At 40.9% G+C, this 129,839-nt stretch overlaps 4 protein-coding genes, 1 non-coding gene and 1 pseudogene across 12 annotated transcripts in view; 2 read left to right on the top strand and 4 right to left on the bottom strand.

Annotated features, from left to right (window-relative positions):
• Positions 1-3,127, bottom strand: part of SRSF3 (serine and arginine rich splicing factor 3) — a 9,089-nt gene extending 5,962 nt beyond the window's left edge. The window contains exons 1-2 of the mRNA XM_061146560.1: positions 2,992-3,127; positions 909-1,116 (exon numbers count right to left, since the gene is read on the bottom strand). Coding sequence (XP_061002543.1) covers positions 909-1,114 — 206 coding nt within the window. The 5' untranslated portion in view covers positions 1,115-1,116; positions 2,992-3,127. The remainder of the gene's footprint in view (positions 1-908; positions 1,117-2,991) is intronic.
• A 31,937-nt stretch (positions 3,128-35,064) lies between these two features.
• LOC133060002 (large ribosomal subunit protein eL27-like) lies at positions 35,065-38,655 on the bottom strand (annotated as a pseudogene).
• Positions 38,656-39,444: 789 nt separating this feature from the next.
• On the top strand, positions 39,445-39,997 carry LOC133059023 (small ribosomal subunit protein uS17-like). Its single transcript, XM_061146066.1, has one exon. It carries the CDS (start codon positions 39,478-39,480, stop codon positions 39,952-39,954), a length of 477 nt encoding a protein of 158 aa, XP_061002049.1. The 5' UTR covers positions 39,445-39,477; the 3' UTR covers positions 39,955-39,997.
• Positions 39,998-45,628: 5,631 nt separating this feature from the next.
• On the top strand, positions 45,629-89,871 carry STK38 (serine/threonine kinase 38). 4 transcript variants are annotated; one of them, XM_061146550.1, is made up of 14 exons: positions 45,630-45,926; positions 50,452-50,584; positions 63,078-63,129; positions 64,031-64,153; positions 65,705-65,788; positions 69,341-69,464; positions 71,969-72,123; positions 75,443-75,545; positions 76,625-76,686; positions 82,124-82,241; positions 83,223-83,346; positions 83,557-83,652; positions 84,584-84,678; positions 85,150-89,871. In XM_061146550.1, the coding sequence occupies exons 2-14, from the start codon at positions 50,454-50,456 to the stop codon at positions 85,278-85,280; spliced, it is 1,398 nt and encodes a 465-aa protein (XP_061002533.1). In that variant the 5' UTR covers positions 45,630-45,926; positions 50,452-50,453; the 3' UTR covers positions 85,281-89,871. The 4 variants fall into 4 exon arrangements, with proteins under 4 accessions (XP_061002536.1, XP_061002533.1, XP_061002534.1 ...); XM_061146551.1 differs by having other exon boundaries at positions 50,449-50,584; XM_061146553.1 differs by lacking the exon at positions 83,557-83,652 and having other exon boundaries at positions 45,629-45,926.
• On the bottom strand, positions 54,679-54,785 carry LOC133060068 (U6 spliceosomal RNA). Its single transcript, XR_009693730.1, has one exon. It is a non-coding gene; the product is annotated as a U6 spliceosomal RNA (small nuclear RNA).
• Positions 89,872-91,054: 1,183 nt separating the features above from the next.
• KCTD20 (potassium channel tetramerization domain containing 20) lies at positions 91,055-129,476 on the bottom strand. 5 transcript variants are annotated; one of them, XM_061146555.1, is made up of 9 exons: positions 129,366-129,466; positions 108,640-108,693; positions 105,274-105,479; positions 102,040-102,313; positions 99,088-99,190; positions 98,604-98,724; positions 97,356-97,553; positions 95,855-95,965; positions 91,055-94,590 (listed from the first exon to the last, which is right to left on the bottom strand). In XM_061146555.1, the coding sequence occupies exons 3-9, from the start codon at positions 105,431-105,433 to the stop codon at positions 94,298-94,300; spliced, it is 1,260 nt and encodes a 419-aa protein (XP_061002538.1). In that variant the 5' UTR covers positions 105,434-105,479; positions 108,640-108,693; positions 129,366-129,466; the 3' UTR covers positions 91,055-94,297. The 5 variants fall into 5 exon arrangements, with proteins under 5 accessions (XP_061002538.1, XP_061002539.1, XP_061002540.1 ...); XM_061146556.1 differs by lacking the exon at positions 129,366-129,466 and adding an exon at positions 129,135-129,337; XM_061146557.1 differs by lacking the exon at positions 129,366-129,466 and adding an exon at positions 129,145-129,337.
• Between the last annotated feature and the right edge of the window lie 363 nt (positions 129,477-129,839).

The raw sequence follows: 129,839 nt of genomic DNA, 5'->3' as shown, positions 1-129,839 counted from the left end.
TAAATACTCTTATTTGTTGGTCTCTCTCCTCCCTAACCCCTCTAAGCAAACAACAGTAAACCGGACAGAAGCATCCTGGACATTTTACATTTTCCTTTCCCTTCAATCATCACACAACAGTTGAAACATAAGAAACTGTAGCTGAGAACAATTAAAAAAGAAAAAAAAAAAAAAAAAAAAAGACCTTTATATTCCACCTACTCATTGGTCCACAACCACTAAGTTTAGATATGTGGACAGTGATTGGGAAGAGGTGGGGGTCCTGGAAAAATGTTTCTGTAATCTGCTCAGATAAATGACCTTTTACATATCAACTCGCAGACCCTTTAATTTTTGGATCTTAATTCTTTTCCTTGGTTTCATGAAACCCAATAGTTTTCAAATGCCAGGAAGAAAAGCAACACACTTGTTCACTGTTAAGACTCAGGTGTTAACTTACCAGCCAGCTAACAGAATATTGTAATGCAAAGGGAAATATTGTTATGTGATGCACTTCTTAAACAAATATTTCCAACATGTATCAAAAAGATAATAGTACAATAAACCCATATAACCATCATCCACTTACAATCTGTGGCCATTAAGAGGGATGATTGATCCACAATTATTTAGACACAATTCAAAGGTGACATGATTGATGCTTTGTGGTGAATTTAGATTAAAATGTTTCAACCACATGAAGTCACACACCCAAGAACTGACCATTAAAATTATTTTCTCCAATGGCCAACTGAATAAAAAAACTTCCTAGATATCTTCACAAATTGTTCACTTTTTTGATTGCCAAAAAAAGGTTTTATGTAAATTTCCAATAACATCAAAGAAGAAACCTAAAAGCCATACATTCTAGAGATTTTAAACATTAAAACACAATAAACTATCATTAATTAAATTAATCGACAAATTACCTCCCATCTAGCTCTCGAACAGCATCAGCTGCATCTCGGGGATCTTCAAATTCAACAAAAGCAAAGCCGGGAGGGTTTCTAGCAACCCACACACTTCGGAGTGGTCCATAATAGCCAAAAGCTCGTTCCAATTCAGTCTTGTTACCATTGTTTCCAAGATTACCTACATAAACTTTACAGTCCAATGGACAGGAATCACGATGCATTTCTGCAATAATAATAATAAAAAATATTATAATCCACTGTGAAAAATAGATTTATTAAAGAACTCAATACTAAATAAAACCCCAAAAGCTAGGACTATCCCAAGTTACCAATAACTGCATAGAAGCCAGAACAAATTGTTGGGGGGGGGGGGGGGGGGGGGTAGGCCGCGGCAGGGAAGAAAACACACCAGACGAACGTTTACCAAAGTAGAAGCTAAGAATTTTACCTATTTCAATTAATTTCATCTAGAAGAGGAGAATCACCTACTCAGAAGCAAATTAAAAAACAAAATGAAACAACTCACTGAAGACAAATCACAAAGAAAAGTGATACTGTGCCTTCACAGGTCAAGTTAACCAGCACTCTTCACAATGCAAGATAAATCTGTTTTTTAGGGGAATTCCCTTGTGGTCCAGTGGCTAAGACTCTGTGCTCCTGATACAGGGTGACTGGGTTCGATCCCTGGTTAGGGAACTAGATCCCACATGCCACAACTAAGACTCTATGCAGCTAAATAAATAAAAATAAATGTTTAAAAAAAAAAAATCTGCTTTTTAAAAATGTACCAAAAAAAAAAAAATGTACCTTACTCTATTCTCAACAGCCAAAAAGTGTCAAGCCAAATATCCAGCAACAGGTAGATAAGCAAAAAGTACTATCCAAATTATTCCGGAATCAAATACCCATAAATGCTACAAATGTGAAATGACCTATCAGAGCATGCTGTTCTAGGTAACAGACACAAAATAGTGCACATATTACGATTCCAAGGATGTGAATTATCCAAAACGGGCAAATTCAGAAACATTTTAGTAGGTACCAAGGGCTTGGGAAGAGAGAATAGGGCAAAAGGTGAATGGATGCTTCGGTATACAGGTCACTTCATTGGGTATAAAAGACGTTCAAACTAGTGAGGTGATAGTACAACAATGTGAACATACTAAATACCTCTGAATTGTGCACTTTAAAACGAAGTTTATGTTAATTCCACCTCAGAGAAAAAAACATTTGCTGCGTAAAATTTTAGCCACCCAAGGGGGCTTACGCTTTTACAAACTTCAAATACTCACACAGTCACTTAAGCAATATCTAATCAACTTATAGGCCAGTTATCAATTGCATAAAAGAGCAGTCTGCCCATGAACTCAGCTCAAGGGCTTGACAATTTTCTTCTCACTCTGGGTTTATCCAATTTAAAGAAACCAGTCCAGACACATCCTATTTGCGTGACCCCACCCTGCACCCAGGAGTTCTGAGGCCAAACCACTGCTGGGGAATGGGTTTTTTCCCCCTTTTCCAGAAACTTTACGGTGACCAATTTCAGGCCCACGCATTAACAGGAAAAGTCACAGAACAATTCAGCTCAAGGAAAGTCGGTTAAGAAAAAAAAGTCATTGGGTACCGACTGTAAAAAGTGAACTCAAGTTAAAAAATAAAAATAAAAATGAAAGTGAGTATAGAAATCAATTCATATGGTTCGAAAGGCTCAGTTTTGATTAGTGACCTGAAGCGAAAAAACGATGAGAAGCTACCTAAGGAAACGTGCTGCCAAAAAAAAAAAAAAAGGCGCCATAAATTGAAAAGCCGCGGCCTGGAGTACAACCGACTACCGAGTCCCCCTTCGCCTCGACTCGGATAATCGCTCTTCCCGGCTCACTGCCTCTCCGTTACCAATATAGGATTAAAAACACCCCCACTTTGAGGCCTGGGTATACCTCAGAGGGGCCGAGAGCCCCCGCCACAGCCCCGAGGTGAACGTCACAAAATGGCGGCACCGTCTCTTTGTCTCAGCCTACCGCCGCCATTGGGCCTATCCCCACTTCGGCCCCTTTAAGGCCCATTTCCCACCTCATTCCTTTGGTAGTCGTTCGCTTACCGAGATCTTGGGTTAGAAATGCGGAGGTCCAAATCCACAGAACCTAGGCTAGGTCTTCTCAGTCCCCTCCCGCCCAGCGTTCCCGGATGCTCTCGCACACCCGGCGTCCACGAAATGGCGGACCACCGCCTTCTCCTCGCCCTTATTTATACGACACACCAGAGTCACATGATTGGATGGGCTCGCCCAATGAGAGGCGGAGAACGCCGTGACGTACTGGCTACAAACGCTGCGAGAATCGCGGTTGCTGAGAGCGCGCTCAGGTCTTGCCGCCTTGTCTGTAGAGGCGGCACGGGGGTGTTCATCTCTGGTCGTTTCAGGCCCGGAGTTCCCTCAGGTGTAATTCCCCAGTTGCTGACTTCCAAGTTATCCTCAGTCCCGTCTCCCTCACCTCCAAGTAGGCGGGGGTTTAAGAACACCTCCGCTGTCACTCTCACTGATAAAACGTTTTGCTCCTAATAAGATTAAAGTATTAAATAATTATTAAAGTATTCACTAATTACTTCATCCTCGTAAGCGGTTAGGCTGGAACTAAGACCATCAGGTTTAAAAAAGTACTTCGGAATTGCTCCCAAGGTCAATGAACATTTGTGATGTCCCACACTTAGAGGAAAGCCCAAGCCTACCTAGAAAGTATGTGGAATTCTGGCTGGCATCTCACGTCTCACCCAAACTGCAGGATTTGACCGAGACGATGGCGCATTATCCCGGACTCCTGAGAAGTTTAATAGCAACGCAAACGCAAATGAGACTGGTCAGGCCATCTGAAAACTATCACATTTAGCAAATAAAAATGGAAGTTCCAGAAGATTGAATTTAAATTCAGGGCTCCCGAACGAGCGCTAGCCTTTCTCCTAGCAAAGGTTGCTGTATTGGCCTGGGGGCAAGGGTGGGGTCCGTGGGTCACTCATACCTTCCTCTGTTTTCTACTTACCCTTAAAAAAAAAAAAAAGAGCCACAAGATTAACTATTGGGAGAGAAATATAGCGACTGTGGCTTCCCAGGTGGCGCTAGTGGTAAAGAACCCGCCTGCTAATGAAATAAAATAGAGGTGGGTTCGATCCCTGGAGGGGGAAGATGCCCTAGAGGAGGACATGGCAACCCACCCACTCCAGTGTTCTTGCCTGGGAAATCCCATGGACAGAGGAGCCCTGCGGGCTACAGCCCAGAGTAGAACTGTAGCGACTTAGCACACGTGTCAGAAAAATCACCAAGAGCCCCTTCCTCAGAACAGTGACTTCAGTTAGGAAGTTTGCCTGGTGTTCCCTATCCGCTTTCACTGGAGTCTGTGTTAGTTGTTCAGTCGTGTCCAACACTTTCGCTACCCCCATGGACTCATGGAGCTCACCAGGATTTTCCAGGCAAGAATACTGGAGTGGGTTGCCATTTCCTCCTCGAAGGAATTTTCCCGACCCAGGGATCCACCCGGGTGTCCCGCTTTGCAAGCAGATTCAGTGGAGTCTGACTTAATGCTAAATCTGCTCTCAAGAGAAATGGTAACAACTTGTATTTTTCCACCGTTACCTGAAAGATATACCAATTATTGTTTTGTTTCTCTCAGGTGTTCTCTTACTGTGGTTCTAAAAGGTTTATCCGTAGTAGGGGGGAAATACAAAGATTTAAGATCACCTGACCTGCCTCTTGAGAAACCTATATGCAGGTCAGGAAGCAACAGTTAGAACTGGACATGGAACAACAGACTGGTTTCAAATAAGAAAAGGAGTACATCAAGGCTGTATATTGTCACCCTGCTTATTTAACTTATATGCAGAGTAAATACATCATGAGAAACGCTGGGCTGGAAGAAGCACAAGCTGGAATCGATTGCAGGGAGAAATATCAATAACCTGAGATATGCAGATGACACCACCCTTATGGCAGAAAGTGAAGAGGAGCTAAAAAGCCTCTTGATGAAAGAGAAAGAGGAGAGTGAAAAAGTTGGCTTAAAGCTCAACATTCAGAAAACTAAGATCATGGCATCTGGTCCCATCACTTCATGGCAAATAGATGGGGAAACAGTGGAAACAGTGGCTGACTTTACTTTTCTGGGCTCCAAAATCACTGCAGATGGTGATTTCAGCCATGAAATTAAAGACGCTTACTCCTTGGAAGGAAAGTTATGATCAACCTAGATAGCATATTAAAAAGCAGAGACATTACTTTGCCAACAAAGGTCCGTCTAGTCAAGGCTATGGTTTTTCCAGTGGTCATGTATGGATGTGAGAGTTGGACTGTGAAGAAAGCTGAGCGCCAAAGAATTGATGCTTTTGAACTGTGGTGTTGGAGAAGACTCTTGAGAGTCCCTTGGACTGCAAGGAGATCCAACCAGCCCATCCTAAAGGAGATCAGTCCTGGGTGTTCATTGGAAGGACTGATGCTGAAGCTGAAACTCCAGTACTTTGGCCACCTCATGCAAAGAGTTGACTCATTGGAAAAGACTCTGATGCTGGGAGGGATTGGGGGCAGGAGAAGGGGATGACAGAGGATGAGATGGCTGGATGGTATCACCGACTCGATGGACATGAGTTTGAGTAAACTCCAGGAGTTGGTGGTGGACAGGGAGGCCTGGCGTGCTGAGATTCATGGGGTTGCAAAGTTGGACACAACTGAGCGACTGAATTGAACTGAATAGCCCTGAGCCTTAGTTTTTACATCTGTAAAATGGGGCTTCCGTACCAGCAAGGGAAGAGTAGGGAAGGAGAAATGCAGTAGTTGAGGCAGACCCTGAGCTGGCCTTACCTTGGGTGTTTACCAGGTGAGGGATTCTAACAGAACCTTTCCATTTCTTACTTTTCTTTCCTTCTCTAATTGCTTTTCTTTTCTGGCTCACATAAATTTGCTTTGATTTGCTCCCCTCCTCCAAGGTAAATTGTTCTCCTCTTTTATTTCCTTCTATCAAACCAAAGCTTTTTTTTTTTTTGGCTGCACCCAGCAGCATGTGGGACCTTGGTTCCGGGCCAGGAATTAAAACTGGGCCCCCTGCAGTGGAATCATAGAGGCTTAACCACTGGGCTGCCAGGGAAGTCCCAAAGCAAAGCCTTTTTTAAGTCACACTATCCTGGATTTCGACCATAGTACTCCTGCTACTTACTGTTAAAAGTGTCTGCAGAAGAGTCCCTTACTGTCACTCAAGATCGCTTTACTCTCTATAAAAGGGAATAATTATAGCAATGCAGGGTTGTTCTGTACTGTCTCCCCTCACAAGAACTTCAGGTTTGGTCTCGTGTGGTCACTCCTGCATCCCCAGGGCCAGGAAGCAAGCTTGATACACAGCAGGTGATCAAACATATTTGGTTAATTAAGTAATTAAATGATGTATGTCAATCAGCTGGCTCAATCTTTGTTCAAAAAAAATATTGCTCTTTTCACATCTCATATCCCATTCTTTCCCACCATTTCCCCTATTTTTTTTGTTATTATGTGTGTGTGTAATGCTAGCCTGTTGCTGCTGCTGCTGCTGCTGCTGCTGCTAAGTCGCTTCAGTCGTGTCTGACTCTATGTGACCCCATAGAGGGCAGCCCACCAGGCTCCCCCGTCCCTGGGATTCTCCAGGCAAGAACACTGGAGTGGGTTGCCATTTCCTTCTCCAATGCATGAAAGTGAAAAGTGAAAGGGAAGTCGCTCAGTCGTGTCCGACTCTCAGCGACCCCATGGACTGAAGCCCACCAGGCTCCTTCATCCATGGGATTTTCCAGGCAAGAGTACTGGAGTGGGGTGCCGTTGCCTTCTCCGAATGCTAGTCTAGTGTGCATCTTTCAGTGGAGCACTCTTAATCCTTCCCACTGTATTTTCAAATACATTCTGAACCGCTTCTTGTGGTCATCCACACCACAGCCCAGTGAATTATCCATTTAAATTATAGACTATTTTAATGTTCCTTTAAATTTATTCAACCACCAACCACTCTTGTCTAGACCCTAGAATCATAGGAACCTTCAAGTGAACATATCAGAAATTCTTGGATGGGCATCATACGTTGTAGTAAACAAGTATCTTTTGACTTTCTCTGAGGAACGATTCTCACAGTAGACCGCGTTATTGACTTAAGTGTGGTTGGATCCTATACCCTACTTTTTTAGGGGTAGAGGCATGAGCACCCCTAGTTAATTAAATCATCCCCATTCTTAGTAGCCTCCCTGCCTTTACCCATTAGTTCAGGAATGGATGAGTAATCCAACCAGACCTGTCAGCTAATGGGACTTGTAATTTGCAAAATTACAGTTATTTTAGAACTTTTAATAGGCATAATCTAAATGTAGAATATAAGATTTTAGCAATTTTCATCTTCCATATTTTTTACAAGTCATAAAACTGTGCTTGGGCTCTTGGTTAAAATGATTGCAAATTTGAACTCTAAGGATAACTTCCTGGGGTTATCTTTATATCATCAGGTTCTGTATTAACTGCATTCTAGCCATAATCTATTATCCTTTATACAGAAACCCTTCCAGTTTAAGACTCTGTGAGTTGTATACTGCCAAAAATGCCCACATAAATTTATAAGAGCAGTGTAATTATTGATGTACAGTATTGCTTCCATGAACTAGCTATCTTGTCAGCAGAGAGGTATGTTTCTTTTCTCTGACTAAGTCAACCAGGGAGAGGTATGTTCCTTTTCTCTGACTAGCAGGGTCTTGAACCTGGCAGCCATCCTCTTTCTAGAAGGGAGGAAGCAGCCTGCAATAGACCCCCAACCAGAAGAGAGGGAGAGCTGAGAGATGGGGACCAGATTCTTGAAGAAACACTGAACCCAGTTCCATTTTTGAGATTTCCAGTTGTGTGAACATACATGTTCCCTACCTCTGCCTCTAAGTCACTTTCAGTTTTTTTTTATCTGTTACTTGCAAACAGGAGGATTCCAAATACAGAAATTATTCTGGCACAGACTTCTCATTACCTCGTCTAGAACCATGACTCTAAGCTATGTTACAATTCTAAAATTTGCCTGCTACCAATTTGCTAAGTGCTTAAAAAAAATTTTTTTTAATTGAGGTACACTTCATTTACAGTGTCGTGTTAGTTTCAGGTGTATAGCAGAGCGATTAATATATATATCTCTCTCTCATATATATATTCTTTTCCAGATTCTTTTATTCTTTTATTACAAAATATTTAGTAGAGGGAATTCCCTGACAGTCCAGCAGTTAGGACTCAGTACTTTCACTGCTGTGGCCTGGATTTAATTCCTAATGGGGATCTCCCACAAGTCCCTGGTAAAGCCAAAAATAAAATTAAAAAAAATTTTTTTTTAAGTATTGAGTATAGTTCTCTATGGTATACAGTAGGTTAAGTACTTTTTTTTTAATTAAAAAAAATTATTGGGCTTCCCTGATGGTCCAGTGGTTAAGAATTCACCGTGCAATGCAAGGGATACTGATTCCATTCCTGGTCTAGGAAGATCCCACATGCCTGGAGGCAACGAAGCCTGAGGAACACCACCACTGAACTAGAGCAACCTAGAGCCTGTGCTCCACAATAAGAGAACCCACCTCAATGAGAAGCTCAACTAGAGAATAGCCCCCACTCACCACAACTAGAGAAAGCCTGCATGCAGACCCAGGGCAGCCAAAAATAAGAATTTTTTAAAAAAGAAAAAAAAAAAAAACTACTGATGGTCAGGCATTATTAGCATTATGTATAACAAATAGAACTTTTCAATATTGTGATTGATCTCAAGTCTCCACGAACAAAAATCTGTTGAGAGTGTAGACCATAATAACAATAGTTTATTAACTGCTTGATATAATCAGTGTCCTCACAAGATGCAGATGGCATACCAAACAAAGGCTTAACTGAAGAGGTAATTATTTACAGAGGGGTTAAAAAAATCCACAGGGCAGTGGGGAACTCCCAGAGGCACCTCTTCTAGGCCCAGTGGGGCAAGGAAGGGAGCAAGGTTACCAGAACCAGACCAACAGTGTGGCTATGAAGAGAGGTCCTTAGGTGGAGGAAATGTGGCAGCCCAGTTCAGGCAGGGGTCGGGGTGGCCAGAAATGAAATAACTGGAATTCTTTCTCTTTCTATACTCCCATCGTTTAATAGTGCCTCTATTGCCCAAGGCTATCTGGAAATCTGAGGACAAGAGAGCTGAGTGATGCAAGCCCAGGTCAGCCGCCCTGGGCTCAGAGGAGGACAGAGAAGACTGGAAATTGATCTAGGGTTATAGTGTCCACCACTAGGCTCACGGGGTTATTTCAGTCCAAATTGACAGGTACTATAAATGTAAAAATTCTTCCTGGATTTCAAAACCTTGGTATTCAAAAATAATGTAAAGATCTTACTAGTTTTTTATACTGATTACATGTTGAAATGATGATGTTTTTATGCATTGGGTTAAATCAACTATATTATTACAATTAAATTCATCTGTTTCTTTATACATTTTGACTGTGGCTACCAGAACACTTAAAATTAAGTGTGTGGCTCACATTGTATCTGTTGGATGGTGTTGCTGGACATGGACAAGTGGAAAATAACCACACAATGACAACAAATGATCATTTAAAAACTCATTTCAATTCTATGTCCTGGACAACTATATGAAAATAGTGTTTCTGCAAATCACATAGTTTAAAGTTTTTTAAACCTAATTGCCTTGATCCTTTGACATATGGCCCTTCTATGTATTTTTATATTATTCCCTGAACTAGTTGTTTGTTTTGTTTTTTTTTTAGGTTACATCACACAGCATGTAGGATCTTAGTTGCTTGACTAGGGATTGAACCTGCACCCCCTCTATCTGAAGTGCAGATTCTTAACCACTGGACCACCAGGGAAGTCCCTGAAACAGTTCTTTGGATCATACTGCGTATTTAACAATCACTCATTCAGTCAAGAAGGGTTTGTTGGGTACCTTCTATTTTCCAAATACTGAGATGAATTTAGAGGGATAAGTAGTAACCTAAAACAGAGTCCTAGGTTCCCATGATGGGGCTAAGGTCCAAGATATAGGGGAACTAGAAAAAGAATCTCATAACTGGTTGTGAAATTACTTATGTAGAAAATGGTCTGAAGAGAGAAATGGTGTCTTAAGACCATATCATAAGAAAGATTGGCCTGATTAGGTAAACCAAAGGAGGCTTCCCGGAGGAAGTGATTTAGCAGAAGCAGGAGATGTCTGACAAAGTTTGTGAGAAGAAGGAAAGTTCCTGGAAGAGGGTACTGAATACATGAAGTTATTGTAGCAAGTTAGAGGAATTAAAGAAAAATAGGGCAGTGTGGTTGAAGCACAAAGTGAGGAATAGATGTAAAATTTTATGAATATGTAAAATGTTCATGTTATACTTGTATTTATTTGTATGTCAAGTATTTACCAAGCTACTAAGTGCTTTTAGAGAAGCAAATCTGAATCTATCACTTTCAGTCAATAAACATTAATTGAACACTTATTATATTTCTCTCTGGAAGGCTCAGAGAGCTGCTACAGTGGTCTGTTAGTAGCATGGAAAGCTCACCCAGGAGATTTTCCGCCCTCCACCATGTGGAAGATTCCAGGTGACAGTTGGACTATTTATTTATTTGGCTGCAGGATCTTACTTCCCCAACCTGTGATCAAACAAACCCCTTGCCCCCTGCAGTAGAAGTATGGAGTCCTAACCGCTGGACTGCCAGGAAATTCCCTGGACATTTTATCTTCTGAGGAGGGTTCGAGTGCCTGGAAAAGCATAGTGATTGATTCTGGAGTTCTGATTAATGTTAAATTTGTCAAAGTTTCCAATTCTTTTAATTTATTTATTTTATTTGGCTACACCATGTCGTAGTTTGGGCATGTGGGATCTTTAGTTGCAGTATGGGAACTCTTAGTTGCGGCGTGTGTGATCCAGTTCCCTGAGCAGAGAATGAACCCTAGATGGCTGCATTGGGAGCTCATTGGACCACCAGGGAAGTCCCCAAAGTTTCAAGTTCTTAAATCCGTTTCTTTCTGTATAGTTAAGCTAAACTTCCAATCATTGTTATTTTATTTTATAAGAAACTAATATTTAAAATAAGATCAATAATTCCCACCATCCTTAGATAAGTCTTTAATAGAATCAAGGGACTTCCCTGTGGTCCAGTGGTTAGGACACCACACTTCCAATGCAGGGGGGCAATGGTCTGATTCCTGGTTGGGTAACTAACATCCTACAGGCTGCATGGAGGGGCCAAAAAAAAAAGTCAGAAGTTAAGCAGAATTTTCCTAAACAGTTAACATTATTTACACACTTGACTGATTTAATTCCTTTAAATGTATCAAGCAACACTTGTATATTTAGTACATTTAATCCTCTGAACTATTTCAAAGGTCTATCATAGCAGACTTAAAATTCTAACAAGCAAAATATCCCCTATTCATGGATTAAATGACTTAATAGTGTTAAAATGGCAATAGTACCCAAAGCAAGCTACAGATTCGGTGCAATCCCTACCAAAATTCCTGAAGTGGAGGGTGGTCTTGTGAGACTGAACTTTGTATCTGTGAAATCTCATTCTGTCTCCCGATAGACAGTTGATGTGGGATCTGAACACCGACTAAATGTTTGATGACATTAAGGAATGATGATTAATTGAAATGATTTTTTTAAGTCCTTACCTTTTTAGAGATACATGCTGAGAGACTCACATATGAAATAATATGTTCTGGGTTTTCTTCAAAATAATATGGGGGGAACTTCCCTGGTGGTCCAGTGGCTAAGACTCTGCACTCCCAAGGCAGGGGGCCCAGGTTCAATCCTTGGTTGGGAAACTGGACTCCAGAGTTTGCAGACCTCAACTGAAAGATACCCACATGTCAAAGCTAAAGATTCCATATGCCACAACCAAGACCCAGCACAACCAAATAAATAAATAAAAATAAATGTTAAAAAAAAAACAAAACACATGGGTTCCTCTGCAGTTCACTTCAGCGCCCTGCCACCCTCCCATCTTCAACATGCCAGGCCCGACCCCCAGCGGCACTAACGTGGGCTCCTCGGGGCAGTCTCTCAGCAAAGCAAAGCACAATCCAGCAGAGGGAGAATGCCACCTGCGGAACAAGGAGAGCAAACTGTAAGACCTCAGCTGGCACTGCGGGGATGTGGCGATTCTACACAGAGGATTTGCCAGGGCTCAAAGGGGACCCTGTTCCAGTATCGGTTATGAGTCTTCTGTTCATCGCTTCTATATTTATGTTGCACATTTGGGGCAAGTACACTTGTTCATAGATTTGGCTACATCCATCTGTCTGTCATCTGAAGAAGAAAGGAACAAAATCCCAATATATCTTGGATCAAAAACATAGTGATTTTCTGTTCATGAGGAAGAAACTTTCTGTAAGCTTACTGTTTTACAGGGAACTTAATGAAAATTAAAGAATCAATTTTTTTCTATGGCTAATAAACTTTTTAATTAATTAAAAAATAAAAACCCACACATGGGGGTGGGGGAAGTCAATTGAGTCTCCAGTCCTCAGCTGATAAAACAAGATTGAGCTCAGAGTTGTTGAAGCTGGGTAATGAGTACATGGGGTTTGTTATGCTCTATTTACTTTTGTTATGTGTTTGATATTTTCCCGTAATTAAGAAGTCAGAAAGAAAAAAAAAGGAAAAGAAAAGGAGAGAGGCCACAAGAGGAGATCAAGAAAGAGAAAAAGACTAAGTATGCTGCTGATGGTATCATAATAGTGTAGCATTTTACAGAACATTTATGGAACATTTACATTCAGTACCCCAGAAAAGACCAGATAGATCCTCAATTCTTCCTAAACCTCTTCCCAGCCACAAGATCCCTTCCTGTCATGAGACTAAACCCAGCCTGACACATGGAAGGTGATAAATGTTCATCAAGCATGAGTATGACGGGATTTTCAAGTGGTTAAGTTGGTTAAGAGTCCACCTTCCAATGTGGGGGACGTGAGTTTGATCCCTGCTTGGGAAACTAACATCCCACACACCCTGGAGCAACTAAGCCTGAGTGCTGCAACTAGAGAAGCCCGCAAGACCCAACACAGCCATAAAGAGGGACAAAAAAAAATGAGTGTGAAGCTCTCGTTGCCAGCCCTCCCCACACTTCCCAGAGACTCTGTTGCCATCTTTCCAGCCTTGATCTTAGAACAAAGAGCAGTTGTGGTCCTGGTGTCTTTTCATCCTTCTCTTCTAACATATCTTTTATTTTAATTATTTTTATTTTTGTTGAAGTATAGTTGATGTACATTCCCTAGTATGTCTTGATTGCTTGCTACATATTTCAGAATTTAAATTACACCCAGATAAAGCTTTATTCTACAGGCAAAATTCTGTAGCTTGCTTCATGAGCTTTCATTGTTTGTTTTTATTTTCAAGCTTAAGGGTCAGGGCCAGCAAATCAGGTTATAACCTGTTCTTTTATAAACTATTAATATAACCTGTTCATTTCAGTTTATAAGTTATAACTATTCAGGTTATACTTCCTCCCATTCACTATGTTGTATCCTCCTTATGTTTAGGCCTCTTAAAGTGTGTTACAGAATCAAAAAGATTGGGAAACATTGAATCAATAAACAGAAATTTTGTGTGTAAGGAAACTGAGAAGGCTGATGGCCACTTAGTGGATTTTAAGAGGATTCACAGCTATTCTTAACACCGCCGCCCCAAAATGACCCCCACACAAACCCACACAGGTTATAGAACAATGCAGGGATGATTTATTTTTCAAATATATAAGCATTATATATATATATATATGTATGTATGTATGTATGTGTATGCCCATACACACCCACACACACACACACACATATAGAGACACAGAGAAAAAAGTAGAAAAGCTTACATACACAATAATAGCATTTAACCTATCATATAGCATAGGAAACTCTGCTCAGTGGTATGTGGCAACCTGGATGGGAGAGGAGATTGGGGGGAAATGTATACATGTATATGTATGACTGAGTCCCTTTGCTGTCTTCCTGAAACTATCACAACATCGTTAATAAGCTATACTCCAATATAAAATAAAAAGCTTAAAAAAAAGAGAGAAAAAAAGAATAATTAGCATTTACCTCTAGGTAAGATGAAGATTTCTCTTTTTTTGGCCATTTCTCTACTTGGTCCAATTTTTTATAATTACATCTAATGAAAATTCTTTCTACTGAAATAAAGAGCCGAAATAACGTGGGTATAAAACTTTCATTTTAAATTGACCCATAATTATTTTCCTTTCCACACTGTCCGCGGGGTTCTCGAGGCAAGGATACTAGAGTGGTTTGTCATTCCCTTCTCCAGTGCGCTACGTGTTGTCAGAATTCTTCACTATGACCTGTCCATCTTGGGTGGCCCTGCATGGCATGGTTTATAGCTTCATTGAGTTACTCAAGCCCCTTTACTATGACAAGGCTGTGATCTATGCGTTGGGGAACTCTCGAGAGTCCCTTGGACTGCAAGGAGATGAAACCAGTCCATCCTAAAGGAAATCAACCCTGAACTTTCATTGGAAGGACTGATGCTAAAGCTGGAGCTCCAGTACTTTGGTCATCTAGTGCGAAGATTCAACTCACTGGAAAAGATACCCTGGTGCTGGGAAAGATGAAGGCAAGAGGAGAAGTGGGCAGCAGAGGATGAGATGATTAGATAGCATCATCAACTCAATGGACATGAATTTGAGCAAATGCTGAGAAAAGGACAGGGGAGCCTGGCATGCTGCAGTCCATGGAGTCGCAAAGGGTCAGACATGATGTAGTGATCAACAACAGCAAATTATTTTCTGATCATCATCAGTTGATTATCTGAATTCCCCTAGTCCGGGGATATGTCACGTGACAACTGAAGTTAGCTGAGAGCATTTGAATAATTCTGTTTCCCTGACATCGCACCCGCCTGCAATACCTTTCTCCATATGCAGTAACTGCTCCCAAAGCACACACAATAATTATCACCCTGTGGTTTTCTCTGCATATTACTTGATTTACAAAATGTAACTGTAGCACTTAAAACAAGTGGAAACTGGGATGCAGAGAGGTTAAGTAAGTTGCCCAAGGTCACACAGTTTGTAAAGAACAGAGGTGGGCTTCAAACCCCAAGTCTGACTCTGAAGCCTAGTGATACCTTGAGGAGTGGAAAGCAGCCAAGCTCATGAATTGTGACCATTTGGAAAAACTGCCTCGATGTCTCTGGGTGTGTGTGTTTGTTTTTTCAGTTCCCCATGTTCCTCCGGGAACCCCAGGGAACAACAGGTTACATGAACAGTGATCCTTCCTCACTGGGCCCAGGCCCCAGAGTCAGCTCTGTTCCTGAAATCCGGTTCTGATTTCAGCTCCACCCTCTTCCCCTCTCGTGGTGCCTCAGTGTATTACCTTATTTGGCTCTCAGGCCCACAGAGAAGTCTGGAAAAGGATCCAGGCCAGAGTAGGATTGCTTGTACAGTGAGGGGGTAAGAAATCTTTATTTTAGTGACCTTGGCTCACGCTCTGAAAGTCACAAATACAGGGAAGTAAGTTTAGTCTCAAAAACAGCTACAAGAAGCAACTGAAGAGGGCAGAGCGGAGGTGCCAATGTCACAATTTTTTACGTGTGCATAACTCTGTCTTTAGAAAGAGATTTTTCTTTATTGTGCTCTTTTATGGCTGTCTTTCTTTCTTTCCTCTTTCCTGAATTTCCAGAATTTGTACCCCAATGCAAGGAAACTCAAGCCCAGAAAGTATAAAAAGTTTTAGGTAGCTGGTGCCATAGATATCATAGTTTAGCATATGCTTATATGGCTTATGAACAATGTTTTAAACACAGTTCAGAGAGTCTCTCTTTCTCGTCTAATTCTTGAAACTCTCTCAGGTAGATATTCTTATTATCTCCATTTTATGCTTTTTAAAAAATATTTTTATTTATTTATTTGGCTGTGCTGGAGCTTAGGATCTCTAGTTGGAGCATGCAAACTTTTAGTCTGGTCTAGTTCCCTGACCAGGGATTGAACCCGGGCCCCCTGCATTGGGAGCGTGGAGTCTTAGCCACTGGACCAGCAGGGAAGTCCCTCCCTGGGACTTTTAATGTTTCATTGTTGTTGTTTGGTTGGTTTTGGTGTTTTTGTTTGTTTTTGGCCGTGGTGCTCCGCTTGTGGGATCTTAGTTCCCTGACCAGCGATTGAACTCAGGCCATGGCAATGAAAGCTTAGAGTCCTAACCACTGGATTCCCAGGGACTTCCCATTATTATCTCCATTTTATTGATGAGAAAACTGAGACACAAGAGTTTAAGTCACTTGTCCAAGGTTCCAGAATTCAGAATGACCAAAGCCAGGCTTGCACCTACAGTCAGGATAGTAACTGTAGGCCCATGCTACTACTGAGACATCCCAGGTTTCTGGGGGCCTTTGCCTTACTTGACCTGTTATTACATTTCAGCCTGTTGAACCCTTACCCCTCCCTTTCTGTCTTCTCCCTTCCAGATTTGCAAGTTCCCCACTTCCTGGCTCAGTGTCCATCAGAGTGCTTCTTCCTCCACTGCCCGTTAATCCAAGGAGCCCTTAGGATTCCCTCCTGGTCTCTTCCTGACTCACTGTATGTCTCTGTCCATGAGGAACCTTCCTGACTTTCAGGAATTAGGTTCATTGCTTTATCTTTGGTGGAGTGATTATTCTTCTATTCCCTGAACCATGCATCTAATACACATGCTTCTTTCTCAAGTCTCCCATGTACTTCAGCCCTCCAGTTCACTATCCCACATCCTGTACCCCACATCTGACTCTCACTGCTTCCCAGACACCGTTCACTGACCATGAGTCTCACAGCTTTCATATTGGCCGTGCCTACCTCCTAGTCATCTTGTCTTTCCTTTCCAGAAACAAGCTGTGTACCTCTGCATTCAGCCTCCTTTGTCTGGCATGCCCTAGCTTAGGTTTTTCAAACTTTTGATCCCAAGCCTAAGAAATACATGTGACATCACAACCCAGTATCCACGCGTGCATGACCCCAAGGGTAGGCAGCATCTAGGCTGTCTCAAAAGTAGCTGACAAACACCACATTCATGTTCAAATTAGAATATAAGTGCCAGGTCACACCAGTGAGAACTCCAATTCAGTTTGTGTCCACACCCAGGCGGGTTGTTAAAAATATTTAACCATAGTTCAGCCTGAACCCTAGATGATGAAGACAATGGTGGGAGGGTGACAAGAGGAGACTGGGTGCTGTGATATGAAGAAGATAGGGGTGTGGTGGGAGCATCTCAGAGTAGCAGTTATTTATCAAAGAACACTGATGGTTTTGAATATTTTAGCAACTGCTACCTCTGTTTCAGAGTCTTCCAGCTGAACATCACTCCATCCACTGCTTAGCTTCAGTGTCCCTTACTGACTCCACCATCCAAACTTGCTTTTCTGCCACTTGGGGAAAAAAAAAAAAAAAAGCCTCATCCTTGCTTGGAAAAGAGCCCAGGAAGTCAGCCCTAATTAATTCTAATTTCTGAAAGAAAAGCAATCTGCTCAAACAGAAGTCAGTGAAGGGTGTTTTATGGCAAAAGAAAGTGTTCCAGGCCTGTTGGGCCCCAGTGTTTAGCTTCTGCCTCACACTGGCAGGGGCTGAGAAGGGCAACGCACCAGTGAGACCATCCGGTAATGACCCTGCTGCAGGGGAGGGAGTTTGGCGGGGAGATGGGATGTTTCTCAATAACTCTGAGCACGGAACTAGGAAGCAGGCACCCTTTCAGGCAGACTGTGACAAGTCCTCAAAGTACCTTGGCAACCAACCAAGACTTTTATTTTAAAAGCAAACTCTTATCAGGATTCTTGATTGTTGGCTGAGATTGAGACCTTAAGCAATTTCCTGAAACTCTTTTGAATCTCATAGTCATACGTTTCAAATTGCAAAAGGGAAAATAAGAATGACCTACTTGATCAAAAAGGTATGAAGGATGAAAATAACTCTTTGTTTTGAAAACTGGCAATTACAGGGAAGGAGTTAAACATTTAATCTCTTTCTAAAGGGAACTATATTTAGGATAGCTACACAATCTCAGTTTCTGAAAGTTCTATTTTACTGAAGAATGCCAGCTAATTAAAGTAGAAATAATAAACCAACATTTTTGCAAGCTCTAATGCATTTAATTCAAGCAAGTATTGTCAACTGCTGTTAAAAATCATTAGGTAGGGAGTTACCTGGCGGTGCAGTGGTTAGGGCTCCACCCTTTCACTATTGAGGGCCCAGGTTCAATCCCTGGTTGAGGAACTAAGATCCTACAAGCCACACAGGTAAATCCTGCCCCTCTGAATGGCTAAAATTAAAAAGCCTGTCCATACTATATGTTGGTAAGAATATGAAAGAATTCTACAGACAGGAAGCAGGCTGATAAAATGACTCAGCTGTAAACAGTTGCTTCTTTCATGAAAAAGGAAGGATGACTCAGAAAATAGAACTTCAAATCCAGAGAAAAGAACTGAGAGCCATAAGGAATTATTCCCAGGCCTTAAAACCCAATGGAGGGACTTCCCCCGTGGTCCAGGGGCTGAGACTTCTCCATCTCAAAACGGAGAGGCCCTGGTTCTATTCCTTGTAGGGGAGCTAGATCCCAAATGGTGCAACTAAGAATTCAGGTTCCACAAGCAACTAAAGATCCTGCATGTAGCAACTTGCAATGCAGCCCAATAAATAAACACAGAAACAAAGTAACAAAGTGAAACAAAGCAAAAAAACACAACAACCCTTAATGGAGTTTACAAGATTGGATTTCAAATTTTCTTGGGAAATTTCTTTCCCTTTTCCTTTCTATTTTTTGTTGTTGTTGTTGTTGTTGTTGTTGTTGCATCACAGGGCTTTGTGGGATCTTAGTTCCCCCACCAGGGATTGCACCTGGGCCCTTGGCAGTGGAGGCCCAGAGTCTTAACCACCGGACTGCCAGAAAAGTCCCCCACCATTGTCTTTTGGGAGCAGGAGACTTACTTTCTAGTTTCATAGGTGCACAGATAGGGAAGAATTCTGTCCCAGGCTGAATTACATCCAGAGTCTCTGCTATATCTAACTTAGATGATTTTAATGAGATTTACATGAGATTTAGGACTTTGAATTGATGTTTTAATAGGGAACCTTGGAATGGGGTGAATATGTTTGATGTATGACATAAATCTTTGAGGATCAGAGTGTAGTAGGCAGAATAATGGTCTCCAAAGATGTCCACATCTTAATACCTGGAACCTAGGGACCTGAGTTCGATCCCTGGGTTGGGAAGATCCCCTGGAGAAGGGCATGGCAACCCACTCCAGTATTCTTGTCTGGAGAATCCCATGGACAGAGGAGCCTGGCAGTCTACAGTCCATGAGATCGCAGGGTCAGACACAACTGAGAGACTAACCCTAACTCACACTATGAATTTATATGTTACATGGCAAAATGAAATTAAGAATCTGATGACCTTAAAATGGGGAAATTATCCTGGATTATCTGGGTAGGCCTAATATAGTCACAAGAGTCATTTAAAAATGGGAGAGTCAGAGAGAGAGAGATAACTATGAAGAAGGGTCAGAGAGATGCTACATTGCTGGCTTTTCAGATCGACAAAGGGAACCATAAGCCAAGAAATGCGGGCAACCTTTGGATGCGGGAAAAGATAATGACCTGGACTCGCCCCCAGAGCTTCCACACAGGAACACAGCCCTGCTTACACCTTGATTTAAACCTGGTGAGACAAACGTTGAACTTCTACACAACTGTAGGATACTTACTTTTGTGTTGTTTTAAACCACTAAGCTTGTGATAATTTGTTACAGCAGCAATAGAAGATCAATAGCATGCCCTTTTAAGATGTTCCATTTATTACATTTCAGTTATACCTAAACAGAGATGTTAGAAATTAAATGAATGTTGACAGAGAACTGAACATACAAATAGTGCCAATTAATACCACACTGGTTCACTTTTAGTCTCAAACTGGGGGTGAAGTTGATGTAATGGTGTGATTGGAGAATCTGTCGTTCCCCTAAAACTGGTTGAATCAGTGATGAATCTAAACTTTCTGATGAAATAGTATGAACACACAACACTACTTAAGCTGTGGTCTAGCCAGAATGGTTAAAGTGAGTCTCTTACACCTTTAAATATAACTTTTCAAAATGCATCTATTTATTTATTTTTGGCTGCACTGGGTCTTCGTTGCTGCTCACAGGCTTTTTCTAGTTGCCGTGTGCGGGTTACTCACTGCAGTGGCCTCTCTTGTTGAGGAGCAGAGGCCCCAGAGCACCTGGGCAAATTAGTGGCGCACAGGCTTAGTTACCCCACAGCTTGTGGGATTTTCTCAGACCAGGTATAGAACCCGATGTGTCCCCTGCATTGGCAGGTGGATTCTTAACCACTGGCTCACCAGGGAAGTCCCTAAATATAACTTTTAATTTACAGTAAATGCAGGGCGCAAGATAAACACTGCCACAAGGAAGTAGACAGACAAATCAGAAAATGGAACATTCTACAGTTGGCCTGGTTTCTCTCAAAGTCAAAGTCATGACAAAAGGATCAGAAGGCACAAAGGGCTGTTAGAACCAGATCAACGAACAGTTCTGCATCAACACTGCTTGCAACAAATTTGCTAAGAAGTACATTTTGGAGGGAAATTTGAATGTGGTCGAATAGTAGATAAAATGAAAATATATGAGAGTGGAAAGTAAGAAATTGTTGACTGAAAAAAACGAAAATACAAAGGATATAATTTTGAGTTTAAAAGTGTGTGTGTAGGAAAAGATCCAGATGGATATTCACTAAGTGTTAACATTGATCATCTCTGGTAATGGGATGATAATATTTTATTTTATTAAAATACAATATTTTATAAAAATATTTACTTTTGCCTACTTGGATTTTTTTTTTTTGCCAGGGCAGGGGTGGCATTCCACATGGCATGTAGAATGTTAGTTCCATGACCAGGGATTGAACTTGTGCCCTCTGCAGTGGAAATGTGAGGTCTTAACCACTGGATCACCAGGGAAGTCCCCCTACCTGGATTTTCTAACTTTCTACTCTACACATGCATGGTTTTGTAGTAATAAATTATTTTATAATAAAGAATATCAGAATTATGTGAGACAACAGATCAATATAGCATTTGGAGTATATTAAGCACAATTGTGGCTACTCCACAAGGTGTAGGGCTGTGATGATAACTAACATTTCCTGAGGGTTCACAAGCTGCCTGGGGCTTCCCAGTGGCTCTAGTGGTAAAGAACCCCCCTGCCAATGCAGGGGACATAAGAGACACCGCTTCGATCCCTGTGTCAGAAAGATCCCCTGAAGGAGGGCATGGCAACCCGCTCCAGTATTCTTGCCTGGAGGATCCCATGGACAGATGAGCCTGGTGGGCAACAGTCCATAGGGTCGCAAAGATTTGGACAGGACTGAAGTGACTTAGCATGCACGCACACAGGAGCTGCCCCATATATTTCTAACTGCTTTCAAAAGCAGTTTGAAAAACTGTTTGAAAACTCAGGTTTTCAAACCTTTAGGGTGGTGACTCACCATAAGACATGTATTTTACAGAGCAATGCTGCACACTCAGGGGCCTCCCAGGTGGCCCAGTGATAAAGAATCCACCTCCAGTGCAGGAGACACAGGAGACTCGGCTTTGATCCCTGGGTCAGGAAGATCCCCTGGAGGAGGGCCTGGCAACCCACTCCAGTATTCTTGCCTGGGGAATCCCATGGACAGTGGAGCCTGGTGGGCTACGGGCCATAGGGTCGCAGAGTCGGACACAACAGTAGCGACTGAGCAGGCACGCAGCCCTCATACATACACAATGGAGACTAATGATTTCAGAAGACAGTTACCTATCCTGACTGTGGGCAATGCATTCTGATATCTTCTGTTAGATTGTATTCTGATTCTATTTCATTTTTTTTAAATACAGTTAACCCATTAAGTTGATTTCATGACCCACTGACGAGTCTTGACCTACAGCTTGGAAACCCTTTTAGTTCATTTAATACATGTACACACAGGCATATACAAACTCCTCTGAGGTTAAAAACTGTTATTGTATCCATTTTTTTTCTGAAGAGAGCATTCTGGCACAGAGAGGTTTGATAACTTGCCTAAGCACACTCAGCTGGGGATAAAGTGGGAGAACCTAGATTCTAACCCAGGTTGCCAGCTTCAAAGACAATCCTTTGAACTACTCGCTTACAGGGCCTCTCTCACCCCGCCTGCCACATGGTGGTAAGTATCTGCTGACAGATGTCTCTGCTCCTCCAAAGGAGTGATTCAAGTTGTATTTGAACAGAGTGCTCTGTTAAGATTATTGGAGCATTCAAGGTTACAGCAGATTTAGGGAGCAGCAGTTATATTTTCTGACTCATATGTCACAATGAACAGTAGTTCTGTGTAAAGAGCATAGACTTCCCAGGCACATAATTCTGGGTTCATATACCTACTCCACACCAGGGACAGATCCAGACTTCTGGGGGCCGAAAAGTGAAAGTCCCTCAGTTGTGTCCTATGCATTTCCATCCCATGGACTATACAGTCCATGGAATTCTCCAGGCCAGAATACTGGAGTGGGTAGCCATTCCCTTCTCCAGGGGATCTGCCCAACCCAGGGATCAAACCCAGATCTCCCGCACTGCAGGAGAGTTCTTTCCCAGTGGGAACCGAAGTTTTATGCAATTTTGAAAGCTCTTCCTAAGGAGCAGAATAGAGCTCATGGATTCAGAATTAAGAGCAGTACTTTGAAAGGGGCCCATGCAAGAGAGGGCTCTGGGGTTTAAGCTTCCTTAGCTTCCTGTTTATTTGCCTCTGTCTGCCCTTTATCAGCCCCTTGTTTCTGACACTCAGTTTTATAGCCTCTGAGATAGGAGTGACGATTCCTATTTCTCTTGGCTGCCAGACGATCAGCTGAAAAACCCCAGCTGAAGAACATAATATGATATTCACTGATTAGGTACTCAATTAGTACTTGTTAATAGTAATAATAATAAAAATAATTAAAAGAATACTTCATTTAGAATCCAATTTTAAAACAAGGTTTCAAAATAAAAACATGATATGGAGAAAAGTTATTTTCTCGATTCATTTAAGCCCAGCTCTGCAACTCAGCTCTCCCTGGAGTCCAATTATTTTGGTTTCTCCAAAGCTCTCTCTCCAAAGAGAGGTATAAGTAAGAATAAGAAAGCAGAGCATCCAAAAAACAAAGGCAGAAGTAGAGAAGGGAGAAAGTCTGCAGCAGGGGTCCCTGAAGGCCAGATTTCCAAGGCGTGGATGTCAACAAGAAGAGAAATTATTTAACTCTTTAAAGTCTTTCTTAATAACCCATGACTTCCCTGGAGGTCCTGTGGTTAAGGCTACAGACTTCCACTGCGGGCGGTGCAGGTTTGATCTCTGGTCAAGGAACTAAGATCCTGTGTGCTCTGCAACACGGCCAAAAAGGAATTTAAAAAAAATTTTTTTCTCAATAAACCAAAAAGGGCAGATTTCAAGATGCATTTTGGTTTTGAGAGAACAGGCAGCTGGACATATTCTGTGCTGGCAGAGTCAAGTTTTAGTCACCTGTATTCAGACACTTTATGCTTGTTCTGCTGTGTCCTGAGGGATTATCAAAAAGCAAGAGGCTTCTGGAGTCAGCTTCCTGCCCCTAGAGAACCAACAGTATTTGCAGAAAAGCATGAGGTCACTTTGCCTTCCACTTACATCTTATATTCTCCTTTCAGAGTTTGAGATTCTAAAAAAAGGAGGTATGTTAATATAGAGTTACACGAAAATATAATGAGAGTCTTTCTCAAACATGTGGCTTCTCTTGGCAACCTGTGTAGGGTTTTTTTTTTTTGTTTAGGTGACTGTTGTGTCATTTCGGTAATAACTAATACATGGGGATGTGTGGAAAAAGAAAAGTCAAAAGATGGTAGGAGGTAATTAGATTAATTAGGTAATTAAGGGGAGATATGTGGGTGATTATTAAGTTTCTGGCTACCTACATTTAGGCATAAGCACATTTTATTTTTCTTAATAGTTACAATGACTCATACCCTTTGTGATTCAACCATCACAAACTCTTCACACTTCCCCCCAGAAATTCCTCTGTGTAATGCCGAAGATGAAACAGCCCCTTTCCTACTCGCTGGCAAAATGATTTCTTTCCTTTGTCATGTCTAAAAGTGCTAGTCACTCAGTCGTGTCCAACTCTCTGTGACCCCATGGACAGTAAGCCCACCAGGCTACTCTCTCCAAGGGATTTCCCAGACAAGAATACTGGAGTGGGTTGCCATTTCCTTCTCCAGGGGATCTTCCCGACCCAGGGATCAAACCCCGGTCTTCCACATTGCAGGCAGATTCTTTCCCATCTGACCCACTATGTCTATTTATCAACTAAAGGCATCAGCCAGTTCTGGACGCATCTATTGCCTCTAAATCCGTTTCCCCTGATTCTCATCCACAGCACCTATGTCAGGAGGCTGCTTTGCAGTGTTAACTGGCGGCTTTTGTCCCCAGCATCTTCTTTTCTCTCTGGTCTTTCCCCCCATTTGGTGAACTTAATGTTTGTTGTCTCAACTCAGGGAAGGGTGGACTCTGCTGAAAGAGGAGTCTTTTCCTGGCTTTGAGAAACAGAAAGAAGGACTCCTGTGGGGAGACAACACAGAAGGTTGGCCAGAATTGACTTGACCTCTGGATAAGCTCAGGGTCCCCAGACTGAGGAGAGGGTGACTGGGGAACTCAGGAGCTAGTGCATTCCACACAAGACCCAGTCTGTGCCCACATTACCAGACCAGGCCTTCTGCGTGGACTTAGAAAGGGGATGAGAAGAGCTCCCTGACAACTGTTTCTGCGTCTTCAGTGGTTGCTAGGCAAAATTTCACACAAAGAGGCTGTGTGGCCACCATCAGGCTGCCCTGCTGCTTTAATCATTCCCAATGATCGCTTTGGACAAAGTCCGGAAAAACGTAGCAGGGGGGAAATGTAAATACATGAGGAGGATGAAGGGAAACATTCAGATTCCTATAAAAACTAGGATTCATAAAGACCATGAGCTCTCAGTACATTTCAGCCTGGCCAGCATCACAGGTGATATTCAGGAGCAGAAAGTCACTCCCCCTTGTGTCTTGTCACTACAGGAGTCCCTGGAAATTAGATATGACTCAGGGGAAGAGCCACTGGTGTAGAATGACCCTACACATCTAATTGCAACCTGTGATGATTGCTACTCCGGCAAAGCACACACAGGAAGCCCTGCAGACTGGTCTGGGGGGACAGGGAAGGACGCCCTGAGCGGAGACCTGAAGGGTGAGTTAGAGATAGCTGTTTGTGAAGGTAGAAAGACAATGCAGTCCCTGGACCGGCAATTACCTGGTGAGCCACCCAGAACCACTTATGAAAGAGCACCATGAGGAAAACAGCAAGGGAAGGAGGATCAAGGACTGGTCTATAGCGGCAAATGCTTCAGAGAGGTCAAAGCAACACAAAGACTGTTGGATTAAACACGGGAGACTGTGTTGCCTTTGTCAAGAGTAGTTTCAGCAGATTGAGGGAAGAAAGAAAAGTTGTGGGAGGCTGAGATGTGGGAGGTGTAGAAATAAAGATGGTAGAAAGAGAGAGATTTTCATGAAATTTGGCTGTGAAGAGAATGGTAAAAAGGCAGCAGTGGGAGCTGGATAGGAGGTCAAAGGAAGAGGCTTTCAGGTTGGGGAACTTTAATAGACATCAACAGGAAGCCCAAGTAGAGACAGCAGGTGAAGGAGAGAGGATGGAGGCGGGGCGGGCCTTCATTAGCAAATGGGAGGTAGGAAGTGACACAAGCTGAAGCCCATGTAGGAAACTGGCATAAATAGGTGGAGAAAAGGCTGGACAAGGGTGTCAAGTGGCTAACTGGGGTGGGTCAGTGGGTGGGAAGGGTTAGTGAAATCAAAGAATTGGAGAAAGCAGATCTGAAATAGCCAGTAGAATCGGTACGAATTCCAATTGCGCAAGCAAAGCCTTCTGTCTCTGTACCTGTATTTCTGTTTTGAGCTCTGATTCCTCTAGGTGGCAGAGGCTTCATCTCAGTCAATTCAAGAAGAGATGGCAGGGAGGCTGCTGGGTTCAGGAGCCTGGAACTCAGAGGAGAGATGTGGGCTGTAAACATCCTTGATCAGAACACAGGGTTCGTCTCTGGAGCCTCAGAAGTCATGGACAGGCCTCAAAGAGAGCGAAGAGGATAAAGCATGACACCTGGGGAAAGACCCAGTAGAGGAAGAAGAATCAGCAAAGGAAACTGGGAAGGTAGGAAGAGAAGCCGGAGACTGTCAAGTCACAGAACTAAGGGAAGTGAATATTTTAAGTGAAATAAGAGGTCAACCAGGATTGGGATTATAAAATATTTGTGGGTATCATGTCTTCTTTCTTTGGGTTGGGATATGAAACACAAGATATAATCATAGTGTGTGTTAGTTGCTCAGTTGTGTTTGACTCTCTGCAACCCCATAGACTGTAGCCCACCAGGCCACTCTGTCCGTGGGATTCTCCAGGCAGAAACACTGGAGTGGGTTGCCATTTCCTTCTCCAAAAGGAGCTATAGAAAGAAAGAAAGTGAAATCACTCAGTCGTGTCCGACTCTTTGCAATCCCATGGACTGTAGCCTACCAGGTTCCTCCATCCATGGAATTTTCCAGGCAGGAGTACTGGAGTGGGATGCCATTTCCATCTCCAATAATCATAGTACCTACTATTTATAGAGTACATAGTGCCTAATTACGTCATTCAACTAACCAATCATATATTAACTGAGTATGACTGTAGAGAATTTTTATTCTTATGAGAGCAGAGCTAGGGACCACCCAAATAAGCGCTGCTAGTGGTTACAGAGTCTCAGAGAAGGAGGCAGATATCAAAAGCTCAGTGCTTAAAAAAAACGCTACACTAGTTTGTTCAGCTTCAATAATGAGGAACAGGTGGAGAGAGAGAGAGAGAGAGAGAGAGAGAAAGCAGCTTATTCTAAAAAGTTTGAAGATTAAGCTTTGAGGGGAATTCCTGGGCGGTCCAGGCTTCATCCTTCCACTGCAGGGGGCACAGTTCCAATCCCTGGTCAGGGAACTAGGATCCCATATGCGACATGGCACAGCCAAAGGGGAAAAAAAAGATTAAGATCTGAGGGTCTTGAAGCAGTCTGAGATTCAATCTTAAGATTTAGGAGGTTAGGACTCTTGTTCATCACCATGTCTTCTCACAAGACATTCAGGATCAGCAATTCCTGGCCAAGAAACAAAAGCAGAGTCGTCCCATTTGGCAGTGGATTTGGCTGAAAACTGAATTAGATAGAACTCCAAGAGGAGAACAAGCTGGGTCTATAAGGAATTGCACAAGGAGATGGAACACATATTTATTCTATATCAAGTCACTTGTTTTCTACCATATCACTGAAAACATCAGTCTCTGGACAGCTAGATGTGTTTTCTTGAGAAAATGATTTTTCTCTTAGTTGATTGACTCAGTAATAAATATGTGAGTACTTTTGTCAGTTAAAAAAAAAAAAGATTTAGGAGGTGAAAACTGTGAGTTTCTGTTTGGAACAAATTCACCTACAGGCAGGGCTTCCATAGGTGGTGCAGTGGTCAAGAATCCGCCTGCTGCTAATACAGGAGACTCAAGAGATGCAGGTACAACCCCAGGGTCAGGAAGATGCCCTGGAGTAGGAAATGGCTCCCAACTCCAGTATTCTTGCCTGGAAACTTCCATGGATTGAGGAGCCTGACGGGCTACAGTCCATAGGGTCACAGAGAGTTGGACTCGACTGAGCAGGAACTCACTGACATCCATAGGCACTGATGCCTGTTCTGATGTGCAGAAAGGGAAGCACCCTGAGAGAATCTCCTTTCTGTAACAGAGTGCAACTGAAAACAGGGTGTTAGGGATTAAATCAGATTATCCATGGATGAATGGAGTTCACTGTGAAAAAAGAAAGACCCCTTTCATTATTATTTCTTTTTTTTCTCTTGGTCATGCTGTGCAGTTTGTGGGATCTTAGTTCCTCCACCAGGAATTGAACCTGGGCCCCGAAATGAAAGTGCCCAGGCCTAACCAGTGAACCTCCAGGGAATTCCTAATTTGACCCATTTTAGATTAATTTATTTTGGTATATCCATCACTGAAAAATTATACAATGAGGCAGTTCCACTTGTCCATATGTGGAAGGATTTTTCGATATCTTTTTCAGTGAAAAATACGAAGGTACAAAGCAGTGTGTTTGGCATGCTCTTTTCAGAAAAGGATCTATACGGGTATATTTTGCATATACAAAGAATATGGAAAAAAACAAGAAACTGGTGACAAAGGTGGCCTGTGGGGAGGAGAGCTTGGTGACCTGGGATCAGGGCAGAGAGTTTTCATTGTATATTTTTCTTTTTTATTTTTTTTTTATTTATTTTTTATTTTTTACATTGTATATTTTTCTGAATGTTGTACCAAGTACTATTTATTTAGTAAGTAAATATATGTAAACATGTAAAAGATGCCTTTGGTGAATCATTTTGCAAGTTTCATTTGTAATACAAACAGCCACTCCCTAATTTGCTTTGGAAATGTTGACATTTGTGTATTGGATTTTCTTAAATACCAGAGTCTGCAAGCCACACCCTGAATGCCCTAAATTTGAGGTCACCAACAAAACCAGCCATGCAAGTGTGATTTTCCAAAAGGTCAAACTGCGTCGAGCAGCAAGGGGCTTAAAACATTCCCAGCCTCTGAGAATGTCAGAGAGAAGGGCCCTTGGAGAGAATTGGTATAATCCTCTATTTTCAAAAGAGGCTGAAGGGGAAGAGTCTTGCCTAACAAAGAGATAATGCTATTTTGTGGCTTTATAAATACGGGAGAAAAAACCATCTCTCTGCCCATATCTACATAAAGAACTCAAAAAGGATATACAGAACACTAATAGCAGCTAACTATGTAGAGAGGGAAGGTGAGGGATGGGAGGGTAGGAGACAGAGGTAGGAATGAGATTTTTCACTTTGAACCTTTTATAATCCTTGAACTATTTTTTGAACAACACAAACCTTTTTAAAAGCTGTATAGGGATGTCCCATGTGGTCTAGTGGTTAGGGCTCCACAGTTCTGCTGCAGGTGTCATGGGTTCCATCCCTGGTCAGGGAAATAATATCCTGCATGCTGCATAGCATGGCCAAAACTAATAAAAATAATTTTTTTAATTAAAAAAATAAAAGCTTTGTAAAGAGAGATGGGGGCTTTCCTGGTGGTTCAGATGGTAAAGAATCTGCCTGCAATGCAGAAGACCCAGGTTTGATCCCTGGGTCAGGAAGACCCCCCTGGAGGAGGAAATGGTAACTCACGCGAGTATTCTTGCCTGGAGAATTCCATGGACAGAGGAGCCTGGTGGACTACAGTCCATGGGGTCGCAAAAAGTTGGATAAGACTGAGCAACTTACACTTTCAAAGACAGATGAACATGACATCTATGTGACTTACAATTCAGTTTTCAAAGAAGACATCCTGAGGCGATGGGCTTAGAGATAAACGAAGAATCTGGTGTTGAAATCACAGGTGAAATCCTGCTGCTTCAAATGCCCATGGCAGTAGGACTTATTTTGCCATATTGAGATTTGTTTGAAATAACATGGGCCATCAGCTTGGCTTAGATCTTGTTTTTGATTATAGACAGATTTGTCAAAACCGCGCAGTAGCAGCTCCTTACTAGTCTGTGGATTCACTCTCATGGAGACGCAGGGCAGGACAAAGATCAATAAACAGGAAGTCAGCAAAGCTGGGTCTAACCGAACTTCATATTTTAATTCACCTATGACTTCAGGCAACTCTCCTTAGGCCAGTTTTCACATCTGTAACATGGAAGGATTAGAGGAAATGATCTCTAGCTCTGATAAGACTGAAGTCTGAAATAGTTCTTAGCAATTTAGAACAAAGGGGGAATTTATGAGAACTTTGTTCCTTTGACTTGAAGCTACAAGGATGAGCAAATGATCCTCTTGGCCCTTTTCTCCTACACACCCCCCCACCCCACCACGATCACTAGTTAGATCTATCTGTGTTCTTCACTATTCAATAAACATTTCTGATGGAGAGTCACAATGATATTTAAGGACCCAAGTCCTGTAATAAAGAAACTCATATAGGGAACTCTCCGGCGGTCCAGTGGGTAGGGGAACTTCCTAGGTGGCGCTAGTGGTAAAGAAGCCACTTGCCAGTGCAGGAGGCGTAAGAGACGCAGGTTCGATCCCTGGAGGAGGGCAGGGCAACCCACTCCAGTACTCTTGCCTGGAGAATCCCATTGGACAGGGGAGCTTGGTGCGCTACAGTTCATAGGGTTGCATAGAGTTGGATGTGACTGGAACGACTTAGCATGCACGCACGCCAGTGGGTAGGACCCAGTGCTTTCGCTGCTGTGGCACAGGTTCAATCCCTGGTCAGGTACCTGAAATCCCACAAGCTATGTGGCATGGCCCCCCAGAAAAAAAGAAAAAAAGAAAAGAAAAAGTGGAAAAAAGAAACTCACATAATTTTACTTAATCCAGCATTTTCCAAACTTACATATATGGAACACTTTAGTGTGTCCTATTACTTCTATTTAGAACAACTGGGATTCACATGCCTCTATTTTTAGGGAATACATGAGATCAGCTATCATCTGGCAGTTAGGACAGTTCTGGGGCTTCTGCAAACATGGGAAGATTGAGCACATTCCTAAGGGAGCCTGAGAGTCTTGTGATTCATCTCTCCACCCCACCAACTGAAAGAAAATTTTTCAACAATGGGAGCCTCAGAAACTCACTCATTTTATAGGAAGGTTCCCATCTAAGTACAAAGAGATCAATGGACATCTGATCCTATTCACTTCTGACTTTCAGATTTATTTTTTCTTTGGGGAACTTGCTTCTGTCACCCTTTTTGTTCAGAAATTGTAGTTCTCTTTCTCTCCTTGCTGCAAAAGGTTTAATTCTCTCCCTCCGAATGTTTTCACTCTCAAAACAGACAGGTAGGAAAAGTGTATGCAATGTGCCACACTTCACATTCTGCATTTGTTTTTGAGATTTTTTGCCCTCAATTCCCAAAGAAACACTGACTCATAATCACACATGCGCACGCACACACACAGAGTCATTTGGAAAAAATTAATTTAAAATCTGTTTTTCTTAAGACTTCTCAATTATTTTAGCCCCATCACTAAGCATTCAGTTTAAAGAAAATAAAAACTCTAAGTAGGCAAAATCATGACCAAAGCTATCATTGTACAGTGTATTGGTGGCATATCTAGAAGTCTGAAACCGAGAAGCAATATGGAAAGTCACTTTTGCATTTAGTATTTTTTTTTTGAGTTTTCAAGTTTGTAGCCTAAGCATTAAGACAAAACTGATCAGGTGGCAGGGCCAGCTGATTATACTAAGGCTTCCCTTAAGAACTACAGTTGCAAGTAAATTCTTTTTCTCCTGACCAGCCTTTATTATTGGCAGTTACCACATAGTATATGGTGTCCCCTTGTGCTCTCCTGGGACAGTGGGAAAGACATGGAAATGAGAAGGCAGCTGGATGGGGGTGGAGGAGATACCCACTGACTCTCCCACTCTGCCTACCTTAGCACCAGTTCTCTGACGGGTTGTCATTTATTTATTTGGCTGCGTTGGGTCTCAGTTGCAGCTCAAGAGATCTTTGTTGTGTCATGTGGCTTAGTAATTGGGAGCATGGGGTTTGTTGCTCTGCCACATGTGGAATCTTAGTTCCCTGACCAAGAATCAAACCCACATCCCCTGCATTGCGAGGAGGATTCTTTTTTTTAAAAAACATGCATATCATTTTATTAATTATTTTCGGCTGTGCTGGGTCTTCGCTGCTGGCCAGTTGCGGTGAGCAGGGTCTTCTCTAGCTGTGTACGTGGGCCCCTCATTGCAGCGGCTTCTCTGGTGCAGGGCACAGGCTCTAGGTGCTCGGGCTTCAGAAGTTGCAATATGTGGGCTCGGGAGTTGTGGCTCTCGGGCTCTAGAGCACAGTCTCAGTAGTTGCGGCACACAGGCTTTGCTGTCCTGCAGCATGTGGGACCTTCCTGGATCAGGGATCGAACTTGAGTCTCCTGCACTGGCCGGAGGATTCTTTACCACTGAGCCACGAAGGAAGCCCAGCAAAGCGGATTCTTAACCACTGGACAACCAGGAAAGTCTCTTTGGTGGGTTGTCTTAATTCACCTGGGACATATTTACTGAAAGATGTGGTTGAATTTTAAAGAGAAGGGCATAAAATTAACTGGGAGGGAAATAAACAAAGAGAAAAAAAGTAAACATAATGGGGAAGAGATTACTTAGGATAATGCAGGGTGTGGTGGTTAATTTTAAGTGTCAACTTGGTTAGTTTATGGTGCCCTGTTTGGTCAAACATTCCAGATGTTGCTGTGAAGGTATATTTTAGAATCATTAACACGTATAATCACTTGACTGTTAAATTAAGCAGATTACCCTTCATAATGTGGGTGGGCCTCATCCATTCAGTTGGAAGCCTTATGAGCAAAGACCCGAGGTTTGCCAAGGGAGAAGGAATTTTGCCTCAAGATGATAGAAATCCTGCCTGAGTTTCCAGCTTACTTGCCTACCCTGTGGATTTCAGACTTAAGGCTGCAAACCCTTGCCTGAGTTTCCAGCCTGTCCTACAGATTTAGAATTTGCTGGCTCTCCCCAACTCTGATGTTTAAAACAAATCTGTTTCTCTCTACTCTGTTGCCTGTTTCTCTGGAGAGCGCTGGCTAACACAGAGAACTCTAGGAAGGATGATCCTACAGCAAAAAAAAAAAAAGAGCTGTTTGACCATAATCTGATAAAAGCTATCCAGTTTGACAGAGAACGTGCAGATAAATCAGTGACAGATATCTTATGCAAGGGAAAAAATCGAAGCAATTGTTAACTTCAGGGAAAACAAAAAAAATGACTTAAGACAGGGCAGTGGGACTTCCCTGGTGGTCCAGTGGTTAAGACTCAGCACTCCCAATGCCAGGGGCCTGGGTTTGATCCCTGGTCAGGGAACTAGATCCCACATGCCACAACTAAGAGTTAGCATGCTGCAATTAAAAGATAACTGCATGTCACAACTAAGGGTCCTGCATGCTACAACAAAGATCTAAGATCCTGAGTGCCTCAACTAAGACCCAGTGGAGCCAAATAAATAAATAAATATTAAAAAAAAAAAAGGACAGAGTCATTTGGTTCAGTTATAAACACTGAATTAAAAACAATCTTTTATAATTGAGGTACAGTTGATTAACAATGTTGTGTTAGGTTCAGGAATACAGCAAAGTGATTCAGCTTTACATATATATAAGAAATACACATATATTCTTTTTCAGATTATTTTCCATTATGGATTATTACAATATGCTTTGCTGTGTTATACAGCAGCTCCTTGTTTTATCTATTTTTTCTATAGTAGTGTGCATCTGGTAATCTCAAGTTCCTAATTTATTCATCTCCTTTCCTCTGTGGTACGCATAAATTGGTTTTCTATGTCTGTGCCTCTGTTTCTGTTTTGTAAATAAGTTCATTTGTATCATTTTGTTAAACTCCACATATAAGCAATATCATATGATATCTACCTTTCTCTGATTTACTTCGCTTAGTATGATAATCTCTAGGTCCATCCATGATGTTGCAAATGGCATTATTTCTTTTTATGGCTGAGTAATATTCCATCGTATGTATGTACCACATCTTCTTTATCCATGCCTCTGTCAGTGGACACTCAGGTTGCTTCCATGGCTTGGCTATTGTAAATAGTGCTGCTATGAAAACTGGGGTTTTCATAACAAAAAGATATGCATATCTTTTTGAGCTAGAGTTTTTGTTTTTTCCAGATATGTCCCTAGGAGTGGGACTGCTGGATCATGTGCTGGATCATCTTAGTTTTTTAAGGGACCTCCATACTGTTCTCCATAGTGCACCAACTTACATTCCCACCAACATGTAGGAGAGTTCCCTTTTCTCCACACCCTCTCCAGCATCTATTATTCGTAGACTTTTAGAAGATGGCCATTCTGACTGGTGTGAGGTGATACCTTACTGTAGTTTTGATTTACATTTCTTTAATAATTAGCAAAGTTGGGCATCTTTTCATGTACTGTTGGCCATCTGTATGTCTTCTTTGGAGAATAAAATATTGATTTAAGGAAAATGACAGTGGTGGAAGAAGTTATATGGAAGTTGTGGTGCAACTAAGTAAAATCTTCATCTTCACTGAGGAAGTTAAAAAATATCTAAAATTGGAAATTTAAGAAAAAGCAATGTTATTTAGAAATAAGGTGATAAATAACAGAAGAAACAACTAAAAGCATTGAAAGCAGCTGCTTGCTGATTAACTCCAGTGGCAGTGGGTGGGGCAAGGAACTGCTATTTAACATTATAATATTGTAGATAATTTTGTGCTTTTCAAGTCCATACTACTTCGATAAAAATAAAAATGAAATTAAAATTACATGAGTCCAATGTGAAAAATCTGGAAAGTATAGAAAAGTATAAGAAAGAAATAATAACCACTCATAATCCTTCCAACTCAGAGGAAGTAACTATGTACATATTTGAGGAATAGGATTATTAAATGAATTTGATATTAAGCTTTTAAATTTGAGGATTTAATTTGAGGGTTTTAAACTATCATAACTTAGATATAAATGGACAAATACTATAACAAAAGTACAATACTGGAGACTTCCCTGGTGGTCCAGTGGCTAAGGCTCCCAATGCAGGGGGTTTGGGTTCAACCTTTGGTCAGGGGATTAGGACCCAAAGTCCCCGCATGCCACAGTGAAGATGGAAGACCCTACGTGCTGCAACTAAGACCTGGCATGGCCTAATAAAGAAATAAATATTTGAAAAAAGAGTACAACAGTGTCTGTGAAATATTACAGGTATAATTACACATAGTAATAATCATGTACAGTATGACCCCATTTGTGTTTATGTGTGCATTAGAAAGTAATCTGTACGCCTGAAACTGATATAAAGAAAAAGGAAAATTGCTAACCACTTGGCAGTTAATTTATTCTACTGAAATCTGTGATTCCCAACATACTACTCAACATACTCACAATAAACATTATTACCTGCGGTCATAACTTTCAGCCAGGTGAGGCCATCTAGTTGCTTAAAAGGAGTTCATTAAAATAAATAAAACATAACTGGGAGGGAGGCGGTTGTTTTTAGTGACTGAAACAAGACAGACCTAAAACTGCAGCTTTTGGGAGAACCATCTGTTCTTGCAGTCTTGTATCTCTCCTCAGACTTGAACTTGGCCTCCGTTGGGCCTTGCGTTTGAGAACAGGTTCTCTGAAGACGTCCTCATTGACTACAGCTTTGTCCAAGGGGTTATCCACAGAGTAGTTTGTGGGCCTGAGTTGATTGGAATGATTAACTTTCACAAAAGACTTGATCTTTGACTTCTTGGCAGTTTTCTTCTTGCCCATGGCACTTGTCACTTTGCAGGGATAGCAATCAATTCCAGCCACCAGAACATGGTTGTAGATGTGGTCTGAGGTGCCATCATCAATGTTCTTCATGATGACTGCTTTGCGTTCGGAGTAGTGACCAGCCAGGACCAGCATCACATTCGGGGTATCATGAACTTGCCTATTTTGGCAGCAACCTCTCAGGGCTACAGCAGAAAGCACAAAATACTAGAAGGAAAGAAAAGAAAAGGGAAGGAGGGAAGGAAGGAAGCAGTCTGAAGGAACACCTACCAAAATGTTGCTTGGCAGTGACAGGGGCTGGGATTGGAAGTAGGGTGGGCAAGTGAGGTGTTAGGACTCACAATGTAAGGAAACACGCTTGCAGGATCAAGAGCATGCTAGCTCTATGTGAATTCAGGGCCTTCTTCAGTGCTGCAGAGACATCCTTCAATGCCTCATTTGCCTCTGTCTTTGCCCTGATGAATTGTGGGCACTTTCTCCTTCTTTTTCACTCAGATATATGTTTATTTTTATTTTTTTGTGCAATAAAGTTTTATTAAAGTATAAAGGAGATAGAGAAAGCTTCTGACATAGACATCAGAAGGGGGTAGAAAGAGTACCCAGATATATGTTTAAATTCCTTATTACTCCAAGGTATGTGGGCCAGTGGCATTAGAACCACCCAGGGAACTTGTTTGAAATTCAGAATCTTAGCTCTGCCCCAGACCTTCTGAATCAGAAACTGCATTTTATTTCATTTTTTCCTTTCTGGCTGTACCACGAAGCATGCTGAACTTCCCTGACCAGGAAAAGAACCCATGCCCCTTCCAGTGGAAGCCAGAAGTCTTAACCACTGGACCACCAGGGAAGTCCAGAATCTGCATTTTTAACTGAATCCCAGGGGATTTGTTTGCACATTGAAGTCTGAGAAACACTGGGCTAGCAGGCACCATGCACGGTTCCTGCCCTCAACTGGAGGGAATATTCAGCAGCAGTTGATGTCATGGCCACCAGAGGGTTGGACACACACTGCCAGGGATAAGATGCCTATTCCCTAAGGGTCTGTGGTCTTTGCCAAGAGGCTGAGCTTCAGTTGGTGATACAATCACAGGTCAGCTTGACCGAGGAAGAGCAGCTATTACCTTTGGGACAAAGAACAATTCAGAGCAATGTTTAAAGAGAAGGAAAAGGTTAATGGGTTTGAAACTGGGAAAAGGAGCAAGACAGAAAAAAAAAAAAAAGGTGCTAATATTTGAACCAAGTAATTCAAGTCCCACGGAGATGAAGAATGACAGTATACTATAAGGTTGTTTATCCAAGAGTTTTTTAGAGAAAACTGTTATAAAACAGAAGCTTGGATTTGGTGAATTATATCAAAATAATAAAAAGGTGGAGATAATATAGAATAGAAACTACAAAGGGAATGACTCTGTTCAGTGTTCCCATTAACCAGAGGTCAATTAATAAAGGTCCTGCTAAGTGCATTATGTCTGTTCTCCATTTGATGGTTTAGTCTCTAAGGCCTGTCCGACTCCTGCAACCCCATGGACTGTAGCCTAATGGGCTCCTCTGTCCAGGGGATTCTCCAGGCAAGAATACTGGAGTGAGTTGCCATTTTCCTTTTCCAGGGGATCTTCTCGATGTGGAAATCAAACCCAGGTCTCCTGCATTGCAGGCAGTTTCTCTACTGAGTGAGATACGAGGGAAGTCCCTTTCTCCATTTAGATTAGTATAATAGATTAAAAAGAGAACAGCAAAGTAATATACACTGCCATGGCAAACATTATTGGCTGTACGAGCTAATATTCATTCCTCACTAACCTCTTTCTTCTTTGCCTGCCTCTCTAGAAGATCATAAAAAGCTGAGTTTGCTTTCCCAGGGAGGATGACCATGTGATGCAACTCTGGCCAATGAGACCTCTGTGGATGACTCTGGAAACTATGTGGAGCCATCACCACTCTTACCAGAACGGATTCAGAGTGATTGTTCCAGGGCCTGAAGTCGGGTTAAAGTGAGGTGAGCAAGACACTCACCTTGGTATAAGATTTATAACGGTGGCAAAAAATCAGTAATCAAAGTAATATTTCAATGCAATATTTTTTTTCATTTATTTTTATTAGTTGGAGGCTAATTACTTTACAATATTGTAGTGGTTTTTGCCATACACTGACATGAATCAGCCATGGATCAATGCAATATTTAAAAAAAAATACCAGTTAATGCAAAAAAAATGCATAATGAATGAAATAACATTTGAAATAAAGGCCAGATCTGCCAACACCAGAATTTCACAGTGAGGCAAATGAAGCTAAGTATTATAAGAATAGGATCAGATCACCCTAATTTCCAACTCACAGGTGAGGGCAGGGTCGGGGGTGGTGGGCGGGGGTCAAGGTGAATAAGTGATTGGTGGCACTTAGGTATTGTGCCTGCTCTCTAGCTGCAATGGAACCCAAAAAAAGGCTATCTGTAATTTTCAGTTTTGATAGTAAGTGGGAAATACAGGAAAGGATTCAGGAGATTGATGGTCAAAAAGAATGACTACACTTACTGTGTCCACTACAGTTACTGGAGTCATGGTAAAATGTAACCATTTGGGTCCATGCAGGGCTAGATCAGCAATCAGGTTTCTCAGGAGGCAGGTAAGGTGGCCTAGTATTCCCATCTCTTTAGCGTAGTCAATGAAGCAGAAGTAGAAGTCTTTTTGAAATTCCCTTGCTTTTTCTACGATCCAATGGATGTTGGCAATTTGATCTCTGGTTCCTCTGCCTTTTCTAAATCCAGCTTGTACATCTAGAAGCTCATATACTGTTGAAGCCTAGCTTGAAGTGTTGCAGGAAGGAAGACCGCTCTTGTCTAACACTCAGAAATGAATTGTCCGGGGAGACACATGTACAGACAAAGCAAGAGATTTTATTGGGAAAGAGCACCTGGGTGGAGAGCAGGAGAGTAAGGGGACCCCAGGAGAACAGCTCTGCAGAACTGGCTTGCAGTCTCGGGTTTTATGGTGATGGGATTAGTTTCCGGGTTGTCCTTAGCCAATCATTCTGACTCAGAGTCCTTCCTGGTGGTGCACGCCTTGTTCAGCCAAGATGGATGACAGAGAGAAGGATTCTGGGAGGTGGTCGGACATGTGGTGTTACCTTTTGACCTTTCCCAAACTCTTCCGGTTGGTGGTGGCTTATTAGTTCTGTGTTCCTTACCAGGACCTCCTGCCATAAAACAACTCATGCAAATGGTTACTACGCTGCCTGGGTTTCAATCAGTGTCTTCCCCTAACAACTCTCCCCTGAGAGACTTCATACTCAAGATACTTCTTGGGAATAGGGCGGAGGTCTTTCTTCTGTAACTCGTTCCTGCTGTGCATGGGTGTAGGCCTGCCTAGCAGAGCAGAAGTCTCTCTCTACCTGATCTAAGCCAAGGTATTTTTTTGCCTGAAACCAGCATTCACCCTTGTAATAACAGTAATTTAGTTAGAAATTGCTGGCTCCTCTCAGAGATGAAATAGACAGGGGCCAAACAGGAGACCTAACAGGATGGTCATCACTGGTCCCCAGAAACAGGAGGCAACATTTGGGGTGAGGGCTGCAGGGTTTGTGACTTCTTTTTTGTTGTTGGTGGTAAGGCAACAGAGATATGCTCCAAGAATCTTGTGTTTAGTTTGACGTTACCATCCTCCACCTGGGTCAGGGCTCCATTCTGTAGAAGAACTCAAAGACATTGTTATGCGTATTTCTTTAAGTAGGAATCAGGCCCCTGTCTTGAGGCTGTACCAACCTTTGATTGTCTCTCCTCCGTTTCTGTATTCCCTCCCTTCCCTGATTAGCAATTGTTTGAATCCACCCTTTGGAACTCAGGAAAGGTCAAGGAGGCTGAATGAAGCCTATATCCAACAGACAAGAAATGGAGAACACAGAACAGATCTGTACTCCAGAGCCCCACAGAGTTCTGCTCAGTTTTAATTTAGGGAATTGGGCAATTATGACTGTGATAACTTCCTGTCAAAATGGGGCATAGGACTGCCTCAGCTTGGAGAATAGACACTGAATTGGAAGTATTCCTGAGTTCCAAGTTCTAGATCTGAGTCTTGTATGATTAAAATCTCAATCCCTCTCTCTAACCCTTGTACAGTCAATAAGGAAACCCGGACGCCCCCCGCCGGCCTTCCTTTATTCAGGCAGCCAGGAAGATGGCGGACATTCAGACAGAACGTGCGTACCAAAAGCAACCGACCATCTTTCAAAATAAGAAGAGGGTCCTGCTTGGAGAAACTGGCAAAGAAAAGCTCCCTCGATACTACAAGAACATTGGTCTGGGCTTTAAGACTCCAAAGGAGGCCATCAAGGGCACCTACATTGACAAGAAATGCCCTTTTACTGGTAACGTCTCCATTCGAGGGCGGATCCTGTCTGGCGTGGTGTCCAAAATGAAGATGCAGAGGACCATCGTCATCTGCCGAGACTACCTTCACTACATCCGAAAGTACAACCGCTTCGAGAAGCGCTACAAGAACATGTCCGTGCACCTCTCTCTCTGCTTCAGGGACGTCCAGATCGGTGACATCGTCACGGTGGGCGAGTGCTGGCCCCTGAGCAAGACCGTGCGCTTCAACGTCCTCAAGGTCACCAAGGCTGCCGGCACCAAGAAGCAGTTCCAGAAGTTCTGAGACTGGACCTCTGTCCGCTGCCCCAAACACAATAAAGATATTTTCCCCGTCAAAATAAATAAATAAATAAATAAAATAAAATAAAATCTCAATCCCTTGGTCTGCCATTTTGGTGTAACATACCTAATTAGAAGTAGTTGGAGGAGTGATAACTGGAATTTTAATAGACAAAATAAATCTCATTTCTTTTTAGAAGAATAGGCCTGAAACCCAGTCTGGACCTGTCACTTTGGGGAGACTTGTAGCCAGGTAGCCAGTTGCCTAGTTTTATAAAAAGTAAGGTTGCAGTTACTAGCTTCGCAGACATTGTTTTGAGAATGGGGGCATCCAAGCCTGAGACGACTCAGAAAATTCAAGTGTTTAGCAATACGAGGTCTAATCTGAAAGTACACCCATAACATCACCTAGTTATTTCCCAGGATATCTGAACCATAGCTACTCTATTTTGACTTTTAATTGTAAAATTTTCCTTAATAGCCAAAGCAGATGTCACCATTAATGATGTCAGTGTTTCTCTAGGTATGAGAAGATGCAAGAGTTGGGATTCATAAAATCTTCTCCTGAAAAGATTTAACTATCTGAAGACCTGTTCTGCCAGTTTTTCCCAGACCACAGAGTGCCTCATTCCTGATTTTCACCCTGAACTCCTTTCAGGGGAGCTGAAGGTCAACTGTTGCAATGGCCATGATTTAATCTTTGTGGATGTAGATGGCAAGTGTCAGTTTTCAGTTGGCAGAGCCCCTTTTCACTCATAAACTTGACCATGATTCTGTGGGGGGCATTTCATGACCATTTTATCCCATGGTGCTGAGAATGTCCATTCTCAGGTTTGGCAGAGATTTGTTGACAGGCCACTCAGTGTGCTGTTACTGGACTAGGCCATAAAACAGTATCCAAAATTCTCTGAACCACCTGTCTTACTAGCCTCTTGGTCCAAGAAAACATTCCCTCTTGTTGCTTCTTCCAATATCTAGAGTTACAGTGTTACCATCATCGATCTCACATGGAACTAAGTATTATTTTATCAGAGGCCTCAGTCACACATTTGGCAGTGTAAGAAACAGCAATTTTGTAAAACAGATGAAATACAAATAACATAGCCAGCAGCATTAGTAAAGTCATAGTAAGACTTAAGTTAAGAACTTCCATTAGATGTGGCCCAGTATATCCCAGGTCATCTGACTTAGTCTACTCTGTATGAATCTTTATCTTCCAGGGAAATTATATATTGGCACTGTCTAAAAGGCACATCGCCCAGTTATCTGTTGTTAAAAAAACAAAAATTCCACCAAGTAAATCTTAAGTTGTAATTGACTTTGTTCAGTCTTCGTGAATCAGGCAGTATCTCAGCTAGTAAAGAGAAAGGAGCCCGAAGACCTTGTGCAGAATGGATGGTTTTTACAAGTGGGCAAGGAAGCAATTAGCAAATGAAAGGAAAGGATTGTTTAGGCCAGATCACCTTATTTGGGGGAAGGGTGAGGTTGAATCATGCAGATTCCATCTTCTTCCTTTGTAGGGGTTGTGGAGGGTGGGATGGAGAGGGTCCAAATGACAGATTACCTTGTTGGTGCTCATCAGAAAATTCCAGGATGAATGACTGAGACTACATTCCCCAGGGAAAGTAAAAACTGCAATTAGATGAGGTATTAAATCTAAGTTTGTTATCATGGGCTTCAGCATAAATGATGCCATTTTGGGCCTATGGTTTTCTTTTTAACACTACAAACTCACCTTTGTAACCAAAAAGTACGTACTGTATAGTACAGGGAACTCTGCTCAATATTCTATAATAATCTAAGTGGGAAAAGAATTTTAAAAAGAATAGATATATTTATATGTATAAATGAATCACTTTGTTGTACACCTGAAACTAACACAACATTGTAAATCAATTATAGTCCACTATAATATAAAAGTTAAAAAGTAAATGTTAGAAAAAAATAAAAATAAAGGGCAAGACCTTGATCTTGAAAAGTAAAACAACAGCAGCTTATCCTTTGTGACTTGCCAAAGAGATGTGAAGATCAGAATGGCTGTTATCAAAAAGATAACAAGATGTGGAGAGAAGGAAATCCTCATGCACTATTGGTGGGAATGGAAACTGGTGCAGCTACTATGAAAAACAATTAAAAATAGAACCACTATTTGATTCAGCTTCTACTCTTGGGTATTTATCCAAAGAAAACAAGAACACTAATTAGAAAAGATGTATGCATTCCTATGTTCATTGCAGCATTAGTTGAAACAACCAGGTTATAGAAGCAACCTAAGTACCCAACAATAGATGAATGAATAAAGATGTAATGTATATATATACATATAATATTCATATATGAATACTACTCAGCCATGAAAAAGAACAAAATCTTGCCATTTGCGACAACATGGATGAACCTAGAGGTCCATATTACGCTAAGTGAAGCTAGTCAGATGGAGAAAGCAAATGCCATATGATTTCACTTACATGTGGAATCTAAAATAAATGTAAATGAACAAACATAAAACAGAAACAGAGTTATAGATACAGAGAACAAGTTGGTGGTTCCTAGAGGGGAGGCAGGTAAGAATGGTGGGGGAGAAAGGTAAGGGAGATTAAAAGTACAAGCTTCTAGTTACAAAATAAATGAGTCATACGTCTGAAATGTACTGTGTGAAAAATATAGTCAATAACTACATGATATCTTTGTATGGTAACACTAGTAAACAGACTTACATCATTTTGAAATGTGGGCTTCTCTGGTGGCTCAGTGGTAAAGAACCCACCTGCAACGCAGGAGACACAGGAGACACAGGTTTGATCCCTGGTTTGGGAAGATCTCCTAGAGGAGGGCATGGCAACTCACTCCAGGATTCTTGCCTGGAGAATCCCATGGACAGAGGAGCCTGGCAGGCTATGGTCCATAGGGTCGCAAAGAGTCAGACATGACTGAACACGCATGCACACACGCATTTTGAGATGTATAGAAATATTGAGACAGTATGTTGTAGAATAGGAACTAAAGTTGTAGATCAATTATACATCAAAAACAAATAAATGAACCCAACTTATAGAAAAGGGTATCAGATTTGTGACTACCAGAGCAGGGAGGGGAAGTTGAATGAAGGTGGTCAAAAGGTACAAACTTCCAGATTTAAATACTAGGAATGTAATGGACACTGTGATAGATATAATTAACACTGTTATATATATATGAATACTATATATGAAAGTATCAGGCGAGTGTATGCTCCTCGGTTGTTTGTCTCCTCACAACAAAAATTTGGAGTGACGGACATTGAAGCCCCCTTGGCGGGTCACAGCTCTTGGAGGACTGACCATGTTATAGCTCTTAAATAAATCAGTGTTACAGCTCTATTTATTTAGATAATAGCAGGAAAATCCATCTTCGAGGAGTGAGGGCACGTTGATTCAAAGACGCGAAGAGAAGAGCGCCCCATCGCGTGGTGGGGGGAGAGAGAGAGAGAGAGAGAGAGGGTTTTGGCTCCTCTTTTTATGTTTCTCTGTCCCTGGACCTGTCTTATGTAAATTGGGCCTAGGCAGGAGCATTGTTTGTTTTACCTGAGGTTCTAACTCCAGTCCTCGTACCTTTCTTTGTTCTATTTTCGTAGGCTTTCCCCTTCCAGGTCTTTTAGCCACCACCATTTTGGACTCTTTTTCCCTATTCTAACTACCTAACAAAAGTATACTATATATGAAAGTTTTGTTTCTTTTTAAAAAATTTATCAAAAAAATTTATCTTATTTTGCAAGACAAGGGAGACTAACTTGACTTGGTCACTTCTTGCTTATGCCTCTGGAAATCATAGGCACAACTTAAACTCTTCACCATTATTTTTATGAGGTAATGACTAACCAATTCCCTATCATTTAAGAAAAGTCTAGTACTGTAACCAGTCACTGTGAAGAATAAGCAGTCACTGCCTCCTCAAGTATTCTTGCCTGGAGAATCCCAGGGATGGGGAAGCCTGGTGGGCTGCCGTCTATGGGGTCGCACAGAGTTGGACACGACTGAAGCGACTTAGCAGCAGCATCCTCCTCACTAAAGTTGTTGTCATTCAGTTGCTAAGTTGTGACTGACTCTTGAGATCCCATGGATTGTAGCCCTCCAGGCTCCTACGACCATGGGATTTCCCAGGCAAGAACACTGAAGTGGGTTGCTCTTTCCTTCTCCAGGGGATCTTCCCGACTGAGGGATTGAACTTGAGTCTCCTGCATTGCAGGTGGATTCTTTACCAGTTGATCCACAAGGGAAGCCCTAAAGTTTTGTTTCTTTGACTTTGTATTTATATGAGATGATGGATGTTTACTAAGCTTATTGTCATAGTCATTTCATGAGATAGGTCAAATCATTATGTTGGACACCTTAAATTTATACAGTGCTATATGTCAATTATACCTCAATAATTACGGAAGAAGAAGAAGAAAAAAAAAAGAGTTGTGAGGATCACCTGAGATTAAGTTCTTGCATGTGGTTCATAAACCGAAAAGTGCTATGCAAAAGTCTGGCATGTAATTAAGTCCTTAAGGATAGGGAGGACTTTAACAAAAGTCACTGAGGAAGAAGGGCCTCTGGGCGGGGGATTGAAAAGCAAAGTGGTTTTTGTGTGCTGAGACTAAAGGAAACTGGGCTTTGAAGTCTAGCAAGATGAAAGCAGTCAAGGAAAGCCTATGTTTTTAAGACCATTAAGGAAACAAAGCCTAGGACCCCAAGCTTGAAGGATTAAAACCAAGCCTTAGGTCTTACACAGATACAGAAGAGCCTGGGGGCACCCTAATACCACAAAACAGTAATGAATGACTTGCACACGTGCTTCTTTCGCTGCCTAGTTGGCCTCTGTTGAAGGCAGGCAGGGGCATTGTTATCTTTGTTTCCAGGAGCCTGGTAATTTTTGCTCAAGGGCACTGCGCTCCTTTCTCAAGGAACCAGTGAACGTCCGAGTCTTGGGTCCTCGCTAACCCAAAGGATGGGACAGACTCCGCAGCTGGGTAGCCTTGGAAAGCAGGTTCTGTGCACACTGGGGTGCCCTCCCCGTATCCGGTATCAGATGTCCAAACCTATGAGAGCTCATCCCATCCAAGGCAGAGTATGCTAATCCTTACCTTAAGGCAGTGTAGATGCGGGGGGAGCGGAGGGAAGGGCTCCGGGGGACCTATTTATGAAGGAAATCAAGAGTTGGTAGGGGACCGTGACTACACAGGTGAAAAAACTTCATGGAACTACACAGATGAGCGCGAGTACGCGCTCACACGCAGAAACGAGTGCAAGCCCGAGTGGTTAAATCTGAGGTTTGTCATCTAGTTAACTGCATCGGTCTAGTCCATTGTACTACGCCGATATTAATTTCCTGGTTTTGATAACGCAATGTAGTTATGTAAGATGCTGAGAGAAGCTGGGTGGGTGATGGGTAAAAGGGACCTTTTTGTACTAATTCTGTCACGTTGGGGGAGAGTTTATAATTATTTCAAAACGAAAAAAACAAACAAAAAAAAACCTAAAAGGACTCTCCCCGCGAGCCCAGCCTGGTCCCGCCCACCCCGAAAATGCCCCACCCCTCAGACTTCTGCGCGCAACCCGGCCTCTCCAGCCGGAATGGGGCGGGGCGGGGAGGGGCGGGGAGGGGCGGCGCATGCGCAGACCCGGAACCCGCGCCGCGGCTCCGGGAAGTCACGCTTGCGCAGTCCGGCGCCCTGGCCGCCGCGCCAGCCCGTCTCCGCCGTGGGGTACTGGGCAGCGTTGGCCCCTGCGCTTGCCGTCTTTTCCGGCAGTTGGGGCTCTTCCTGTCGTCTTCACACCCGCAACCGCCCCGCGGCCCCCTACTTCAGAGTCCCTAACGCGTCCCCTCCCCTCCTCGGGTCGGCTGGCAGCTGCTGCGGGGGTTTCGCCTTTCCTCACGTCGAGACCGCTGGCCCGGCCGGCGTCTGCGGCTGTTCGCCGCCCCCAGCCCTGCCTCTCCCCTCAGCCCCGGGCTCCGGTGAGTGTCTTGCTGCCGTTGTCTTCCGTCCATCCCGGCCTTTCCCCTTCTCTCCTCTTTCCCTGACTCTTTTTTGGGGTTCTCCCTTTCCCGCCGGCGTCTTCTTTCCAGCCCTGCCCTTTCGACCCCTCCTGTCAGTGCTTTTCCTCCCGGCTTCCAGAGGCTCCTGGCCGGTCCTCCGCCTGGTTTCCCAGGCTCCGCACCCCGTCCTTTCTCTGTCTTCGCGTGAGGTTGGGGCGGGTGCCAGGCTCTCTTCTTTCCTTGTCGCCTGCTTTGTCTGCTCGCTGCCACCGCTCATTCCCCTCCAGGATGTCTGTCGGTCGTTACCAATTTTCACGTCCTTTTCTTTTTTTTTCCTGGAGTCTTAAGAATCTGAGAGGTGTTGTCTGAGGCAGTTGTCGAAAGCCACCCTCTCTCCCACCTTGGGGGGCGGCGGTACCTTTGCGTCTGCCCCCTTCCCTATGGTTAGTCTTAGGGTACCGGGCTTCATATAATCCAACTGAAAACCACAGGAAAATGTGGTGGAGCCTTTTTTAAAGAGAGAGTGGAGAAGGAAAGTAAGGACTTGGGGCAGAGTCTGTGCAGAAAGACTTTTTTTTTTTTTTAAGACTTTTAAGTGTGCAGAATGGCAGGTAGTGAGACCAGAGCTCTCACTAGACCAACAGACACAAAGATGATCTTGTTCTTTTTGAAGTGTACGGGGGAAGGCTGGAGTGGAGACCACTGCGTTTCCTCTCCCTTTCAGCGCACTTTGGATCCGAGTTAGAATTAGCCAGGCAGTGGATGTGGTTTCCCTAAGCGTAGAACAACCACCACCTCAATAATAGGCTCCAGTCTCCCCCCAGGCGAGAGATGGCAGCTTCCTCTTAAGGGGATGAGGTCAACTCTATCGCGCTCGGTATAGAAAACCATTCCATGTCCTAACCCCACCCCCGTCATACATACATATTTTCGGCTCCTAGTAATGGGCATAAGAAACCAGTTTTTCCTAGCAAATCTTTTATAAGATACTTAACTAAGCGCGTAGTATTGTTCGCGATATGGGGAAGAATATTAAAAGCATTATAGGACAGGGTGCTTGCTTTCCAGTGTCTTACAGTTCCAGGAGGAAAAATTAGATATGTGACTATTAAGGAATAGTCTCAGCTCCAGTGTTGAATTGTCCAAATGAAAGATACTGGGTTGTCAGTCACAAAGACAGAATTGGTGAGGAAAGGGGATATTTACGGAGTTCACAGGGTACCTTTGTAAAGTCAGTCAGTTAACCATGCATAACTCTCTAGACACGACAGTTTTCATTTGATCTCCTTTTAATGTTTGCCCAGACTTGTGAAGAACACATTCTTCTGTTACATTTCTTTTTTAACTTTTAAGATTTCTTGCTTACCTATCATTTCTTAATTCTAAGTTGGAGAATGAAACAAATAGGGCAAGGGCCTCCAGTGGCCTATAGGTCAGGGCAAGAAGGCTTGAGTTGTCAAAAGCTTGAGAGAAAGCCATCTTACGTAAAGTACTTGGTTGACCCAGAAAACCTATAAATTGCTGTAGGGCAATAGTAACTTTTGATGAAAGGTTATTAGAATTATCAATTATGAATTTATGAGCAGAGGAAAAGGATGGGGAGGAGGGTTTGAAGAAAGGCCAAAGGGAAGGACGGTGTAACCTTAGCCATTGCATTAGAGACTGAATGAAGGTTGAAAACCATTCTGTTAGAACATTGTTGGCCTTTTATAGGAGTATCTTTGAGTGTATTTAATCTCCCGTTGATCTTTTACAAAGTTTAGGAAGTCATGCTAGCAACTTAAATAGGTCAAAATGTTTGTTCTCCAGTTTTTATATACCCATTAATATAAATGTAATTTTGTTCTTTACCTTTGTTGACAAATGAAAATCTTTTTTTTTTTTTCTGAAAATCATTAATTTGCTCAATCTATGTTTACTAACTGCCTGTTATATGGAGGGCATTGTTTTTCTTAGGCTTAAACACTCTCTAGTGTTTTTACGTGGAAATAATTTCATTTGTTAAAATGTGTGTATATATATATAGAGAGAGAGAGACAGACAGACAGAAACATTCTCCGGAAATTTTCAGACAAGGGAGGAGTACTAAGCACTCTCTTGCTTCAGACTTGTTTTTAAATCTGGTTTTAAAATTTCCTCACCAAACTTAGAGAGCATGTGGTTTTCATTGTGGGTGGAGGGGGTACAGGCTGACAAATAAGGAACCACACCCAAGCTTCATAAACCAGACAGAGGTTTAAAAAGAATTCTGATATCCTAAAAACATTTGAGTTTGCTTTGATGTTAGGAGAAACTTCCTGATAAAAAATAACGTTTTATAGTAAGATTGAGATGAATTCAGTGTCTTGAATTTGTGATTACTGATCATTTTAGCACATCATGAATGACTGACTTTGAAGTAGAGCCTTGATTTTGAATCTCTTCTCTGAAAAAATTATTCTTTATGTGATTTCCCCCCCCAGTATCTTTTTGTAAAATTGCTTAATTTGAAAAAATTGCCTTTTTTCTTAGTAGTAATGTGTTTACACATATCTTAAAAGGCTACATTTAATTTCCAAAACAATTTTAAAAGTTGCAAAGTATCAAGAGGAGAATCTTAAGAAAACTTTTGAAATTAAAAGACGCTTGCTCCTTGGAAGGAAAGCTATGACAAACTTAGACAGTGTATTAAAAAGCAGAGACATCACTTTGCCAACAAAGGCCTATATAGCAAAGCTATGGTTTTTCTAGTAGTCATGTACTGATGTGAGAGTTGGACCATAAAGAAGGCTGAGTGCCAAAGAACTGATGCTTTTAAATTGTGGTGTTGGAAAAGACTCTTGAGAGTCCCTTGGACAGCAGGGAGATCAAGCCAGTCAATCCTAAAGGAAATCAACCCTGAATATTCATTGGAAGGACTGATGCTGAAGCTCAAATACTTTGGCTACCTGGTGTGAAGAGCCGAGTCATTGGAAAAGACCTTGATGCTGGGTTAGATTGAGGACAGGCGGAGGAGGGGTCGACAGAAGATGAGATGATTGGGTAGCAGCCTCGATTCAATGGGCATGAGTTTGAGCAAACTCTGGGAGATGGTGAAGGCAGGGAAGCCTGGCATGCTGCAGTCTATGGGGTCGCAAAGAGGCAGACACGACTGAGTGACTAAGCAACAACAAAGCTATTTAAACCTCATTGGTATCAGTTTTCAAATATGTAAAACTAGGAACTTAGGGCCTCTTGTTTTTAAGGTATCTTTCATCACTAAAGTTATGACTTAGGTTTTTTCTTTTGTAGTATTGTTTCCATCATAGTTTTTTGTTTTAACTTGTCAACTCAAATAGATAGCAGACATCTGTCGAATACCATAAGCCATGTCATTTATACTTGTAGGTGAAGATTTTAGTCAGATTTTTTTTAAACTATAGAAATTGTAAATTTAAAAGTTCATGGTAACTTAATGGTAATTGTACACACTCATTGAAGAAAATGTGGAAAAGCACAGACAAGAAGATGATCTATTGTATTCTCCCTGCCTAGAGTTAGACCACTAATAATATTTTTTCCCACTGGTAACATTTTGATATATGTTTCTAATAATTCTTTGCATATACAGTAAACACATAAAAGTGAAATGGTATATGTTCTGTTTTATAACCTATTATTTTAAATTAGATTGGAAATATTTTTCCTGAAAAATGTTTTTTGTTTTATTCTTTAAAGGCTTTCCTGACAAACATTTGAACATATTTTAATTGTCTGCATGTTATTTCATTGTAGGACTTTCCCATGATTTAATCAATTCTATTCTTGATTATTCAAGTTACTTGTAGTTTTTCTTTGTCATTACAATGTTGCATTGAATTCCTTTGTGTGTGAATCCTTGTGGGTCTTTGATTCCTTTAAGGTAGATTCCTAGATGGCAAAGAATGGTACTGTCTGTGTTACATGTTCTTAATATATGTATTTGGTATTGTGGTCTTGTTCCCTTCTTTCTGAAAAATGCAACGCTCTTCCTTAAGGATGTATTCATGTTGCTTTTGACTGCTATATGGTTATTTCTTTATATGTCTCCACAACGTTTTACTTCTTGATTTGCTTACTGAATTGCTTCTAGTTTCTCCTGACACAGTTGATGGCATAAGGACCATCTTCTGTAGTGCACATCCTGTTCATGCTCCCTTAAAGGCCTGTGTGGAGTTGGGGGGAGTCCCCCGGCAGTCTGGTGGTTTCAACTCTGTGCTTCCACTGCAGGGGGCACGGGTTCCATTGGCACATGAAAAGTTAAAAAGGAACTGTGTGATAGTTTCTCTAAGGCCTTATACCTAGGCATGGTATTTCTGTGTCAAAAAACATTAATGTATACTTGTTTTCACCAAGTATTCTGTTTGTCTGGGTTTTGTTTAATACTGTTTGTATTCCAGAAAACTTAGGTCAATTTACATTCCTATCAGTAGGGTAGGAGAGTGCAGAACTGGTGGATTCTGTCTCCAAAACTAATACCTCTTTTTTTTTTCATTGTTTCTAGCAGCCATGGCAATGACAGGCTCAACACCTTGCTCGTCCATGAGTAGTCACACAAAGGAAAGGGTGACAATGACCAAAGTGACCCTGGAGAATTTTTATAGCAACCTTATTGCTCAACATGAAGAACGAGAAATGAGGTACAGAATTTTGAGAAAATCGAGTTATGGTTTTGGGATCCTTCTCTTGTTTTATGAATCACATTTGTAATATGACTGAAAGGAGACGAGGAGCAGCAACCATGTTCTAACCAATTCCATTACGGTGGAGTAACAGTGTTGTTGATTTCCAAATTCCTTGCTATTAACCTACTTATTTCTATTTCTGTTTACTGGTCAAGAACATAAAATTCCATGGTACTATAAGAAGTTAATTGGACCAAAACCTTGGAGTTCATCATTAAGACACTGTGATATAATGGAAAGAGCAGTATTATGGAGCCAGATCTGGGTTTAGAATCCTGCCTTTACCATCTGGTCGATGTATGAGGTTTTTAGTCTTTCTGCATGTATGAGGTTTTTAGTCTTTCTGCACATCAGTTCTCCTATCTGGAAAATGAGGAGAGTACTACTTGCCTTTCAGAATTGCTGTGGGTATTAGATGTAGCACATATAAGTACCCACCAAAGTGCCTCACACCTAGTAATCACGTGAACGGTGGTGGTAGTGTTACAGAGTCCAAGCTCATACTGCTCGCTGCACTGACAGACCAGTAAATTGAGAGACGAGTTGTTGGGGCAAGAAATAGTGACTTTGTTCTGAAAGTGAGAAAACTGAGAAGATGGTGGACTCATGCCTCTAAAGAACCATCTTGCCTAAGGCTTTTCTTCCACTAACCGGAGAGAGAGTAAAGTCAGACATTTCCTGGTTCCAGTCAGCTTCCAGAGGGGCTGTTTTAATTTCTTCCTCCCTGCAGTCACTCACAGGTGGGCCTGGTGATGATTGTTCTATGAGCTAAACAAAGGTCTTTTAGCTTAATGCTCATTACTTGAGAGGCAGGGTTATCAGAGATGGGTCATTACGTATAATTTAAGCTTATAGGCAACATCCCTTTAGTGCTTAACTTGTAATAGAATATAAAGGGTCTTCCCTATTAGAGTGGCAGGTATTGTTACTGATCTAGTGTGTACTATCCATGTAGTAAGTCATTATTTAAAAATTTTTCCCAGTATTTTATTATGAAAATATTTAGAAGCACAGAAAAGTTGAAAGAATTGTTTTCAATAAAGTAAATACACATACAGACCTCATATAGATTCTTCTACATTTATCATTTATCACATATTGATCTGTTCATCCCTTAATGCATTTATTAATTCATCTTAATCTTTTTGCTTGTACCTCAAAGTATGTTGCAGATGTCTGTTTGTTTTACTTCTGAATATTTCTGCTTGTATAACGAGTTTGAGATATATATTTTTTAAGGGAGTTGCAAGTTTGCATACAATGAAATGCACCACCTTAAGGGTACATTTCGATGAGTTTTGACAAAAACATATACCTTTGTGACTTAAACCTCTCTCAAGACAGAATATTACCATCACCCCAGAAAGGTCTTTCCTGGAGATTCTTCTTCAACCCCTGGCCACTGCTGCTGTGGTTTTGTTTCTACCATAGATTAATATTGTCTGTTCCATACAAAAGGAACATGTAAATGGATTCATTTGAATAAAGCACATCTTGCACTCAGCCTAATGTTTTAAAAGTTCATCCATTTTGCTGTTGTGTCCATAGTTTGTTCCTTTATATTGATGAGTACCATTCTGTTTTCTGACTGTACCATAGTTTGCTTATGTCTTCTTTTATTGGTAAAAATTTAGACTTTTTAAAGTTTTTGGCTGTTCTGAGTAAGTTGCTCCGAACATTTATGTGTAGATCTTTTTTGCGAACATTTGTTTTCAGTTCTTAAGTAAATATTTAGGAATGGAATAGCTGGCTCTTGGCTCATAAATATGCATTAGTATATGTTTAGTTTTATAAGAAGTTGCTAGACATTTTTCTAAAATATTTCCAATGATGTATGAGAGTTCTAGTTGCTTTATATGTATATATTTTAAACATTGGTATTGTTAGTCTTTTAACTAGCTCTTTTTGTGGATGCTCAGTGGTATTTGATTGTTTTTTTAATTTGCATTTCCCTGATGATTAAATGATGTTCATCATTTTTTTTATATGCCTTTTGGCCATATTTTCCTTTGTGAAGTGTTCGTTCAAATTTTTTGACTATTGAGTTTTGGAGTTTCTTTGGATACTGATCCTTTGTTGTAGATGTGTTTTGCAAAGTTTCTACCAGTCTGTGGCTTTCCTGTTCATCTAATTTGGCATTTTTTTTTTTCTTTTGTGGTTATTACCTTCTGTGACCTCTAAGAAACCTTTGCCTACTCCTCAGTCATGAAGATAATTCTCTTATGTTTTCTTCTGGAAGTTTTATAGGCTTAGTTTTTAAATTTATGTGATCAATCTTGAATTGATAAGTGTGTGGGGTATGAGGTGGGGTTTGAAATATATTTTCCATATGGATATCCAATTATTTTAGCACTCTTTGTTGCAAAGACTTTATTTTCTCCATTAAATTGCTTTTGAAAATCAAATTCCATGTAATTGTAAATCTGTCTGGGCTCTTTGTTCTGTTTCATTTATCTATTTGTCTGTATGCCAGTATCAGATTGTCTTGATTATTGGAGCTTTGTAGTAAGTTTTGAAGTCAGTATAAGCCCTCAACTTGGTGGTGGTTCTTGTTTTTTTCAAGATTACTTTGAATATTCTAGGTTCTTTGAATTTACATATATATTTAAAAATTAGCTTAATCAGTTTGTGCAGAAAAGCCTGATGGAATTATGGTTATAGTTGTATTGAATCTGTAGATCAGTTTGAGGGAGAGTTGACATCTTTACAATATTGAATCTTTTGATGCGTGTCTCTCCATTTTTGTTCAGTCTTTAATTTTTCTTAGCAATATTTTCTAGTTTTAGGGTGGAGGCCTTTCATGTGTTTTGTTTGTCTATTACTAATATTTTTGGGTTTTTTTTTGATGCTGTTGTAAGTGGATATTTGAAATTTCATTTTCCACTTCTTTGTTGCTAGTCTGTAGAACTATAACTGAATTTTGCATATTGACCTTAAACCTTGCAACTTGCTAATTTACTTTCATAGTAGCCTTTTTGTAGATTGCTTAGAATTTTCTTTGTAAAGAATCATACCCAGATAGAGGTTTACATCTTCCTTTCCAGTCTGTACACATTTTCATTCTTTTTACCTTTTCACATTGACTAGGATTTCAGGTGCAGTGTGGAATGTATGTAAGTGATGGGAGTAGACATCTTTTATTCCCGATTTACAGGGGAAAGCACTATTTCTCTGTTAGTTATGATGTTAAGGTAGGCTTTTCAAAGATGCTGTTCATTGATTGGGAAAGTTTCCTTATGTTCCTATTTGAGAATTTTTATCATGAGTGGGTGTTGAATTTTGTAAAATGCTTTTTCTACATCTTTGGGATGATCATCTTGTGTTTTCTTTATTCTTTCACTGTGGTGAATTACATGGACTGAGTTTTGAATGTTAAACTCACCTTCCATTCCTGAGGTAAAACCCTCTTGGTCAAAATGCATTGTTCTCTATATATTGATGGATTCTGTGTGCTAGGGTATGGATAAGGATTTTGCAATCATTTTTTACAGGAGGGTATAAATCATAATTTACATGGGATATATGATTTGATTTTAAATATGCAGCTCTGTATGCAGAATAGCAAGATACTTTATACGTGGTGGTGGCTAGCTTTGTTCACTGGGACAAAAAAGAGCATGGGGAATTAAAAAATAAATTTGCACGCTCTAGGCATGTGAAACCTGTTGGGGATGGTTATTTTAAAATACAACTGCTCTCTCTCTCTCTCTCTCTTTTTTTTTTACAACTGCTCTTTTGAAATCAGAGCTTCTGGTGTTGCAGATACAAAGAAATGTTTATGAGTTCTGATTAACTTGTTTTATTTGATAATAGTTAGTTGGTACTTGTTATCTGTTTTATTTACAGTAATGTGTATCCCAATGTTAATCCCAATCTCCTAATTTATCACTTCCTCCATGTTTCCCCTTTGGTAACTGTAAGTTTGATTTCAAGATCTGTGAATCTATTTTGTTTGTAAATAAGTTCATTTGTATCATTTTTAAATTAGATTCCACATATGTTTTTTTTTCTTTTTTTTTTTTTCATTTATTTTTATTAGTTGGAGGCTAAAAAATATGGAACGCTTCACGAATTTGCATGTCATCCTTGCGCAGGGGCCATGCTAATCTTCTCTGTATCGTTCCAATTTTAGTATATGTGCTGCCGAAGCGAGCACTAGATTCCACATATGTGAAAGTCAGTCAGTCGTGTCTGACTCTTTGTGACCCCATACAGTCCATGGAATTCTCCAGGCTAGAATACTGGAGTGGGGAGCCTTTTCTTTCACTAGTGGATCTTCCCAACCCAGGGATCGAACCCAGGTCTCCCACATTGCAGATGGATTCTTTACCAGCTGAGCCACAAGAGAAGCAGATTCCACATATAAGTGTTACCATATGATTTGCCTTTCTCTAACTGATTTACATCACTTAGAAAGATAATCTCCAGGTCCATCCATTTGTTGCTACAAATGGCGTTATTTTCTGCTTTTTAATGGCTGAGTCATATTCCATTGCATATATGTACCACATCTTCTTTATCTGTTCCTCTGTTGATAGAGATTTCAGTTGCTTCCATGTCTTGGCTATTGTAAATACTGCTTCAGTGAACATTCAGGTGCATGTATCTTTTTGAATTATGATTTTCTCCAGGTACAAGCCCAGGAGTGAGATTGCTGGATCATATGGTAGTTCTGTTTTTAGTTTTTTAAGGAAGCTCCATGCTTTTCTCCATAATGGTTGTACCAGTTTACATAGTGTAGGAGGGTACTCTTTTCTCCGTAGCCTCTTCAGCATTTTTTGTTTGTAGACTTTTTGATGATGGCCATTTTGACCAGTGTGAGGTGATACCTTATTCTAGTTTTTGCATTTCCTTAGTGCCCTCTTTTTTGGACGTGAGTTGATATTTGGTCTTAAGTTTGTTGATACAGTTTGGTAAGACCGTCTTATTTGGGGTTTTATCACTCCAAGAAAATTAAAAAAGAAAAGCAGCATATAAATAGCTCATATAGCTCAACATCAGAAAGTCAAACAATGCAATTGAAAACTGGGCAGAAGAGCTGAGTAGACATTTTCTCAAAGAGGAAACACAGATGGCCAGCAGCCACGTGAAAAGATGCTCGACTTCACTAATCATCAGGGAAATGCAAATCAAAACCACCATATCACCTCACGCCTGTCAGAATGGCTATCACCAAAAAGAACACACATAACAATTGTTGGCAAGGATGTAGAGAAAAGAGAACCCTCCTGCATGGTCAGTGTGAATGTAAATTGATGTAGCTACTGAGGAAAACAGTATGGAGGTTTCTTAAGAAACTAAAAATAGAGTTACCATATGATCCAGCAATTCCATTCCTGGGTATTTATTAGTAAAAAAACAGAGTCACTAGTTCAGGAAGCTGTGTACCCCAATGTTCATAGTAGCATTATTTACAGTTGACAAGATATGGAAGCAACCTAATTGTCCATCAACAGAGGATTGTGTAAAGAAGATGTGTGATGTATGTATACATACTCACACAATGGAATATTACTAAACCATAAAAAGAATGAAATTTTTACCATTTCAGCAATGTGGATGGACTTACAGGGCGTTATTGCTAAATGAAGTAAGTCAGATAGAGAAAGACAAATGCTGTGTCACATCATTTGTATGTAGAATTTAAAACATACCACAAACCAGTAAATATAACAAAGAAAGAAGCAGACTCACAGATAGAACAAACTAGTGGTTACCAGTAAGGGGGAGGGGTCATAAAGGGGTAGGGGAGTGGGAGGTACAAACTATTAGATGTAAGATAGGCTACAAGGGTGCATTGTACAACATAGGAAATATAGCCAGTATTTTGTGATATTTGTAAATAGATTGTAGCCTTTAAAAACTATGAAAATTTGAAAAATTTAAAGAACAGTGATTGGCAGGAGCTACTACAGTAGTCAGTAAACTTAGATTGGAACTGTCAGAGATAGATTTTTAAGAGTTTTGATGTCATGGGGGCAACATCACAGAACCTTGAAAAATAAGCAGAGTTTTAATGATATGAGACAATTGATGGTTAAGAAACATTTAATTATGAATATGTGGCTAACATATGATGAGCAGTTTGAAATAGTAAGTATTGGGCTGGTAAATTTGGGGGCTAATAAAAGAGATCAGGTTGTAATACAAATTTTTGTTTGTATATGCCTTGTCTTTAAAATCTCTAGTTTTTCTCCCACTTACACGCAACTTTTTTTCTTTTTCTTTTTTTTAATATTTTTACTTATTTGGTTCTGCCAGGTCTTCCTTGGGCCATGTAGGATCTAGTTCCCTGATCAGGGATCAAACCCAGGTCCCCAGCATTGGGAGTGTGGTATCTTACCCACTGGACCACCAGGGAAGTCCCTATATGCAACTTTGTGCCATTCTGTTTATAGTAGAGCACTGAGTTATATTTGCAACTTTTTATTTATTTATGGCTGCACTGAGTCTCCATTGCTGCATGCGGGCTTTCTCTAGTTGCGGCAAGTGTGGGGCTTCTGACTGTGGTGGCTTCTCTTGTTGCAGAGCTAGGCATGTGGCCTCAGTAGTTGTGGTGCATGGGCTTAGTTGCTCCTCCACATGTAGGATCTTCCCAGACCAGGGATGGAACCTATGTTCCCTGCATTGACAGGTGAATTCTTAACCACTGGACCACCAGGGAAGTCCAACATTGGTTATATTTGAACAAAGGGTTTACTGCAGAGGGAAATGAGATCAAAGCTGAAAGGCAGAAGGAAAAATGAAAATCATTTGGAAATTGTCTCCTGTGTAAAAGTAGAATAGAGAACATTGGGCTATTTCATAGAAACACTACAGTGATCCTACATATTGGTTTAAACAATTAAATTTCCTGAGTCTAGTGTGGCAGAATGCTTATTGAAGCTCCTTATAGATGGCAAACTGAGTACATCGAGTAGTGCAAATCATATTTTTTAATCTGTCTTTTGCCTTTCCTGGCCTCTGTGTTAAGCTTCTCTATCAATGGCAGTTCTCCTGTTCTCTCATGTGATCCTGGGTATCCATAAAGAGAGATAGGTGTTAATAATCACCTAGTTGTTCATAGAAAATTAATGGTTTGGATAATTTGTAGCAGTTTGAAATGAAAACTGAGGCAACTGGCATTTTTTTTTACAAAATGATCTGTGTTGTTTCTGTTCTTTAAGAATATTATTTTGGTGGATTAATTAAAGCCACAAAAGCCTAATTTATTTTTTTTCTAAAAGCCTAATTTAATAGGCAATAATTTTGTGCTCTTCCCTTTCTTCCCCCTAAATCATATAAGAATTCTTCTACATTTTACCCTCTGAGAACCAGCATCTCCTGCTACTTCTCTTCCATATTCTTACTCAGGTTTTTCTGTTTGCTTTTAGTCTGATCTGATACTGAGTTTTGCAATGTGTGGTTATTATAGTGAGCAAATGCAATGTTTGATTATTACTAGTGAACAAGTGTCAGTTTTATTTGGGCCCCAGGAATGGGTGAGTCTAGACTTATTTAAGAAGAGGTGGCAAGAATACACAGAACTATACAAAATAGATCTTCATGACTCAGATAACCACAATGGTGTGATCACTCACCTAGAGTCAGACATCTTGGAATGCGAAGTCAAGTGGGTCTTAGGAAGCATCACTACGAACAAAGCTAGTGGAGGTGATGGAATTCCAGTTGAGCTCTTTCAAGTCCTAGAAGATGGTGCTCTGAAAGTGCTGCACTCAATATGCCAGCAAATCTGGAAAACTCAGCAGTGGCCAGAGGACTGGAAAAGGTCAATTTTCATTCCAATCCCAAAGAAGGGCAATGCCAAAGAATGTTCAGACTACCTCACAATTGCACTCATCTCACATGGTAGCAAAGTAATACTCAAAATTCTCCAAGTCAGGCTTCAACAGTACATGAGCCGTGAACTTCCAGATGTTCAAGCTGGATTTAGAAAAGGCAGAGGAACCAGAGATCAAATTGTCAACATCTGTTGAATGTCATAGAAAAAGCCAGAGAATTCCAGAAAAACATCTGCTTTATTGACTACGCCAGAGCCTTTGACTGTGTAGATCACAACAGACTGTGGAAAATTCTGAAAGAGATGAGAATACCAGACCACCTTCCCTGCCTCCTCAGAAATCTGTATGTAGGTCAAGAAGCAACAGTTAGAACCAGACATGAAACAACAGACTGGTTCCAAATTGGGAAAGGAGTACGTCAAGGCTGTGTATTGTCACCCTGCTTATTTAACTTCTATGCAGAGTACATCATGTGAAATGCCAGGCTAGATGAATCACAAGCTGGAATTAAGATTGCTGGGAGAAATATCAATAACCTCAGATATGCAGATGACACCACCCTTATGGCAGAAAGTCAAGAACTAAAGAGCCTCTTGATGAAAGTGAAAGAGGAGAGTGAAAAAGCTGACTTAAAACCCAACATTCAAAAAAACTAAGATGATGGCATCCAGTCCCATCAATCTATGGCAAGTAGATGGAGGAACAATAGAAACAGTGACAGACTATTTTTTTGGGCTCCAAAATCACTGTAGATGGTGACTGCAGCCATGAAATTAAAAGACACTTGCTCCTTGGAGAAAAGCTGTGACCAACCTAGACAGCATATTAAAAAGCAGAGACATTACTTTGCCAACAAAGGTTTGTCTAGTTAAAGCTACGGTTTTTCCGGTAATCATGTATGAATGTGAGAGTTGGACTGTAAAGAAAGCTGAGCGTTGAAGAATTGGTGCTTTTGAACTGTGGTTTTGGAGAGACTCTTGAGAGTCCCTTGGACTGTAAGGAGGTCCAGCCAGTCCATCCTAAAGGAAATCAGTCCTGAATATTCATTGGAAGGACTGATGATGAAGCTGAAACTCCAATATTTTGGCCACCTGTTGCAAAGAACTGATTCATGAAAAGACCCTGACACTGGGAAAGATTGAGGGCAGGAGGAAAAGAGGACAACAGAGGATGAGATGGTTGGATGGCATCACTGACTCGATGGACATGAGTTTGAGTAAACTCCAGGAGTTGGTGATGGACAGGGAAGCCTGGCGTGCTACAGTCCATGGGGTCTTAAAGAGTTGGACACGACTGAGTGACTGAATTGAACTGACTAGATATCAGTCAAACTAGTTTGTTGAGATTTTTAAAGATTTGTGTAATACTCATTTTTAGGGTAATTCTGGAGAATTCTAAGTTCTGATCATGGAGATACCCACTGTTTATTTCTATACCATTTTCCTTGGTTTTAAGTGATTCATCTGCAGAAATTAGAAATATTGTCCACTCAACTTGCTTGTATAGTGGACTAGCCTTTCCTCCCATCCCTGTTGCCTTTGAATCAAGCTGTATTGGAGGCGAGTCTAAATTAGGTGTAGTAAGGGGGGCTAATTACAAGAAATAGTCATGAATGTGTGTGTACATTGACACTTCTTTTTTTTTTAATTTAGTAAATACATCTTGGGCTTTCCTGGTGGCTCAGAGTATAGAATCTGCCTACAATGACTCGAGTTCAATCCCTGGGTTGGGAAGATCCCTTGGAGAAGGAAATGGCAACCCACTCCTATATTCTTTCCTGGAAAACTTCATGGGCAGAGGCTCCTGGTGGACTACAGTCCATGGGGTCGCAAAGAGTTGGACACAACTAAGCGACTGACATACAACAGACATCTTAAAAAAGTTGCTGTGTACAAAGCACTATTCTTAGTGGAGAAGGAGGATTCAGATATGGTCCTTGTCTTCAAAAGAACTTACTGTCTCATGTGGGAGATGGTCTCACATGCTAATAAAGGGAGCTCAAGGAAGCCTTGCTGGGTGGGGTTGGGTGTGGCCTCTATGTGTGAAAGCGCCTCTCCCCCTCAGGGTCCTGGTTTGAAACTTTGGAGCTGAGCTGGAGTGACCTCACCAGAGGCTGGGGTGTTAAGCTACCTGGCCCTGCCACCAGATAACGTGCAGTGGAGGGAGCCCGCCTTTGTTCATCACTGTGGACACTTCTAAACACACACGTAGAAAGACTAATACAGTGACGCCCCATACAGTCAGCCCTTAGGTTCAGTGATTGTCAAGACTTTGCTAAATTTGTCTCATCTATTCCATTTTATTTTTTCTTGCTATTGTGTTTTAAAGCAAATTTGAAACATCTGTCTTCTGAGTCCTGTCTGCTTCAATATGCATCTCCAAAAGCATGGCCATTTTCTTGTCATCACAGTGCCAACACGAGTCTGACAAGTCAGTAGCTCTGTGGTGTTGCTTCACAGAGGATGTGATTCACACGCCTTTTGTAAGATGTCACTGTGTTATGCCATTTTTGGTGTCTTCAAGATCTTTGACTTGGTCCCGGTGAATCATTACCATGGATCATTTTGCATGGTAGGTTTTTTCTGGAGTTTTTCTCTAATAAAAGAATCTGAGGGGAATTCCTTGGCAGTCCACTTTTAGGACTCCGAGCTCTCACTGCCTGAGGGCCCAAAAGTTTGATCCCTGGTCGGGGACCTAAGATTTCTTATTTCACAAATTGCACGCAGTGGCCAGAAAAGAAAAGAATCTGGTTGTGTTCAAGATGCTGCTGCTGCTGAATACTTTACTCTCAGGCAGATTATCTACTGAGACCAGTTTAATTACACTTGCAGCGGCAGTGTAGAATACTTTCCAGTTTGAATTTAGATTTAAAATTCAGAGGGAGCCATCTCTATAACACACATTGTGTGATAGCATGTTAGACTGCTGTCACAGTCTGGTGTGATCATTCAGAGAACATGTAGTCAGGAAGTATGATGGTGTTTGATACTCAGAGCCCAGAAGTAGCTGACCAGGGTTGAGTTCTTATAGTTCTTACCATGCATTTACTCTTCTTACTCTTCCCAACTTCAACTATTTAACCAAAAAATGGAATTAATTTTCACTCCTGAAGTTACCAGTTGTACAGCCTTCTCTCTCTAGTTTGTGTGCACACATAGACCCATATCCCCAGACAATTCTGGGAACTAGGAGAAGAGGAGTGGGCAGACTGGGAGTCATGGAAATGCTTTCTTCTTCCTTCAGAGTTGGAGTGGATCCTTTCACCTCCTGGGAGTTTGGACACAAATTCTTGTTTATCATCTGAGCCTGTGGATTTGTACTGTAATATGATTTCTAATAGTAAATAAATATAATTAAATAAAAATACTCATTTTCACTAAATACCGGTATTGCAGCAAATATTCACTGACTAAAATAAAACTCTTATTGTCCCAGGTTCCTCTCTGTATGTTCCCTGTCGTGGTTAGTGGCACCATTATCCTCCCACACAAGAAATTCCAAGACTGTTCGCTTGACTCCTTCTGTCAGCTGGTCATCTTTGCAGTGACTCTGGTCACATTTTGAGTTTCCAGCCCTAGTTCCATCTTTATTATCCATCTGACTCATGATAACTTTTCTTGTTCCAGAGTCCCTTCCTACTTCTGTCTCCTGTCTCCTCTCTCTTCTGCCTGTTTCTTTTCCTGATAGCCCATCAGCTCATTACTACAGGTTGCCATTCTCAAAGAGAAACCTCATCACACCATTCTGTTGTGCATAAGTCTCTAGTAGCTCCTAATTGTGTACAGACTGAGTCAACCATCCTTGTGTGGCATTCGAAGTGCAGGGTGCCTCAACTGGGCTAGACCACATGACGGTGCTTCGTGTACCCTATGTGTCTGTTCTTCTCTGCCCTGCTCAGCTGGCCTGTTATCTGGGATGCTGATAGGGATAGAGGAGATTCTAGCCCCTGTGCTTTCATTTATTATGCAGAATAAATAACAGATGTGTGGAACTAGTTATAAGGAAATTTTACTTGTTTCTCTTAGTTTTATCAAATCAGTATAAGAGTATAGGTCAAAAATATTCTTGGATGCAGTTTCTAAGGTATCAGGATTTAGAATCTCAAGTTTTTTGTTTTTGGGTTTTTTTTCCTTGGTGCTTTTTTGGTATTGTTTTGTTGTTTGTTGTTTTGGCTGGTCCATGTGGCTTTTAAGTTTTATCAGTGCTGCTAATCACCTTTTTCCAACATTCCCCCCACCCCCCACCCCCTTAAATCTTCAAATTCTGTGTTTACCTTTGTTATTACTGTGCTTGTGGCAGGGAGGAGGAGGAAGATGTGAAAATAAAGGAAGTAGATTTCAGTCTGGGGCAGGGAGAGAAACACCCTGATAGAAGAGGTTATCAGACACCAGCTGTTGGTGGTTTGTTAAGGAGGAACAACCACACACACAGAGAACTTTACATTTCGAAATTAAGGTTCTTTGTTGTACTAACATCTTAAACAATTTTTGTCAAAATGTAGAACTAACAAAGGATGAGAATCTTTTCACTTGCTTTAGTAACTGTAATTTGTTGTTTCAATGAAGCATTTTGAGTTTTACCTGTTTCTATCAGTTAAAAAAAAAATTGTACATAGATTAACAGAAAGTTATCATTCAAATGTGAATTTCATATGTCTTTATTTTTAGACAAAAGAAGTTAGAAAAAGTGATGGAAGAAGAAGGCCTCAAGGATGAAGAGGTAATTAATATTGGAAAAATTTTCCTTGAAACCAAGCCTGACAGATCATGTCTTGTGTAGCAAGTTATTAGCATTGGTGCATGGAGGAAGGGTTTTGACTTGTAACAGGAAATTATGAGGGCGGGTGTGCTTCTGGATTTAGGTACTCATGCAGAGGGAGAAGTTGATTATTAAATACCAGGAAAGGATGGCTTCTAGGCTCTGTAGTAGTAAATTAATTAGCTTTAGAATTCCAAGAAAAGGAAGACATGAAATAAAATTTTAAAAAGCAAATTAGCATTTTTAATTCACTGAAAACGCTCCATAGAAGTGGAACAAATTTCTGAAATTTTTGTCAAGGTGAAATACCTCTCGAATCAGCCTTTTCCCCCCAATGCCCACAGATGTGGCAGAAAATACAATTAATAAGAAACTATGGAAAGAACTGAAATGGCTATGGAGGTGTTCTCAAAAGGAGGAATGAATCATAGAACCCAGAAAAATGGTGAAAAATACCCAAGACTTGTAGGAACAATAGGAAGTTAATGCATAGAATGAACCATAATGTGTAAAAATTCCAGAGAGAAATTTAAAAACCATACTTGTATATAAGAAAAAAATAAATAAAAACCATACTTGTATATAAAAAAAGTTAAAGGGAAATGTTGATTGTTTATCCTTCCACTTTAGGAACATTAGAGTAGTGGGCTGTGAAGCAGGTTCATCCTCTGTTCAGGGTGGTTATTGTGTCTGAGAACGGGGAGGCAGGGCTGACCTCCTTAGGGTCCTTCTGCGGTGCTTTCCTGTGTGAACAGATGGTGTTTAGTCTGGCGGGGCCCTGCTTTCTGGGTGGGCTAAACCACAAATAAGACCTGTTGCAGAGTTCCTTCCCACCTCTCTCCCCTCTCTGTTTAAACATTAGAAACGACTCCGGAGATCAGCTCATGCTCGGAAGGAAACAGAGTTTCTTCGCTTGAAGAGAACAAGACTTGGACTGGAAGATTTTGAGTCCTTAAAAGTAATAGGCAGAGGAGCCTTTGGTGAGGTAAAAACACCACAGCTACTTATCAAATACAGGAATGCCACAGCACATCGAAGCTTCTAACGTAACGTGAGCTTGTGCTGGCTGATAGAACTGTAGCAGGGCGTGGGTGGGCCCTGCTTTGAGCCCCACGTCTAACCTGCTCTCTGTCCTCTTTTTCTTGCCCTCTCACTGTCCCAGGGATCTGGTTGTTCTCTGTTTTGCTAGAGATGGTGTTGATGCTTTAAATATTCATCTAGAGGGAGAGTTGATAGGTAGAAATAAATCAATATTTATAACTTAGTGAGTGCTTCTTTCCTAGAATCATGACTAATATTTTATACATGATGTGGTTAAACCTGAGGGGATAGATAATGTTCCAGTGTCACACATCCATTTGGCAATGGTACCAAAGCAGGGCCTAGGTCTTCCTGATCTCAAAGCTGTTGCTTTTCCCATTACACTGCCTTTCCAAGAGCAAACTTCCAGCATATTTCCACCCTTTATTTCTTCCTGCCAGATTGGTACAGCTCTGAAAAGAGGCCCTGGGAAACAATTTATAGAAATAAGTTAATGTGGGTGGTGGTAGAGAATGAAAGTATTTGCAGCTTTGTCCCAGCTGGTTGTTCAAGTGCGTCCTGCTTGATCACAAGAGCAGTCTGCTGGGAAGGGTTTGAATGAGCCTGTGCAAGATCCTCCCCATTTGTGGAAAACACCCGAAGTGGACGACCTACTGATGCAATAGTTTCACTATCATTGTAAATACAAAAGGAGCAGCACATTATAAAAAACCAGCACCTAGGGGAAATGTGAGTACATATTCAAAGGCACAGGTGAAAGATTAAATTGATCCCTCAGTGTTCAGAATCCCTGTTGGCCTCTTGAGAGAGGAAAAGGTACAGGACCACGTCTAAAAGAGCTTTATGTTCACTGAAGGGGGGGGGGGGGCATGGGGACGAGGAAAATAAGAATGTTTCAGGGAGAAGAAAGCATACTTGTCTTGGGGGAGGAGGAGGGAATGTGCAGGGACTTGCCGAGTAGTTGTGTTTGGGTTTGCAGACCATTTCTTTTCATCACAAATTATCTGTTCTCTCTCTCTCAAAAAAAAAAAAAAAAAAAAAGGAAAGTAAAAAAGAGAAAGGAGAGCTGCAGAAAACTCTATTTCGCTAAGTATACATTTTAGTTCCTACCCCACTTCCAGGCATTTTTTTCCTGTGCCTTAGCTTTTGCTATTGTTTTAGACATTGTTGTAAACATTTCCTTATATTTTTTTGAGCTGACTGGATGACATGTGTCATGGGTTTGATGAGTCCAAAGTGAGGATTTTGAATTAGCTTGATCTGTTCAACTTGGGAGCCAGAGCTGTTCAGAGGTAGAGATATCTGAGGATGTTTCGGCACTGACCTCACTGTGTATAATATATCCATTTTGAAACACTGAAAAGCATTTTCTTCTGCTTTGTTATTGCTTATATAAAAATTGCAGTACTTTTTCAGTTTAAATATGATTTCTTGTTACACATGAAACCATTAATTTGGCATCATGAACTCCTGGTGTTTCTCTTACAATATTTAGGTGCGGCTTGTTCAGAAGAAAGATACGGGCCATGTGTATGCAATGAAAATACTTCGTAAAGCAGATATGCTTGAAAAAGAGCAGGTAAAGCACAATTGTAGCAGTGATTTTAGTCATCTGATGAATTTTTGTCTTCTAAAACTGTTCTTATTGCTTAATTGAAGTGTATATTCCTCTTTTAGTTTTCTTTAGCCCTGTCATATAATATTACTTTGCTTTCTCGCACCCCCCCACCCTGTAGAAGCAGTTATATATATTTTAGGTACAAATAATACCTAAGACATTATGTGCAGTCTTTTTAAAGTTGAAAATCTACTAGAGAAACGTCTGATATTCGTGTTTTGCAGTTGATCACAAGCTGTCCTTGTCATTAGGAGCTGTTTTTTGAGGTTGTACTTACTGTAGTAGCATGTTCCTTACAGAATGTTGAGGAAAGTTGTGTATTATACCTTGGAACTGAGACTTAGGAATTAGACTTTGGAGTTTGATCTAAAATAGGTCTTAATATGCTTCATTCTGTAAATTCACGCAAACCCAGTTTGGATCTTCTGAGTGGCTTGTCACTATGTGAGAGAGGCCAGTCTTGTTTGGGAATGAATTTGAAAAAATATAATGAAGGTGGCACAGCAGTGCAGACTCTCATTTAATGATTAAGAATATTTTCTAAAACTTCAAATCTACTTTGCAAATAGATTTATAAGGTGCATTCAGTACTTTATGCAGAATAAGTAAGATTTTAAATATTAGACAGTATATATTAAAAGTGAGAATGCAGATTTTCTATAAATCTGGTTTAATTTAGCAGAACAGATTGCAGTGGGCGATGCCTGCAAATATCCTATAAAATACCAGTTATTACAGGAGGGCAGAGAGATGCCCCCTTGAAAGGAGAGCTCCAGATACAAAACCTCAGAGCCAGGATGGAGGCTGGCCCCATACCCAGTCCTTCCAGCTGCTTGAGAGGAGCTATAATCACTGAGGCTTTTCTGCCCTTCATCTAAGTGCTAGCTCAAAATTTGGGATTTTAATTTTCTCTTTAAAGCTTTAGACTCCCAGGAATTTTGGTCAGAAGTAGCAAATACCCTGGCAGTAGATCTTCAGACATTATATGTTAACACCAACCTTATTCAAAATGCACACCAGCACTATTAATGTATCTAAAAATCAGTGCGATATGGGTATTGACACTGAAGGAGCTTCAGTTAATCTTGGAAAGGAGAATGTGAAGCTGTATTGATTAGTCCATATAGTTTGTATGTCACAAGTAAATTTTATTTTTACAAGATATATTTCCTGCAGTTTTAACCAAGACTCACAATATTTCTTTATCAAATGAATAGTAGAGTAAAATTGTAAAAAGAAGTACATGTCATAACTTCCACTTATTAATCCTTCATAGAGGTAACAGGTGGTGACAGGATGATCCAAACATACTGTTTAAAGACATTCTCTCAAGTACTGTACCTTCTTCAAAATCAGTTTCTAAAGACTTCCTACGTGAAGATAAAGGAAGTGTCTGTTCGAATTAGGATTTTGAATGAATTAACTTAAATCGTTAGCTCCTCTTGCTGATGGACTCAGCTCCCTAGGTTTGATCTCAGCATGGTCCAGTTCAAGTTTCCGGCCACAGGCTTGACCTGGGGCAGCTGTCCTGAGGAAGCAGGTAGCAGCTTTGTGGGGCAAATCCATCACTTCTGAGTGGGGCTGACAAAGTACAGATTCAGAGTCTGACTTCTTGTAGGTATAGGTGCCCTCTCCAGAGGAAAACTTCTTATTTGCTTTTACAAAACTGAGCAGGAATTACAGCTACCCATTTAGAGTTCCGGTTTTTATTCCTCACAAGATGGAAGTTTCTGCTACCTGGAAAATGAATTTTAGAGGATAAGAGACCAGTGTTTAGCTAGTCTCTTCCCATTTCTCTTCCTGTGCAAAAGGACAGCCTCTGGTTGTGATGCCCGTGTAGGGTTAGGATGGGCCCAAAGACCGACTGTTCCCTCTGCTCTCCTAGTGCCCTGGCTCACAGCTGGCACATAATCCCCACCCCACTCAGTGTTTAAGGAGCAGGGGAAAGGGAATGCAGAGCCCACCCCTCCTGTAAAATCGCCTGACTCCTAGACCTTGAGTTCTTGACTTGCTGTCTCAGCCCCGGGAGAGAAGGGCGGGGTGTGGTCACTGTGCCTACAGCTTGCCGTGTGACAAACCGGGAATGTTGCAGTCACAGTCTGCCCTCTAAGGTGAGTGACAGGCGACAGTGGTCATGCCTGTCCTTTACTGTGTGTCCCTGCAGTAGGCAGAGGCCTTCACAGGAGCCAAGGGGAACAGGCGGGTGAAGTCAGCTCCGTGCAGTCTTTGTGTAGTAACTGACTGGGTCAGAGCCAGCAAGTGGCATGAGCATTTCCTCAGATCTTTACTGGGCTTCATTCTAATTTTATAGCACCATTCCTTATCACCGTTACCTTCTTCCATTTTTCCCACCCTCATGCCATAAGTAGGGATGTAAAAATGTAAAATTTCTAAAACACTGAAGTTACTTAAGAATTTCCTTGAAAACAGTTTTAGTAGAAACTGAAAACTCAATAGGAGTTTTAGGCCCATAGGAGTGAGCATGGAAAGATGAGGCAGGTTAGGTATAAGACAGGAGAGAAGGCTTTGGGGTCTGTGTCCAAATGGAATAGAGAGCGCCTGGCTTTGCTGAAGACATTCCATTAAGACAAGCACGCAGAACATCCTATCAAACAAAACAACAACCAGGGGCCGAGTTTGCCAGTAGAAGTGCCAGTTTGTGAACTTGGTATATCTTCACCTCCAAACATTGTAGGAGGTCCCGGGCTGGAGCGCATGTTCAAATAAAAACCTCTACTCAAGGATCAGCCTGAGTCTTAACAAATTTAGATCTGATTCAACCCAGTCTTGCAACTTAACAGCACTTATACAAGAAGAAAAGGGGTGGGACTTGGTGATATGCAGCAGTGTTTTGATTATTATTGTATATTTAAAGTAGATGAAGTCAACTTGATAGTAATATTTTAATAAAGAAATCCTCCCAAACCTTTGGCAACTTGGTCTCCCTAGCTAAATATTTCAGTAAAAATAGAAAACTGGCAGTGTCATAAATGAGTTGACAACTCTTCTTAGCTGTTCTCATGTTTCAGTTCAGTAAGAACTGAGCACCTCCTGTGTGCACAGCCGTGGCCGAGTACTGTGGCATCACAGTATCTGGGATTGTCAAGCAGGGCACTGTCTTGGCAGATGTCACTGAAGACCTGAGGCAGGATTTGCTTAGAGAGTCTCATCTTGGGGACTTACTTTTATTAAAAAAGAATTATTAGATCAAAAAGATATGCAAAAGAATGGTAATTTTAACTAAACAGAGGTTCACTTTATAATACTATTAAAGTTTCCATTTGCATTAAAACCATTGAATTTTGCCACTTTCAAGTCTTTCATCACTCAAGTTTTCATTATCAAATACCTTCAAGTCAAATGTTGTCAAATTTTGAGTTCGTAGGTTTGCCTAAGCTGTATGTTTTGCATCATCACAATTTAATACTCAACAGTATTTAAATTGTTTAAGCAAATATGCAGTCTGATGAAGCAGAGCAAGGCTTGTCATTAATCCAATGCGTGTACCTCCAGGTTGGCCACATTCGTGCGGAGCGCGACATTCTAGTGGAGGCAGACAGTTTGTGGGTTGTGAAAATGTTCTATAGTTTTCAGGATAAGCTAAACCTCTACCTAATCATGGAGTTCCTGCCTGGAGGTAATTACTTGACGATGAAAGGTCATTTTTCCTTTTTGTTTTGTGGTTTCTCTCTTACATGGATTAACCCTCCTTTCTACTTTTAACTGTGCTCACAAAGTTGCTTTCTGTATCTTTTTAGGTCTGTAAAGGAGGTCAGTAATCTATCTGTGCTGGGTGCCTTTTTACAGCTTTAGGGCCATAAAAATAACCTTCTCATTCATTCTCATGATTTCAGATGGATATTTCTTTTCTTTTTAAATATATAGAAATATACTGGGAGCTTTGCCTGTCTTTCTGTCCCTGGGAATAAGTCTGTTTACCTAAGTGACAAGATTGATTGAAGCTATTACATTCCTTGCTTCAACTTTTTTTCCCCCCCTGTAAATTATAAAGAGTGAATTTCTCATTACATATATTAGTAGTCACAATCTGTTTCTTATTTCTGAAATTTCACGTTTTTGGTAACTTGACTTGTACATCTTGTAAGACAGCTCCAAAGTAAACCCAGAATAGAACATGCATCTGTTCTGGGGAACACAGTCTGTTTCCCAGTGAGCAGATAAACTGTGAGCACACTGGTAGGGAAAAAAAGAAAGCTTTCTCTTTTTATGCTTTTATACCAAAGCTAGTATAATTGTGGCATAATATTTGATCTGGTGACAACTTTTAGTTATATCTAGGGTCATCAGTACTTTTTATTAACAGTTGATGAAGATTTTAGAAAAGAATCTATATGACAGAATGAGGAGAAACTTTTTAACATTTAGGTGTCAGTTAAATAGGAGTGAGAACCAGCTCAGGAACCAGCCAGCCCCCTGACGTGCGTCTCCGCAAGCCTTACCTGCACTGTCTTCCGTAGCTTCCTGTGTCCCCTGGACCCTGCCCTTTGCACTCGGTGGGGTTGGCCTGCACAGCCCAGACCCTCTGGCCTGAGCGCTCTGATCATCTGGGCGCGCTTGTACAGGTGAGGCCACTGGCTGCTCTCCTGGGCCACTGTGCTACGGCCACACAGGTACCTCAGAGCCGGCCCCACTGATGTGCCTCCAGATTGAATCTTTGGCGGCCAGGAGTGATTAGGAAATCATGTTTTTCAAGTTTTGGGGCAAAAAAGGGAGCATCTTAATAAGTGGCTTAATTTTTGCCCAAGGGTAAAATACCCACTTTTCTCCTTCCCTCAAAGTTAGAAATAAGCAGCATGACATGCTATTAAAATCCGAGGTTTCTGTCTCTTTTCCGTTTTCTAACATAGATTGCTTTCTATGCGATGTGAACTGAATCTTTCCTGTTTCTTTTACCTTTAAACTGTTTATTCATATTTGCTTTGCTTTCATCTGACTGTTGAATTGGATCAGAATCTTTTTTTTCACCATTGTATGTTGATGGTATTAAGCAGAAATACTTAAATTTTGACTTTGCAGAAAACTAAGGAAGTTACTGCTTAACTGCTAAAATACTGACATTGTGTTGTAAAAGTTTGGTATACATTTAAGTACCCACAATAAGCACTGGAGAAAAAACCCCACTGATCTTGGGAGGTGTTCACTATGCACGTTTGGGAGGCAGTTATTACACATCCTAGTCTGTAGCATTTTCTTTTCATATTTATAACAGCTTTTGTTGACTAACACTTTGCTTCCTAAATCCTACCTTTTTATATATGTTCTAGTGTTCTGTGAATAGACATTGGAAAGCTTGTTTTCAGCCTCCCCAGATGTTTACGTTTTTGTTTGGGCTTCCCTGATAGCTCAGTTGGTAAAGAATCTGCCTGCATTGCAGGAGACCTCTGTTATATTCTGGGGTCGGGAAGATCTGCTGGAGAAGGGATAGACTACCCACTCCAATATTTTTGAGCTTCCCTTGTGGCTCAGCTGGTAAAGAATCCACCTGCAATGCAGGAGACCTGGGTTCAATCCCTGGGTTGGGAAGATCCCCTGGAGAAGGGAAAGGCTACCCACTCCAGTATTCTGGCCTAGGGAATTCAATGGATTGTATAGTCCATGGGATCGCAAAGAGTTGGACACGACTGAGTGACTTTCACTTCACTCAGCCTCTCTAATAATGGCAGTACAGCCATTGTTAGAATGTGGAAATGCCTTAGAGAAGTTTGCAGGTATTTGTGCCAAGTGAAAAGTAAAGTAGCTCTTTCCCCAGTCCAAAAAATTGTCTTAAGCAAATTTATTGATTGATTGGTTTATTATTTTAGTATGAGAGACATTTCCTTTCTCTCTCCAAAGTTAAGTGGAAATCACCGCTCAGGGGTCAGCATCAGTTAGCTTAGTGAAAGTGTTTTGCCATCCGTGGCTGTGAATTTTATCTCTTAAATGTTAGAAACTGCTTACCATTTCTGCTCATGTCGGGCATTTCCGCCCATAGTAGGTCATCTCTGGGATATAGCAGAGACCTATTTAGCACTGCCTTATGGTGGCAGGTAGGGAGGACATATCTGAAAACTGGCTGTTACTCATATTGTTTTGTGTGTTTGTGTGTGTGCGTGTATGTACTTTGTATCTTTTTGTTTCCAGGGGACATGATGACCCTGTTGATGAAAAAAGACACGCTGACAGAAGAGGAGACTCAGTTTTATATAGCAGAAACAGTGTTAGCCATAGACTCAATTCACCAACTTGGATTCATCCACAGAGACATCAAACCAGACAACCTTCTCCTGGACAGCAAGGTACTGTGAGGAGTGCGGGCTGACCAGTGTGTCCTTACCTGTCTGAGCAGCCTCTACCGTAACACCCGCATGGCCTGTAATCACGGTCGGGGGGCTGTGAGCTCCCTAGGGTATTTTCTTCTTTTTTTTTTTTTAAAGGTAAGAAAGGCTTATGAATTCCATAATTTGATTAAATTTTCCTCTTAAAGAACATTTTGAAAAATTATTAATCATAAAATTGATTTAAGTTATTTTGTAATGAAGCCAAAGATAGTCATCTTCTCAGATGATTAACTACACTAACGCATCCCCTGTCGAGAACCCCTCTGTTGAGGATCCCAGCCCAGAACTAGGAAGTACGGTGACAGCAACAGTAATCTGTACAAAGCTCAGCTTCCAAACCCTGTGCCCTGTGCTTAAAGCAGAGCCCTGCTCAGCCTCTCTGATGGCCTCTTTGTAGTTATCTTTACATATGCTCGTGAACTGAGTTGCCTGATTCTTAAACTCGCGGCAAATCAGAGGAGAATCCCTGTGCTGCTATGTTGTTGATGCTGCTTGACAAGTTCCTCCACCGTCTGGACCTCACTCATCTGTGAAGTGAATATATTGATTGGGAGATGCTCCAAAGTCCCTTCCAGCTTTAAAATTCTAGATTGTTGTGTTCTGGTACATAGAATTGTTGTCTAGATTGAATTCTTCTTTTAAGTAGGAAAGTAAATTTAATTCATAGGGTATTTTCCTTTCTTACTGTCTTTTGATAACAGTTTTTGGAAAAAATCTGAAGTTTTAGTCTACTTTCTTTGAAAACCTTAATCTTTCTGTTTCGAGAGAGTAGGAGATTTGTCCAGTAATTTTTTCTGGTTAATAGTTTTTTTCTTCATTATAAGAATAACATACAAAAAAAAAAAAAAAGAATAACATACATACATAGTGGAAAATTTGAATAATACAGAGAGCTATAAAGAAGAAAAATGTAATGTCATTGTTCAAATTATTATTATTATTTTTTATTTAAATAAATAAAGTATTTTTGGCCGTGCTGGGTGTTCGTTCCTGTGCTTGGGCTTTCTCTAGTTGTGGCAAGTGGAGTCTGTTCCCCACTTGGGATGTGTGGGCTCCTCATTGTGGAGGCTTCTCTTCTTGCGGAGCACAGGCTCTCTGCGGGTGGACTTCAGCAGTTGCAGCACGCAGGCCTGGTAGTTGTGGCACACAGGCTTAGCTGCCCCGTGACATGTGGAATCTTCCCTGACCAGAGATTGAACTCGTGTCCCCTACATTGGTAGGCAGACTCTTAACCACTGGACCACCAGGGGAGTCCCAGTAACAGCTGTTTTAGTATAATAGCTTAAGTAGCTTTCTCTTTGTGTCAATTTATGTACAGTTAGCATCCTCAAAGTAAATAGCTTGATATTCTGCTTTTAAGATGGTAACGTGTATGAGATTATTTTTCTGTCCTTAAGTTCATGTATCTATTAATAAAGTAGTAGCTCTACTTTGTGTTGTCCTGGGTTCAGATGCCTTGGTCCTGCACCCAGTGCCTTAGTGCTGGCCTCATTGTAGGCTAAGTCTGTGTTGAAGGCCAGCAAACATACTGAAGGCCAAGAGCTGGGGACTCAGTCTAGCTGAGGAGGACTGGGGACACCTGTTTGGTACAGACATGCTCTCTACAATATGCCAGCCCAGACTTGTAGAGGAGGGCTCATTTATGTGTTTAGCCATATTGGTTGTAAAACTGAAAATGTAGACATTTTGAGTTCTTGCTGTATAAATGAGAAGAGCTACAGAGTTCTCTGAAAATCTAGGTTTGAACAGCATTTGCTCCAGACACTGTTTTTTAAGACTGTTCTGGAGTTGTCTAGGTAAAACATGTAGTTAAAACTGTGAAACACTTCCCTGGCTTGTGGAACAGGTTATTTGCAAATCTGAAAGGGAAATAGCAGGTTAGTAGGCTCAAAGCCATCTTTGGTAGTTTACCTTTTATGCTTAAGCCTGCGTGTGTGTATGCACACAGAGCCAAACCTAATGAGATTAAAAAAAAAACAACAACAGCACAGAAAGCTGCTCTTAAGCACAGCTTCTGTAGCCTTGTACCCTGGGATGTTTATATGTTAGGGACCAAAGACCACAGATGGGGAAGTCACTAGGGCTCAGTCCTTGGCCACATCACTTCTGACTGTGTGACCTTGAGCACTATAGAGTTGCTCCCAGCAGCAAGAGTTGCTCCCCTAGTTTTGGTTTTACCTCCTTATCTACCTAAAATTTTGGTAGGTGAACATTTGGTCCTGACTATGGCCATTTGGTTCATGACAAAAGTTCCTTGAAATTTGGTCCAATCCAACACATCCATTTTAGACAGAACTAAATACCAAGGACCTTTTGGTGTGGATCAAATGCCCTGCAATGGAAAATCTCACCACCCCTAGAACACCCTCTTCTACCTTAGAGAATCAGGGAAGGAGCCTTACAAGCCTTAATTCTCACCATTTGTGCCAGGAAGATACCATGATTCTCATTTTCCAGATAAGATCAGCGGTTGGAGAGGGGTTAAATAATCCTGGTCTGGAGAGAAAGAGCTTTGACTTCTGGCTTCTTGCTGCCATTTCACCAGCAAGTCGTTTAATGACTCTGAGTCTATGAAAGGTGGCTTAAGAATTATAAATGAGAAAACACATTTAAAGGCATGGTGCCTGGCTCATAGGAGGTGTGAGTTTTCTTTGAAGAGAATGGTGAAGTCAGAGACTTGTGATTGGAATACAGTATGGCAACACTTATCAAGAACTGTACAATGAAGTTGATTCTCTTTGTCTTTGGAATAGTTTACTCCTTGGAATTTATCCCAGTGAAATAATTCAAGTGGAGAAAAAGCTATGTGAATAAAGACTTGCTCAAACAGCCTTTTGTAAAGACCATCCTCTGTATCATGCCTGACTAGGGTTGGGAACACGGGCCCTCTCTGGCACGGGGATGCTTATTGTAATCCACATGACTTGAGATTGGATTAAATAGCATTGGGGGGATAGGTAGACAATGATGTACCGAGTCATTTGAATATTATATAGACGTTAAAAAAATCTTTGAAGAAACACAGAATATTGATTGAGGTAGTTTAAGAGGTAAAATTAGATGCTGTGGATACACCCAAAGCATATAATATTTGTATAATAGGATTTGGAGTGATCTTTAATTCGTTTGCTGGTATATATTTCTTCCCATAATAAAAGCAGCAGCAGCATCCTTTGGTTGTGGAGCCGTAATGGGTAATGCACAGAGCTGGAGAGGATAATGTTCTCTTCCAAATCGTGAATGCTCATCTGTTCTTGCCCTTGTTTCCTCTCCATAGGGCCACGTGAAGCTTTCTGACTTTGGCCTTTGCACAGGACTGAAAAAAGCACATAGGACAGAATTTTATAGGAATCTGAACCACAGCCTCCCCAGTGATTTCAGTAAGTGCTAACAGTGATGGTAGCCTTTTTATCCCTGGAAGAGCTATTCCCCCTGGTAACCAGAATATGCAGCATGGAGTAGGAGATTATCACAGTTCAAGTCTTTCGAGAATAAAAATACCTTCCCAGGTTTGCCTGTGATTTGTACTATGTGGTGAGAGAAGATGAAGGCCACCAAATGTTTTAAGGCAGATGTCCCAACAAGCATTCTTTGGAGCTCTCCTGAGAAAGTTACAAGGGATGAACAAGGAGCAGGCAAACAAAAGTAGTAGAGGAAAAAATCCTGTGAACAACTCCAGGTTAGATTTACCATTGGTGCTGTCATGGCAGAAAGAAGCTTGCGAGTTATTTTCACTCTGTCAGACTGTTGAAAAGTGAAAGTGAGAGGGTTAGTCGCTCAGTCGTGTCCAACTCTCTGTGACCCCATGGACTGTAGCCTACCAGGCTCCTCTGTTCATGGACTTCTCCAGACAAGAATACTGGAGTAGGTTGCCATTCCTTTCTTCAGGGGATCTTCCCAATCCAGGGATCAAACCCAGGTCTCCTGCATTGCAGGCAGATTCTTTACCATCTGAGCCACCAGGGAAGCCCCAAACCATTGAAACTATGTAGTAAAGTTACATTTCATCCTTGGGAAGCTATGTCTATAGTATATAATATATACTATACAGAAGTCTCTGATTATGTAGAGTTACTACTCTTGGGGGAAATTTGATAGTAATTTGAAAAGTTGTGCTTGTTTTAGGTCCACTTTGGGACCTTCGCCTCTCTCTGATGAGATTGGATTCCCTGTGATTCTGATTCAATTCCCTGTAATTCTGTTTCAGGCCTGTCCTCCTCTCTGGTCATATTATCTCCAGGGAAGTGCGGCTTACAACTCTCTGTGTGATACTCTGAATTAATGCTTTAGCGCCTCTGACTGGGGCTTACGGATTTGGTGGAAAATGTATCACGTAGAGTTCTTGGTGTGTGGAGAGAAAAGCGAGACTTGAGGGTCTCCTATGGCTTGAACCAGAGCCTAAAAAAGTAGTAAACATTCCTGAACTTTGCTTATTAGAACTTCTTTTCTCTACTTTTAGCTTTTCAGAACATGAATTCCAAAAGGAAAGCAGAAACCTGGAAAAGAAATAGACGTCAGCTAGTAAGTAATACCTGTGGCTTCTTAAATGCTACAAACCAACTATGAATCAGTTTAGAAATATGCACATAAATTTGCATTTGATAAATGTTTGCAGCTTACCTATTCCTTGTTTTAAATTACCTTAAGAGAAGCCTGTCATATTGGTAGCACCAAAAGTGGTATTTTGAAGGATCGCAGGTATAAAATGAGGTGGTTTTGGTTGTGACATTTTCAGTGGATGACCTCATTCTGACCTTTTACATTGGTGACAACTGCTTTCCTTCCTCTTCTACGTTTTCCCTCTATTTATGGTGGTAAAGGGTTATATTGGAGGTGGAGTTCTCTCAAACTGAAACTAAGTACAAATACCTACCCAGAACTTCAAGGCTGTGGTTCTCAAACTTGTGATTGACTTAGTCAATTCACCTGCCCCACCCTTTCCTATGTTATGGCAGAAAAAAGAACTTGGTGATTAAAAATTGGAGAGAAATTTGAGGGAAATGCTTGCTTTAATAATTCATGTATATACACATAAAATTATGCCCTATAAGCTTAAAAATAAGTAACATTATTGCATTTACCTCAGTAGCATGGTGGAACTTATTTAAATAGTGCAAATTTACCAGTGAAATGTTCTGTCTAGGCAAACTTCTATTCTGATTCATTGGTTCATAAATTGCAATGCACATATCCCAGTGTCTAGTTATCGGGAAATTATTGACCAGATGTAATAGGAATGTATATCCCTACATTCTAGGCTTTGCAAGAAACCCAATAGCAAATTGAAAATAGTAAAGCTAAACTGGCAGTGGGTCATTAGAAAGCAAGAATGGCAAGGATGGAAAACTATGACTAACTTGGAATGATGATCATGTGTGTGTATTTCTAGAAATGGTGGCATTTCTGCTTGTTGGTATACACAGTTGTAACTTGGCAGGTTGGCCAAATACTGTGTTTTGGCCAGAGTCCTTAGTAAAATACTGAATTAGGGCTCTCTATGGTATTTCTAATAATTCATTTAATAGGTTGCTAGTAAGTACCTGTTAGCCATATGTGAAAATTGGAAGCCTTAGGATTAAGAAAGAATCAAAGAAAGGCTTGCATTTTTTTGATTCATTTGAGGCCCATTCAAGACCATGTTTTGAATATTATGATTTTTATGTTAAACCTGGGCCCTGGGAAAGGCATTAACCTAAACCAAACACTTTTGGAAATGTAATAAATGAAATTAATCTTTGATATCTTTTCTAACATTAATTTCAGGATACTAAAGTTTGGTATGCCTAATCACATCATAGCCTTCTTAGGAACTCTGATACTCTTTAAATGTTTAAATTTTTTAGGTGGTTGAACACCATTTACATAGGTTGTTAAGGATTAGGGAACATTGGGAACAAATCTTCGCAGATGCTTCTGTTGTCTGTCACAGAGCGGTAGATCTTAGCCTTGGCTGCTCACCAGAATCACCTGGGAAACTTCAGAACATACTGATGTCTGGGTCCCACCCCAGGAGATTGTGATGCAGCTGGTTTGGGGTATATAGTCTGGGTACCTGGTTTTTTAAAGGGGCTCTGGGTGATTCTGCTGTGCAGTCAAAGTTGAGACCGTCTACCTAAGAAACTGTTTCTTAGACAGTAGCTCCTGCAGTCCTGGGAGACTGATACTTATCTGTGTTTTGGAAGGTAACAAAAGGTAAGGAATCTTCTATGATTAAAAAAAAATTTTTTTTAAGCAAACTAAGATTTAATCTTTGGCCACTTTTATTTTGGGGGTAATTAATCTTAAATACCTTAAATTATCCTCATACTCTGAGAAGCTTTATGCCCTTTGACATACACCAGGAGAGTCATGTCAAACTTACTGGGAATGCTTTATAGGTTTATAAGGAAGGAGGTTCCACAAGTTCTACATTTGGAGTTAAATGTCCTTTAATATTTACTATTCTTTAATTTGAATAAACTTAGGTTCTCATGCTCTGGTTAAGGTTCTTGCCTTTTTATCTACAGTGGAAGTGGTCATCCTCATATTACCTCCTTTGATAACTTGAAAATAAAGCTACCTTTAGTCTTCACAAGGTCATTTAACCCTGTGCTTCTGACCTTTCGTAAGTGATCCCATTCTACTAGTAGAAGGTTAATATAAGTTAATGCTTAGTATAAATTTATTGCTCTAGGGTAAGCCTAACATATGTAATTGTTCACCCAGCCTGTTGCTCTTCAGTCTGTTGGAAATCACAGGAAACAAGTGGAGGCTGCACCTTCATTTCTGGCCGCTGAAATTCCACTCTGATGTTTGTAGTGCCAGCATGGTCCTGGGCGACTGTTAGGCCAGTAACCGATTAGCACATAGGTATGAGTGAAAGTCGCTCAGTCGTGTCCAACTCTTTGCGATCCCATGGACCATACAGTCCATGGAATTCTCCAGGCCAGAATACTGGAGTGGGTAGCCTTTCCCTTCTCCAGGGGCTCTTCCCAACCCAGGGATCAAACCCAGGTCTCCCATATTGCAGGCTTATTCTTTACCAACTGAGCCACAAGGTATGAGTCAACCTTAATTTATTTATTAAACAGAGGTAAAAGTTGAAGTACATCTATGCGTCTAACCTTTGTCAGTTAATTTTTTTAAGTGTAAAATTTACAGAAGTGATTAAGAAAGAAATTAAATTGCTATTGCCCCTAAAATCCTAAATGAAATAGTAAGTTGGAACACATCTGAAATTACTCTTAACAATGAACAAAACTTTTTAGAGCACAGCTGCAATTGACACTGTAAACAACACTCAGACAACAAAAGGAAAAAGAAGAGTACAGATTTGAGGTATTAAGATCTTGAAGTTGGAGGACACGTCAGCATGGAAAACAGAGGTTGGAAAGGGGGCGGTCCCTGATTGCCTGTACTTAGCAGGTGGGGCAGCGAGCGTGGGCTCTGGCTGCCAGGTGAGACTGTTACATCAGTTTGGAACCTGCTGTTGCCTGCATCCTGGAACTCCAGGATTTTTTTTTACACCTTAGTATCTTGAAGTTATTTTTTTTGTAGCAAAAGATCTCAGTTTTATAATGGAAATCTTCAGACAAATAGGATTTACTTAACATCCAGCTTTGCTGGAATATATTTAGTCTAAGTTGAAGGGTTTCTATAGTTTCTTAACTTTTATAATTAGAATTAAAATATTAATGCTTCTTGGGGAAAGCCCAATCCATATTTCTAACTTGAAAGATTTAAAAAAGAAGTGGCATTTATGTTATTTAACATGGATATTTGAAAGAAAACAATGTACAGTTATTCATATGGAAAAAATGAATTCCTACCTTACAATATACACAAAAAAATTATAGATGGACAATAAAACTTTACAAATTTTAGAAGAAAATACAGGGCAATATGTGTATGACTTCAGTAAGGAAGAGTTTCTTAACTAACATCCTGAGAAATATGTTCATGTGCGTACCTACCCTTAGTCAGATGCCCTGGAGAAACTCTTGCACCTCTGAACCAGGAGACATGTATAAGAATGTTTATTGCATTTTCATGATAGCAAAAAACTGGAAATAACCCAGTGTCCATCAGTAGGAAAATGGTTACATTCTGGAATAGAATATTGTTTATAGCAGTGAAAATAATTGAACGACAGCCACATGTGACATTATGGATCAAATTTAAAAATAAACTAGAGGAAAAGTCAAGTAGCAAGAAGAAGATTGCATGTAGGATGATACCATTTTTACAAAGCTCAAAACTAAGATCTCATTTTGAGAGACTCGTGGCAAAATTACTTTTTAAAATCAGAGGAATGGAATTCTGTGTCAGTGCAGTGGTTAGGATTCTGAGCTTTCACTGCCAGGCTCAGAGTTTAATCCCTGGTCGGGGAACTAAGATTCCACAAACTGTGAGGCCAAAAAAGTTTTTTTTTTTTTTTTTTAAGTTAAAAAAAATTCCAATGAATCAATGATAAAAGGTGATGCAACTAGAAAAAAAGCTAATAGTCAAAGGATCTAAACAATAGTTCACCAAAAAAAAAGAAAACTGAATGTCTGATTAACAGATGAATATGCACTCAGCCTTACTAGAGATCTTGCAAATAAAAACAGCAAGATCCTATTTCATATTCATCAGATTGGTAAAAATTGAAGAGTCTGGCAAAGCCAAGTGTTGGTGAAAGTGGATCACCAAGAGCTGTCCCCACTGGGCATGTTTAAAGAGGACAACTTGTCCACCTTGGAGGACAACTGAAAGATATCTCATTGAGTTGAAGATGCTCATAATGGAAGACCCAGCAGTACTCCCAGTGCTCAGGAGGTGTTACAAGAATGTTTATTCAGGTATTTATACTTGTTAGAGTGAAACACTGGAAGCAGCATAAATGTCCATTTACAGAAGAATGGATAAAAAACATTGTGACTCTTATATAATAATGTCACAGCAGTGTACAGCAGTGAAATGGGTGAAATAAGAGCTACATGAATAAATCTCAAAGTCATAATGTGGAATAAAAAAAGCAAGTTGTAGTATTGTAGAACAATACAGCACAGTATGAAACCCTTTATTAAGAGTTGAAATATACAAGGAGTAATATGTCATTTATGCAAATTTCTATAGATTCATAACACAGCAACTTCACGTCGTTATGACTTCAGTGAAGAGGGAAGGAGTCTCAGTTCAATCGTTTACATAGTTTCTTTTAAAAAGACAAATGACCTGAGAGAAACATATCACAGGTTATTAGCCTTTCTTTAATATAGGTAATGGGTACATGGATGTTGTATTGTCTGCGGTTTTTTTCTACACGTTTGCAGTGTTTCGTAATGTTTTTTAAAACCCCACACAGCTGTGGCTTTTAACTTTACAAGCTGTATAACTTGACAGCACTTAGATCTGAGCTTTCCCCACTGGTAAGCCCTCAAACGCTGAGCACAGGAAGGCTGTGATTGCGCTTCACCTGGTAGTGCAGTCCTGGTGTGAGAGTAGATTGCTTGAATTTAGAAAATGACCGCCTAAGAACTATTACATACATGTTTCAGTTTGGTAAGTAGACATTTGTAAACCTTTGACCAATAGTTTATAACTTTACCTTTAATTTTCAAACGGGGGTCTACCACCTGACTAGTTCTGAGGCCTTAGGCAAAGTCGTTTTGGGCGTCAGAGTTTTATCTTCAGAGTCCTCTTTGCTGAGTTTTGTCATAGGCTCATAAGCAAAAAGTATCAGAGCCTGGCACACACTGGGTCCTCAGTCTGTTTCGGTACTTTTATACCTGACAGATGCCTTTGACCTCTGCCTTTAGTGAATGGCCTCTCACTTCACTGACAAGGCTTTATTTCCATTTTGGAAGGGCTGTTACTTAGTCCTGCTTATTTAGTCTGTGGGTAGCTCTAGGTGGTCTCAAAGCCTCTGGTCTCTAGGACAGAACTCTGGGCGTCCGCCTTCCTGCCAGGCCTCCCTGACATGTGGTGCGTGTTTCAGGCCTTCTCCACAGTAGGCACTCCTGACTACATTGCTCCTGAGGTGTTCATGCAGACCGGGTACAACAAGCTCTGTGATTGGTGGTCGCTGGGGGTGATCATGTATGAAATGCTCATTGGTAAGTCGCGTGCTTTCAGGGAACTTTTTCTGTGGGGTCAGGAAAGAGCCCTGCGCTGATAAGACTGTTTCAGTTGGGGTACTAAGTGAGCACTTCTCCCCCCTTGTCTTCCACTGAGAAGTTTCCTAGGTAGAAAACTCTGGGTCATCAAATGAATCCCACTGTATTCGGGCTCATGGGCACCCTGTCATGGCTTTGCTGATCTCATTTATCGTGGTTTTCTGACTTTTCCATCCTCTCCATCTGGCAGCTCTTTCATTCACTGACATTTATTAAACACCCACTGTACTCAGAGAGCCTTCACTGCGCAGTATTAGAAGCTCCCTTACTTGCTGTCCCCCTTTTCTCTCAAAGCCTTCAAAGCATGGACCCCTCTGACCTCTCTCCCTCTTGCTTGGTGTATGTGTATTTAGGGGACGTGTCCGTGGGGCTGCCATATGCCTGAGCCCTAGGAGAGCCCTGTCAGTGGTGGCCTAGAGCGAGTCCGTGTGAATGATGGTGTGGCAGCGTCTGGCTGTTGTCTTTAGAACATGGGATGGTTGCCTGTGGAGGGGGATGTGATCTGTGTGGGGGGCAGGTGGAGTAACACGCTGTGACTGCCCTCTCCCCTGCAGTTCTCAGGGGTGGGGTCACTTTTCCCAAATAAGGATGTTCCTAGAAGGGGTCGTTTCTTAGTGTCACATCCTTTCTTTTCCCTCTTGGGGCACAGGGAGCCCTGTGTCTACAGCTCGGCTTCTGTCCTCCCTCTTGAGCCTAGCTGGCTCCCTCATGGTATCAGAAGCACAACTTCACTTTGGATTTGGGGGGAAATGAACAATTGGTTTAGTTGTTTTCTGGGATGAGCGGGAATCCTGTCCATGTCACGTAGGAAAGGACACATAGGATCATTAAAATTCTGTTAGAATCAAATTAAGTGGAATAATCTCACTCAGATTCAGAGTTCTGGGATGTGAAAGCTCCGAAGTTCCCTTTTCATTACAGGCTACCCACCTTTCTGTTCTGAGACCCCTCAAGAGACATATAAGAAGGTGATGAACTGGAAAGAAACTTTGACTTTTCCTCCAGAAGTTCCTATTTCTGAGAAAGCCAAGGATCTCATTTTGAGGTATCAGAGAACATTTCCCCTGTCCCCCACCTAGGCCTTTTGAGATGAATGAATCCTTTTTTTTTTTTTTTTTTTAGAAATTTCATCATTTCCTAGGTCTGCCTGCCCTCTGCTTCCTCCCATTTCTCTTTTTTTAAAAAAGGGGGAGGTTATTCCTTTCTTTTTCTGAGGAGACTACTTGAGGTGTGCTGAAAGGCCTCTCTTTTCCAGATTCTGCTGTGAATGGGAACATAGAATTGGAGCCCCTGGAGTTGAGGAAATCAAAAATAATTCTTTTTTTGAAGGTGTTGACTGGGAACATATCAGGTATATCCATATAAAAGCTTTCAGGATAATTTGAGTCTATAGTTTGCTTAATACTAATTTAGAAGCCATTACTGGCATGCCAAATATGGGAAGAGAACTTCTTAGAAATTCAGGGTCTTGTCCTGATTTTTATTCCCGTTAAGGATTGGGAGTTGGGACTTCGTGTCGGCCATGTGCCACAGGATTCGTTGAAGCCAGCAGTTGTTTCCAAAGTGAAACAACTTTGGATTCCATGGTGAAAGGACTGCCTGAGCATCGTGTTCCACTTGCTTTTTACCTCGGACACACCAGTCTCTAGTGTTGGGGGCCACCAGCCGGACAGTCTGTACCCACAGGTGGAGGCTGTTATTGGGGGGTAGAGAAGGAAGAAAGGAGTGGAGGGTCGGGAGGAAGAGGAGCATGAAATTGTTGTGGGGGGTGGGTCATAGAGCGCTGCCAATGTACTGCCCACACCGCCATAGCCAGCATTCCCTGGTTGCTAAACAGAAGATGAAGTTGTATCTGTTTCATAATTGTCCCTAATTTGCATGCTTGTGATTTTTAACCTTTGCCTTTTAGCCTGTCTACTTGGTGGCACTTCTGGTAGAAAAGGGCAGAGCCCTGCATGAAGGGATGTGTAGAGGTTGGGTTTCCCTTTTCAGCAGACAGGGCAGGCTGTCAGGAGTATGCTAACTTTGAATTTTAATTTCACTTTATTTTTCTTGTCTTTCTTCCTAGCTATGGATAACTGTTATATTTTTTCATCACAATTTTGTTTGGATTTAGTCAGCTAGTGTGGTTGTCAGTGGTCATAGCTTTTCAAAGGAAATAAAGGCTGCCTGTCAGTGGACAGTGTTTCCCTGCCAGTCAGATCAGGGGTCTTTCCCAGACTTGTTAGTTGTGACCCATATGATTACTAACCATAGTAATTTTTGGCATCTGTTCTTGGCAGAGAGAGACCTGCTGCAATATCTATTGAAATCAAAAGCATTGATGATACCTCAAACTTCGATGAGTTTCCAGAATCTGATATTCTTAAGCCAACAGGTAATACTACCACCACCTCAGGCTGCCTTATCAGTGTATTATTCCCCCCAAATTTGGGTGTGATGTTTACAGATCACACTTGATCTTAGCCAAAAGGCCGAGAAGCAATGATGTTTACAAATCTGAGTAGAGAACTTAAGTTCTTCAGACTGTAAGTATTTTTCCAGTGTTAATGCTGGGCAGCAAGTGAGACCTTGCCAAATGGAAAGTGAATACAAACGCCCACGTTTAGACGGCTCAACCACAAAGATTTGCTCTCTTTATTAAATCAAAGGTTAGGTAACCTGAAATGACAGAAATGGGAAAATAAAACTTTAAAAATATTGTGAAAAATATGAGGTTCAAGGAACATAGGCAAGCAAATGTAGAAAATCTGCAGAATGTTCTCCAGAATGTCACATCTTCAGTACTGAGTAGTCAGTCCATCAGGGTAAGGCCGTGAATCAACTCTCACATCTGTTTCTTTCCCAGTGGCAACAAGTAATCACCCTGAGACAGACTACAAGAACAAAGACTGGGTCTTCATCAATTACACCTACAAGCGCTTTGAGGGCCTGACTGCCCGGGGGGCGATACCTTCCTACATGAAAGCAGCAAAATAGTGTTCTTTGAAAAGGGATCCTAAATCGAGCAGAGTTCTTTGTACAACATCATGGTTTTCTTCTCACCTACTTTTGAAAGAGTTTCCAGGAAGCTTATGGAACCCACCAGCGTGGTGAACATGGTGATAGTAAGTGGATTCTCTTCCATAACACATCTGATGACTGGTAGAACAAAGACAACTGTTTCTACTGTGTTGGCCATGAACAGCTGTCCTGCTTCTTTAGAAGCATCATGAGCCAATCTGATGTTTTAAAAAACCTCAAATTTTCCTAAGTTCATCAGAACAAAGGGGGAAAAACAGCCATCATCTAACTTGAGACTGTAACATAAACTTATTATCACCCAGTTCTGGGTTTCTGTGACATGCTTCCTGTCAAGCCCACCAAGTGTTTTTCTTCTTTACGGCTAAAAGTTCGTAGTACTAAAGGAAATAAAGCAATAAAGAGCGTCAGCAGCCAGCATTCTGGCTGAAGGAAATGATCCACCATTCTGAATGGATGGTTATGGTGGTTTCTCCCCGGACCTCAGCCTCTGGCAAATGGCTTTTTATAGCCTTCAATCATGGTGCACTTTATTTATGGTACTAGGATAAAGACTCTCAATCCATTTTGATTTATTTGCTCCTGCCCATCTAAAATACTCCTGCTGCTTTTCTGAGTGTTGATGGAGGAGGCCAGCTTGATCCATCATTGCTCTTAGAAGGCCAAAGGCTGCTGGGCATCACCAAGGAGTCGCAGATCATGTGGAAAATTTTCACCTTCTCTTCACGACTGTATCAGAAAATCCCTTTGGATATTGCCATGGCCCAGCAACACCCACAAGTGCTGCCAACAGGACCTCAGCTCCTTCCTGGGAACACATCAGGGGCAGCCTGGGCAGAAGCAGGCGGCCTGGAACCCTCTTGGCTAAGGTGCTGCTCCTGTTCTGTCTCCAGGACCTCCTTGCAAGCTGTGAGGGAGCCAGCCCAGTACACAGTGCAGGGCCAGCCTGCAGATGCTTGTACAGTTCACTCCTCAGTCCCTGGCGTGACCGTATTTGTATTCTCAGTGTTTCTTCTCTTCCAACTTTAAGGAACCATTTTGCCTTGGAATCATGATTACAAATTTTTCCTTTGCAGATGCCTTCCTGGGGGATGGGCCTCTCCACCCTAAAGGGTCACCTGCAGGCCTGGGCTGACCAGGCCTCTCTGCTGGGGTGGTCTCTGAAGAGGGACCCTCTGAATTTTAGCACAAAGTGCCTTTTCTTTCACAGCTGCCACCACCTTTAGAGAACTTTTGCTGCATCAGAAAAATGTGGAGGCTCCATATTAATGCATTACTGCTTTAAAAAATTTTGATGACTCTTAAAGCGTCGTTTGCACCTATGTGGTAACTCTGCATATTGCAGAGTGTCGTGGCCAAGTCACAACTGGGAGACTGCTTCCTGCCAGTCTTGAGGTTGTAAACATCAGCTATGAAAGGAAAGTATGTTCTAGCTTAGCCATTCAGGGAAAAAAAAAAAAAAAAAAGGAATATCAAAGTGACAGTAGTAAGTGAAACTGCTTTAGAGGAAGGAAAAAGAATTTTAGGGAAATACTAACTCTGGATGAAGATCATGTGTTTGCCCCTTATTCTTTCATTCATGGTTTGCTGGTGAAGAGGATGTGAGAGTCTTCTGCGTAACTATGTAGTTTCTTTGGATTACCCAGTAGTTGGGGTCTTGACCCCATGTGTGTTGCAAGAGTGTGTGGTGAGCATGGGTAATGAGAATAGGGGGTGATAGTCTGTATGTTGGAAACTGGCATGGAATGATTTTTCTTGGGCGGGGGGGCGGGGGATGCCCACATTTTAACTTCTAAACTTCTGAATAAACTGTGTGAAAACAGCTGTATAAATATGTGTGTGTTAAAGCAAACGTGGCTTGTAATACGGAGGCAGAGTGCTGGCGGCTTCTAACCCCTTTGTCTGCAAAGCATTGGAACAGTGAACATCTTTAGGCAGAATGCTTTACTGCCTCAGGGAAGATGGGAGCCTGCCCTTCTGAACTGGAGCTCATGTGAAGAGACGTCTGCCGGCCCCAGCCTCTGCTCCTTGCACCTGGCGGCGGGCACTCCTGCAGTTCAGTGCAGTAAGGCCGAGGGGAGACCCGCTGACCAAAGGACACTCTGTACAGCTGTTTGTAGCTCAGCCCCGTTTTTCCCACAAGCTCCCAAGATGGACACCTCAGCTCCTGGAGTCCACCAGAGCAGGGCTCTGCTCGGGACCTGTAAGTGAGGAGTCTTCTCTGGGTCCAGGAAAGGAGCCGCGGGCAAAGAGCAAGCAGGGTGGGATCCGCGGGCATCTGTTTAAATGCAGCTTAAACAGAATGTGTTGTCTTCCCATGGCTCAGGAGTTTCAAGAAATATCGGGAACCATTGTTTCTGGGTTCTGTCTCTTAGGGGGAGTTAGAAAATAATAGACCTTAACTGTACCACGTACTAAAGTGAAACCGAATACTGATGTCATTCAGTCTCCTTGATTCAGGAGTACAGCAGAATTTTCTTCAGTGCCTATTTAAGAATTACTTTCAAAAGTAAGAGGCAAATTCCTTTGGGATTAATAGGCACTGAATAGCAGATGGCTGATTTTAGTGCTCATCTATATAACATAAGAATCCTCTGCCACTGATTGCTAATACTCTTTCTCTGAATCATTTCCTTGGAAAATGTATTTCCTGGATCACCTTCTGTTACTCTCTTCTCGGCCTTTGTGTGTCACCCAAATGGTGTTTTTAAGTGAATGCAAAAAGGATTCAGTGAATGGTATTTTCCTTTCCTAGTCAGCAACATTTCCCTGGAATCGTCTATCAAAGCCAACACTGACTTAGGCTCTACAATGCTTTTCAGGCATATTTTCAGAGATAAACATCTTGCCCACATTAATACTTAAGCATCCATAAAATAAGAGAGCTCAGTCCCAGGCACACAGGGGAGCAATAGGGAGCCCACGATGGTTCTGAACCACAGATCAGTGTGAGGAGAGTTCCCAGCCAGCAAGTTGGCTCAAGAGAATTGTGGCATCAACTGTAAAGTTACTACTATATTAGTGTTGCTGTAACAGTACCGTTAAGCCAACCCTGAGTTCCTGGGAAGGTTGAGGACACTTTCAGAGATGTTTATAAGTAGCAGTGATTTAGCAGAGGGGAAAGTGCAGGCCGGGATTTGGGAGGCTGGTAGGTATGCTCCCCTGCAGTGACAGAGGCATGGAGCTACGAATAGGTATTACTTTTTAAAGAACACTTCTCAGTGTTACTGCACTTCCCTCTTGCTTCTGGTTTCTTCCAGTTGTATGAAATGTGTTAGTATTAATTATCCCATGTGCAAAACATGCTACTAATTTTTAAAATCATTCCTCTGGCCACTGGTGTCCTAACTGCCTTAGGCACTGGCTTCTCTTCAGCCCCCATCTACCTGACCACTCTGCGGCCCTTTCACTGCTGATTTAAAAACAACTGCTTCACCTCTTTGACTTATGTTTGTAGTTCTACTTCTGCCTAAGTGCTGGGGCTCCTCAGAACAGTGCCTTTGCCTTCTTTTCACTCCTGTTACTTCCTCCATACTGTGGCTTCAACTGCCATTTTTGTGACGAGATCTTCAAAATGACCATGCTGCCCAGAATATCTCCCCAGAACTCTGGATCCCACATAACAAGTCCCTATCAGAAACTACCACCTGGAAGGCCTCTTACAAGCACAAACTGTTTAGGGAGCTTTTCTTGCTCCCACCGGCGTCTTTCTAGCTCATTCTTCCTGCTGTCCACGCCAGAAATTTCTTACACAACTCCCATCAGTGAACATGTATAATTCTTGAACATGATCATCCATCCTGCCAGACTTCATCATTCCTTGCTGGATCCTTTGTTGTGGTCTCTTAGCTGACCTCTCTGTTCCTGTTCCTTCCCCTTTCAAGTCTGTTGTTCTCCCTGCTGCCAAAGAAATTCTTTTAAATTTCAGATCTGGTCATGTCATTGTCCTGCATAAAACCCATTGTTGTTCACTCACTCTTTGTTGTCCAACTCTTTGCGACCTCATGGACATAAGCATGCCAGGCTCCCTGTCCATCACCAACTCCAGAGCTTGCTCAAACTCAGGTCCGTCCAGTCAGTGATGCCATCCAACTGTCTCATCCTCTGTCATCCCCTTCTCCTCCTACCTTCAATCTTTCCCAGCATCAGGGTCTTTTCCAATGAGTTGGCTCTTCGCATCAGGTGACCAAAGTATTGGAGCTTCAGCTTCAGTCCTTCCAGTGAATATTCAGGATTGATTCCTTTTAGAATTGACTGGTTTGATCTTGCAGCCCAAGGGGACTCTCAAGAGTCTTCTCCAACACCACAGTTCAAAACCACTTTCTTCAGTGCTCAGCCTTCTTTATGGTCCACCTCTCACATCCATACATGACTACTGGAAAAACCATACAGACCTTTGTTGGCAAAGTAATGTCTCTGCTTTTTAATATGCTGTCTAGGTTTGTCGTAGCTTTTCTTCCCAGGAGCATCTTTTAATTTCATGACTGCAGTCACCATCTGCAGTGATTTTGGAGCCCAAGAAAATAAAGTCTCACTGATTCCATTGTTTCCCCATCTATTTTCCATGAAGTGGTGAGACCGGACACCATGATCTTAGGTTTTTGAATGTTGAGTTTTAAGCCAGCTTTTTCACTCCTCTTTCACCTTCATCAAAGAAGGCTCTTTAGTTCCTCTTCACTTTCTTCCTTAAGGGTGGTATCATCTGCATATATGAGGTTATTGATAAAACCCTTAAGGCTTCCAAATAGCTTATGCAATGAGACCAAACACCTTGTCTGAGGTACAGGGGTCCTTCCTTACTCTGGCCTCATTTCTGCATGCTCCCGTCCTTTTCCCTCATGACAGTAGGCAACTATTTCACCTTCACATCTTTGATTACACAGTTGAGCTGGTCTGGAATTCTTCCTTTTAGATTCATGGATCCAAAACCACTATGTTTGTCTTTCACAGTTTGGTTCACATATCATGCATAGAATCCTGAACTCTCCTCTAATCCTCATAGTAAGAACTGGGTACTCTACCCTTTTGGGATTCCCAAGTGACCTCAACTAGTTATGGATCCGTCTTCTCCACGCAATTATAAAAGCCCTCTGAAGGGAGGAACTGTGTCCTAGGCAGTGTGTCCCCATGATTAAGCAGTGTTTGCCCTTGAACATACTCAACAGGCCATGTCTTCAGAGCATGATCTGAACCTCTGTGCTGCTAAGGGCAGGCCTGTCAGGGAGGCCAGCTTGCTTAGCACCCTTTAAGTCATCACTATCACCAATAAGCTCCCAGGCGAAGTGAGCGGGAGTCCAGGAGGCACCAGAGTGGAAGAGGCCGAGACAGAGCAGAGGAGGAGCAAGGTGCCCACAGCAGTGCTTTCCAGGGACCCAGCTTCTTACCTGCCTTTCACTCCTGCCGTGTTTCCTCACTTGCTCTAAACCAAAATTAGAGCAGAGATATGAGCTGTCTTACCTTATTTTACATTTGGCTTTGTGGGGTCCTACTTAGTTGGATTTGAGGGTTCAAGTGGTCTTGAATGCAAGTTAAGCAGACACTTGAGAAGGCAGACTGTTAGGGCTCTGGAACCTATGAATTACAAGGAACCGCAGGGTGGCGAAGCAGACATGGGCTGCAGGTGAGCTCCCAGCTGCCGCAGGAAAGGAAGAGACCCTCCGGGACAGCCTGTGTGCTGCTACTGTCAGCTCCAAACCCAGTCTCTGCTAAAAACAGCAGCAACAAAAACAACATGGACACAAACAATAACATTTTATTATAGAAAAAGCATCCCAAATATAAGGATTTCGTAAACACTGGTAGGTGAACAAGTGCAACTTTAAACGTAAATACAAAGTAAAGAGGCAAAACCTACGAGCATTTTGCCTTAAAGAGGAAATGTCATGTTCTCCTGCAGAGGGTATCCCACCAGAGCACGAACGCGGCTCCATCTCCCACAAAGGCCTCAGGTCTGCTTGCTGAACTATGCCCAGTTTAACAATTTCAAAATGATGGCAAGAAGTGGCACTGAGTAAATCACCAAGACTGACTCAACTTTCTATTGACTATTACTCAGTAAAGTCTCCCATCACACTCTGGCTGTGTTTCCTCAGAGGAGGACCAGCTGGAACACTGTCCATCCTTCCTGGGCTTATTCCACAGTGTTTTCACAGACCTGCATACGTTAGGTTACCACACAGAATTTAGTTCAAAACAGCATTGGCTATTGCATATTGTGCAATAAATTAAGCTACTTTCTAGCGCCCTTACCCTTTTTTCTGTCATTCTTTTAATACCTTTTCTCCACTTTGGAGAAACCATTAAGTCATCTCAGACACATTTTAACAGTCTCCAAGCCTGCATTCAGTTCCTTAATGGCAACTGTTTCCTAATCAGCTATATATGACCGGATGCACACACAGACTCAGATCCTAAACCTCAATTCAGGTTTATCTGCTTGCTGACACAGATACCTCTGAATAAGACAGTCTGGGCAAAACCATTTTCTTATGAAAATGTTTCTGTACAAAAACAGTCTGGCTTTCTTATTTAGGCACTTAGGAAAAAAACACCAAACCTGAGTGCTACCTTTTTCATGAGAAACACCTCTTGCCCAGCTGGCCAGTAGCTGACTCCTGACAGAAGTGACTGTAACCCAGCTCTTGGCCCTGCGAGAACTGTGAGGTCCTGCCACTGTGGGATGTCCTGACCCTGGGGACAGCAGCTGTGGCTGAGAGAAGCCACCAAATCAGAGCAATGCTTCACTCCAGGCCGGAGAGGAGGGCCGCCGAAGATACCCTCTCCACCAGAGGGAGCCTGCAGGCCCAGCTTGCCCCCCAGCCACCACCCCCTGGTGACACCTCCACGCATTTCCAGCTCGCTCACACCTGAAGCGCTGGGTCCAAAAGCATGTCAACCCAATTCTGGGGGAAGAAGACCTAGTTTTTAAAAGCCTGAGGAAATTAAATTATTTACACAGAGCAGAGTATTAAGTACAAGCCATACTTTCATACTTAGCCTTTTACCTAAGCAAGGACTAATTGTGTTAGCTAAGACATGTTTACCCCTAAATGTTAATATGTAAGCTATAAAACAGAAATTACACATAGTTACTACAGACTACACAAAAGTTTAACTCCAGTTTCCTTTGTGATGGCATGGAAGTCAACTGTAAAGGAAGCACCATTAAACAATCTGGGCTGGTCAACTCATCTGTGTAAATGTAGTCCCAGGAAGGTCAAAGCCAAGCCTGACCTCACATGTGAGCCAGTTCTTTTCACAGGATTAAACCTACCTTCTGGGCTACAAAATAACACGAACCCTCAACAGCAACCCTGGCCATCAGCCAAACAAACAGATGCCAGTGTTCATCAGAGTGACTCTGTAGCTGGGGGATGGCTCAGTTTAACCCCTTGCTACTAATTTTTCTGAATAACAACAGAGCATTGATGTGTGGTCACATGCACAGAACACACGCCTTAAGAACACTCTTGTTCATCAAGCCTGGAAAGAGTAGCTGTCTGCATACTCCTGACTTTACCTTTGGAGGACTGCTACTAGGGCAGTCATAAAATGGCACTGAGTAGCTTCCCTACTAGCATCTTATGGAAATATGAGACACAGTATCATATGGAATTTAAAAAAACCAGGCCTGTTCTTAAAGAACTTGAAGGAAGCTGTGTCCCTTCTTAAATGCTCAGGCTCGGTGACTGGAAGGCCAACCTCTACCACAAAATGGGAGAAAGTCTCAAGATGTGTCTGGCTGTAAACTCTGAATCGAGCTCTCCAGTTCACAGCCACGGGGACATCAGTACAGAGAGTGACCACGCTCTGTTAACACAGAGCCGACAGCAATCAGATCACTAAGCTGGATTCCCTTCTACCCATTCTTCCTTTGGGGTTGACACTGGTATGGTTTTCCTACCTAGTGTGTGAGCAACTGACAGGCTGTTTAAAAAATCAAAATAACTCGATACCTAAAATATTCCAAGGTATGAAATGAACATACAACGAAAAATCCTACACTGGGACAAAGCCTAACCAGGTGACGTTTCCCCAATCAGATTCATCCCCAATCCTCCTTCCCAAGCTCTTACTAGTCTTTCTGTTGAGAAACTTGAGCACTTTTGGAAACTTACTGCTCACATCTTAAAAGCCTGTTAAGTCATATCTGAGGTCTCCGAGACACACCCACAGCAACATGCTAGCCTAGGGTGAAGGCTACAGCTTCACACCAGATTCCGAGCTAGGAGAATCAAAGTGGTCTGATCTGGAGAGTTTCTTCAACTTGGGTTGTGAATTTCATTCCAATAATAATCTGTTTAGGCTCAAAAACCTTGCAGCTAATGTTTCATAAACACTGTTATGCATTATCCTTCCTGTCAAAGAATCTGTGAGGTTTTAGATTGTTCACTGCTATAATGAAAAACAAAACTGAATTGAAGCTCTTAAGAATTTCCTTTTGAACATCTTGCATAAGAGCCTATTTCTTCCCAGATGCAGCCTGGGCACAGATGCCACCAGGATGGTACCTTCACTAACCTCTAATGGGCATCCCATCAGTGTTTGTTTGTAGAAGGTATAGATTGTCTCCTTTTAAGTTTGGTCCCTTGCTGCTAAGTAATTCGCCTGGTATTAAACAAAACAACAACCAAGAACAGAGTGTGAAGGACAAGAACTGCTTTGCCAAATATGAGGCAACAGGAGTCCTGACTTCCTTTTTTGCTTCCGCAGTTATGCAGACTTGGTGAACAGCACCAGACCCCAAATTTTCGTTTCCAGGGCTGCTGCAAAGCTGGTAGTTTAATTACCAGCGAGTGCTTTTTCATCCTCTGCTGGAGGCACAGGCTTACTGAAAAGGATACAGATTAATTATGGGAGAAGAGGAAAGGATGGGGGAGAAGCATGTCTCCTACTCAGTGAGACAAACAGGGGAGTACTGGCTGGGCATCCCACACAGAGACAAGGCCTGCAGAGGGACAGACCCACAGCCGGCCCTAATCCTGAAAGTCATTAGAAGCCATCTGAGAAAGTGGGGCATTCAGCCGGTCAAGTTCATCCACTTGGGGTGGATGGTGCATTAAGATTTCTTGGTCCTCCAAGACATCTTCTCCAGCAGCTACTAGATTTGTGAGGGATTTGCTTCTAACACACTGGAAATCCACATGGCGACTCTTTCCTTCTTCTTTTTCCCATGACATCTGGATAAAGGGGCGCTGCACATAATTATAGATTACTTCAGACCGGCCGCCAGGTCTCCTCTTAATTTTTTCTTTACAGGTAGGATAACCTGAAACGGGGGGGAAAAAAGGCCATCATAACCCCAGAAAATTGCTCACTCGAGTTTCCCATACTTCCTTCTTTCTAACCACATCAGTTTCCTCCCAAGTCTCAAGACCATGTGAAAACCACAGGGAGGAGACCATATTCCCCAGCCCCAGCTGCCCAGGTTAAGTAGGTCTTGTCCCTGAAAGGGAAATAACAAAAACTGTATTCTTTCTAATGGAAGGGGGAGAAGCCTCTTACTAATTTCAGAAGTCTTTTACTGGCTTCAACACTACAGAACAAAAGTCCTACTGTGGCATGGCTACTATGGCCCTCTCATTCTATGGCCTAGAGGGCATTCTGTACGAATAGGTAAGGAAATGTGAAATGTTTAAGCCTAAAGGAAAAACTGGGATGCTGCCTACAGTATCTAAAAGGCTGTCACATGGAAATGGGAGAAATCTTATTCAACTTCGCAGACTAGGACTAGAAGGAAGACGGAAGAGGGAGGAGGTAATCTACTAACTGTGGAAGAATGTTCTCATGGTAGGACAGTATGATGGGCTACTCTGCGAAATGTAGTGACCCCTCTCCCTCTGTCCCTATAGTTATCAAAGAGATAAAGGAGGATGTAGTAGAAAGAGGTTTAATAGATGGATCTCAAAAATCTCTTCCAACTTTAAGTTCCAACCTAAGTCAGACACAGTGACAGGTTCTGAGGGCAACACTGAGACAGCTACAGCAGCAAAACAAGTGTCAAAGACCCACGGAGGGGAGACCAGAATGGCTTCCGCACTCTCTCAAGTCAGTCTCCAACACGCTTCCATGGAGATCACAGGTTGGGAGTCACTGTTCAAATCACTTAAAGCAGGTCTGTCAATACACCCAGACATTCCTCAGAGGTATGCAGTAGAATAAAACGAGTCTCTAAGTTAGTTTTCAGAAGGACCCTTTCAGATCCCAGAAAGGTCCTCACCAGGACTGCTGACTAAACATGACCCTCCCACGTGGTGAGCCCACAAGCCCCGCATTTCCCTCGTGTCCTTTGCCCTGACTGCTCTGTATCGAGGCAGTCAACTGGCACTTATTCCTACAGCTGCTTTAAAGCATTTTCAACTGGAAATGAAAAGAAAATGTACGGGCAAAACAAACACAGGGTAGGAATGTGGTTTCCATGTGCGTCTATTCTCTAGGCCCTCAGAAACCAGGTTTTAATGACATAAGACAGCCACATATCCGACTATATCCACAAGCCATGCAAGCTGGATACTGACGGGGTTGTTCTTTACCTTCAATTCCAATGCGAATGTTTTTCAAGCCCCGTTCCTTTAACACTGTTTTAGCAACATCCCGATTCTCAATGTATTTGAAAAATCTGTAGAGCTTAGAGCTATAAAGAACTGGAAAAGAAAAAAATAAGTCTGGGGTTAGTCATGGAGTGAATACCTCTGTAAGAGAAAGGAGATAAGCTAACAGATTCAGACTAATGAATGACCTGAGTCCTGATGCCAAAAAATTCATATGGATCACAGAGCAAATGTTAAATAATAAATCAACCATAAGAAACCATGTTAAGAAATTTTTATAGTCTCAGGGTAGGGAAGGCTTTCTGGATATGACATAAAACCTAGAAGTCATAAAGGAAAAACTAAAAAATCTCTGCTTACCCAAAACCAAACAAAGCTAAGAAGACAACGAACTGAGAAAAATATCTGCCACTCTTATTACAAAGGGCTAATTTCCTTGATATCTATAAAGAGAGTAGTCACAAAGATAGCTTTTACAAACCACTAAGTAAAAGAATAACAATCCAACTTTGTAATGGGCAAAAGGCATGATTACAGTTAACAGAAAAGGAAATTAACATGGCTTTTAAAAAGATGTTCAGTCTCATTCATGGACTAAGAAATGCAAATTAAAACTCCAGCAAGATGCCGTCTTTCACGTACCAGAGTGGCAAATATAAAATTTCAGTAAAACTGTGTCTTGGTGAAAAATGGAAAATAAACTCATCATATTGTTTTGTGAGCTATAAACTGGCTCAACCTTTAGAGAAGATAATTTGGCAAATTTTATTAAAATCATAAAACCACAAAGGTTTTGACACAGAAATTCTATTTCTAGGAATATTATTCTACAGAGATATACATGTGTGAAAAGTCTTTCTTTAAAAATAATTCACTGGAGCATCGGTCATAATTTATAGCTTAAATGGTCAACAAAAGGGATGGTTAAATCAATTATGGCAATCATACAATGGAATACTATACAGTCATTAAAGAGATGGTAGAAGCTTTTTAATATAAGACATGATATAGAATAGCCTCTACAATATGGTATCTTTTGGGGAAAAAAACATGTACATAATTGCTTATGTATGTGCACTGAATAAATCTGGAAGGATATGAAAGAAACTGAAGAGGAAAACTATGTGGATGAGGCAGGGTGGGAAGAAAACTTCTCAATGTATATCCTTTTGTATTTTCTGAATTTTGAATCACTACCAATTCAAAAGGATTTAAAAATGGAACAAGTGGAGAAAGGAATGACAGCACCACTTAACGTGTGGCCTCGGTGTGACCCAGCAGGGACACCAGGGGCAGGCGTGGGAAGCACAGGCATGCTCACACACTCCCCAGCACGGAAGACCTGCGTCACCAGACTGACCATCCAGGTGAGTGTGCTGACCACCAGCTCCCCAGTGACAGCCCACTGGTTCTAAGATCTAGCTCCGACTCTGGGCAGCACGTTTCTTGCTGAAAACATCGACACCATGCAGGGGGCTCCTACTTTGAGAATATTCCTCTCCCATGGGTGGGGGGTGGTCTTCGTCCCAGTCCACAGAATCCTCATCCGTCAGCACGACAATGTGGCATTCTCTCTCCCCTTTCTTGGCACAGCCCACCATGATGGGCAGGATCAGCTCTTCGAGGTAGTGATCAAACTGCTTGTGAGCACCATCATTAGACAGTTCATGCAGTAAAGCACCTGGGAGACAAAATGCAAGTGAACATCCTCTCTGCTCAAATGCAGGTATTACTGGAGTGAAAAGATTATGAGGTAAACGGCTATTATCATTGGTAAGGTCCAGAAAAGTGGCTCATTTCAAGGCAGAGAATGTTTCCTGCTCTGAGGTGATAATTAAGCTTTATCATGAATTTGTTACATGCTTTACACATTCTACCAATCTCCTGTTTAATAAACCCTGAGCATTCTGAACAGTTGAGGTTTTTTCAACATGCAATGTCAGAACATAAGCATTAATTCTGTAAGAGATAGAACCATCATTTGGGCATGACTCTTTATAGCACCTCTTCTGAAGATGCTCTGGACTACAATTTAGAGTACCACAGGAGAGGAATAATCTAAGGTTTGGAGACACCAAAGGACTGTCTCTAAGTGGGTACTAGACTCAATGGAGAAACCACACATCCAGAGAACGTCATGGAATATGAAGGAAAATGTATCATGAATTTTAAAATCATTTTACAAAGTTTAGATAATGATAAGAGCATCCAGACAATCAGTTATCCCAGCTTTAAAGTTTACAGCTTTGAACAAGCCAATTTCTCCATCTTTTCATTTGTTAAGTGAGATTATCATCCATCTTTCAAGGGTTAATTGTGAAAATTAATGCAAGTTCACATCTATAAAGCACTTAACGAACACTAAGTTAATGATAAACTGTAAGACGTACCAGCCAATTTATGTCCTGTGACTATCAGTGAACCTTCCCTCACATCTGAGGATGAGCATCCTTATTTGTTAAAGAGTTGAGATACCGCAGTCCCAAGAGAAGAAGCAATTAGCTTGGTGACTCAACGGGGTCAAGCTAGCCTTAGAACCCATTCATGTTCTTGTGTTTACTTCCTCACAGTTTTGAAGCAAGAGAGGGAATGGTTAGCACCATGTCTCTTTTCTGCAGATGATCTCCAACCCACACTTGAAATGCTTTCTGTTTAGTAATAAAAATGTCAATTCTAAGCAAATTCAAAGTTTAGCTGCTCAAATGCAGTTGGCAGCTCCTCCTGTACTCACTCAGATCTTGACATCGGATAGTGTTGAAGTCAAAGTTAATGCAGAGGTAATCACACGTATCTCTAAGGTCTGGGATAGAGATGCCATCAGGACAACTGATGATACCAGTTTTGTAATAATCCTATAAAGAGAAAAAAGAGGAAATGTAGTCAAAGAACAAAATGAAAGCGTCCCTCTTCAACCCTGACTCATTCACTCCTGGTTCAGGTACAGTGCTGAACTGTAGAGCTACCACCAAGTTGGTGATTCATGAGACAGTAAAGTGGCTCCCGGCCATCTTGACATATTTAATCACAACTTGATACCTGACTGAGCTCACACAAGCAAGAAGGACTTAAGGATTACAGGAAGAGAAAACAAAGCAGGAAAGGCAATAACTAGAAACGACAAACCCTGAAGTCAGAGCACAGTCTGATGGAACTCTGAAGGCTTCTGACTACACACGCCCCCAGGGAAGGGGATGGAACAAGAGGTCGCTACGCACCAGCACCGTCCGGAATACAGTCGCACTGATTCCTTCTGCAATCTCATACTCGCCCTTCTCGTTGGGACGTGTGAAGTTGTACTCTCTTCCTGGTCCAAACATCCTGAAAGATACCCAGGCAACGGTGTTACCCTCTCCAGCAGGATTCTCCACAGATGAAACTTCTCCCTTCTTCACCTTATCCTGGAAGACTCCATTCCTCTCTTACAATGTAACTTTAAAACCGAGCACCAGGACTCAACCCCTGTAAGACACACTTAAGTCTTAGGAAACTCCCTTCAGACAGAGAAAGGAGGCAGCAGTTGCTTTTAGTGTTTGACTGCAACGAGGAACAAAGCGGCCTCCACAGGTCACCGGCAGTGAGCTTCTGACACACAGCGGCACCCGTGGAGCTGGCGCCTGGAAAGTCTCCGGAGCACCGGGCTCCCGGGTGACAGTGTCTCCTGCCCCGAGGCTTCCTGCTCCTCCTCCTCACCCACCAGCATGCACCCATCCAGCACGCCAGCCTCGACGTTTCTGAGTTTTGCTTTTCAACATCTGATCTGATGGACGAATCTGTATTTGTACGTGCAGACGTTAGTGCTTTCCCTTTCCTGGTACATTTTAACAGCCGAGCTCTGGACAAAACACCCTTCTTCAATCTAAGGAGTAACTCATGATGGGAATTTCAGGTCAAGCCGAAAAGGAGAGGAAGAACTGGATCGTCAACAGTTTGACATGTTTCAGAGAGGCAGGCCTGTTCTGGGCTGACTTCAGAGGCCATGGAGGCACGGGGAGGAAACCCTGCTTTTATACTCGTCTGTCCCATCCCTCCTCCCTCTCTCAGATCCCTTCCAGAAAAACTGGCCCCATGACTCCTCCTGCCCCTGCTGCGTGTCTGTGCAGGAGCCGTGGAAGGAGAAGCCAGCACAGAGGACAGGGAGGGCGGGCGGGCTCGTCAGTCCGCCCATGGGGACTCACTGCCTTTCCCTTCCTTAACCTGTTGGGAAGCCCTGCTGTCCGGTTGTTCAAAACTGTTATGCTCCACCCTGAACTGGCTGCTTTCCAAGGTCTGAAAAAAAGTCACATGCTCTCCAAATCTCTAAACTGTACATAAAAAATCCATTTGATAAAAGTAGTCTTCAAAGAATGCTGACTTTTTTCTCGAATGTTTTGGGTGAAGTGTAGCTGAGACAGCAATGAATCAAAATAGTGAACAACATGCCATAAATATAACCCCACCTCAGAGCCATTCATCCAGGAGTGGCGTGAATCTCCATTAATCATTCTGTTTCTCAGCTTGCCCCCTGTGACTAGTGGCCCACATCTGATGCTCAGTGGCCAGGGATATGAATCCTTTATGTAGCCACAGGACAGAACAAACCCAAGAAACTCTCAGAACTCATGACCTCGGCTGACTCATTGATGAGCCACCTAGATAAAGGCATCTATTACCCAGAAAACGCTTGCCTTTCTTTTCTTGAGCACTACTTTTGGAGGCAGCCTACTTCAGACAGACAGCCTACCCTAAGGAGCACCTTTTTTGGGGGACCTGGGGAGAAGTGGTGGTGGAGATATCAAGACTGAAGACATGAAGTCAAGTCTGATAAAACAGGGCCAATTTAGAAAATGTTTTAATGTTCTAGCTTAATCTTCAGTTCAGATCAGTTGCTCTGTCGTGTCTGACTCTTTGCGACCCCATGAATTGCAGCATGCCAGGCCTCCCTGTCTATCACAAACTCCCAGAGTTTACTCAAACTCATGCCCATCAAGTCGGTGAAGACATCCAGCCATCTCATCCTCTGTTGTCCCCTTCTCCTGCCCCCAATCCCTCCCAGCATCAGGGTCTTTTCCAATGAGTCAACTCTTCTCATGAGGTGGCCAAAGTATTGGAGTTTCAGCTTCAGCATCAGTCCTTCCAATGAACAGCCAGGACTGATCTCCTTCAGGATGGACTGGCTGGATCTCCTTGCAGTCCAAGGGACTCTCAAGAGTCTTCTCCAACACCACAGTTCAAAAGCATGAATTCTTCGGCACTCAGCTTTCTTCACAGTCCAACTCTCACATCCATACATGACCACTGGAAAAGCCATAGCCTTGACCAGACGGACCTTTGTTGGCAAAGTAATGTCTCTGCTTAATCTTAAGTCATATGTTTAAGAAATATATAGGTTTGGCTCCAGTTAAAACTGGCTGGTTCATCATGAATTTGCATATATGTAAGTAGACACACATTTGAATAGCTAGATTTCACTTAGCCTAAAATTCAGCAAATGGTGTGGTCCATTCTGATTTCTAATTCAGTTAAAATCAGTTCCAAGTCTGGAGAGAGGTTAAATCTTTAGATAAGATCCACTATTAAGTACTAGATGAAAAGCCAAATGTTTGTGTGCGTATACACTCAAATTATTTTACTCTTATCCCAGTCTGCTCTACACGTTAAGGTGTGTACAGCTGGCTAGAAGGAGAGCTCCTCACTCCCAGCCCAGGCTCTAAGAGTACTTCTGGGATGGTAATCCTCCTCAACAGATGCTTTCCTTTTCTTAAACTCGGGTCATAAAAAGCTGGAGGCAGGAGATGCTGAGGGGAGAATAAGACTACATTCTGAATGAAGCAGCACAGAGAATGGAACATGAAGAAGGGAGAGAGCCATCATCACACAAAACAGTCAGCTACAAAGGTCCAGTTTCAGAAAACTTGATTAGTGATGGAGGTCTTAGAAATTGATGCCACCTGGACCTTCTGCACTCCCCTTTGTGGGGGCTCATTTCTCTATATTGGCTTTGTAAATGAAAGTACCTACCCCCCAAAATCACCAACACATGTAAGGTTTTTATGCTGTTTCACAAAAGTATCAAGGTAGAAAAGTAAGCAATTCAGTGTTTTCATTCTCACATCTAATGCAAGGCAAACAGCAGGTATTTCTATTCATAGAGAACAGAGTGAATTTGGAAGGAAATTATCATCAATTACCTGCCCAACATGGTATCCGGATGAGCAGTGAAAATTTGTGGGTTGACAACAAAACGTGTGCCGTCTACAAGAAGTGTCACTTTCTCTGGTGCCTGAGAGTGAACATTACAGCCAAAGCCCACAGTGCTATTTCCAAATCGCTCTGGAGCAATGAAGGGTTCATGGTTCCGTTTATTCCCACTTTGGAAGCAAGAGCCTTTGACATCTTCGGGAAGTGACATCATGTGAGGGAACGGAAGATTTGCTGGCTGAGAGGCAGAGTCAAGTGGAAGGTCTAAAAGATCACAGGATACAAACAAACCAAAATAACTTGACAGCCAGCAAAAAGCCTCGGGAGAAAAGTAAACCTTGTCCTTTTAAAACAATAAGAACAAAAAACATTAAACAAAAAAATCCCCAAACTTTAGGTATCCAAAGACAAAAACTCTTGTCTAGAGCACTTAAAGAAAAAACAAACTAGAGACTCACAATGGATGCCCATCAGCTTTTTCTTCTGTGTTGTGTGTGTTTCTGTGTGCTGGGGAGAGGGCAATGAAGGCAGTAATGCCCACCCTCTAAAAATGTAACTATTAGGAAATTCCCTGGAGGTCCAGTGGTTAGGACTCGCTGTTTCCACTGCTGGGGGCCCAAGTTTGATCCCCGGTTGGGGAAGGAAGATCTTGCAAGCCATGGGGCATGGCCAAAAAATAAAATCATTGAACACTGGAAAAAGAATTTCTGTGGGAAGCAAGCAATCCTCTGCCATATTTTTAAACCTCAGCTCGTCTTGTTTCAGAGGCACTTTATTTTCATTTTCACTTCTATCTCTAAATACCACCCATATTTCCTGCATTTTATTTAAGAAACTTGATAACTTCATTAGCCAACACTATTAGTTTCCCACATTCTTAAAAACATTTCTAAGTTTTATTTTCCAAAAAGGATAGTGATAGTCTCTAACTGCCCCACTTTTCCTAGAAATTCATTGAAAAATGCATTTTTCATTATGCATAGGGGAATCCTAACATTACCAACACCATTTTATGAACAGACAGATCTTGCTCTCAATGGAAAAGTTCCAATGCAAATGGTCTTGGATTAGAATTCATTCATGGAATCAAAGTTTTTGTTCTAGTGTCACCAAAGAGCCATTTCCTTAAAGAATTTGACTTTTCTAAACCTGATTCATTATCTGTAAAGTGGAAATAACGTTCACTCCATCTACCTCACAGGATTGGTTTGACTATCAACTGAAATAAAGTATGCAACAGCACTTAAAAATGTATAATACCACATCACGCAAACAGGCTGAAAACTAGATATCTGAAATCTGGCTGTATATAGAAGACGTTAAGGAGAAAATTTTTTTTTTTTTTCCAGAAAATATTTTCAAAATGATTACCAGAAGATTCTTTAAAAAAAATTTTTGGCGACACCATGCAGCATTTGAGATCTTAGTTTCCTGACCAGGTATTGAACCCACAGTCCCTGCAGTGGGGGTGTGGAGTTTTAACCACTGGATGGCTGGGGAAGTCCCAGAAAATTCTTTTAAATAGGGAGCTCTCCTAGTATATTTTATGTTAATGAAAAATAATGTGTTTTTTTAATGAAAAATTTCAAATATATCAAAACCTAGAGTTAATACAGTATGTATACATCACTTGGATTTGGCTAGTTAACATTTTCCTAAATTTTCTTCAATCTTTTTTAGAAAGAAATGTTACGTTATAGGTAGAATTTAATGTCTCACTCCCACTTCACTTCTTGTAAATCTGTTTACAATAATTCATGAACAGGGTTACTGCCCATGACCTCTGAGAAATTAGTTTTATTTCAGGCACTGAAGATAACCAAATAAACTATTAGCTAGAGTATACCTGATTTTTCCCCATTTGCTTCTAGAGAAAAGGAAACCAAAATTAAACCAAAAACCTGTTTAGGGTTCATATCCTATAGCCTCTGGTAAATTTTCAATGTGGCCCTCTGTTTGGATACCAAGAGCTAAGTTTCTACACAATCCTTGGGTAAGCTTGTAGCAAGAAAAACTTTAATCACCAAGACAGGCTTTCAACACTGTAAGTGCTGTTTTTAAAAATGAAACTAGGTACCTAATTTAACTCAGTTCTGCAGAACACTGATTTTCCCCCAGCAAAGAGGCAATTAAATTGGACTGATTCCTGAAGGATGCCTCAGGTTCCGTCCTACTTAACTGGGTGAGCAGGAGGAGATTCGCTGCATAAATTCTCTGTAATGGGCACTCTAGGGTGGCAGGTACACTCTGCTTTTCTGTCAGCAAAGGCTGGCCAGAAAGACACAGGTTTAACTCCGAGGCCCCCACCTCTTAGCAGTGTGAACCTGAGCAAGTTACTAATAACCTTTGAAGCCTCAGCTTCCCCATCTGTAAAAAGATTAATCTAAGCAGGGATCGGCAAACTTTCTGTGAAGAGCTAAAAAGTAATTCTGTTTGGCTTTGTGGGTCAGACTCTGCCACAACGCAGGAAAGTAGCCATAGATAGATAGCATGTAAACAAATGGGCACGATGGCTGTGTCTCAAATTTTATTTATAAAATAGGAAGTGGTTCAGAGTTGGTCAGTTTGCCACCCTTGATCTAAAAAAAATAAACTTTTACCACAGTGAGTGCTCAATAAACGGTAACTGCTATTATTATTGTTGCTACTGTTTTTATTAAAAGTTAAAAAGAACCTAACAACTTATCAAGAGCCCTGACATCCATTAACTCACTAGTCTTCTAGTCTTGCGAGGTGAGGAGAATATTAACATCCTTGTCTAGATTAAGAAAGCAGGGCTCAGAAAGAGTAAGGCGCTCATTCATGGTTACAGCTAGAATGTGAATCTCCAAACCCGAAACTATTTTTCTTATACTATTATCACCAAGTTAGATGTACTAAACTGATTAAGTAAATGGACATTTTAAAGCAACTATATTTCAATTTAAAAAAGGACTTCTCTGGCTGTCCGGGGGTTATGACTCCATGCTTCCAATCCAGGGGACACAGGTTCCATCCCTCGTTAGGGAACTAAGATTCCATGTGCCACACGGCACAGCCAAATAAATAAATTTTTTTTTAAAGTGGAGATTTTTTGGTAATAGCTTTATATAATTGTGATATGTAAGCTAAGCCAATTAACTGGATATATTATCTAGAGTAAGAACATTTATGCCTTCTGGGAGAACAGGTGCTCAGGTGTCAGAAAGCCCTCCAGACGAAATCAAGGAAGCTAATCATCATACCATCATTCCTGGGACCTAGAGGATAAGTAAGATTTTGAAGACCAGAGGAAGCTGGACTATTTGCTTCTTTTTCTTGAGCTGCAGCTGAAGCTTCATCCATCAGGCAGCTGGCCTCCTGCCGCAATAACCTGTCGCTCTCAGTGCCGTGGTGAACATTCATCCTTGGACTGTGTATCCCGAACTGTCTGCTTGGTCAAAGAGAAATCCTGGAAGACAGGAATATGCATGATTTAGAACTAGAGAACTCTCAGCCAGTTCTTACTCTTGTTTTGAGAAGAAATGACATCTTAAACATTTCTGACATCTTAAACATTATACTGAGAGGAACTGGGCTGACTTAAGTTATCTTTACCAAATCACTAAGAATACTGATAAACTTGTTACTAGGGAATAATTTTCTGCATATTAACTGGTGGCAAAATAACTTGGTGGTGTTTATACCACAGATTCACGTAAGGGACAGAGTTCAATTTGTCAATTAAAGAAAACTAGCCCATATGTCTCAAAAACTTGAGACATACATTCCCGCAACAGTTAAGCACTAGGAAATGAGAATCACAACTACAATGGTAGTATGACAGTTGAAACCGGAAGTCATGGGCACTAAAAATAATTTTTTTGAAATAATAAGTTTACGTATGGTGCCCAAGTTCTCCTTTATAAGTTCTCTCTTTCACTTTCTGTACCTTATGCTTGACCCCTATCTCAATTACACCAAGATGTCACTGGTTATGAGACTAACTCTCCCGAGCAGTGCACAACCATCGTGACCACCACCTCCTGAGGGGATGCCTTGTGCCACGCACTCGCTGCTTAGGCAGAATGGCTGCCTCACACCTCTCTTCTAGGTGATCACCCTGCCCTGCAGCCTTCCCATTCTCTGGGGCTGCCCAACTGCTGAAAACATTCCTGAAATTCACCCTACTCAGCACTTTCACAGTTTATACTATACAAGGTTCCACCAGGTATTCTAGTAGAAGAAACATATTACTAGCAATTTTTATGCATATGGATTGCATGAAAACAATACAGGAGGAAGAAGTTATTATTTTTTTTTTTTATTAGTTGGAGGCTAATTACTTCACAACATTTCAGTGGATTTTTGTCATACATTGATATGAATCAGCCATAGATTTAAGAAGTTATGTTTAGGAAGAAGTTTTGTCACTAAGATCAGGAACATGTTTTAATAATACTCTGAATTTCCTGACATGCAAGCATGTAGAGGTGCCAATAAACACTTAAAATGTGCATTCAATTTTGAATAACTTCATAATCTATATTAGTACATTTTTGAGCAAAAAGTTGATTGATCATTTAGTCCTGTTTTAACTTGCACGAAATATCAATAAAGAGCCCTTTTTAAAAAAGGAGCCAATACAGATGCCTGAAAGCAAATAATTTTAAAGAGACACTTTCACAGTTGATGAAATCTTAAAATTGTCAAACAAAAGCTCTTACAACGTAAGGCACACTGAGGAGATAAAGTGAACGTTCTGTTGGAAAACCTGACATATGGCTACAGTTTTTTCCAGATTACCCTTTCTTAAAGAAAAATGTATTTATGTATTTACACAAAAAATGTGGCCCCTTAAAATTGATCCCTAGCAACTGGCAAAGTCAAATAGAATCACCACTGTCTTCAAGTTTGACTCAGAAGATGTCAAAATGAAAATCAAGTCTAGAGAATAGGATAAAGAAGATCCATTAAAGTGGAAAAAGCATTCATAACGCCGGAAGGACCAAAAGGCGGTCTGCTTCTGTCAGCTTAACTGGTTTTGAACCATGTTCCACTCTGTCTACTTGCGCTCTTTAACTCTTCATTAGCTGCTCCAGAACCAAGTTCAAACTTCTTTCTGTTGCTCTCTAAAATATCTCTTGGAACAGAACAACTTTGAATAAGCTGATTTCTTGAGAATTTGCATAGACTAGACCATTATTTAAGTTACTTCATTTATTCCTTACAATGTGTGAAAAAGTTTCATTATCATAGACTATCATGAAAATATTTTCTTCCCAATCTGTAAATACCAGGGCTCAAAATTCAGTTTAACTTACAACAATGAATTAATAAACAGAAAGATATGCTTGAAAATTATCAGGGGCAGATATCTCCAATGAGGAAAAAGAAAGTAACCTGCTAAGCACTCAACAAGCATTTTATTTGTATTTCAGTTCAGTTCAGTTGCGTCCGACTCTTTGTGACCCCATGAACCGCAGCACGCCAGGCGTCCCTGTCCATCACCAACTGCCAGAATCTACCCAAACCCATGTTCATTGAGTCGGTGATGCCATCCAACCATCTCACCCTCTGTTGTCCCCTTCTCCTCCTGCTCTCAATCTTTCCCAGCATCAGGGTCTTTTCAAATGAGTCAGCTCTTTGCATGAGGTGGCCAAAGGATTGGAGTTTCAGGTTTAACATCAGTCCCTCCAATGAACACCCAGGACTGATCTCCTTTAGGATGAACTGGTTGGGTCTCCTTGCAGTCCAAGGGACTCTCAAGAGTCTTCTCCAAAAAAAAAAAAAAAAAAAGTCTTCTCCAACACCACAGTTCAAAAGCATCAATTCTTCTGCGCTCAGCTTTCCTTATAGTCCAACTCTCACATCCATACATGATCACTGGGAAAACCATAGCCTTGACTAGATGGACCTTTGTTGGCAAAGTAATGTCTCTGTTTTTTAATATAGGGTCTAGGTTGGTCATAACTTTCCTTCCAAGGAGTAAGCATCTTTAGTTAATTTTTATTATAAGTAAAACATGAAAATTTTCCCTCTTAAAAAAAATTCAAGCCTTATACAGGTATACTATAAAAGCATATCATTTGTAAAAAACATACAAACTATACATTCTCACTCTGTAATATGCTTTTTGAAATTAACATTCTAAAAATCCATCCATGTTAGAAGACACATCTATCTAGTTCACTCTTTTTAACTGTTGTGTAATATTCTATGCTTCTGCTCTCCTATCTATGAATTAAGTTGTTTCTAACCATTACAATGTTTCAATAAATAGGATTAGAGTGTACCATGGAATTCCAAGAGAGGACCTAATTTGCAGCTTCCCCAAAAGAATTTGGCCTAGAAACATTTTTCCCCCAAGAAACCATCTCAGGATTAATGCTAAATGGTACGTACTTTAAGAAACCACTGTCATTTCTCAAAGTCCCTTATAAACTAATTCTTCTATAATCCTAGAATGATAGAAGAAAACTGTTGATCTATGAAACCTAAGAAACAAACTGACAGACACTGAATTCTTCAACAAATAACGGGGCAGTGAGCTTCAACATTATGGTGAGGGTCTGCTCCCCTTCCGGGATGGATGTTTCATTCAACTTTGAATGTGTATTTTTATTGCCTACCATGGCTCATTTCTGTAACCATCCCCCAAATGCATCTTGGTCCTCAGAACAGATCTAAGAAAAAAAGAAAAGAAAGAAAGAAATAAGCAAAGCACTTGAACAATATAGTTCTCCACTGCTACAAAACTATTTGTGGCCAGCACAGATCTAAACGTCATAGCACTGTACAACGACAAGAACCAAAGGACCATGACGCGCCCCTGGTACACCTAACAGAAACTGAGGAGACTGCTTCAGAAAAGAACCAGGAATTAGAGATATATAAATAATGGAACTCTGACTGTATACCTATGAAACAAAATAAACATCCAGCAAGCCAGCTCAAGCATCACTTCCACACAGTATGTGAAAGCATTTTTTAAACACTCTAAAGAGCTACACAAATATATATATTTTATTATTTATCTATTTCATAGGTCTCCTGTGAAGGCCCCTATTTTGTTAAGTGTTGCTCTAGCTGACCCGGAACAGCAAAACCTTTATTATAATCTCCCCACCTTGGAAAATTTGCATACAATCTTTGATGGTGGAATTTTCTCCATATAGTCTTTGCACATAAAAAAATGCCATGTTGGTTTCTCCCTAGAACATAGTCATCTCAAGTATTAATCCATAATAAGTATGTATTTTCTTCTTTTTACTTGCAATTCCCTCTAATCAATTATTTATGACGAAAACAAATTATGGAAACGTGATTTGTGTAACTGAGTTCAGATCTTGCAACTGAACTATTCAGATTTTGAACATGTAGTTGGAATGCCTATGGGGCCAAATTTCACATGGATATATCTCAAAAGCATAATGCTTTCAGACTGCTAATGATACAAGGGCTGCTAATGATACAGACTGCTAATGATCTTTTACAAAGTAGGATCCTTTTATACTTCAGGACCATGCCTCCTCCCTGTGTAAAAGCTGGATGGTAAAGATGAGGCAAGATGCCACAGAATTTGGTAAACGAACCAATCCACCCTTCATCTATACTCCACACTTAAATTCAGAAAGTAATTACCTCTTTGCCAAACCTTCATTCCAGACTGACAAATCCTAGTCCTTTCAGTCTGCTCTTATGTGAAAACCACTACATTTGCTTAACTATGTTAACTGCTTATCATTGACTTTGTTCTAGTTCCATTATGCTTTTTTCTTACTTCACAGTAAGAACTCTGCTAATGTGTTCTATTAAAGGGGAATAGGTTTTCCAGTCTTGCTTCACATATGCTCTCTGGTGATGATACCCAGGATCTCTGGGAATAGGTTAAAAAGGGGTGAAGGTGAGAGGAGAGACAATAGAAGTGATAGAGAACGATCTAAAATGTCCACATGATCTCCTACTAGGATGTTACTGATGGCTAAGAGCCTGCCATCTTCAAGATGGACTCTGGGTAGATATATATTTAACCCAACTCCACTGAAGATTTTCTGTTCACCTCCTCTGCATGTGTATTCTTTTTTTTTTTTTTATTAGTTTGAGGCTAATTACTTCACAACACTTCAGTGGGTTTTGTCATACATTGATATGAATCAGCCATAGATTTACATGTATTCCCCATCCCGGTCCCCCCCTCACTGCATGTGTATTCTTAATGTTCAAATCTCAGAAGAAATTCTGTTTTCTGGTTTTTCTTTTTCTAGATTATTTCTAAAAATATTGATACCACTCCAGTATTAATAAGCCCATATAAAATCTATCCGTATGATTTCTAAATCCTATAGTTTTCCTACAGTATGTTCCCAAACCCATAATAATTTAACAAAGAAAAGAGACCTTTGTTGCTAAGTTATTTCCACTGGGTTCTCCCTTCCCTCATACTTGCTGTCTTCATCAAAGAAGTCTAGCAGACTGCTGAGATGAACACTTCTTAGAGACCTCTTGCTACACTGCTCCCCAAATATGATTCTCTATCATGGCTCCACTTCTTACAGCTGTTGCCCTGGGCAGGCTTCTAGGTCTATGTCTCAATTTCCTCACTTGTAGGAGAGGATGATAACCATTAACCACACAGGGCTGATACAAGAAATGAGGCAATTTCTTATAGTGCTTAGTACAATGCACGGCACATAGTACTCAATAAAGTTGACTATCGTTATTCCCAAGCCATAGAATCTGCAAAGAAACTTTCAGAAATCTAATCTTATTTGAAACTGAAACAACCCTCGAAAAAGACAGTAATTATCTTCACTTCACTGCTGGAAAAAAACAACAGGCTTTGGAAAAGTTAGCAGCTTTGCCTAAATCACAACTGCAGCTAAGAAGCAGGGATAGATTCCAAATCTAGGTCTTCTGATTCCCATATTCTTTTCATCTAATCATACTGCTTCCCCCAAATCATCCTGCCTTTCATCCAGTAATGATTCCAGAAGTTTTTCCTTCTATTGCTTGTCAGAAATTAAAGAGAAAAATCAGTAGTTTCCAGGGTCATTGTTGGCTGTAGTTCTTATCAAATAGGAGTTATAGTCATAATGCAAGAATCCTGTGATATAAAGATTATAGTTTTCCATAAATAAAATAGCATCAGTGTTTTACTGCTTATAAAAGCAATCTATGCTCAATAAAAAAAGTCAATATAGAAAGATATAAATACTTTAAAAATCAAAACTGTGGTAAAATACATGCACATATATCTTTGGGCACATATTCCATTATATCCTTAGAATAAACTCCTAGAAATAAAATTGTTATGGAAAAAGGTAAATAAGTTTTGATGTATACTGCCAGACTGTTCTTTATAAACATAGCAATTTATACTCCTTCTGGCAGCATGGAACATCCATTCTCCAGAACTCTGGCTAACAGTATATCAATCTTCCTCATCTTTGCTAGTTAGAGTGAAATATGATAGCTCATTTTAGCGTGGTCATTTAAAAGTCATTCATTCTTTTTAAAATTTTTAATTGGAAGATAACTGCTTTACAATATTGTGCTGGCTTCTGCCATACATCAACATAAATCAGCCAGAGGTATACATATATCCCCTCCCTCTTGAACTTCCCTCCCACCTCCCACCCCATCCCACCACTCTAGGTTGTCACAAAGCAAAAAGAATTCAATTTCATCAACACTTGGAAATTTTCACCTTGAAGAGCCTTAAAAGATTTCAGTAGGCAGGGGGAAAAAATCCCATGCTGGGTAAACACTGGGTAATAGTGATTTATTCATGTCAAGTTTGTCAGGCTTGACGAGAATCACTGGATATTTCCATGGCTTGCTCTCATCTCCCTGGAAGTATAAATGACAAGGTGTGATGACAAGACCACCCACTTGATTGAGGCAAAGCAGTCTCTGGCTTTGGTGTTATTACTATTGATAATTAAGCCTCACCACCAAGAAAATGTTCTTTAAGCGTCAGTGTTTTCATCCATAAAAATGGAATGATATCAGCCACTACAAAGCTAGATAATCCTTTCTCAATTAAGATGTATGGGGAAAAAAAGCATGAAGTGCTATACAAAAGCAAAAGACACATTTGTTATATGAATCTCCCTTATACAACTGCTTAGTTACCATTTTTTGGGCTCTTTAAGCACATCACACCCATCCTCCACTTTTGAATATACTTTTTATGTTCTACTGTATAGTTCTACTGATTTCAGCTACATTTCTCTTTCTGATTCAGCAAAATGACACATGGTACTGCTTTTGGGGCTTCCCCAGTGGCTCAGCAGAAAAGAATCCCCCTGTAATGCAGGAGATGTGGGTTTGATCCCCAGGTTGGGAAGATCCCCTAGGGAAGAAAATGGCAACCCATTCTAGTATTCTTGCCTGGGAAATCTCATGGACATGGGAGGAGCCTGGCAGTCTATAGCCCATGGAGTCGCAAGAGTTGGACATGACAGAGATTAAACAACTACTACTTTTAGAATTCTCTGAATTATTTTTTGCCTCAGCTGCCTAACTTGCCTTTTGAACCTGACCTTTTGTGTCTTTCCACTTTCCCCTCAGGAATTTGTTACTGTTTAGTTGCTAAATCCTGTCCAACCCTTTGTGACCCCATGGACTATAGCCCACCAGGCTCCTCTGTCCATGGGATTTCCCCGGCAAGAATACTGGATTGGGTTGCCATTTCCTTCTCCAGGGGACCTCCTCGACCCAGGGACTGAACTGTTGTCTTGTACCATTGGCAGGCAGATTCTTTACCGCTGAGCCAGCAGGGAAGCCCAGTTAGTATAGATCTAACAAAATCCAAATGGCTAACCAACTAACTGCCTTAATATATTCTGAAGAGTCCGTTTTTTTTCCCACACCGATTTGAGATGGCACTTTAATCAAATACTAACATAATTTATGCTTGGTCTGGTTTTTAAACTCTGTTTCACTGATTAATCTTATTTGTCAATACAATGTCTAATTTAACAATCTTGACATCATTTCTCTATGTCATTTATCTAGAATTTCTAGAATGGTTTAAAGTTGTCAACAGGGAAATTTTTTCTTTAATCTTTAAAATTATATCTTAACCACTCATTTTTTTCCTGCAGTGACTGCTAGTTTAGAATTATGAAGTTTCATAAAGCATTAAATTTAATGGAGATGGCAGTTGCATGCATACCGGTTTATTACTCATAATGTAGCCTTGTTTGCTGTCTTACTATATGGACGTAAAAATTTGCTTTACCTAAAAATATTACTGCCATAGTTCATTCCAATGAAATATTTTTTACATGCGTGGATAATTAGATGTATTAATACTAGAGCATTTTTGCTATTTATTTTTAAGAGTGTTTAATCAAGTTTTTAATTCAAGGTGAAAATGTTTATTTCAGCTATTTTAATATACATAAATACATTATATACTTTAAAGATGGGTTAGGTTAATATTGCAGCTATACTAGAATACTTTTCTGTGCAAGATTTTGCTTTTCTTGAATACTGGTCAAGGTTCATACACCTGCCTTTTTTTTTTGGTATCATCAGACTTTTTTTTTCATTTATTTTTATTAGTTGGAGGCTAATTACAATACTGTAGTGGTTTTTGCCATACATTGACATGAATCAGCCATGGAGTTACATGTGCTCCCCATTCCCATCCCCCATCCCCCCTCCCCCCCTCCCTCTCTACCCAATCCCTCTGGGTCTTCCCAGTGCACCAGCCCCAAGCACTTGTCTCATGCATCCAACCTGGGCTGGTGATCTGTTTCACCCTTGATAGTATACTTGTTTCAATGCTGTTCTCTCTGAACATCCCACCCTCACCTTCTCCCACAGAGTCCCAAAGTCTGTTCTATACATCTGTGTCTCTTTTTCTGTTTTGCATATTGGGTTATCATTACCATCTTTTAAAATTCCATATATATGCGTTAGTATACTGTATTGGTCTTTATCTTTCTGGCTTACTTCACTCTGTATAATGGGCTCCAGTTTCATCCATCTCATTAGAACTAATTCAAATAAATTCTTTTTAATGGCTGAGTAATATTCCATGGTGTATATGTACCACAGCTTCCTTATCCATTCGTCTGCTGATGGGCATCTAGGTTGCTTCCATGTCCTGGCTATTATAAACAGTGCTGCGATGAACATTGGGGTGCATGTGTCTCTTTCAGATCTAGTATCCTTGGTGTGTATGCCCAGAAGTGGGATTGCTGGGTCATATGGCAGTTCTATTTCCAGTTTTTTAAGAAATCTCCACACTATTCTCCATAGTGGCTGTACTAGTTTGCATTCCCACCAACAGTGTAAGAGGGTTCCCTTTTCTCCACACCCTCTCCAGCATTTATTGCTTGTAGACTTTTGGATAGCAGCCATTCTGACTGGCGTGTAATGGTACCTCGTTGTGGTTTTGATTTGCATTTCTCTGATAATGAGTGATGTTGAGCATCTTTTCATGTGTTTGTTAGCCATCTGTAAGTCTTCTTTGGAGAAATGTCTGTTTCATTCTTTGGCCCATTTTTTGATTGGGTCATTTATTTTTCTGGAATTGAGCTGCAGGAGCTGCTTGTATATTTTTGAGATTAATCCTTTGTCTGTTGCTTCGTTTGCTATTATTTTCTCCCATTCTGAGGGCTGTCTTTTCACCTTGTTTATAGTTTCCTTTGCTGTGCAAAAGCTTTTAAGTTTAATTAGGTCCCATTTGTGTATTACCTGCCTTTTTTATATACTCTTCCTGTGGGTCTAAGCAACTGTATAATTAATCCTTGGTAAAGATCAATTCCCTTCCCCTAACTCCTTTCTCTGTTTTTTTTTCCTTCTCAAAGAACTAATGCTATGAAATGTTCTCCCATTTCCCATACCATTTCCTCACTAAGTCTCAAGTTAAGGTAAGCTACATTTAGTCACAAGCTATCCTGCTTCCCATATTTACCAGCAAGTGCTCTGGAACCCACACCGCCTGGTTTGGCTCTTGATTCCACCACGTACTAGCTGTGTGAATCTAGGGGCACGACAGACGTTTCTGAGAATCAATTTTCTCATCTATACATCAATATCTACTTGGAAGACCTGTTTTAGGGATTATGGATACTTCAGCTAAAGCAATCTATGGCTTGTATAAACACTAAAAACAAAAATGTTAGCCATTATTACTTTTTATATACTCAAAACCAGCTTCAAGCCTATAAAAATCTTCAAAGACCTTATTTTTTAAATCTCTGTTTCTTCTTTCTTGCATTAACACCTAACCTCAACCTTCATTCATTATCTCAATTCCAATACCCAAACCTCTAATTATCCAATTAAAAAAAATCATCTTAGCATTAAAAAAAAAAAAGGTACACATTTAGAGTTATAAGATAAATAAGTACTGGAGATGTACAACATGATACAGATAATTAACACTGCTTTCTTTACCTTACCTATGAAGGTTGTTAAGGGAGTAAATCCTAAGAGTTCTTATCACAAGGGAAAAAACTCTTTTTTTCTATTTTTGTAATGTTTCTATATGAGATTTATGTTCTCTAAACCTACTGTCATCATATCATTATGTATGTAAGTCAAATTATGTTTTACATCTTACATATACAGTGCCATGTGTCAATCATATCAATAAATGTAGAAGGGAAAAAACTGTATCTCTGGGTATCTGTATTTTTATAGAGATCAAGTACTAGAGTCCTTATATTCGCAGAGGTAATAAAACTCAACTATGATATCACTGTTAACTCTTAATTCCAAACATTTGCTGGTAACAATCATGTCATTTCTATAACCAAACCTGTAGTTTTAGAATTAAAAACTATACATCTTTCTAATGGACTTTTGTACTGACTAAGCACTTTTATCAGCTAGGTTTCTTCTTTTTTTAAATCTCAAAACCATGGAGAAGTTTCTGGTAGTCTCTTCAGATTATCAGCAGATTAGTCCCAACACATGTGTTATAGTCAGCATATATTTACCAAACCCTACGGTGTGGAAGGCACACCGCACTGTGCGCCAGCACTGAGCGACACAAACGACTGAGCCACGTTCTCAAGGGCTGGCCCTGGGCTCCCACCGAGTAGGTGGGGCCATGTGAAAAAGACAACCAACTCTAGGTAATAAATACAGAACAGGGAGTTCAAACCAGGGGTCCACATTCTCGGGCCTAGTCTTACAATGGGTCTGGAATTTGTAATTAAAAATTAAAAAGTCAACTTCTTAGGCAGCTCTTATGTGGCACTCAGGTTTGGGGATTATAAAATTAACACAAAAGTTGGAGAGCAAATCACCTCTAGACAGTGTGGTTGGGAAAAGGAAGTCTTCATATGAGATAAAATCTGAGCTGGGCTCTGAAGCAAAGATTTTCTCCTCAACTTTTTGTTTCAAAACTTTTCAAATCTATAGCAAATTGAAAAAATCATTATAACCAGTAAAATCTTATATATCCTTCAGATTTACCAATGATCATCTGCTCCCCTACCACACAAGTTTTTCTGAATCACTTAAAATTTAACAACACTTAACCCCAGTTACTTTAGCAAGCACGTTCTAAGAATGAGAACATTCTTGTAAAAACACACAGCAGTATTGCTCTCACATCTAAGAAAACGAATATTTGTATAACACTAATATATAATCAATAATCAAATTTACTCAACTGGCCTAATATTTTCCTGCATAATCTTTTTTGGGATCCATAATTCAATCAAGGCTCATTCCTTATATTTGGCTGTTTTTAACCTTTCATATTCTGCACCCTGCTGTCCCTACCCCCACAATTTGGGGAACTGTTGTTTTACATGAAATTGACTTTTTTTTTAAAAGTCAGAGAAGGGAACCCTCCTACACTGTTGGTGGGAATATAAATTAGCGCAGCCAACTACGAAAAACAGTATGGAGGCTCCTTCAACTAAAAATAGAGTTATCATATGATCTAGCAATCCCACTCCTGAGCACATATCCAGAAAAGACAAAAACACTAATTCAAAAACATACACGTACCCCAATGTTCACAGCAGCACTATGTACAATAGCAAAGACACGAAAACAACCCAAGGGCCTATCAACAGATGACTGGTTTAAGAAAATATGATATATAGATACAGACACACACACACACACACACAGAATACTACTCAGCCATAAAAAAGAATGAAATATTACCATCTGCAGCACATAGAGGATAGACCTAGAGAATTTCATACTAAATCAGAGAAAGACAATTATGATACCACTTACATGTGGAATCTGAAAAATAATACAAATGAACCTACATACAAAACAGAAATAGACTGCCAGACATGGAAAATAAACTTTGGTTATCGAAGCAGAAAGAGGAGGGGTGACAAATTAGGAGAACGGGATTAACAAATACAAACTACTATACATAAAACAGATAAGCAACAAGGATTCACTATCTAACACATAACTACATTCAATAGCTGATAATAATCACAATGGAAAGTAATCTGAAAAAATACATAACTGAATCACTTTGCTGTGCACTAATAAAATATTATAAATCAACTATACTTCAATAAAAATTATTTTAAATTAAAAAGTCTAGGTTAGTTCTACCATCCATCTCATTGTTTCCATGTGATGAGGTACAAGTTAAATTTTCTTTAAACAAGAATACAGTTGTGTCCTTCAAACTGCCATCACATCAGAGGCACCTAACGCCAGGCTACCCCACTACAGAGAATGTCTGATTATGTGGTTAAAGCGGTGACAACAGGTCTTTCTGTTGTAAAGAGAGATCTGATATCCTATCTCCCAATAACTTTTCACCCAGTGGTTTCAGCATCTATTGATGATTCTTGCCCGAACCAATCTTAATATTTGGGACTACAAAATGGTGACTTTCTGATTTTATCATTCTTCCTACATTTACTGTCTAGCATTCTTCTGTTAAGTAGAACTACTACTTCACTCTCCCTTTATCTTTCTAAGTATAATTATGAACTCAAAGATTTATTTTAATCTAATGTATTAAAATGATCTATTACCATCTTTTTTTTTTTTTAACTTCTCCATTTATGGGTTCAAATTATCCCAGGTATGGCTAGTGGGATTCCCTTCAAGCCTTCATCTGTCATTTAAACACAATTCTACTGGTTTTTTGAGGCTACTTCCTATATAAGTTTTCTAAGCTCATCTTTCACCATCTCTGACCCTGACTTACAATCAGCCAATTCTCCAGAAGACTTTCTTCTTTTTAGTGGACAAAAGCATTTATAAATCAAAATCTGATCACCAGGTGTCTTATCTATTGGGGTGTCACAGTCTACTGAAATGGTTTAGAAGCAAACCTGAAGATTTTTTAAAACACAAACTGATATTTTCACCTCAAATTCCGACATTATGGTTTTTCTTTACTTATTTTATCTTAGTACTATATCTTTTCTCTCACAATGAAAATCTTGGTTCATAATTCAGTTTTAAAACTATAATATTAATGTTACCAACATTTAAACCCACTAAGTTTAAGTGTCTTTTGGGGGCTAATTTTTTTTGTCCTTGAATTACATTTCACTAGGGATGTATAGTCAGCATACTATGTTTATTTTTAGTTATATTATTTTATTCTGTATGTCCTGTAATCTAGGTTCATTTTTGTTTTTTAATCATTCAATTATAGCTTATTTTTCATTATTTTAATTTTTGATTATGTAAAACATTTACATGGTTCAAAAGTTAGTGTTACAAAAAAGGAATGCTCAGAGATGTCTCTCCCTTCCCCTCCATTATTTTCCTATCTATTCCCTACACATAACTAGTTTTATTAATTTGTTTAGCCTTCGTGTTTCTCTTTATAGATAATGTGTGTACATACATATAAATTCTTAATTCTTCTGTTTCTCATACAAAAGATAGAATACCATATCCAGTTCTGTACTTTACTATTTTTCTTTATAATATATCTCAAATTCACCCCACAGGAGTGATCAGAAATCTTCCTCATTCTTTTAATTTTAATACTCCATTCTTAGATGTTAATAGGTTAGAACTTTAGTTCTACCTATTAAAGAAAAGAAAGGGCATAAAACAGGGTGAATGATGTATAACAGGTAGAAAAGTAAGAGTGAAAAGGCACTTTATTACTATAAGAAAGGAGTGGAGGGGTAGACCAGCCAGGTCAGAGTGAAGGATTAATACAAAAGGGTGGGAGAAAACAAGAGTAACCATCATACCAAAGAACTTCAGGGAACCCCATGCATATCATCATTTAAGGAGCTATACAACACACAACTTAGATGGCTGTATAGAACAGCCCTAGGAGAACACAGATTGAAAAACAAGTTGCAGCTAATTTACAGAGGCCTTGAATTATAAAGTAAAATAGAGTTAAGGACTTTGTCCTGTAGGTGAAGTTTATACATAGAGAAGTTTCATATTCAACATGTTACTTTAAAATAAATATAACCACAGATGGACAAGTAGAGTAAGAGCTTACTGGAACTGTCTAGTCGTGAAAGGAGCTCAGTGGGTTGACAGCAAGAAGGGTAGTACCTAGGAGATGTAGGAGAGAAAAGGCAGAGTGCCTCTGATTCCACAGCCTCTCCTTCATTTTTGTGTATGAATTGCTAGCAGAGGCCAGGCTAGCAGATTGGGAGACAAAAGCACAAGGACAGTAGTGACAAGATTATAACTGCCTAGATATATTTCCCTGTCTTCTCTACTTGACATTCCTAACTTACTGCTCTTATAAACTTTCTGTCAATAAACTTAGGTCTAAAAACAGCTTTTGTGCCAGAAGAGACTATATGACATTTACCTGAATTTAAATTAAGACTTAAAGACCTTACATTCAATTTGTAACTGACTAAAGGCCTTTAACCTTTTAACATGTTCTTTTTTTGTTTTAGTACTTCAATTGCCTACCAAGCCAATCTTAAAGTACTCAAAAAACCTTCGTAAATCCTTAAACTTAGATTCATTAATTTATCTGAAGAAGTTTTTAAATACTGCAACCCCTTTCAAGATGCAAAGTTTTCTTACATCCTTAAATAACCAAATCTAAACCCAATTACTCAAGAACACATTTTACATTAGAATCACTAATTAATCAGTTGAGATTCAATATGCCAAATTACCACAGTCCATCTTAAGTCTAACCTTTGTTGATTTTAACATATATCATTTGCTACATGTTATTCTAAGTACTTTATAAATGTCATTGAAATTAATACTAACAAAAACAACAAAAACCCTCTATGAAGTAGCTGCTATTATTATTCTCATTTACAGATGAGGAAACTGAGGAATAAAGAAGTTAAGAAAAGTTCTCACAGTCACACAGCTAATAAATAGTACAGCTAGGCTTCAGACACAGGCTTCTGGCTTCACAGTCAAACGCATGGTACCCTTAAGCTGTGTTATCTCTGCCTATCGGAGATTTACTTCTGATTTGCTTCTGATTTACTTGATTTACTTCTGAATTCTATGTTAAGTTTCCCAAGTTTGGAGATATGACCTGAAGCCAAAGATCTGGAGCCAAGACATATGACCTTTCTGTGCCAGTAATGAACACTCCTAGCACCTTTTCTGTTTAAATAGTTGCTTCGAAACAACCTCTAAATCAATGAACTCCAGATAGCGGTTGATTTCACAGTCTTGAGTTCCTGAGTTCAATTTAAGACCTTACTTAATTCTGCTATAACTCAACTTTATTATCTAAAAACAGAGTAGATCAAATTCTGTAATTTCCACACAGGGTGCTTCTATCTTTTGATGGATTCAATTAGTTATGCTCATTCTAATGACAACTTTAAGCTAGGAACAATCCAAGGTACGTAACAGGAAGAGACACTGAAGTTAAGATTACTTAATGGCCGACTTCCAGGAAATTTCCAAGAGCTATAATATTAGCAGTAATGTCTTAAAACAGTACAAGGGAGTACAATTTTTAAAATTTTAAATGTATTATTCAATATAGTAGGCCATTTGATAAGAAAGGCTGAGTTCTTGTATAGCAAGATCTGAAGGTCTTAGAGGACAGATCTATGAAGTAATAGAACAAATGTTGAAAATTCTGGAGACAATCCACAGTCACTGTGTCAGAAGATGATTCAAGGACCAGTATTAATCAGTGCTGAAAATTTTCACTGACATAGCAAAAATGAGGGCAATGGAGATAATGTAACACATGCACACAAACATACAAACACAATTATTACCCTAATTCTAAGACAACTGACATTGACTAAGACATCAATCTAATAACAGTGATTCAAGAAAGTACTATCATATTAATACATACATGATTTTAAGACATATTAAAATGTGAACTAAAGAATTGTGGCAGATGTTAGTTTAATGCTTTCTTGGTACCTAAACTAAGTTTTACTTCGTTTTTTATATTAAATGTCTTTTCTTTTATAAAATAATGGTGACAAAAAATGATAGGTGTTTTGTTTTTAAATGCTGGTCACCTGATGATGGGCTAATTTTACCCCCATGACAATAAATGTCAAAAAAAACCTGGGGTCCAAATCACCTTCCATCTAGGACTACAAAAACACTATTAGTTCAGTCCAGTCTGGCTAAAAATATTCCAAAATAAAGAATCTCTTGCTTATTATTAGCTCACCCTATTGTTGGCCACTAATGCTTGGGGGGAAAAATTTTTTTTTCCCTTTGTGCCAAGCTGAAGTCTGCCTTCCTCCCTGCTCCCACCGTGACTTCCATGCACTGGTAAGCCCTATCGCCTAGAATAATGCATCCATCAGAATGGGATGGGTGAAACCAAAAAAGGAAAAAAAACAAAACACAAAAAACCCACATCCGTTTGAAGGCATCAGACAACTAGCAAGAGAGCCAAGACTGTGGAGGAGCTGTGATGGTCAGTTTTATATGGCAACCCACAGGCTACAGTCCTAGTTATTCAGTCAAACACTAATTTAGCTGTTACTGTATTTAATCATTTTAGGTTAAATAAAGAAGATTATCCTAGATAATGTGGGTGAGCCTGACCCAACCAATTCCAAGGCTTTAGGAGCAGAACTGAGGTTCTCTGAGGAAGAAAAAATTTGACTGGAATGCTGCTTCAACTCCTGCCCAGAGTTCCAAGCCTGCCCTTCCTATGTCCTAGTCCAATCTCCACATGGCATATACTAACACCGTTCAACAGATAGCTTACTATATATGTGCCTGTATTTATATACAAATAGATGATATGGATTATTTTGATGGTATATAAATAATACATAGAACCATAATACACAATTAAAACCATCCTTTAGAGAAAAATTCCAGGACCAAGTGGCTTGACTAGCAAATTCTTCCACATCTTTAAAGGAAGAAATATCAATCTTATCAATATAAACTCTTCCAGAGAACAGGAAAAGAGGGCATACATCCCAATTCATTTTCTGAGGCCAGCATGTAACACTGGCTCAAAACTTCACTAGGCCATTACCAAAAAGCATGATGGACCACTTTTTCTCATAAGCACAAAAATCCTATACAAATTATTTTTTAAAAAAATCAACCCCCCCCCCCACAAAAAATCAAACCCGGATACATAAAAAAGGATAATACATTATTACAAAGGTCGGCTTAACATTCTAAAAATTAATTCATCACACGAAAAGACTAAAAAATGTTTTATATCAACTAAAATAGCATGAAATAGTATTGACAAACTAGATTTCAAAAAGGCAAGTTGAAACAATCTAGTCATAGAAAAAGATTAAAAATATTAATATTCTTCCTTAACTACAAGCTTATTGTATGAGATTTTTAAAAAACTGTTTTATTGAATATGCCAAAGTCTCTAAAATGAATGTGTTAACTACTTTTAAAATGAGAAAAAAAAAAGGAAAACATACCTCTAAAAACAGGGAACTCTTCAAGAAAATGGTGAAATTTTTTAAAAAAAATCTTAGAATACTTTAAATTTTTTAAAGTTTAAGAAGAAAGTGACATATCACTACTTAAGAGATCTTGACATTTTTCCCCATCTAGATTCAAGAGGAAATATTAGGAATACCAGACAAATTAGGAATTTAGGTTAAATACATGAAACAGTTTCTCAAGCAGATTAAGCAACAGGATGACAGAATAATCTTGACAGCTTTAAATTCAACACAAGGACTTAATGTGGAGGCATGATGTGCTTCTTAGGGTACTCAACAGCAAGTTCTAAGGAACAGGTGGAAGGTAGGAAGGTGGAAGGTAGGACAGGTGAGTAGGCACAGGATAAAGGATGATGTTCAAGTCCCAAGGCAGAGGACGCTCAAGGATAAGGACAACAGAACGTTCAGATGGTGTTAGTTGCTCAGTCATGTCCAACTCTCTGTGACCCCATGGACTGCAGCCTCCCAGGCTCCTCCGTCCACGGGGTTTTCCAGGCAAGAATACTGGAGTGGGTTGCCATTTCCTTCTCCAGGGGATCTTCCCGACTCAGGGATTGAACCCAGGTCTCAAGCATTGCAGGCAGACACTTTACCCTCTAAGCCACCAGGGAAGCCCTGATGAAGTCATTAGTGGGCCCTAATCCAATACAACTGGTGTCCTTTTAAGCAGAGATGAGGACGAGAGAGGCACAGAGGGAAGACAGACCATGTGAAGACACAGGGAGAAAGCAGCCACCTACAAGCGAAGGAGCAAGTCCTAAGAAGAAACCAACCTCACCAACACCTTGAACTTGAGCTTCCAGCCTCCAGAAATTCTACTGTTTAAGCCACAGTTTGTGGTACTTTGTAATGACAGTCCCAGCAAACTAATACCGGAGAAGGCAATGGCACCCCACTCCAGTACTCTTGCCTGGAAAATCCCATGGATGGAGAAGCCTGGTAGGCAAGAGTCGGACACAACTGAGCAACTTCGCTTTCACTTTTCACTTTCATGCATTGGAGAAGGAAGTGGCAACCCACTCCAGTGTTCTTGTCTGGAGAATCCCAGGGATGGGGGAGCCTGGTCTATGGGGTCGCACAGAGTCGGAGACGACTGAAGTGACTTAGCAGAAGCAGCAGCAAACTAATACACAGATATAACTGCAGAAATTAAAATGTTATCCTTTCCCACCAAAAGAGATTTAAGGCAAATACACTAAAGGAATGTTACACATGGTTTTAAGGTATATACTGTGGCCTTCCTATAGAAGTATAGATCATTGGTTGTTTTATTCTGAGAGTTGAACTTTCTCTAGTAACCTTAACCAGATCATGTCACAGATCTTTCTACTACACCCCAGGGCTTTCCAAAATTTTAGTAAGCCCTGCCTCCCCCATGTTACAGTAAGAAAAGAGATAAAGTTTAATTTATATCTACACTATAAAAGCCTTAACATTTCAACACTCAAAAGGACAATCTAAATCTAAAGAAAATATCAACAGTATCTTATTTTTAAAAAACCAATTAACAGTCAGCATCTCCTGAGAACTCACAACAGTCAGGTGCAGAACAAAGCATTTTACATGAATTAACTCAATCCTAATAACCCTCTGAGGTAGCTACTATTACAACCTTCTATTTCAGAGAAAGAAACTGATGAATATCCAAGCTAGTAAATGAAACAGCTAGGATTTAAACTCAGGAAAAACTGGCTCCAAAGCCCACATTCTTAACCACTGCCCAGCGAAGAATAAGGAGGGCACTACTGAGCATAAATATTAATTGATGGAGTCAAAGTTTGAACGCTGGCTCAGCCACTTACAAGGTTTATGACTTTGGGCAAACTCAAGGCTATGGTTTTTCCAGTGGTCATGTATGGATGTGAGAGTTGGACTATAAAGAAAGCTGAGCACCGAAGAATTCATGCTTTTGAACTATGGTGTTGGAGAAGACTCTTGAGAGTCCCTTGGACTGCAAGGATATCCAGCCAGTCCATCCTAAAGGAGATCAGTCCTGGGTGTTCATTGGAAGGACTGATGCTGAAGCTGAAACTCCAATACTTTGGCCACCTCATGAGAAGAGTTGACTCATTGGAAAAGACCCTAATGCTGGGAGGGACTGGGGGGCAGGAGGAGAAGGGGGTGACAGAGGATGAGATGGCTAGATGGCATCACTGACTCGATGGACATGAGTTTGGATAAACTCCGGGAGTTGGTGATGGACAGGGAGGCCTGGCGTGCTGCGGTTCATGGGGTCGCAAAGAATCGGACATGACTGAGCGACTGAACGGAACTGAAGTTCTTTATGTCTTAGATTCGTTGGCTATAAAATGGAGGTAATTAAATGAGAAATGTAGACACGTTGAGCGAAGTGTCTGGTACAAAACAATGTCTACTAACTAATCGGGTACATAACAATGTCTACTAATCAATCCGGTACACAACAGTGTCTACTAATTAATAAGTCCTTATTATTTCTTTTTTTGGCCACACCCCAGTGAGAGCTGAATCTTAAGTTTCCCCACTAGGGATGAAACCCTCACTCCCTGCTGGGGAAGTGAAGAGTCTTAACCACTGGACTGCCAGGAAAGTTCCAAATCCTTACTATTTCTAATTCTACTTTCATGACTATACAAGAACAATCCAAAAACGTCTACTTTGGGGACTCTAAGAAAAAATAGCACGGGGTTCTCTTCTTTCATCTATACTTCTTTTGTTCCTACCATTCCAGAAATGCATATACTATTCCAATAATCTCATTTCTCCTAAGAGGTATATGGAATCAGATTAGCAGATCAGTCTTACTTTCTGTCTCCAACAGAGATAACTCATAATTTGAGTAAGGACAACAGTATAGTTACATGGCAAGTTCAAAAAATTCTGGACTTTGCTCAAACATCCAACATTTAATAAAAATTCAATGTACTTATCTTAACCTTTACTGAATTTAAAAAAATACCAACTTCATAACATTTCTTACAAGATAACTCTTTGCTCATTATTTCAAGCTTCAGAATTCCTTATTTTAGTATTCCCACTCTTCCTGATTTATGTGGTTAGAAGACACTCTTCTTCCATCTCCATTTTTCCAAATACTGCTTTTGTATTCATGTGAAAGTCTCAGTTTTCTTCATCTACTTATAACTGAATTTCTCTAAACCTTTTCCATTTTTGAAGCATTTGTCTTGAGATGATTTAGTGGGAAGAACACTGGGCTAGGAGCCAGGGGTCCTCACTCTGCCATCTCATCTCTTAGATTCCTCATCTTAAAAGGCAAGAGGCAGGGGGAAAAAAGCAAGAGGACTGCACCATATAAATTTTTAATAGGTTCCCTTATATCTCTAAGCCTCATAGTTCCATGACTCTGGGTCTTCCCACTAGAAATCATTCAGCATTACAACAATTTCCCTACACTTTTTACTGCAGTTAGCCAAGGAGGGTTAGGCATGTACAGATTCAAGGGCAGAGGAAGACGCGATAATCAGGAAGCCCAGGGTTATAGAAGGAAAGACAACAGTATTTTGTGAATCAACAGAAATAGGTTAGTAAGAAAAGTGAGACACTAAGAAACCAAAGACAAAAAAATGTCAGAAAACAACATAGCCTAACTCTAACCTCATCCCTATACATCTATTAATATTTGAAGGGCTAAGAAACAGAAAAAGCTTTTGGCAGCAGAGGTTATCCAGCCTTCATATTTGCCTCAAGGGAGCAATGCAACTCTGTGACATCTTTGTAATGGTGTTGCTAAAATGGCCTACTACAAAATAGGCATTACTGGGGTATCTGATGACTGAATTAATGTTCAGATGAACCAAAAGCCCTCGTAAATGCTACTGGAACTGCTACATAACAGGAAATCTGAGTTCAAGGCCATGGGAATTACACAGCATTAGCTGTCCTGGTTCTAAAGGGAAGAAGACTGAAATTAGTTGGGAGGGGGGAGATTTAGCCTAATGGCATTTCTAATGAGCTGATGATACTGGAAGCAGGCCCCCGAAAGATAAAAGGACAGATTAATAGACAGAGACTACCTCCAAGGCAGGCTTCCAATGTGGGGCTAATGGTAAAGAACCTACCTGCCAATGCAGGAGACATCAGAGAGGCAGGTTCGATCCTTGGGTTGGGAAGATCCCCTGGAAGGCACGGCAACCCATTCCAGTATTCTTGCTGGAGAATCCCATGAACAAGAGGAGCCCGGAGGGTTATGGCCCATCGGGTCACAGAGTTGGACATGACTGAAGCAACTTAGCACACAGAACGCATCTCTAAGGCATTAGAATATGTATTTCCTACCCCAATGTCCTGGTAGCTCAGACGGTAAAGAATCCGCCTGAAATTCGGGAGACCTGGGTTTGATCCCTGGGTTGGAAAGATCCCCTTGAGAAGAAAGAGCTACCCACTTCAGTATTCTGGCCTGGAGAATTCCATGGACTATATAGTCCATGGGGTCGCAAAGAGTCAGACACAACTGAATGACTTTCACTCACTCACCCTGATGGCAGAGTCCAAGAAAGCACTCTTTAGTTTCCTTCTAAAGACTCAGAACTTCTTGGCTTATCATTGGTTAGGGGGCAAAGGAGAATAAAAATCAACGAAAGGATAAGGAAGTTGGCCAGTTCTAAAAATTCTCAGGCCAGTCTATTTTGCTGTTTGGCTAAGTGTGGTCCCTGGATCATCAATAACAGACCAAGAAAGCGGGTGCTGGTTTAACATGCAGACTCAGGACCCATCACTGATTTCCAGAATCAAATTTCTGAGAGTAGTACAAATAAAAACCACATGAGTTATCACTGCACACCTCTCAGAATGGCTATCATCAAAAAGAACATAAACAAATGTTGGCAAGGATGTGGAGAAAAGAGAATCTTCTTACACTATCGGTCAGAATGTAAATTGGTGCACCCACTATGGAAAACAGTATGGAAGTTTCTCAAAAACGAAAATCAGATCTACTATGTGACCCAGCAATTCCACTCCTGGCTATACATCTGAAAAAAACAACAAAATCACTAATTGGAAAAGATACATGTACCCTAATGTTCATAGCAGCATAATTTACAATTGCTAAGATATGGAAGGAGCCTAAATGTCAATCAACAGATGAATGGATAAAGAGGTAGGAAATATATGCCATGGACTAATACTCAACTAAAAATGAAAAACAAAATTTTGCCATTTGCAACAACATGAATGGACTCGGAGGGCTTTATGCTAAGTGAAAAGTCTGACAGAGAAAGATAAATACTGTATGGTATCACTGATATGTGGAATGTAAACAAAAAATACAACCAATATATAACAAAAAAGAAGCCAACTCACAGATAAAGAGAAAAAACTAGTGATCACAGGGTAGCAGTGGGAAGTACAAACTACCAGGTGTAAGACAGGTTCAAGGATGTACAGTACAACACAGGAAATCTAGCCAATATTTTGTAATAACTGCAAGTGGAAAGTAATCTTTAAAATTATATAAACAATTTTAATATATACAAAAAATAGGTAGATGGGTATTTACATTTTCAAGGCGCAAATTCATGTTTAACAACTGTCCCAGACTTTGCAGGGAGGGTGAGAATAAGTTGAGGATGAAGTTCTTTTGACTGGATTCATCAAATTCAGCTGCGATAACAACACTGTTTGGAGACCATTAAAAACTCTTAATTTCTCAGGTAACAGCTGCTGCTAGTTGTTTAACAGCTAACAGCGGGACAATTAAAGGGCCTAAAAAATGCATTTTCATAACCCGGTTTAACAGTTTATTGCCGCCTGTTTATCTTGTTAGTTTATTCAATGGTTTCTCGTTTAAAAATAAATCGGGATCAATCCCGGAATTTTCAGAAAGAATCACAAACTCCAAAAGAGAAGAGATTTTTTGAAAAGTGCAGAACTAATCAAACTGAAGACACTCAACGCCATAAAAAGTAAGGTTTTATTTAAAAGAAAATTACCAGTTCCGTCTCCCCCAGCTCTTCAGCACCGATGAAAGCTGGTAATTTGTGGGTGGCAGAGAAGGAAGACTTTGAAGAAGGGGTGCAAAGAGCGAGAAGTCCGACCCAACTACCTAATTTTTAGTGAATTCAATGAATTGACAGAAAAAAAAAACAAAACAAAACAAAACCACGTAGGCAAGTGTTTTATCAATAAACACTCCCGGGCTGTCATTATTTCTCCTCCTTTGGGATAAAAACACCAAAGGCCTGCAAGAAAGTCAAGTTATACTTCAGCTGTCCCCCGACTGTGTAGACGTCTGTCCACGCAAAGCGACTGCCCCCCACCCCCCCGCCCCTTCCCCGGATTACCAGGTTTTACCCTCAGCACGGAAACCGGCGCCTGGAACCCGTTTGCCAACGTTTTTCCTCGAGATGACTGCAGCGCCGCGGCCTTTCGATGGGGGTACGACCCGGAGGGCTGCCGCCCGAGCGCCGTCCTGAGGAGCGGGTCCCCTTACCCCCCGACACAAAGACACCTCCCGGGGCCAGGCCCGCCGCTGCCGCACTCGCCCCGCCGGTTCTTCGCGTCGGACCACTTACCCGACGCTCCCGCCGCGCTCCAGAGCCCGGGGCCCGAATCCGCCCGGGAGGCGCGCGCGCTCACGGCGCCGCCAGCAGCAGCCGCGGGGACCGGCCGTGCCGCAGGGCGCGCACCCCGCACCCCCCTGCCCCGGCCCGCGCGGCCACGCGGCTGAGTCACCCAGCGCTTCACGTTAAGAGTCCCCCTCGCCGCGCAGGGCACGCCGGGAAGGCCGGGCTCCGGCCCGCCCCCTGGGCCGCAGGCCACCCGGTGTCCCCTTTCCTTCCCGACACGCCCCACGGCGCCAGGGAGGGCGCTCCCCCACTTGCACAGCCACGAGAGGTCAATTTCTGAGCTGCGGATGCCCTGTTTCAATTATTGAAAGTCTGAAACGGATAAGTTAGTAGTTACGTGGATTGCGGAATAAGCGCGCGCAGCCCCGGGACAGCCAACGAGTGAGTGTGTGAAAGTCGCTCAGTCGTGTCCGACTCTTT

Source organism: Dama dama, chromosome 7 (assembly GCF_033118175.1).
Source record: "Dama dama isolate Ldn47 chromosome 7, ASM3311817v1, whole genome shotgun sequence".
NCBI lineage: Eukaryota > Metazoa > Chordata > Mammalia > Artiodactyla > Cervidae > Dama > Dama dama.
Note: the sequence above shows the minus strand (reverse complement) of the source record. Positions and strands in the feature narration are given on the sequence as shown.

Excerpts from the sequence above, each read along its gene's own strand:
- KCTD20 (XM_061146558.1), bottom strand. The coding sequence starts at position 105,433 with ATGAATGTTCACCACGGCACTGAGAGCGACAGGTTATTGCGGCAGGAG. Across the intron at positions 95,966-97,355 it reads GGGAGAGGAATATTCTCAAA|TTCTTTATAGCTCTAAGCTC; the intron begins GTAGGAGCCCCC and ends TTTCTTTTCCAG. Across the intron at positions 94,591-95,854 it reads CATTCGCATTGGAATTGAAG|GTTATCCTACCTGTAAAGAA; the intron begins GTAAAGAACAAC and ends CCCCCGTTTCAG.
- STK38 (XM_061146550.1), top strand. The coding sequence starts at position 50,454 with ATGGCAATGACAGGCTCAACACCTTGCTCGTCCATGAGTAGTCACACA. Across the intron at positions 83,347-83,556 it reads GCCAAGGATCTCATTTTGAG|ATTCTGCTGTGAATGGGAAC; the intron begins GTATCAGAGAAC and ends TCTCTTTTCCAG. Across the intron at positions 83,653-84,583 it reads GTTGACTGGGAACATATCAG|AGAGAGACCTGCTGCAATAT; the intron begins GTATATCCATAT and ends TGTTCTTGGCAG.
- LOC133059023 (XM_061146066.1), top strand. The coding sequence starts at position 39,478 with ATGGCGGACATTCAGACAGAACGTGCGTACCAAAAGCAACCGACCATC.